The sequence below is a fragment of the Zea mays genome, chromosome 6 (assembly GCF_902167145.1).
Source record: "Zea mays cultivar B73 chromosome 6, Zm-B73-REFERENCE-NAM-5.0, whole genome shotgun sequence".
NCBI lineage: Eukaryota > Viridiplantae > Streptophyta > Magnoliopsida > Poales > Poaceae > Zea > Zea mays.
The window spans coordinates 28,297,940-28,442,118 of NC_050101.1; the positions used below are offsets into that span (position 1 = coordinate 28,297,940).

Sequence of the window (144,179 nt, forward strand, 5' to 3'; positions counted from 1 at the left end):
GATATCAGTCTCTGCCCACGTCCCATAAGTATAACAATCAATGTGTGTAAATGTGTTATCATACATGGATAGAATTTTTGCTGCCCATTGCATTTTGATCATTCTGTAACATGAGATAGTATAATAGCATTGCCAGATTAGTAATAGATTGAGCACCTGCACTGCGAGCCTGCGATGATGTGAAGCAGCATCCACGTGGCCCGGCTGACCCCCTCCATCGTCAGGGGAGCCTCCTTGGCATCCTTATCCTTCTTCTGCGCATTCAGTTGAAACCCTCACCAATAACCTCCCCACCAAACCACACAAAAGACGACATCAAGGCAGAGGATGAAGAAAAACAACTTGCCTTTCGGATCTTCGATCACGGTGGTGTCGACAAAGGCGGGGAGAGGGAGATCGCTAGAAGGGGACAAAGGCAGTGGTAGTCGGGTCCGACGTCAGGTTTGGCATCGGGGGCGATGAGGATGTGGCGGGACAAGGGTTCTGCTCCCGTGGTCACGTGCTGGGGCACGGACGCCAAGGATGGCAGCCTTACCGGCGGCAGCCCGTGGCATCGACCTTGCTAGGGCGCATGGATGGAGGTGGTGGTCATCGGGTCTGGGTGGTGGTCATCGGACGCGTGCCCAAGCGCCGTCGTGGCCCCGCGCACGCTGCTATGGTTGATGTCGAATGACGTGCGCGATACCATCCACCGCTCCGCCCATCGCAGATGCCCGTCCACGTCCATCTCCACCGATCTCGGACGAGGGCGTGGTGGTAGCTCGAGTGGGGGAGAAAGTGGCGGCGGCACAGGGGGCGCCGATCTCGGACGTGGGCGTGGCGGCATCTCGAGCATGGGAGAAAGGGGTGGGGGCAGCGAGCGCGCTCGTGGTTGTGGATGGAGTGGAGGGAGGGGGCACAGGGGACGCCGATCTCGGATGGGGGTGTGGCGATAGCTCGAGCGGGGGAGGAAGGGGTGGGGGACGACGAGCGCGGCCGTGGATGGAGGAGAGAGGGAGCAAGGGCCACGGTGTCGGGAGAGCGGTTCACGATGGAAATGGTAGGAAATGGGAATAGGAATAGGAATGGCAGAACAGGGAATAACAGGCTACCCTTACAGCCTTAATAAGTAGTAGAAATATTGCTATCTCAGCAAAAATCCATTGTTACTTCTATTACAAATTTAAAATTATTCACATATAAAGGTTTTTCTTTTCTATTAGCAACATTAACTGCCATTGGCATAGCATGTCGTTGGTTTATTTTCCCAAAACAGTTAAACACATACGAAGTCTATGTCTAATTTATTTAAAGCCTGCAAATTAATATTCTGAATTACCAATCTATTTTTTATATTTCATATTCTAGACTGTACATGATGGAAAATACAAAAAAGCTTGAACTGAATAACAAAAGCTAATAGAAAATTGTACAAAGAGTTTTGCTTCATACCTTATCTTGAGCATACATTTTGATATCCTTGACGATAAAGATTAGATCAAATCTAGAAAGAATGGTCGTTTGCAGATCAATATTATCTTGTCCAGTCTGATGAACAACAAAAAGAAAAGTTATCAAATTAATTGTCTTCCATGTATGGCTAGAATAGTCTAAACTTTTAAAAATGGATACTTATTGAGACAATGAAAAACATGTTTACAACCTTAAGATCATCATAGCGTCCTAAAATTGGATTGGCAGCTGCATGAACTGAAGTCCTTGAATTGAGTACTGGTGTAATGCTAGCCTATACATATTGTCTGCTGCTCCATGGCCTCATGAATTGCAAATCTGGAAATTAGATAAGAGAAGGGAGATATGGTATATAAAAATAAATATTTACATCATTCAAAAACCAAACTTTAGTAAACAACAAACAATTTGGTGATCCTTTGCCAGATGTATATACTACAATAGGTGCAATCTTCTCTACAAATCTTAGGAACTGTTGAAATGCACATTAGTGTCAATGAACTAGAGACCTTTGGTTTTAAATAGCTAAAAGAATTCATGTACAATAGTGTTAAATTACTTAAACTAAATTACAATACAATTCACATGATCCCAAAGCACGAGTTATGACACATAGGTCTTATTGCCACATTATCTTTCCATCAAACTGAATGATATGTATTGGTCCTTGTTCTCGGATGCTAAATACCAAGAACAAAGCAACACAATTGTTAACGATTAGGGACCTTCGTCCTTCGAAGCATTATCTCCCTTAGGATATAATGATCTTCAGACGAAGGTCATGAAGGACATACCTTCATCATTTCGATAAGCCAGAATGTAAACAGAGACATATGAAACACAAAGGGAATATGAATAATCATTTCAAATCATTAGACTATTCATATTCATATTTTACATAAACATGAATAAACATCAATGTAAATTCGGCTTGACAGAAGGTGAAAAAGCGGGAGTGACGCGAGAGTGATTACAAGTCAGCGTGAACAGTACGATGTTACTGTTCATCTATTTATAGGCACGGGACGCAGCCCGGGCAAAATTACATTCATGTCCTTGACATTTTACTGTTGACCATAAGGCGAGCTGTCGAGGACTAAGCAGTCTTTTCCCCTTTAAGTCGGTTTCTCCTTTCACCATCGTCAATGTGCTGAGCCGAAGCTTCTTCAGCCACAGCTTCAGAGCTAGCTTGTCCTTCATTCAGAATGTACCTTCATACTATGCACAGCTTCATCTCAAAGTCAAAGCCACCTGTAACAGTCTGTGTTATACTGAAAACATGTTAGTTAAGTTTTTGAGGACCTTCGAAAGAAGAAGGCCCCCAACAGTAGCCCCTTGCAGTATTAATTTGTTTTTGCCTTTAACAAATTCAAACTGCGACGTGAACGAAGGCCTTTAGCCGAAGGTCCAAAAAACACCTTCCCTTCGCTAGAATAGCGAAAGTCAATGACATGTAGGGCCCGCCAAGTTGCAATGCGCCTGGGCATATAAATAGGAACCCATAGCGTCAGCATTTGCTGTGCCATCTCAATCGCTTGTGTTATTTTTTCAAGTATTAATTTTCTTGCTCTATCTGATTTCGCTTGTTTTGTGAGCTTCGGCATTTGTTCAAGTGCCCATCAAATGGCTGACGAGAAGAAGTTTGTTGATCTCGCACTAGTTGGCTTTTACGAGGCTATGGAGAAGACAAACACAGAGAAGATTACAAATGAGATGCTAGCTGACTTGTCTGAGGATTCTGATGATAGCGAAGGCTTTGATGTGGAAAGTTAAGACGAAGATGCCGAAAATCGGCCCTGGCGGCCGAGCCATACTATCTTCGGAAAATCATCTATTAAGCAGAGTCAAATTGATGCTATGAAGGGGAGATATTTTTGTGATATGTCTATTGTGAGAGCTGGAGGGGATAGTGTCGCCCCTGCTCCCGAAGAAGATGAAGTGGTTGTTTACAGGAGTTTCATGAAGGTAGGGCTTCGGTTCCCGTTAAGCAAATTCCTAGTTGAAGTGCTGAAGACCTTCGAAATTTTCCTTCATCAGATTACCCCTGAAGCCGTTATCAGGATGGGGGTTTTTGTTTGGGCCGTGAGAAGCCAAGGGCTAGAGCCAAGCGCAAAATGCTTCTACAACATGCACGAGCTGCTATATGAGACGAAGGCTACTAGCAAGGAGCAGTATCACAACAACTTTGGTTGTTATGGCTTCGTGCCTCGCTCTGATGAGAGTTATCCAGTTCCAACGTTTCGAAAAAGGTGGTCAGGGGCCTAGATGGAGGAATGGTTTTATGTAAAGAATAATCTGATTGAAAGGGAGGACGTAAAGGGGATTATTCAACGCCCTATTTGGTCTCGCTTTGGCATTAGGAGACCGGCTACTGCGCTTGGGAATGATATTGAAGCATGCCAAAAGGCTTTCAACAATGTTTGCGCCTTTATTGGCACGAGAGACCTAGTCCAGGGACACAGCCTACAGAGTGTGGCCTCTTGTGAATGACTGGGAGATGCCAAAGGAAACTGCTGCCGGGTCTAGTCAAGGCGGTTTGGTTTATTTGAAATACACGTTCAAATATAGAGATCAGTTTGACGAGACAAATGATGACTGGCTGCTCTGTGTTGAGGCGACTAGCGATGAGTTGCTTGGGGCGTACACGAGAGCCGAAGATGATGCCCTGACCTCAGCCTTCGGAGGAACAGGCAAGAAAATGTTAAACAGAGTTTTTGACATTATTGGCTTCGTGTACCCAGACTATGCTTATCCCTCACGAAAGCAGGGAAAGAAAAGGAAAGCTGCCACTTTGGCCATATCTGTTGTGCCGAAGGGCAAAAAGATCAAGGTTTTAATGCACCGACCTAGATATATTGAAACAGCCACAGTGTCAAAGTTTGGTGAAGAGACAATTTCCACTGCTGAGCCAGGACAGCCTGCTCTTACCAGCCCCAGGGAGGAATTAGCTGAATTGCCGAAGATGACTGCAATCGGGTCAGCCAAAACACCAAAAGATGGTGGCGAAGCCGAAGGAAAAGCGGCCAAAGAGCTGGAACTAGGGGAAATGGTAGAGTTGCCAAAAATCTTGAGCCCGCCAGCGGAGCCAGAATTGCCGAAGGTATCAAAGGCTCCTGCAACAACTCCCAAGAGGAGAAGGATGGCTAGCGTGCTGGACGCCGTCCTGGAATCGATAAGGGTATCGACTCCTGTCCCTGCTAGAGAGACTGTCGAAGCTGCTGCAGTTCGCGTTGAAACCGAAGCTGGGCCCTCAATGCCCACTGAAGCAGAGCCTGCTGGAATTGAGCAGAGAACTGAACAAGGATCTTCAGATGCTGGTTTTTCTTTGGAGAAGAAAGACATGCCCGAAAAAGTTAAATCTCCTATTCCTGAAGCACCTTCTGAGGATCTTGACTTTATTATTCGACATGCTTCGGGTAAAAGGTTGTTTGAAGAAGAAATCGCGGAAGCTAAACACTACGCCCAGGAACTGAAGTACCCAAAGGGGGCCATGGTGTTCAATGGCTCCGACGAAGATGATTTTCTATACTGTCTCCCAGACAACAAGGAAATATTTGTTTGCTGGGAGATGGCAAAAAGCATGGGGTTTCCGAAGCTTGAAGTTGGCCTCTCTGCTATGTCAAAGGATGACCTCGCAGACATCCTTGCGTACACTAGTCTGAAGGTACGGAAGTTATGGTCTTATAAGAAGATTATATTTTTGTCTTTTATTCTCATGTTGATCCTTTGCCTCGCTTCTTTTTGCAGGGCTTAATTCTTAGCAACGCTTTGAGAGCACAGAAGAATGCTGAAGATGACAGTTGCCAGATAGCCCTCGGTAACCGTCTGTCGGAGGTTATCAAACTGAGAAATGAAGCCTTAGAGAAAGATAAAATTCTGCTTTCATTGGTGGATAGAGTAAAGAAAAACGAAGCAAAATTTAATGCTCAATCTGAAGCCCATAAAGCCGAAGTTGAGAGCCTTCAGAAAAAACATGCTGAAGCTAGTGAAAATTTTGCATTTGCAAAAGCAAATCAAGAAATAAGTGAATGGTCGAATGCTAGGCTGGAAAAGAATGTTGAGGAGCTTCGTGAATCCAAGGAAAGATGCTTTGAGAAATCCTTGGATTGCGTAAGAAAACTGAAAGTCAGCTTTGCCAAGGTGGGTGCATAATCTTCGGAAGAAAATTTCATTCGAGGCGACCCCGAGGGAGTCATCGATTGGATAGGTGAAGAGGCCGAAGCTTTTGAAGAGATCCTCAGTGATCATGGGGATATCTGTGCCTTTGCCGGCGCTCGAGGGGTTGCAGCAATTCTAGAGAAGGTTGGTTGTGACCATGTTAAAGCTGTGGCCTAGGCCGAAGCCGTCTTCTCCACAAACGACACAAAGGACTCCTCGGCCGAAGCCACTTTGATAGGCGGGAAATTCTATTCCGATGTCTGGATGAAGGGCGGCCGAGAAATGGGTAACGAAATTATAAAGAAAAATGAAATAAAATCCCATGACGCTCGAGAAGAAGTTAAGCAAGCCGAAGAAGCTGCCAAGTGCGCAAGACGTATAGGTATTATTATTGAATTTTAGCTTTAGTGTTTGTTTTCTGGCTTCGGACTAACAATTTGTTTAGTACAGCTGACCTTTCACCGCTACCCGAGCCATACGACCCTTAGGCCGATCCCGTTATGAAAGAGACGCTGGATGTGATGAGTGTTGCCAATACCATCGTCGACGAAGTCATCGATAGACTGCTAAATGAGGCCGCCGAGAAAATTCTGAAAGAAGACTAGGCCTTTGTTGTAATGATACTATGTAATATTTGTGTATGAAACAATTATCAAACATGTATATTAATGTAATATATTTCTTTGTGATGCATAAAATTTACGCACATACCATTTTTGAGCCTTCGGCGAAAAAACACCTTCCCTTCTTTTCATGCTTCGTAAAGAAAAGAGCCCTTTTATAGAGAAGTTGTTGTGTGATACTGTTGTTAATAGACTTTCCTGGTAAGATTGTATTTGTCGAAGATTGACTTCGTGCCTTAGTACACTTTCATTCATCAAGTTATTGTCAAAGATTTGTTTCGTGCTCAATCTTTGCTGTTGATGTGATATGATGTATGATGTAATGCTATGCGGAATGATGCAACATGATGTTTATGCCGTAGACACACACCCACATTGAAACACTCAAGACTCTGCATCCACTTAGGGACGTCTTTGGAGTCTTTAAGCTCTGCATCCACTTAGGGACGTCTTTGGAGCTTCTTCACCTTATATTTCGGTGGTACTTAAGCTCTACATTCCCTTAGGAACGACATTGGAGCTTCTTCACCTTCTATTTTAGTGGTATTTAAGCTCTGCATTCCCTTAGGAACGACTTTGGAGCTTCTTCACCTTCTATTTCGGTGGTATTTAAGCTCTACATCCCCTTAGGAACGACTTTTGAGCTTCGGAACTTACTCTGTGCTCCCTTAGGAACGACTTTGTAGCTGCGGAACTTACTCTGCGCTCCTTTAGGAATGACTTTTGTAGCTTTCAAACTTACTCTATGCTCCCTTAGGAACGACTTTTATAGCTTCGGATGTTTGTTAAGAGGAAGCATTTCACTCAATGATACGAGCACTATTATTACATGAAATCAAAATTCAGTCCTTCGTGACTTGTTTCTCATACAAGAGAAATAAAATGACAGAAAAGATAAAGATACACCAAGGGTAGGATATTCTTTAATAGATGTGCTTGATTTCAGGCACAGTACTATTGACTGTGCGAGCTTCGGACTCCTCCCGAAAATTGCGTTGCTGTTGCGCGTGTTGGTGCCCTTCTGGCTGCTGGCTTCGGGTCAAAGTAGGTGGTAGCGGGGGTGGTGGTGGGAGCTAAGCCCAGGAAGCTTGAGAGTGGCTTGCTGAAGTGACATAGGTCGTAGGCTATTGATTACCTACATATTCTGGGACATAGGGAGAATAGCATGAAGCAGTATGTAGGACCTGCTTCGGCTGATTCTGCCGTGCCTCAGCTTCGGCAATCTCTTTTTGCTTCTGAATTGTGACTTGGCATGTTCTTGTAGTGTGGCCTTTGTCTTCACCGCAGAATAAGCAAAATAGTCTTCTGGGCTGATCCCCGTATCTTCCTCTGAAGCCTCTACCCCCTCTGCCTCTTGGTGTTGGTGGCCTGAAGGAGCTTTGTTGCGGCCCTGATGACTGGGAGCTGTGTTGTTGCCTTTGAGGTTGAGTTCCTCTATCATCACTTGGGTTGGAATTATGGATCGACCTGACATGCCTGGTGTTGGAGACTTGTTCTCAAATGCTATGAGTTAAGAACAAGGCAACACAAAATGTTAAAGGTTAAGGCCCTTCGTCCTTCGAAGCATTATTCCCCTCAGGATATAATGATCTTCAGACGAAGGTCATGAAGGACATACCTTCATGATCACAATATACATTCATGGAAGAAGAAGTATGTAAAACATAGAAAATAATATGAATGATTATGAAACATTATTAACTCATCTTCTATTATATTATCATGAATAAACAGAAGTAATATAGAATTACATTTGTACCTTCGGCTTGACAGAAGGAGATAGTACAAGCGTAATGCACGAGCGAGTACAAATCAGCGTGAACAGTACAGGGGTACTGTTCATCTATTTATAGGCACAGGGCGCAGCCTATGTGGAATTACATTTATACCCTTTACAATTGATTACATTCATGACACAAACTATCATCGTTCAATCTGTCTTTTCATCTTTAAGTCGGTGCAATCCTTCATCTTAGGCATGTTGTTATGCCGAAGTTCCCTGTAGGGTAGCTTCGGTGTTGTTTCCGTGTTGATCTTCTGAAGGTGTTTCTTCTTACAGGATCTTCGGCTACGAAGCAGACCCCCAATAGTAGCCCCTTCGCGATGCTAGATCGTTTTTCGTAACGAACTTGATCCGTGAAAAATTGTACTAGACTTCGGAATGCTGAAGGTCCGAAAAACACCTTCCCTGAGCTCGTTGCCAAGAAACGATTAAAATAATCCGAGCGCGAGGTGGTCCCACCATGCAATGGGTATGCACGGTCTGCCGATTCATCTTGCACGCACCGTGGTCCACCGTGCAGTGAGTGCGGGTGACTCTTGAGCGGGTACGGGCAACTTGATGATTCACCTTCACACATGCAGCACTATATAAACAAACGGGTAGGTGTGAAGTTACCACAGCATTCATTGCCATTGCACTGCTGTGCTGCTAAAAAATTTAACCATAGCCGAAGCTTCCCATCGCATTTTCAAGCAAAGCATCGTTTTGAACTAACTTCGTCATAGAAGAGAGCTTCATCATAACCATAAAAATCATCAACATTCGTAAGAACTGCAAGGAAATCAACACCTGATGGCTAGAGTTCGTTCAACTGCTAGGGTGACCCGTGACGGAGAAGAGGCCGAAGCCACAGAGACTGCCCTCATCTTTGAAGTGATGAAACAATCGGGAATGGTTGTGATAGAGGGGGTTACTGACGAATGTGCACCTACTGCCGAAGCTGAATAGGCTGACATCGAAGAAGATGATGCTGATGAAGAAGAAGAAGATTACAGCACTCTCATGCCATCCAAACCCAGTCACTTGGACTTTGGAAAATCCACCGTTTCTGAGGTTGATATGCCTATGATGGTGAAGCTAGGATACTTCGGAGAAACTGAGAAGAAGCTGCTATGTTTTGGCGGAGAAGAAACCACTCCGACACCAGAAAAAGATGAGGTGGTAGTTTTCAGGAGCTTCTTCAGAGCGAGATTGAGGTTTCCTTTGAACGAAATGATTGGGGAAGTTTTGGAAAACATTGAGATCTATCTTCATCAGCTGACTCCTAACACTATCGTTAGGCTCAGCGTTTTCATCTAGGCTCTCCGAAGCCAGGGAATAGACTCGAATGCCGAAGCCTTCTGCCGAGTGCACGAGCTTCACTATCAGACGAAGGCCAGAGAAGATAGTCTTCATGAGAATTTTGGTTGCTACAACTTCACCTACCGCAAAGATATAAGACCCCGGTGGTTAGCTATCGCACCAAATGGCCTACTGGTTGGAAAAATGAGTGGTTTTATGTTAAAGCCGATGAGAAGAAGAGGGAGAAGCTGAAGATGTTGGTGCTGAGCCCGCTGAGTTTGAGCTACGGGTTGACTAGGCCGTTGTGTCGTATGGTGCCGGGGTCACCATGCCGAGAAGCTATGTCAGAATTCAGTGTGGTAGCCGATCTGATCGGGACCAGAAATCTAGTCCAAGAATATTTAGCCTATAAGGTGTTCCCGACGCTAAGTGAATGGAACATGTCGAAGCTAAAGGAGACAAAGGAGAAGAATGAACTTGTGTGGCTACCTTATAAATTCAAATTTGAGAAATAGTTCAAAGGGCCATGTCAAGAATGGTTAGAAATGATAGAGATCATGTGCAACAAAATTTTGGGGAATTACACTAAAAAAGAAGATCGGTTGATGACTGCAGCCTTCGGCACCCGACCGAAGCGAAGGTTGAATCGGTTGATGGATGCCCTGAACTTCGAATATCCTGATTACGAGCGATTGAACAAGGGTGCCAAAGGGCAAAAAAGAAAAAGGATTGTTAGTGTTCTGAGCAGACAAGCTGCCAGAATGGTAAAAGAAGATGAAGAAATTCCGAAGAGGAAAAAATCGAGCCCTGAGCCGAAGGTAGCTGCTCCGAAGAAGAGGAAAGTTGCGGCTCCAAAGCCAAAAACAACTGAAATAGAAGAAGAGACTCCTTCAACACCTTTAGTTGCCGACGTGGAAGAAATTTTAAAGGTAATGACTGAATCCTTGCCTATCACGCTAAGTCCACTGGGGCCACATCTGACAAAGCTTTTACAGAAGAAGGGGGAGCTCTCGGCAGTGAAGAAGTCTGCTGGGCCAAAAAGGCGGAGAATTATTACTGTTATTGAAGCCATTGAAGAAACACCACCACCGGCCTCGGCGTCGAAAACACCAACTGCCGAAGACGCTGCAGCTACCGAAGCTGCCCCCGCCGAAGGTGCAATTACCGAAGCTGAAATGGCCAAAGATACAAATCTAGAGGGCACTTTTTCTAATATTGATAAGATGCTTTTGAACATGGCCGCGGAAGAAGATGCTACAACTGCCGAAGAGACTGTGGCCACAGTGCCCGAGAAAGAGAAGGAGATCGCCAAAGATACCTCGGAGGAAAAGGTTTTTAATTTTCAAAACATAATTGGTCAAAAGTTGTCTAAGGCTGAGAAGGAAGAGGTGAGAGATTATGCAATATCATGCGGCTATCAACCAGGAGCATTGCTCTTCGGCGGTGTTGACGACGAAAGCTTAGGATGCCTCCGAGACCGAACTGGAACAAAGGTTATCAGTACTCTATCGAAGAGTATTGGTTTCCCGAAGCTTGAGGCCGACATCAGCCGCCACCGACGACAGCATATCGTCGGTAGTTTATTCTATTCTAATTTCAAGGTAAAAACTTTACTTCGGCTTTGCATTGTTTTAATGACAAAGGTGTTTTCTGACGATGGTTGTTTTTGCGCAGAGCATGCTATTGAGTAAAGCCTTGAGAATGCAACAGGACCTTGAAGATAAAAGACATGAGGTTATAATTGAAGGCTTAGAGAGCAAAATAAAAGATCACGAAGCTTCTCTTGAGAAGAAGGATTTTGAACTTCAATCGATGGAAGGCTTACTGGCAGAAGCCCAAGCTAAAATTGCTAGATTGAATAATGAACTCCTTGCAAAGACAGAAAACTTCGAACAAGACAAGCAAAAATTGGATGCGAAGTTTGAGGCTGAAGTTGAAAAAAGTTCAAATTTACAGAAATCATTGAAAGAGCTTCAAGATAAATGTCTAGACTTCGGCAACCGGTGCGTGCAGCGGCTGAAGCAGGTCTTCAACTCAGTTGGGGCCAGTTCTGAGAAGTTTAAACCTTCAGTTGAAGACCTGCCAGGGACTTTCGAACACATTGAGGGCGAAGTTGATGCTCTTGACGAAGTTATGGCTGGGCACGGTGATTTCTGTGCCCTATTAGCTTCTCGGGGCACAACTGTTGCCTTCATGAAAACTGGTTGCACGCATGGAAAAATCATCAATAGACCTAACTTCAGCTTATCACCAGCAGATTTAAATGATATCCCTAGCCTAGCCCAAAGCATAGGAAATAGATTTATAACACAAATCTGGGCAAAGGGTGGACAAAGCTTAGCTGGTGATGAAGCTCGAAGTCACCTCAAGCCGGTAATAAACTCATACCTGGTGCTTACCTTTTCCTCAAAACTTAAGTTTATCTTATAACGTTTTGTTATGCACAGGACGATGAAGCCGAAGAGCAATGATCCGAAGCTTTTGGCGGATGGTGATGAAGTGACGAAGCTGAAGACACTACTATGAAGAAATTTTTTAGAGAAATTCTTGAATTATCCTTGTAAAAAATATTGTAATTTAGGAACCAGACACTACTCTGTAAATTTGTCCATACCTTGTAATATATTTTTACCTTTCTGTCCATGTATGAACTGCTTTGATGTGGACGAAACCTGCATTTTTTGAGCCGAAGGCGAAAAACACCTTCCCTTCTTTTCGTACACAACGAAGCATAAATCTACTTTTTTCTCTGTTGCCGAAGCCTTGCCATTAGAGCCGAAGCAACTGTCTGTACTCCTATGATATGATGATGATGATCCTACGAATGTCTAAATGAATGTGTATGAATGCAATGAATGATGTAATGTATTGTGCAAATGAGTGTCCGAACGCACACTTACGAAGCCACATCCAGACTGTGCATTCCCTTAGGAATGACTGAAATCTTTTTGCCGTTTATTTTTTGGCTGCACCGCTTATTTTTCGGTGTAAGTTCTGCATCCCCTTAGGAACGTCTTTTGAACTTCTTCGCCTTCTATTCCGGCGGTATCACCGTTGACTTTTCGGTGTAAGTTCTGCATTCCCTTAGGAACGTCTTTTAAACTTCTTCGCCTTATATTTCGGCGGTATTTGGCTCTGCATTCCCTTAGGAACGACTTTCGAGAAGAAAACTTACGCTGCGCTCCCTTAGGAATGACTTTTTGTAGCTTCGTCGTGCTCTGCATCCCCTTAGGGACGACTTTTGAGCTTCTCCCTGGTTTTTTCTCTGCACTCGATGGTGCCCGCTCAGATGTTACATTTTACATTCTTTTGGGGGATTTTGCTCTCATGGAGCTGAATAAGAAAAGAAAAATTACAAACTATGGCCCCATTAAAAACCTTTCTCCCCCTTTGGAAAGGAAAAAGGTGCCATAGGAAAAAAATGGAAAAAGATTACATCAGATTACACATAATATCGTCGAAGCTCATCCGCATTCCAAGATCTAGGAATATTGTTGCCGTCCATATCCTTCAACCTATAAGAAACCAGGCCTTGACGAAGATACCACCAGAAAAGGTCCTTCCCACATCAGCTGCAGTTTGCCTACTGTGTCCGAATTAGCTACTCTCCGAAGCACCAAATGTCCTGGCTTGATATTTTTCAGTCGGACTTTCCTGTCGCGCCATTTTATTGTTTAGGCTTGATATTTATTGATATTTTCCACAGCCTGAAGTCTGGTCCCTTCTATGTTGTTTTTTGCCACGTGATAATCAGCTTCATCTTCTGCCGAAGCTGCTGTTCTTATTGACCCTGCTTTAGCTTCTTCTGGGGTTATAACTTCGTCACCAAATAATAACTTGAATGGCGTAAAACCTGTTTAATCAACTCATCTGGCCACTTTCCTCTGGGCTGATTGAAGATTAGCTTCATCATTCCCGACATTATAATATCATTTGCTCTTTCAACAAGTCCATTTGACTCTGGATGTCTGACTGACGCAAAATGAATCTTCGTGCCAATTTGATCACAGAATTCCTTGAAAGCTTCGACATCAAACTGTGTTCTGTTGTCCACAGTTATAGCCTTCGGCACTCCGAAGCGACAAACAATGTTTTGCCAGAAGAATTTCTGGACTGTGACCGAAGTTATTGTGGCCAAAGGCTTCGCTTCAACCCACTTAGAAAAATATTCTACAGCCACCACAACATATCTTAAATTTCCTTGTGCTGGTGGAAGCGGACCTAACAAATCCAGGCCCCATCTTTGCAATGGCCAGGTTGGTTGTATTAACTGGGTTAGCGACGAAGGTTGTTTCTGATCTCTTGCACATTTTTGACAATTTTCGCACTTTTGAACCAGATCTGTTGCGTCCGAAGCTGCCTTCGGCAAATAAAATCCTTGTCTAAAAACCTTCCCCAGCAGAGGCCTAGACCCAATGTGAGATCCACACAATCCTGCATGTATTTCCTTCATCAGCTCTATACCTTCGGTTCTGGATAAACACTTGAGAAGTGGAGAGTAGACTCCATGTTTGTATAACTCCCCTTCTATTGCCACATATGGTCTTGTTCTTGCCTCCATTCTCTTATTATAAGTTTCGTCATCTGAAAGACAATTACCTTGGAGGAAAGATATATTTTCAGTCCTCCAATCTTCACTATGTACCGGAGAAATAGTGAGCACTGCTCTCTCCATGAGTTCAACCGAAGGTGCCTTTATTGTTTCAAAAAATACTTCCGAAGGTAGAGGGAGCCCCTGGGCCGCCGATTTGGCTAGTAAATCTGCGTGCTCATTTTCACCTCTTGGGATATTCTTAACAGAAAAACCATCGAAAGAAGCCTCCAACCTTTGAACTGTATCCAGATATCTTTCAAGCTTTGGATCTCTTGCCTTGCTACTTTTGTCCACATGGCCTGAAATAACTTGAGAATCAGTTTTCAGAATGGCTCTTCTTATTTTCATTGCCCTTAACTTCCGAAGCCCCAATAGAAGTGCTTCGTACTCAGCAATATTATTTGTGCAACTAAAATCAAGCTTGGCTGCATAACATGTTTTGACTTTTGAAGGTGCCACTAGGACCGCAGCCGCTCCTGCGCTGAAGGTTCTCCAAGAACCATCGCAGAACACTGTCCAAGCTTCGGCATCTTTGTTTACTTCTTCTTCGTGAGCCCCTAGCGTCCAATCAGCGATGAAGTCTGCTAATGCCTGGGACTAGATTGAGGATCTATGCACATAATCAATGGTGAATTCATTAAGTTCTACAACCCATTTCCCAATCCTACCAGTGGCTTCTCTATTCCTCATAATATCCTTCAGTGGCTGTGAAGAAGGAATTATTATGTGATACGCTTGAAAATAATGCCGAAGCTTTCTGGAGGCCATTAACACAGTGTATAGCACCTTTCCTATTCTATGTAATTTTTCTTTGACGGACTCAAAACTTCGAAGACGAAGTACACTGGAGCTTGCTTTTTAACTTGACCGTCTAGTTTCTCCTGTACAAGTGCCGCACTTACTGCAGAATGTGAAGCTGCGACATACAAGAGCAATGGAGCCCCTAGCGAAGGTGGAGTTAACGTTGTTAAATCAATCAAATACTGCTTCAGCTCTCGAAGGCCTTTTGCTGAGCCGGACCCCATTGGAAGACTTCGGCTGACTTTGGTATTTCAAAGAAAGGCAGATTTCTTTCTGCTGATCTGGATATAAATCTATTCAATGATGCTAATCTACCTGCCAGCTGTTGAGCTCCTTTCTTTGTGCTTGGTGGTTCCATACGAAGGATAGCTTCAATCTTGCTTGGGTTAGCTTCAATTCCCTTCGTTGATACTAGACAACCAAGGAACTTGCCCTTCTTTACCCCAAAAACACATTTTTCTGGATTCAACTTCAAACCAGCTTGCCTGAAATTAGCAAATGTCTCTTGTAAATAGCAATGTGATTTTCTTGCTTCGTTCTTTTAACTATGATATCATCAACATAAGTCAAGACCTCCTGCCTATTTGAGAATGAAGGACTCTGGCTGTCATTCTGCTGAAGCTTCCTCCAGCATTTTTGAGCCCCTCAGGCATCCGAAGATAGCAATATGTGCCACTGGGGTTTATGAAGCTAGTTTTCGGCTCATCTTCCTTCTTCATCCAGATTTGGTGGTAGCCTGAGTAACAATCTAGTAGACTCATGAGCTCTGACGAAGCTGCTGCATCTACTAGAGAATCTATCCTTGGCAATGGAACTCATCTTTTGGACAAGCTTTGTTAAGATCTGTAAAATCAATGCACATTCTCCATTTACCATTGGCCTTCTTCACCATAACAGTATTAGCTAGCCACTCTAGATATTTGACTTCTCTGATAACTCCAGCGCTAAGAAGCCTCTTTACTTCGTTCCGAGCGCCTTCAGCTTTGTCATCAAACATTTTCCAAAACCTTTATTTTCTTGGCCTGAAAGATGGATCCACATTGAGTGAATGCTCAATGACATCTCTGTTGACACCGCAAAGATCATTGGCTGACCAAGCAAAGACATCTTTGTTGTGGAACAGAAATCTTAGCAAATTATTTTCCTGCTCTTCAGATAATTGAGACCCCAGCAATACCTTTTGTTCTGCTATATCCTAACATAGAAGCATAGGCTTTGGCTAATCCGCCGAAGCAGCCTTCTCTCTTTTGTATCGATACTGCTCACAGGCTTCGGCTCCATCTATGCTATGGATTGCCTTTGAATCTGTCCAGTTTCCTTCGGCCTTCCTGGCAGCTTCTTGACTGCCATGAACAGCAATGGGCCCTTGTTCCAAAGGTATCTTCATGCATAGATATGCTGGATGAAGTATTGCTTTGAAAGCATTAAGTGTCCCACGACCAATAATTGCATTGTAGGGGTACTCCATGTCAACAATGTCAAACACAACCTGTTCAGTCCTTGTATTGTGAACAAAGCCGAAGGTCACTGGCATTGTGATTTTGCCAAGTGCTACAATTTTCCTTCCTCCGATGCCACATAAGGGATGTGTAGCATCATGAATCTTATCTTCTGGCTCTTGCATCTGTCTGAAGGCCTTAGCAAATATGATATCCACTGCACTGCCTGTATCAACCAGAACATTATGGACCATAAATCCCTTAATGACACAAGATATGACCATAGCATCATTATGAGGGTAATCTTTGAGCTAAAGGTCCTCCTGGGAGAAGGTGATTGGGATGTGCGACCATTTTGACTTGATGAAGGGTCCCTGCACCCCAACATGTTGCACCCTTCTCTGTGCTTCCTTCTTCTACTTCTTGTTAGCCAGCTCTAAACCTGAGTCGCCTGTTATCGGAAGCACCAGCTTCGTAGCCGAAGATGCTTCGGCTTGGTTGTTGAACGAAGCCATCAGCTCGAGAGTGGAAGTGAGTTCACCGGAGGTGTTGAGTTCCTCTATCATCACTTGGGTTGGAATTATGGATCGACCTGACATGCCTGGTGTTGGAGACTTGTTCTCAAATGCTATGAGTTAAGAACAAGGCAACACAAAATGTTAAAGGTTAAGGCCCTTTGTCCTTCGAAGCATTATTCCCCTCAGGATATAATGATCTTCATACGAAGGTCATGAAGGACATACCTTCATGATCACAATATACATTAATGAAAGAAGAAGTATGTAAAACATAGAAAACAATATGAATGATTATGAAACATTATTAACTCATCTTCTATTATATTATCATGAATAAACAGAAGTAATATAGAATTACATTTGTACCTTCGGCTTGATAGAAGGAGATAGTACAAGAGTAATGCACGAGCAAGTACAAATCAGCGTGAACAGTACAGGGGTATTGTTCATCTATTTATAAGCACAGGGCGCAGCCTGTATGGAATTACATTTATACCCTTTACAATTGATTACATTCATGACACAAACTATCATGGTTCAATCTGTCTTTTCATCTTTAAGTCGGTGCAATCCTTCGTCTTAGGCATGTCGTTATGCCGAAGTTCCCTGTAGGGTAGCTTCGGTGTTGTTTTCGTGCTGATCTTCCGAAGGTGTTTCTTCTTACAGGACCTTCGGCTACGAAGCAGACCCCCAACACCTGGGGTGAAGTCTTCCTCCGAAGCCCCTGGCCATCTCAAAAAACCTATATGCTTCCTCCCTTCTTTGGCGGAAATCATTATCAGCCCGGATATACTCATCCATCTTCTGAAGAAGCTTCTCCAGGGTTTGTGGGGGCTTCCTGGCAAAATATTGAGCTGTAGGTCCTAGCCGAAGCCCCTTGATCATGGCCTCAATGACAATCTCATTGGGCACTATAGGCGCTTGTGCTCTCAAACGCAGGAACCTTCTGACATACGCCTGAAGGTACTCCTCATGCTCTTCTGTGCACTGAAACAAAGCCTGAGCAGTGACTGGCTTCGTCTGAAAGCCTTGGAAGCTAGTGACTAACATATCCTTGAGCTTCTGCCATGATGTGATTGTCCCTGGCCGGAGAGAAGAGTACTAGGTTTGTGTTACGCTTTTGACTTCCATGACGAAGGATTTCACCATGACTGCAGTATTGCCCCCATGAAGATATGGTTGCTTCGTAGCTCATCAGGAACTGCTTCGGGTCTGAGTGCCCATCATACATAGGAAGCTGAGGTGGCTTGTATGATGGGGGACATGGGGTAGCCTGCAACTCTGCTGCCAAAGGAGAAGCATCATCGAAAGCAAAATTTCCATGATGAAAATCACCATACCATTCATCATCATTGTATGAATTCTCCTGATGAAGCTCCCTGTGATGGGGCCTTCGGTCTTGGTCCTCCTCGGTGAGATGGCGCATTTCTTCGGCGGCCTCATCAATCTTTTTCTGGAGATGGCAAGCCGAAGCATTTTCTCTCTCTTCTTTTGAACCTGTTGATGGATAGCTTCAAGGTCCCTGATCTCTTGGTCCAGTTCCTCCTCCTGAGGTGTTGGGCTGGTAGCCTTCCTCTTCTGGCTCCAAGCTTTGCGTAGTGTTTCCTGATTAACGTCTAGTGGCTGCAGTGCAGCCCCTAGCCCGGTTGTCTTCTTCGGCGGCATGACGAAGGTCGATGCTTGCCGAATGTGGTCGAATGGATTCACTGGAGGTGGGCGCCAATGTTGGTCCTTGTTCTCGGATGCTAAATACCAAGAACAAAGCAACACAATTGTTAACGATTAGGGACCTTCATCCTTCGAAGCATTATCTCCCTTAGGATATAACGATCTTTAGACGAAGGTCATGAAGGACATACCTTCATCATTTCGATAAGCCAGAATGTAAACAGAGACATATGAAACACAAAGGGAATATGAATAATCATTTCAAATCATTAGATTATTCATATTCTTACTTTACATAAACATGAATAAACATCAACGATATTTATATTACATTTGTTCCTTCGGCTTGACAAAAGGTGAAAAAGCGGGAGTGACGCGAGAGTGATTACAAGTCAGCGTGAATAGTACGGTGTTACTGTTCATCTATTTATAGGCACAGGACGCAGCCCAGGCAAAATTACATTCATGTCCTTGACATTTTACTGTTGACCATAAGGCGAGCTATCGAGGACTAAGCAGTCTTTTCTCCTTTAAGTCGGTTTCTCCTTTCACCATCGTCAATGTGCTGAGCCAAAGCTTCTTCAGCCACAGCTTCAGAGCTAGCTTGTCCTTCGTTCAGATTGTACCTTCATACTACGCACACCTTCATCTCAAAGTCGAAGCCACCTGTAACACTCTGTGTTATACTGAAAAACATGTTAGTTAAGTTTTTGAGAACCTTCAAAAGAAGAAGGCCCCCAACAATATGAAAACACCAAACACTACTTACCTATGAGCCCTCCCGATGCACTCAATGAACTACCCTCCCTTTACGGACATTTGAATAAATACCCTATATGCCTCATGAAGGAGATCGCAATTGGAGTACATGTTCGTGAGGTTGCTCACAACGAAGATCTCATCGTCGAAACCAAGCCTGATGCCGATATAGTGTAGATGCTTGTTGGGGCACGGGGCGGAAAGTGCAGACCTGGTGCGTGGGCATGTCTGTTTGCGGGTAAAGACCAATCCATACAGGTAGTGTTGCTAATGTTGGAAAACATCATGTCATAAAGTATAAGATCATGATGATACTGTCATAAAAGCACGATTTTGCAAGGGACGGAGTACTATATAAAAACAAATATCACACGAAAGGATTCCTATTTAGGAATGAAGCACAAAATAAAATAGTCAGTATGGTTTAGGAGGCAAAAATTCAAGAAACATGCTAAAGGGTTGACACCAGCTTGCATGTATAATCGAGTAGTCTCTAGTTGTATCCTTTCCTAACATGAATTATATAGAAGCAGAAAATCAAAATACGCAAACAACATCCGCCCTCTATAGCTCACCTTCTTGAGATTCAAGATGCACTTGCTTCAATCACACAAACCTACAAATAACAAAAAGTTGATACATGGATCAGAACTAAGAGACTTTTTCTACCATGATGTGGGCACTGTAGATTTTTTTAAAAAAAGGCCATTCACTTGACAATATTAATAAATATATCTCCTAACAACTTTATTGATAGATGCATTAATGTTTACATTAGCAGCCTATGAGTAAATAGACATGCATGTGGTTAGAGTGAGAGGGGGTTCATCTACAAAGGCAAACCATGATTTCGTCTGCTTTTCCCAATTTACACATCTGGTGTATGTTGCCTCGGCTTTACAGTAGATACTCGTAATAGAAAAATAAAATGCTATCAGGAAGTATTAGGGGCAAGTTGTCAATGTAGCTATAGAAATGCCTCACGTTTTCGTTTCCTAAATGTGCAGGGTCGATGACATCGTTGGAATTTGTAAGCACCCAAATGTCTGTCGAGCGGATTCTTTTGAGGCTTCCTCGACAAAAAGGGCATGACTCTGATCTCTTATACTTGTGCCAACAAAACGTTATACCAACACATGGGCATACATTGTAGTATTAATTTATTGGCTACACATTAAATAACTAAAATGTAGCACTTTAATTAAACTCGAAATCCATATCCAAATTGCATAACCTATCCAAATTCACATACAGATAATGAAAATTGTGAGAGGTAATTACCAGTCCCTATAGCACTTTATGCACATTGCATGACTACAATTAGGCAAGACCATCTTGGTGCATGCCTCCATGCAGATCCCGCATTCATCCTCCCTTTCCACATCCCTATTGGAAACCTTTTTCCAATCTTCCATCCTCCTCCTACTCACTATATCCTTGCATCGGCCCTTCCCTTTTAGGTCCCTCTCGATCAAACTACTCTCAAGCTGCTGCAGAATCGGATAGATAATTGCTGCAATGGATGAAGGCTTATGAGAATTCCAGTCCAAAGCAGATTGATGCATGGGTTACAACACGCCCATATAGGCTAGAGACTACCATAGAATTCTCTAAGGCTTGCCCTCCTTTCATATGTCGACACTGAGCTATCTCCATCATCATAAACCTGCGCAAACAAAACATAACAGATTTTAATGCATGAAACCTAGGTCTCCTGTATAGAAAAAATATATATAAGAGGTCCAAATTTCAGAACCACATACTGCAATTTTACCTTGCATATGAGAATGTGAATAGTCCTAAATAGCTGGGAAGAGCATAACAGCAGTCGCAGTCCAGCCATTGGATGAAGTACAAAAACAATGGAGCTAGGGAGCTGAACGACAGCCTCATCTGCACACATGACCCACCATAATTCCTCTGAATAGCATCTGCCCTGGAATATGTGAATCAGAAGTAAGTTGAAACGGTCCAACCTATCCAATCACCACAGCAGCAGTGAAACATACACAAGACCTTTTGGATGCCCATGTATTCACCTTAATCCAACACAATCCACATGTGTTGGGAGTGTTTAAATTCCACACCAAACCACTCCAACACACGGATTGATATCAATACATGGGCACCCAAACGAGACCTAATAGAGAAAAGTCGTTAGAGCAAAGCAGCATTGTTCATAAATGCAATGGATTATTGCTGGCCAACATACCGATTGGGTTTTCCCCCTAATCCCTAGCATAACCGCAGGTGAACTCCCTAAATTACTCATTCGTTGATTTAACAAAAAGTGAATTTCCTAAATTACCAACCCTAGGAGTCCACGCTACAAGGTTCCTTACTCAAGGACAAATTATGTCCTTTTCCAAACTGGGATACCTCCATCGCACTTTCCCCAATTTCAGCGCGTGGGGAACTGGGCGTGGGCAGGGAAATCACGGCAGGCGAGCGACGCGCTGTGTAACACATTGAATTTGGGGGTATAAAATTTCTTTTCTAATATCCACCAAATTCTGGTGTTACTTTCTCAGTTCTTCGCTTTCTTTTTTCCATAAAAATGGAGGATTATTTTGTTTTACATGGGCGTGAGTCTAGTAAAATAAAATCCTAGAGGAGTTTCTATGTTGCATCATATTAGGGCATACATCTATTTATTCTTGTTTGTTGGGTGATTTTGTGGAGCATTGTCACACCCGGGTTTCGGGGCACCAAGACCCGGGCGCGAACATAATCACCAGGTGTGCTGGGACCAAGTCTCACACATATGATGAATCATGACACAGGATCGAATGTCACAACTTTACTATATATAATAGGAGTTCTATACAAAATAAATAAATAATTACATTATAAGGAGACAATGGTCCAGCAACCCAAAGTTGACTGGGAGACGACGGCCTAGACCTCTCACGAACACATCGCAACATCCTCCATGCGCCTCATCCTGTGGTACCTGTTCTTGACCTATGGGGGGTGTGAGACAGCAAGAGTGAGCTCACATACGTTCATAGCTCAACAAGTTGTGGGGAATAATGTGCATGAACTCGCCAAAGATGGGAGCTCACGTGAAGTGTAAGGCTTACCAAAGAGGATGGTTAGAGCTGAGCATTGCTTTTAAAGTTGGTCAAAATTTTATTAGCAATTACTAAGTATAAGTAAATACCAACCCAATTAAGTAGTAGAACAGAAGTAACAACATCACCTGTGATGCAATGCATATGACAAATTGAATTTAAGTTCCATAAATTAATCATGTGAGGGTCCGAGCTGCTCATGACCGTGAGCACGGCTAGTATACCAGTTTTACACTCTGCAGAGGTTGCGCATCTTTACCCACAAGTCATGTTACCCATTTGCCATGGGGTTGTACGGGCCCCATACACCTCTACCAAGGAAGCGAGGCAGGGTAACACTACGAGGCTCTTACAAAGTTCCACTAGCTTTAGAAAACCCGCTACAGTTTATAGGAAGCTCCAATGCAGGGATCCCTCGCCTGACCGCCATCGCAGCAAAATCAACCAAGGACCTCCCTACACTGACCACTCCCCTACTGCCCTTGCCCCTTTCGGGTAAGGTAGTCCTCCACTAGCTTTCCTAATTAATCAGCCAAGGGCGACCCATTAAACCCTTGTGGTAGCATTGTTTTCCCGGGTGGTCGCTCCATGTTCCAATTAACATAATGATCTTATCATGAACAGTAAATAACAACTAATAACAAAAGTGTAATCATGAATAATGTATCTCCATACCCAAAACCACATATAGCACTAGCAAGTACTACACAAAAAGTTCAGTGGTAAACAAGGCATAAAGATAGTCAAACTAGGGTGACCTATTGGGTCCCATCAAAATTAACCTATGCAGATCATTATGATTAATCAGAACATGAGTAGGTAAAAAGAAGTGATCAAGGGCACAACTTGCCTGGGACTTGAGATTCCAGGTACCAACTTGCTCTTCAGATGACACGTGTCCTCACTGCTAAACGTAGTAATACAGACAAACATTGTATAGGCAAAATTAACATCACACCAAACATGAGAACAAACTGCGTAATAATAGTCTACGCGTCGTAATGAGATCGTGGGTTCGAGAACTAGTAAGATCGGAGTTATGATTAAGGAGTTATGGTTTTCCGCAGATCCACGTGGTTAAATATAGAATATACTAAGTGCAACATTTTAACCTATATTTTATGACAAAACATAATTACCAGATGATAATGAATATTATTGTAAGACTAATGCAGCTAGAATGGATCAAAATAGAGTTACGGTTACTAAGTTACGAATTTATGAGGTTATTAAGCACCTAGAATAGATTAATTCAAATGAACATTTTTAATTCAAGTTTCATGGCTAAACAGAGGTACTAGGTGATAACCAATATTAATTCAAAATTATTTCAACTTGAATGACTCAATTTGGAGTTAAAATGAATTAACTATGAATTTCACAAGTTTCTAGAATTATTTTTGTATTAGAAATCAATTTATGTAAATAATTATCCATTTTTATTGTTCTCTGGACCGAGCACCAAATACAGAGAAACATAGGGGCAGAACCAGAAGTTTTCCCCAGACTCAGACAACTCAGAGGTGGACTGCGGGTTGTTTTGTATAAATCGTGGGGGGCTCTTTTGTAAAACGGTTTCAGCGAAGGGGTACGGGTGAATGGTGGTCGCACGATCACAAATCAAGGGTGCGGATTAGAAGCCCAGGCTCCGAACCGGTGTCCAACGTCAGTGGTCGGATCCCGATCTAACGGTCTTCCCTTAAAGCACCGACGCGAGAGCCCCAGCGATGGATCCAAGATCAACGGATCTGGACCAATCCATCGAAGGGGGGTATCCTTGATATAATCCAGGTCGTCCGTCATCGATCCGACAACCACAACCACCTCTAATCTAGATCGTTACCCCGCAGATCAATGGCACCAGTACATCTCCTACCTTACGCCTGCAGCCGAGCTCCCCACGGCGGTGTTGTAGTTCACAGGCGCACAGAGGTCGGGCAACCCGGCGCGCTGAAAGGGAATTAGGCTTACACCTTTTTCCTAATTAATTTTGGTGGTTGAATTGCCCTACACAAATAATTGGACTAACTAGTTTGCTCTAGTCTATAAGTTCTACAGGTGCCAAAGGTTCACAATAAGCCAATAAAAAGACCAAGAAAGGGGTCAAACAAAGAGAGCAAAAGACAACCCAAAGGCACCCTGGTCTGGCGCACCGGACTGTCCGGTGCACCAGGGAACTCGACGCTGAACTCACTACCTTCGGGAAATACCAAGGGCGCTCCGCTATAATTCACCGGACTATCCGATGAGTCACCGAACAGTGTCCGGTACACACCGGACTGTCCGGTGTGCCAGCGGAGCAACGACTACTTCGCACGCAACGGTCGTCTGCAACCGCATTCAATGCGCTACAGTGCGCGCCAGAGTCAGAGCACGCGCAGTTGGCGCACCGGACAGTCTACAGGACCAGTCCGGTGCACCACCGGACAGCCCAGAGGCCCCACAAGTCAGAGCTCCAACGGTCGAACCCCAACGGTCTGCTGACGTAACTGGTGCACCGGACACTGTCCGGTGGCACACTGGACTGTCCGATGCGCCATGCGACAGCACACTTCCAACGGCCATTTTTGGTGGTTGGGGCTATAAATACCCCACCCACCCCACATTCAATGGCATCCAAGTTTCTACACTTCTACACCTTACAAGAGCTATAGCATTCAATACAAGACACACCAAAGAGATCAAATCCTCTCCCAACTCCACACAAAGCTTTAGTGATTAGAGAGAGAGATTTGTTGTGTTCATTTGAGCTCTTGCGCTTGGATTACTTCTTTTCTTTCTCATTCTTTTGCGATCATACTCAATTGTAACCAAGGCAAGAGACACCAATTGTGTGGTGATCCTTGCGGGAACTTCGTGTTCCGTTTGATTGAGAAGAGAAGCTCACTCGGTCTAAGTGACCGTTTGAGAGAGGGAAAGGGTTGAAAGAGACCTGGTCTTTGTGACCACCTCAACGGGGAGTAGGTTTGCAAGAACCGAACCTCGGTAAAACAAATCATCGTGTCTCGCTCTTCATTTGCTCACGATTTGTTTTGTGCCCTCTCTCTCGGACTCGTTTATATTTCTAACGCTAACCCGGCTTATAGTTGTGCTTAAGTTTATTAATTTCAGATTCGCCCTATTCACCCCCCTCTAGGCGACTTTCAATTGGTATCAGAGCCGGTGCTTCATTAGAGCCTAACCGCTCGAAGTGATGTCGGGAGCATCCGCCAAGAGGGATCTCGGGACCGGCGACAAGTCTGCAAGCTCGGGAAGAACACACTCAAGGGAGTCCGCCCACAAGCACAAGGAGGAATCCTCTTCCTCCATCAAGTCCCATCGGATGGGTGACAAGAAGAAGAAGATGAGGAAAGTGGTCTACTACGAGACCGACTCTTCGTCACCCTCCACCTCCGGCTCGGAATCGACCTCCACTACTTCAAAGCGCCATGAGCGCAAGAAGTATAGTAAGATGCCCCTTTGCTATCCTCGCATTTCTAGACGTACCCCATTACTCTCCGTTCCATTAGGAAAACCACCTATGTTTGAAGGTGAAGATTATTCTATGTGGAGTGATAAAATGAGGCATCACCTAACCTCACTCCACAAAAGCATATGGGATATTGTTGAGTATGGAGTGCAGGTACCAAAGAAGGGAGACAAGGATTACGACTCGGAGGAGGTCGAACAAATCCAACACTTCAACTCCCAGGCCACAATTATACTCCTCGCCTCTCTAAGTCGAGAGGAGTATAATAAGGTGCAAGGGTTGAAAAGCGCATAGGAAATTTGGGACGTGCTAAAGACCGTGCACGAAGGAGACGAGGTGACCAAAATCACCAAGCGGGAGACGATCGAGGGGGAGCTCGGTCGCTTCCGGCTTCGCCAAGGGGAGGAGCCACAAGACATGTACAACCGGCTCAAAACCTTGGTGAACCAAGTGCGCAACCTCGGGAGCAAAAAATGGGATGACCACGAAATGGTTAAGGTTATTCTTAGATCACTTGTTTTCCTTAACCCTACTCAAGTTCAATTAGTTCGTGGTAATCCTAGATATACACTAATGACTCCCGAGGAAGTGATAGGGAATTTTGTGAGCTTTGAATTGATGATCAAAGGCTCAAAGAAAATTGTCGAGCTAGATGGCCCCTCCATGTCTGAAGCACAACCGGTCGCATTCAAGGCGATAGAGGAGAAGAAGGAGGAATCTACATCAAGTAGAACACCCATCGACGCCTCCAAGCTCGACAACGAGGAAATGGCGCTCATCATCAAGAGCTTCCGCCAAATCCTCAAACAAAGGAGGGGGGAGGATTACAAGCCCCGCTCCAAGAAAGTATGCTACAAGTGTGGTAAGCCCGGTCATTTCATTGCTAAATGTCCATTATCTAGTGATAGTGACAGGGGCGACGACAAGAAGGGGAGAAGAAAGGAGAAGAAGAGGTACTACAAGAAGAAGGGCGGCGATGCCCATGTTTGTCGGGAATGGGACTCCGACGAGAGCTCCATCGACTCCTCCTCCGACGAGGACGCTGCAAACATCGCTGTCACCAAGGGTCTTCTCTTCCCCAACGTCGGCCACAAGTGCCTCATGGAAAAGGACGGCAAAAGGAAGAAGGTAAAATCAAAATCCTCCACTAAATATGAAACCTCTAGTGATGAGGATAATTGTAGTGATGAGGAGGATAACTTGCGCACCCTTTTTGCCAACCTAAACATGCAACAAAAAGAAAAATTAAATGAATTAATTAGTGCTATTCATGAGAAGGATGATCTCTTGGACTCCCAAGAGGACTTCCTTATTAAAGAAAATAAAAGGCATGTTAAGGTTAAAACTGCTTATGCTCTAGAAATAGAAAAGTGTGAAAAATTATCTAGTGAGCTAAGCACTTGCCATGATACTATTGCCAACCTTAGAAATGAAAATGCTAAATTAATTGCTAAGGTTGATTCTAATGTTAGTGATGTTTCAAATCCCAATCTTAGAGATGATAATGTTAGTTTACTTGCCAAGATTGAAGAATTGAATATCACTCTTGCTAGCCTTAGAAGTGATAATAAAAAATTAATTGCTAAGGCTAAAGAATTAGATGTTTGCAATGCTTCCATTTCCAATCTTAGAGATAACAATGATATTTTGCGTGCTAAGATTGTTGAACTTAATTCTTGCAAACCCTCTACATCTACCGTTGAGCATGTTATTATTTGCACTAGATGTAAAGATGTTAACATTGATGCTATTCATGATCATATGGCTTTAATTAAACAACAAAATGATCATATAGCAAAATTAGATGCTAAAATTGCCGAGCATGACTTAGAAAATGAAAATTTTAAATTTGCTAGAAGCATGCTCTATAGTGGGAGACGTCCTGGCATCAAGGATGGCATTGGCTTCCAAAGGGGAGACAATGTCAAACTTAATGATCCTCCTAAAAGATTGTCAAACTTTGTTAAGGGCAAGGCTCCCATGCCTTAGGATAACGAGGGTTACATTTTGTACCTGCCGGTTATCCCGAGAGCAAAATTAGGAGAATTCATTCTAGGAAGTCTCACTCTGGCCCTAATCATGCTTTTATATATAAGGGTGAGACATCTAGTTCTAGGCAATCAACCCTTGCAAAATTGCCTAAGAAGAAAACTCCTACTGCATCAAATAATCATAACATTTCATTTAAAACTTTTGATGCATCTTATGTTTTGACTAACAAATCCGGCAAGGTAGTTGCCAAGTATGTTGGGGGCAAACACAAGGGGTCAAAGACTTGTGTTTGGGTACCCAAAGTTCTTGTGTCTAATGTCAAAGGACCCAAAACCATTTGGGTACCTAAAATCAAGAACTAAACTTGTTTTGTAGGTTTATGCATCCGGGGGCTCAAGTTGGATCATCGACAGCGGGTGCACAAACCATATGACAGGGGAGAAGAAGATGTTCTCCTCCTATGATAAAAACCAAGATCCCCAAAGAGCAATCACATTCGGGGATGGAAACCAAGGTTTGGTCAAAGGATTGGATAAAATTGCTATATACCTGACCATTCCATTTCAAATGTTTTTCTTGTAGATTCTTTAGATTACAACTTGCTTTCAGTTTCGCAATTATGTAAAATGGGTTACAACTGTCTTTTTACAGATACAGGTGTTACTGTCTGTCGGCGTTTCGAGACCGGGGGGTCCCTAAGCCGACGAGTGAATGTCGCTGCGTGCCCCAGCCCAGATGGGTCGAGCGCGTGGGCGAGCGCGAAGGGGGGAAGCGAGGTGGCCGGAGACGGGCGTGAGAGAGGTGGAAATCCCGCGGCCTTCGTGTTCGTCCCGCGCCCAGGTCGGGTGCGCTTGCAGTAGGGGGTTACAAGCGTCCACGCGGGTGAGGGAAGCGAGCGGCCCCAAGAGAGCGCCTGTCCCGTCCTCGTCCCCGCGCGGCCAACCTTCTCTAAGAGGGCCCTGGTCCTTCCTTTTATAGGCGTAAGGAGTGGATCCAGGTGTACAACGGGGGTGTAGCAGAGTGCTACATGTCTAGCGGGGGAGAGCTAGCGCCCTAAGTACATGCCAATGTGGCAGCCGGAGAGATCTTGACACCCAGCTGGTGTGATGTCGTGGCCGTCGGAGGAGCAACGGAGCCTGGCGGAGGGACAGCTGTCGGAGCGGTTGAGTCCTTGCTGACGTCCTCCTGCTTCCGTAAGAGAGCTGAGAGTCGCCATCGTCACAGGGCTTGCGGGGCGCCATCATTGCTTATCTGGTGGAGCTGGCCAAATGGGACACCGGTCTTGTTCCCTGCGGCCCGAGTCGGCTCGGGGTAGGGTGATGATGGCGCTTCCTGTCAACGTGGCTGGCCTGTGCCCTAGGTGGGGCGACGTGGAGGCTCCTCCGAAGCCGAGGTCGAGTCTGTCTTCCATGGCCGAGGCCGAGTCCGAGCCCCTGGGTCGGGCGAGGCGGAGGTCGTTCGGCAGAGGCCAGGGCGGAGTCCGAGCCCTGGGGTCGGGCGAAGCGGAGTTCGTCGTCTTCTGGGGCTGAGCCCGAGTCCGAGCCCTGGGTCGGGCGGAGCGGAGTTCGCCGTCTTCCGGGACTTAGCCCGAGTCCGAGCCCTGGGTCGGGCGGAGCGGAGTTCGCCGTCTTCCGGGACTTAGCCCGAGTCCGAGCCCTAGGTCGGGCGGAGCGGAGTTCGCCGTCTTCCGGGACTTAGCCCGAGTCCGAGCCCTGGGTCGGGCGGAGCGGAGTTCGCCGTCTTTCGGGACTTAGCCCGAGTCTGAGCCCTGTGTCGGGCGGAGCGGAGTTCGCCGTCTTCCGGGACTTAGCCCGAGTCCGAGCCCTGAGTCGGGCGGAGCGGAGCTTCCTGTGGTGCCTTTGGCAGGGCCTGACTGCATGTCAGCCTCACTCTATCAAGTGGCACTGCAGTCGGAGTGGCACAGGCGGCGCTGTCCTTCTGTCAGGCCGGTCACTGGAGCGGCGAAGTGACGGCGGTCACTTCGGCTCTGTCGGGGGGCGCGCGTCAGGATAAAGGTGCCAGGCCACCTTTGCGTTAAATGCTCCTGCGATTCGGTAGGTCGGTGCGGCGATTTAGTCAGGGTTGCTTCTTAGCGAAGGCAGGGCCTCGGGCGAGCCGGAGATGCGTCCGCCGTTGGAGGGGGGCCTCGGGCGAGACGGAAATCCTCCGGGGTCGGCTGCCCTTGTCCGAGGCTAGGCTCGGGCGAGGCATGATCGAGTCGCTCGAATGGACTGATCCCTGACTTAATCGCACCCATCAGGCCTTTGCAGCTTTATGCTGATGGGGGTTACCAGCTGAGAATTAGGCGTCTTGAGGGTACCCCTAATTATGGTCCCCGACAGTAGCCCCCGAGCCTCGAAGGGAGTGTTAGCACTCGCTTGGAGGCTTTCGTCGCACTTTTTTGCAAGGGGACCAGCCTTTCTCGGTTGCATTTTGTTCCGGTGGGTGCGCGCGAGCGCACCCGCCGGGTGTAGCCCCCGAGGCCTCAGAGGAGTGGTTTCACTCCTTCGAGGTCTTAATGCCTTGCATAATGCTTCGGCTGGTCTGGTTGTTCCCTCATGCGAACTGGCCGTAGCCCGGGTGCACGGTCGGGGCCCAAGCTCTCGGGCTGGTATGTTGACGCTGTCAACGGTTCGGCCGGAGCCGGGTTTGCGAGAGCAGCCCCCGAGCCTCCGCACAGGGCGAGAGGACGATCAGGGACAGACTCGGCTTTTTTACATACGCCCCTGCGTCGCCTTTCCGCAAGGAGGAGGGGGGGAAAGCGCCATGTTACCCTCGATGGGCGCCGAACATGGTGTCTCCGGTGAGCTGCAAGCGGGTAATCCAGGTGGACGTCCGTGCCCCGTTCGTTAGGGGTCGGCTAGGGGCCCAGAGGCACGCCCAAAAGTACCTGCGGGTGATCTGCCGGACCCGGTCCCCTGGCGACGGGGTCCGAGGGCTCGATGCCTCCCTCCGATGGGATTCCGTTACAAGATCGCTCCCGCTGGTCTCGGAAATGTCCTAGGGTACCTCGGGAGCACAGCCCGAGCCTTGGTTATGTATCGAACGTACCCCTGGTCATCCCTCGCTCGGCGTCTGAGGCGGCTGTGAACCCTTCGGGGGCCAGCCTTTGAACCCCTGATCAGTAATAGGCGCGGAGCCCGAGTAGCCTGAGGCGGCCGTGGAACCCTTCGGGGGGCGGCCTTCGAACCTCTGACCAGTAGTGGGTGTAGGGCCCACGCGATCTGAGGCGGCTGTTGAACCCCTCGGGGGGCCAGCCTTCGAACCTCTTATCAGTAGGGAGGCTCGGAGCCCGGTTCCATCACGGGGAAGGACCCTTTTCGGGGTATCCCCCTTTCCCGGTCCCTGTTGCAAGAGATAGAGAAAGAGGAAAAAACGGAAAAGGGTACGGAATCGAACGACGCGGCGTACCTTTTTTGGCGCGGTTATTACGGCGAAGGCGAAGCGTCGCCCGCCTCTCCCGCCAGAAGCGCCGCCTGTCCCGCCGCGGAGTTAATGCGACGGGGCGAGTTGTTGGCAGGGCGGCCGTTGCGCGTGCGCGAGCCGTTCGAGGAACGGCTGTTTCGCTTCGCGTTTTTTGAATCCCGCATCCGGTCCGGGCGGAACGCTGGAAACGGCCTCGCCTTGGTCTTTATATACCTGGGAGAGGGTCTGGTGACGGTTCTTCGCTCCACTTCTGGCCTCCTTCTTTAGGTTTTCACAACCCGAGAGACTTTAGCCAGAGAAGAGAAAACCGCCCTTCCTGCCCCTTGCGCCGCCATCCCTTCCGTTTGGTGATGGCTGACCGGGTGACCATCATCTCGCCGCGCGATCCATGGCCCTTTTCCACGGTGACGGCGAGCGATCTGGAGGAGCTGGTCGGCGAGGGTTTGCTTCGCCCTCTCACCGATGAGCAGCGACCAGAATGGATTCCTCCCGTGGGCGGAGCCGCTCCATCCCCACCGTCGGGGTACGTCGTGAGCTTCGTCTCCTTCCACGAGCAGGGATTCGGTGTGCCGGCGGGCCGCTTTATGCGGGCGATCCTATACCACTATGGGGTGGAGCTGCACAACCTCACCCCCAAATCCATTTCGCAGGCCGCTATCTTCGTGGCGGTGTGCGAAGGGTATTTGGGGATCGCCCCCCATTGGGATTTGTGGACCCATCTCTTTTTCGCCGAGCTTTTTGCCTCGCCGACGGGGGAGAGGAAGGTCCGCGCAGCGGTGCGGGCCGGCGGCTGCACCCTCCTGCTGAGGCAGTCGCGGGCGTCGTAGTATATTCCTGCCATCCTCGCGTCCTCGAACAAGGGGTGGTAGCGCCGGTGGTTCTACCTCCGGAACGACGGTGAGTTGCTCCCACCGTTCTCCCAGCGAGTAGTCACCGCCGCCACCGACGCCTGACGTCACGGGACCCCGCACGAAAGACCGAAGAACCTCAGACCCCTTCTCCAGGCCTTGGAGGCGTTGCGGGAGGGGGGACTCACCGCTGCGGGAGTGATTGCCGCCATCCACCGTCGGAGGGTGCTTCCCTTAGCGGAGCGACGGCTGTCGCTTTGGGAGATGACCCCGGAGGCTGACTGGGAGGGCTCGCAGATGTCCCCTGATCCTCTTCCCTTCGACGCCCTCCAATGGCGGGTGTCCGCTGCGTTGGGGAAGCCGGACCCCCACGCCTTCTCCCAGCTTCGGATGCGCCCCGACCAGGGGTGCGTAACTCTGGTGAGTGTTCGCTCCTTCCTTCTTCATACAATGGGTTGCTCCTGGTTCTTACGATCGGGTTTCTTTCCCCCCCCCCCCTTCTTCAGGAGGTGGGGTGGCACAAGCCTTCCCGGCCACGGGTCCCGAAGGATGCGGTGGACCGAGCAGCACGGCGGGTCGCCGCGGAGGAGGAGAAGAAGAAGAAGGACGCGGAGAAGGCCCGGGCCCGCGAGCGGAGGCGGGCTCGAGACGCCTTGGAAAAGCGCCGTCGCCAGCAGGAGAGGGAGGGGCTCCCGAGGGAGCCATCGCCGGAGACGCCCGACGACGACGACGACGATGATGAGGAGGAGGAGGACGACATGGCCGCCCGTCTCGGCCTCAGCCCCGGCCTGGGGCGTGGCCAGGAGCCGTCAAGCCAGCCCCCGAGCGGGCCGACGCTGTCAGTCCCCGGAGTCGGGGCGTCGGGGTCCCGGTCCGAGGCACGGGGGCAGCCCGAGAGGACACCTGACCCCTCGGCTGGAGGAGCTGAGGTGACTCCGGGGGGCCAGGTCAGGGCGTCTGCTCCCCGGGTGTCCAAAGCAGGGGTGGCGCCGAAGTTGCCGGCGAAGCGGACCTCGGCGGTTGTTCCGGGAGCCGGGATCCAAGAAACTTCCCCCAGGCGCGGTGGATCATGGCCCGGAGCGGGTAGGTATCTCGGAATGTCTTCGTCTTGGCTTTCCATTCATATGTCTCGGCCGTGATTTTCCTTTTTCCCTCAGCAAGCGAAGCCATGGCCAGACCGACCTGGCACCCCGGAAGGCCCTTAAGACGGTGTCGGCCTGTGCGGCCAGCGCCGCTCCGGGCCTTGTCGTTCAGCCGACCCTTTCGCAGGGCGTTTCATCGCAGGGGGCTCGGGCAGCACCTGTCGCTGTGGAGCAGTTTCCCGAGGCTGGCTCTTCCGCCGAGGTGGCCATCGTGATAGGGGAGACGGCTGACGCTGACGTGGTCCCGAGCCCACCTGACGTGCCGGCCATGCCGGCGCCTGCCGCTACCGAAGTCGCCGCCGTCCCAGTCAGAGAGCGACCGGTTGCTGCCGGCGTCGAGACGGCTGATGCGTCGGCGCCTAGTGCCTCGGAAGAGGTGGGCGTGGAGGCACGATCCGTCCAGCCGGGCGGCAGCCTCATCGCTGTGCGGGGGAGCCCTAGGGCCTGGCGCCAGTTGCTCCGGTTTTGGACCCGCGAGGCCTCGGACCCTGTCTTCGTTCTCGATGATGAACGGGAGGACCAGTCCTAGGATGAGCTCCGCGAGTGTGCTGAGGCAACAGTGGGGTCGCTCCGGTCGTCGCTGGAGGTTTTCTACAGGGACGTCCCCAAAATCCTCCAGGTAACGGTTTCAGGCATACCTTTTCTTTTCTGTGAACGAGGCGTTCTTTGTGACGCCCTGCTTCCTTCCCCCAGGATCTGACGGATCGGAGCGCCGCCAAGTCGTCGTTCATCCACCGCGAGGTTGATGTCTGGGGCTCGCTGCGATCCCTGAGGACCTCGCTCGCCGGGGCTACTGCGCGCCTTTCTCAGCAGGGTGCCAAGGTAGCGGACCTCCAGTTGCTCTGCACTGACCTGAGAGCCGAGGCGGCAGCAGCGCGCGCGGAGGCGGCAGCGGCGCGCGCAGAGGCGCAACGACAGCGGTCGGAGTTCGTCCAGGTCGTCGAGGAGCGGGACCAATCTCGGGGCCGGGCTGCCGAGGCCGAAAGCCGGGCTGAAACCCTCGCAGCCGACTTAGCCGCAGCCCAGGCCGCTGCCTCGAAGCAGCGCACTCGAGCCGGAGGTACGCCTTGGCAGTCCCTGGTTCTTGTTCTTGTCTGTTTCCTCTGCTTGTGTTTGAGATCTTTCTTCTGGGTGTTCGCAGAGCTCGAGTTCGCCCTTGACGAGTCCGCCAAGGCGCTCGCCGAGGCGCTTGCCGGAGCTGCCGAGCAGAGGGAGGCTGACCTCGCGGCCATGTCTGAGGCCGTCTCGGACGTTTATCGGATCCTTGGCTCCGGCAACGTCCCTTCAGGAAGCTCCCCTCAAAGCCGCCTTCAAGCCTTGGGTGATCACGCGCGCGGCAGAGTCCGCGAGGCGCTACACCACGGCGTCAGGCGGGCCTTCGCCGTGCTCGCTTCCCACTACGTTGTGGACCTGGAGCGGGTTAGTGAGGGGTATTGTCTTCCTGACGAAGACGAAGCTGCCTTGGCAGAAGTTCAGCGGCTCGACGCGGTCACCGCGGGTCCGAGCGCAGTGCTGGCGACCACCTTTGAGGCGGAGATCCTTCCCCCTGCGCTGTCGCCGGAAGCCGAGATGGACCTTACCGAAGGCGGGGACGGAGCTGAAGGCGCGGCTCCTTCCCAAGGCGACGCCTGACTCTTGTTGGAACAGTTTCTTGTTGGATGTGCGCGTGTCCTACTGCGGCCGCTGAGGCCTGAACACTTTGTTTTCCTTGCATGAAGTCGTACTCTTCTTCCTTTCATTTTGCGTGTCCGGCTTAGCTTGTCAATAATAGGGTGGCTTCCCGAGTAGGGTCATTTTTCGTGGCGGGTGATGAGTGAGGTGTCCCTAACCCGGAGGCATAGGAGTTCCTCGGCTCAGTCGGCCCTGCCACTTACATGCAACCACGTTCGCTCCTTGGGGCCCTGCTTCTGACATAGCCGGGAGAACGCAAAAGCCTTTTTTGATCGAAAATTTTGGATGCGGAGAGGTACACCCGATCTTGACGCAGAGGGGTTCCCCCTTTTTAGCCCCCGAGGGAGGGTCGGGCTCTACCGAGGCGAGGCCGACCCTTCCTTGACGACTGGGACTTGTGTGGGAGCGAGGTATACGAACAGCTTGAAAACATCTTAAGGGTAGAAGCAACGTAGCTGTCGGGCGTTCCAAGCGTTGCCGTAGACCTCGCCTTGACCGCCGGCCAGCTTGTACGTTCCGGGCTCCAGAACGTCGGCGGTGACAAGCGGCCTTTCCCGGGGGTGCGTGCAGCCCCCGGGTACCCCCAGCAAGGGCTCGGGGTGCTGTGCGATGGTCGGGGTCTTTTCCTGGTTGGCTTCGATGCCCCGTTTGGAGATAATGAACTCCAAGACCATGCCCTGGGGCGCCCCGAGGACCCACCTTTCAGGGTTGAGCTTGACGCTTTTCGCTTCTTTTAGCTTGTGGAGCTCCTCGCCTATCACTCTGCGCTTCTCCTTGTCGAATCGGCGCAGAGGCTGCTTGACGTGTTGGGCTCCAGCCCGAATATCCAGCGAGTGCTCGGCGACATCCCTCGGTATGCCGGGCATGTCCGAGGGACTCCACGCAAAGACGTCGGCGTTTGCACGGAGAAAGTCGATGAGCACTGCTTCCTATTTGGGGTCGAGCCCGGAACCGATCCGGATCTGCTCGGAGGTGTCGCCACTGGGGTCGAGAGGGACGGCCTTGACCATCTCCACTGGCTCGAAGTTGCCGGCATGGCGCTTCACGTCTGGCACCTCTATGGAGAGGCTTTCCAGGTCGGCGATGAGGGCCTCGGCGTACTCCATGCACTCCACGTCACATTCGAACGCGTGTTTGTACGTGGGGCCGACAGTGATGACCCCGTTGGGGCCCGGCATCTTGAGCTTCAGATAGGTGTAGTTGGGGACGGCCATGAACTTCGCGTAGCATGGCCTCCCCAGTACCGCGTGGTAGGTTCCTCAGAACCCGACCACCTCGAACGTCAGAGTCTCCCTTCGGAAGTTGGAGGGCGTTCCGAAGCAGACGGGAAGGTCGAGTCGTCCGAGGGGCTGGACGCGCTTCCCGGGAATGATCCCATGGAAGGGCGCAGCGCCTGCTCGGACGGAGGACAGATCGACATGCAGGAGCCTGAGGGTCTCGGCGTAGATGATGTTCAGGCAGCTGCCCCCGTCCATCAGGACCTTGGTGAGCCTGACGTCGCCGACGATGGGGTCGACGACGAGCGGGTATTTCCCCGGGCTCGGCACGTGGTCGGGGTGGTCAGCTTGGTCGAAGGTGATGGGTTTGTCGGACCAGTCTAGGTAGACTGGCGCCGCCACCTTCACCGAGCAGACCTCCCGGCGCTCTTGCTTGCGATGTCGAGCCGAGGCATTCGCCGCATGCCCACCGTAGATCATGAAGCAGTCGCGGACCTCGGGGAACTCTCCTGCTTGGTGATCTTCCTTCTTGTCGTCGTCGCGGGCCCTGCCACCCTCCGCGGGTGGCCCGGCCCTGTGGAAGTGGCGCCGAAGCATGACGCACTCCTCAAGGGTGTGCCTGACGGGCCCCTGATGATAGGGGCACGGCTCCTTGAGCATCTTGTCGAAGAGGTTGGCACCTCCGGGGGGCTTCCGAGGGTTCTTGTACTCGGCGGCGGCGACAAGGTCCGCGTCGGCGGCGGCGCGTTTCGCTTGCGACTTCTTCTTGCCTTTCTTCTTGGCGCCGCGCGGAGTAGACGCCTCGGGAGCATCTTCCGATGGGCGGCCCTGGGGCTGCTTGTCCTTTCAGAAGATAGCCTCGACCGCCTCCTGGCCAGAGGCGAACTTGGTGGCGATGTCCATCAGCTCGCTCGCCCTGGTGGGGGTCTTGCGACCCAGCTTACTCACCAGGTCGCGGCAGGTGGTGCCGGCAAGGAACGCGCCGATGACATCCGAGTCGGTGATGTTGGGCAGCTCGGTGCGCTGCTTCGAGAATCGCCGGATGTAGTCCCGGAGAGACTCTCCCGGCTGCTGCCGGCAGCTTCGGAGGTCCCAGGAGTTCTCGGGGCGCACGTACGTGCCCTGGAAATTGCCGGCGAAAGCTTGGACCAGGTCATCCCAGTTGGAGATCTGCCCCGGAGGCAGATGCTCCAACCAGGTGCGAGCGGTGTCGGAGAGGAACAGGGGGAGGTTGCGGATGATGAGGTTGTCGTCGTCCGTTCCACCCAGTTGGCAGGCCAGGCGGTAGTCCGCGAGCCACAGTTCCGGTCTCGTTTCCCCCGAGTACTTTGTGATAGTAGTCGGGGGTCGGAACCGGGTCGGGAACGGCGCCTGTCGGATGGCCCAGCTGAAGGCCTGCGGACCGGGTGGTTCGGGCGAGGGACTCCGATCCTCCCCACTGTCGTAGCGTCCCCCACGCCTAGGGTGGTAACCTCGGCACACCCTCTCGTCGAGGTGGGCCCGACGGTCGCGATGATGGTGCTCGTTGCCGAGGTGACCCGGGGCCGCAGGCGCGGTGTTGCGCGTGCGCCCGGTGTAGACCGAGGCTTCCCGCATGAATTGGGAAGTCGCGGCATGAGGTTCCGAGGGGTATCCCTGCCTTCGGGAGGCAGAGCTCCTGGCCCGTCGGACCGCAGCGCCTTCCAGGAGATTCTTGAGCTCTCCCTGGATTCGCCGACCCTCGGTGGTTGATGGCTCCGGCATCGCGCGGAGAAGCATCGCTGCTGCAGCCAGGTTCTGACCGACCCCACTGGATGCGGGTGGTGGCCTGAGCCTGACGCTGTTGGCGACGCGGTGCTGGAAACCCTGGGGCAGGTGACGTATTTCTCCGGCCGGGGGTTGGCCCGCCCATACCTGCCCGACGTCCCGGCGGATCGGCTCAAGCGCTCCTGCTCCCTCGTCTAGCCTGGCCTGCGCCCCGCGGACTTGCTCGAGCTGTGGGTCGTGACCCCCCGCCGGAACGGGGACCACAACTAGCTCCTGCGGGATGTCAGCGCGAGGCACCGGCCTAGGGAGATCACCGTCCTCCGGCATGCCGAGATGATTGCCTTCGGAGGGATCCCCTAGCTCGACGTGGAATCATTCGCGGCTTGGGCCGCAGTCCTCATCGTCAAGGCTGCGGCTACCGTCGGAACAGTCGGAGAGGCAGTAGTCACATGCGGTCATGAAGTCCCGCATGGCACTGGGGTTGCCAAATCCAGAGAAATCCCAACAGATGTTGGGATCGTCATCTTCCTCGGACCCAGAGGGCCCGTAGGTCGAGACGTCAGTCAACCGGTCCCAAGGCGACCGCACACGAAACCCCAGAGGGTTTGATCTCGCCTCTACGAGAGCGCCCGCCAAAGCAAGGTTGCTAGGCGGGTTGAGGCTGTGTCGAAATGACGTAGGATGGGAATCGGTCGGTACCTTTTGGTCGACGAGCGGCGACATAGTCACGTCGGGGACTGATCGCACCGCCGTCTCAGGTACGAGGGCGACGTCCTGCAAGCTCTCCGCGAGCGCGCTGGCGTCGTCCGCTTGCTCGGGATTGGCGTGTCGCGGGGAGATGGCGCTCGCCTTCGTCTCAAACGCGAGGTCGACGCCCGACGCGCCCCCCGTTGGAGCGCTGGGGACGTCGACTCGCTCGACAGCCGACGAGGCGCAGCCTCCTGCTTGGCCTTGGTTGCCCCACCTCCTCCTCCGTTGGCGGGGGAGAGGACGGGGCGAGCTTGAATGTTGTTCTTCCACCACGCGGGGAAGACGTCGTCGATTCCGCCGCCGGCGGGCGGGCTGTCGGCCGCCATTGTCGTTGTCGAGCGGCGGTGGAAGGAGTATCATGTCGTAGCTGCCGTCGAAGGACATGAACTCAAGACTCTCGAAACGGAGCACCGTCCCGGGTCGGAGAGGTTGCTGGAGACTGCCCATCTGGAGCTTGACGGGAAGCTGTTCGTCAACACGCAGCAGGCCCCTACCTGGCGTGCCAACTGTCGGCGTTTCGAGACCGGGGGGTCCCTAAGCCGATGAGTGAATGTCACTGCGTGCCCCAGCCCAGATGGGTCGAGCGCGTGGGCGAGCGCGAAGGGGGGAAGCGAGGTGGCCGGAGACGGGCGTGAGAGAGGTGGAAATCCCGCGGCCTTCGTGTTCGTCCCGCGCCCAGGTCGGGTGCGCTTGCAGTAGGGGGTTACAAGCGTCCACGCGGTGAGGGAAGCGAGCGGCCCCAAGAGAGCGCCTGTCCCGTCCTCGTCCCCGCGCGGCCAACCTTCTCTAAGAGGGCCCTGGTCCTTCCTTTTATAGGCGTAAGGAGTGGATCCAGGTGTACAACGGGGGTGTAGCAGATTGCTACGTGTCTAGCGGGGGAGAGCTAGCGCCCTAAGTACATGCCAATGTGGCAGCCGGAGAGATCTTGGCACCCAGCTGGTGTGATGTCGTGGCCGTCAGAGGAGCAACGGAGCCTGGCAGAGGGACAGCTATCGGAGCGGTTGAGTCCTTGCTGACGTCCTCCTGCTTCCGTAAGAGAGCTGAGAGCCGCCGTCGTCACAGGGCTTGCGGGGCGCCATCATTGCTTATCTGGCGGAGCTGGCCAGATGGGACACCGGTCTTGTTCCTTGCGGCCCGAGTCGGCTCGGGGTAGGGTGATGATGGCGCTTCCTGTCGACGTGGCTGGCCTGCGCCCTAGGTGGGGCGACGTGGAGGCTCCTCCGAAGCCGAGGTCGAGTCTGTCTTCCGTGGCCGAGGCCGAGTCCGAGCCCCTGGGTCGGGCGAGGCGGAGGACGTTCGGCAGAGGCCAAGGCGGAGTCTGAGCCCTAGGGTCGGGCGAAGCGGAGTTCGTCGTCTTCTGGGGCTGAGCCCGAGTCCGAGCCCTGGGTCGGGCGGAGCGGAGTTCGCCGTCTTCCGGGACTTAGCCCGAGTCCGAGCCCTGGGTCAGGCGGAGCGGAGTTCGCCGTCTTCCGGGACTTAACCCGAGTTCGAGCCCTGGGTCGGGCGGAGCGGAGTTCGCCGTCTTCTGGGACTTAGCCCGAGTCCGAGCCCTGGGTCGGGCGGAGCGGATTTTGCCGTCTTCCGGTACTTAGCCCGAGTCCGAGGCCTGGGTCGGGCGGAGCGGAGTTCGCCGTCTTCCGGGACTTAGCCCGAGTCCGAGCCCTGGGTCGGGCGGAGCGGAGCTTCCTGTGGTGCCTTTGGTAGGGCCTGAGTGCCTGTCAGCCTCACTCTGTCAAGTGGCACTGCAGTCAGAGTGGCGCAGGCGGCGCTGTCCTTCTGTCAGGCCGGTCACTGGAGCGGCGAAGTGACGGTGGTCACTTCGGCTCTGCCGGGGGGCGCGCGTCAGGATAAAGGTGTCAGGCCACCTTTGCGTTAAATGCTCCTGCGATTTGGTAGGTCGGTGCGGCGATTTAGTCAGGGTTGCTTCTTAGCGAAGGCAGGGCCTCGGGCGAGCCGGAGATGCGTCCGCCGTTGGAGGGGGGCCTCGGGCGAGACGGAAATCCTCCGGGGTCGGCTACCCTTGTCCGAGGCTAGGCTCGGGCGAGGCATGATCGAGTCGCTCGAATGGACTGATCCCTGACTTAATCGCACCCATCAGGCCTTTGCAGCTTTATGCTGATGGGGGTTACCAGCTGAGAATTAGGCGTCTCGAGGGTACCCCTAATTATGGTCCCCGACACTGTCTTTAGAAGAAATGATGATTCAGTAGCATTTAAGGGAGTGTTAGAGGGTCAGCTATACTTAGTAGATTTTGATAGAGCTGAACTCGACACTTGCTTAATTGCTAAGACTAACATGGGCTGGCTCTGGCATCGCCGACTAGCACATGTTGGAATGAAGAATCTTCACAAGCTTCTAAAGGGAGAACACATTTTGGGACTAACAAATGTACATTTTGAGAAAGACAAGATTTGTAGCGCATGTCAGGCAGGGAAGCAAGTTGGTGTTCATCATCCACATAAGAACATCATGACGACCGACAGGCCACTCGAGCTCCTACATATGGACCTATTCGGCCCGATAGCTTACATAAGCATCGGCGGGAGTAAGTACTGTCTAGTTATTGTGGATGACTATTCTTGCTTCACTTGGGTGTTCTTTTTGCAGGAAAAATCTCATACCCAAGAAACCTTAAAGGGATTCTTGAGACGAGCTCAAAACGAGTCCGGCTTAAGGATCAAGAAGATTAGAAGCGACAACGGGACGGAGTTCAAGAACTCTCAAATTGAAGGCTTCCTTGAGGAGGAGGGCATCAAGCATGAGTTCTCTTCTCCCTACACCCCATAACAAAATGGTGTAGTGGAGAGGAAGAATAGAACTCTATTGGACATGGCAAGAACCATGCTTGATGAGTACAAGACTTCAGATCGGTTTTGGGCCGAGGCGGTTAACACCGCCTGCTATGCCATCAACCGAATATATCTACACCGAATCCTCAAGAAGACATCATACGAACTCCTAACCGGTAAAAAGCCCAATGTTTCATATTTTACAGTCTTTGGTAGCAAATGCTTTATTCTTGTTAAAAGAGGTAGAAAATCCAAATTTGCTCCTAAGGCTGTAGAAGGCTTTATACTAGGATATGATTCAAACACAAGGGCATATAGAGTATTTAACAAGTTCTCTGGACTAGTTGAAGTTTCTTGTGACATTGTGTTTGATGAGACTAACGGCTCTCAGGTAGAGCAAGTTGATCTTGATGAGATAGGTGATGAAGAGGCTCTGTGCATCGCGCTAAGGAACATGTCCATTGGGGATGTGTGTCCTAAGGAATCCGAAGAGCCACCACATGCACAAGATCAACCATCTTCCTCAATACAAGCATCTTCACCAACTCAAGATGAGGATGAAGCTCAAAATGATGAAGGAGAAGATCAAGGAGTTGAGCCACCTCAAGAGGAGAGCAATGATCAAGGGGGAGATGCCCATGATCAAGATAAGGAAGATGAACAAGTTCCAAGGCTGCCACACCCAAGAGTCCACCAAGCAATCCAACGAGATCACCCCGTCGACACCATCCTCGGCGACATTCATAAGGGGGTAACCACTAGATCTCGTGTTGCACATTTTTGTGAGCATTACTCTTTTGTTTCCTCTATAGAGCCACACAGGGTAGAGGAAGCACTTCAAGATTCGGATTGGGTAGTGGCGATGCAAGAGGAGCTCAACAACTTCACTAGGAATGAGGTATGTCATTTAGTTCCACGTCCTAATCAAAATGTTGTAGGAACCAAATGGGTCTTCCGCAACAAGCAAGACGAGCATGGTGTGGTGACAAGGAACAAAGCCTGACTTGTAGCCAAGGGGTATTCACAAGTCGAAGGTTTGGATTTCGGTGAAACCTATGCACCCGTAGCTAGGCTTGAGTTAATTCGCATATTACTTGCCTATGCTACTTACCATGGCTTTAAGCTTTATCAAATGGACGTGAAAAGTGCCTTCCTCAACGGACCAATCAAGGAAGAGGTCTATGTTGAGCAACCTTCCGGCTTTGAAGATAGTGAGTATCCTAATCACGTGTATAAACTCTCTAAGGCGCTTTATGGGCTCAAGCAAGCCCCAAGAGCATGGTATGAATGCCTAAGAGATTTTCTTATCACTAATGGCTTCAAAGTCGGAAAGGCCGATCCTACTTTATTTACTAAAACTCTTGACAATGATTTGTTCGTATGCCAAATTTATGTTGACGATATTATATTTGGGTCTACTAACGAATCTACATGTGAGGAATTTAGTAGGATCATGACACAGAAATTCGAGATGTCTATGATGGGGGAGTTGAAGTACTTCTTGGGATTTCAAGTGAAGCAACTCCAAGAAGGCACCTTCATTAGCCAAACGAAGTATATTCAAGACATTCTAAACAAGTTTGGGATGAAGGATGCCAAACCCATCAAGACACCCATGGGAACCAATGGGCATCTCGACCTCGACACGGGAGGTAAATCCGTAGATCAAAAGGTATACCGGTCGATGATAGGTTCTTTACTCTACTTATGTGCATCTCGACCGGATATTGTGCTTTCCATATGCATGTGTGCAAGATTCCAAGCCGACCCTAAGGCAGCTCACCTTACGGCCGTAAAACGAATCTTGAGATATTTAGTTCATACTCCTAAGTTTGGGCTTTGGTACCCTCGGGAATCCACATTTGACTTAATTGGTTATTCGGATGCCGATTGGGCGGGGTGCAAAATTAATAGAAAGAGCACATCGGGGACTTGCCAGTTCTTGGGAAGGTCTTTGGTGTCATGGGCTTCAAAGAAGCAAAATTCTGTGGCTCTTTCTACCGCCGAAGCCGAGTATATTGCCGCAGGCCATTGTTGCGCGCAATTGCTTTGGATGAGGCAAACCCTTAGGGACTATGGTTACAAATTAACCAAAGTTCCTCTTCTATGTGATAATGAGAGTGCAATCCGCATGGCGGATAATCCAGTTGAGCATAGCCGCACTAAACACATAGCCATTCGGTATCATTTTCTTAGGGATCACCAACAAAAGGGAGATATCGAGATTGCATATATTAACACTAAGGATCAATTAGCCGATATCTTTACCAAGCCACTAGATGAACAAACGTTTAACAAACATAGGCATGAGCTAAATATTCTTGATTCTCGAAATTTCTTTTGATGTTTTGCACACATAGCTCATGAATATACCCTTGATCATATCTCTTTTATATACTATGACTAATGTGTTTTCAAGTGAATTTCAAACCAAGTCATAGGTGTATTGAAAGGGAATTGGAGTCTTCGGCAAAGACAAAGGCTTCCACTCCACTCCATAAATCATCCTTCGCCGTCGCTCCGAGCATCTCTTCGTCTTTGGTATAATCTTCACTCCTATGTTTGTCTGCCAAAGGGAGAGAAAGTAGTAACAAGGGCTTATATTTCACTCAAATATCCGTTTTTGGCGATTCATGCCAAAGGGGGAGAAAGAATTAGCCCAAAGCAAAAGGACCGCACCACCACCTAATAATTTTAAGACCGCACCACCACCTAATAATTTTAAGATTTTCAAATTGGTATCTCATTATGTTCAAAAGGGGGAGAAAGTAGTATTTTCAAAATTGATATCTTAAAACCCTCATGAACACTAAGAGGAGGATTTTATTGAGGGGGAGTTTTGTTTAGTCAAAGGAAAAGCATTTGAAACAGGGGGAGAAAATTTGAAATCTTGAGAATGCTTCTCAAAATCTTATTCATTTACCTTTGACTATTTGCAAAAGAACTTTGAAATGAATTTACAAAAGAATTTGCAAAAACAAAACATGTGGTGCAAGCGTGGTCCAAAATGTTAAAAATAAAGAAACAATCCATGCATATCTTATGAAAATTTACATAGGCTCAATTCTAAGTAACCTTTGCACTTACAATTATGCAAACTAGTTCAATTATGCACTTCTATATTTGCTTTGGTTTGTGTTGGCATAAATCACCAAAAAGGGGGAGATTGAAAGGGAATTAGGCTTACACCTTTTTCCTAATTGATTTTGGTGGTTGAATTGCCCTACACAAATAATTGGACTAACTAGTTTGCTCTAGTCTATAAGTTCTACAGGTGCCAAAGGTTCACAATAAGCCAATAAAAAGACCAAGAAAGGGGTCAAACAAAGAGAGTAAAAGACAACCCAAAGGCACCCTGGTCTCGCGCACCGGACTGTCCTGTGTGCCACCGGACACTGTCCGGTGCACCAGGGCACTCGACGCTGAACTCGCTACGTTCGGGAAATTCCAAGGGCGCTTCGCTATAATTCACCGGACTGTCCGGTGAGTCATCGGACAGTGTCCGGTGCACACCGGACTGTCCGGTGTGCCAGCGGAGCAACGACTACTTCATGTGCAACGGTCGTCTACAACCGCATTCAATGCGCTACAGTGCGCGCCAGAGTCAGAGAACGCGCAGTTGGTGCACCGGACAGTCTACAGGACCTGTCTGGTGCACCACCGGACAGCCCAGAGGCCCCACAAGTCAGAGCTCCAACGGTCGAACCCCATCGGTCTGCTGACGTGGCTGGCGCACCGGACTGTCCGGTGCGCCATGCGACAGCACACTTCCAACGACCATTTTTGGTGGTTGGGGCTATAAATACCCCACCCACCCCACATTCAATGGCATCCAAGTTTCTACACTTCTACACCTTACAAGAGCTATAACATTCAATACAAGACACACCAAAGAGATCAAATCCTCTCCCAACTCCACACAAAGCTTTAGTGATTAGAGAGAGAGATTTGTTGTGTTCATTTGAGCTCTTGCGCTTGGATTGCTTCTTTTCTTTCTCATTCTTTTGTGATCATACTCAATTGTAACCAAGGCAAGAGACACCAATTGTGTGGTGATCCTTGCGGGAACTTCGTGTTCCGTTTGATTGAGAAGAGAAGCTCACTCGGTCTAAGTGACCGTTTGAGAGAGGGAAAGGGTTGAAAGAGACCCGGTCTTTGTGACCACCTCAACGGGGAGTAGGTTTGCAAGAACCGAACCTCGGTAAAACAAATCATCGTGTCTCGCTCTTCATTTGCTCACGATTTGTTTTGCGCCCTCTCTCTCGGACTCGTTTATATTTCTAACGCTAACCCGGCTTATAGTTGTGCTTAAGTTTATTAATTTTAGATTCGCCCTATTCACCCCTCCTCTAGGCGACTTTCACGCGCCCAACCCATAACCGAATTGTCCTAGGCCTATAGCAGTGTGTAACGAGCTCGTAGTAGTCACATACCGGCGTTGGTCATGCACATTGCGGGCTGGCCACGGCAGCGGGCGGATCCGCGGCGAAGTTCCCCCACTGGCGAGAAATTCCAGAGCCCCGAGCCACCAATCTAGCCAAGGAAGCCCGAGGAGACCCTACGCACGAGCCGCGCTCCCTAGCGATCCCGCCCGACCACCCAGGGATGGCCGAACGACGGTGCTCGCGTGGAGTGAACGCGGCGGTCCCTGGCCCAACGGTGGCGGCTTCATCCCCTCGGTCAACCATTGCTTGAATCAAACAGGCGTACATCTTCTGCGTGGTCTGGGGGTTACACGAAGCCATTCATTGATGCCCAACCCGCTGTGGCTTGGTGAAGGTCGGCAAGGATTCCTGTGGGTCTTGAAGATCCGCACTGGATATGGTGCCTTTCGGTGCTTCGGTTTTGTGGATGAAGAAAGGATGCGGCTTCGCCTTTTATATACCGAGAAGGAGACCGAATGAGGGCGGTGCCGGTGGATAATTCCCGGATGAATCCCGATTTCAGCGGGAGCTGTTGCGCCAACCGGAGAGGAGATCACGGTAGGTAGAGGAACAAACTGACAGGATGGGCCCAGACGTCAGTCTCAGCTTCAGATCACGCGGACGCTTAGATCTCTAGCTGAGTGGGCCCACATGGCGGAGGCAGTAACGCCACAGGCGTTGGTGCATGAGCTGCGTGGTAAGGAGTTGGGCCGATTTTAGGTGATTTGGCCCAGACGTCGGTTTTCTTTTTTTTATTCCCTTTTTTTCATTTTCCAATTTCAGCTTTAAATCCCTACTTCAAATTTTTATTCTAGGTTTTAGACTTTGATAAAATTCACAACAAACAAACAAAATACCCAGCATGAGTTGCAAGTATTCATTTTATTTTATTTATTCATTTATTTATTATACTACATAAGAAAATGTTTTTTGATATGTAGCACACATATAATTATTTTAAGACAAATAGTTTCTATTGTATAATTACTTATTAAAAGATGTTCTTACAAATTTCAACAAAAGATAATTTCTAGAATAATCTTTTATTGAATCTTTATTATAAAACTTTTATTTTAGGAGATGTGACTTCAAAAGTTATGGGAATTCTAAAAAAACTAATTCAAGATCTTTGGAAAAAAATTACCTAATTCTCAAAATGAGATTTTGAGGTGTTACAAATCCTACCCCCCTTAACAGAAATCTCGTCCTTGAGATTTGTAAGAAAAGGGATACAAAAGGTTTGGTTTGGGATTTTACCCTTTAGTTGGTTTGAGAATGAAGAGTCTTTTCTTTCACAAATATTAGTGGGTGATTAGGAGGGCATAGGTATCCAGCTACTTATTATGTAGGATATAAGCTGGACAGGTTGAGGTAAGAAAGGTTATGGTGGGAAAGAGTTCCATGTTGAGTGGTAATGCATCTGAAGATTGAGTTTGACTTCTCTCCTTCCTTGACCATGTTGATCTTTTCTTCTCCGGTCTGGGTCTCATTGCTTCGAGGTTAGCGTATATCATCGGGGTTGAGGCATATGGTTAAGATATATATGGGTGGGATAGACTACATGATGTAGGTCAAAATCTTGTTTGATGTTTGGTGGGGATAGATAGATTATATAATTCATCATGACTCTATTGGTTGGGTTAGCTCTTATGCTCATGGTTGAGTTGGTCTAATGTGCTAAGTTAAGTTAATACTTGGCTGGTAGGGTCCAATCTCTTCTACTAGTGTCACTAATCCGTTTAGGTGGATCACATTAGATTAGATCACATTAGATTATATAGAATCTTTTGACATGGTATGGATTTTATATATATTTTAATGGAGAAAAATCTAAGTTTGTCTAATTATCTCATGACATTTTTTATATGCACATGCAATTGTGGATATTACTTGACAACTCATCACACTCAATCAAAGATCCAAATCAGACAAGTATCATAAGAACAAGCATTCAAGTACATAGTGTCGGCGTCTCGAGACCGGGGGGTCCCTAAGCCGACGAGTGAGTGTGCCGCGTGCCCCAGCCCAGATGGGTCGAACACGTGGGCGAGCGCGAAGGGGGGAAAGCGAGGTGGCCGGAGACGGGCGTGAGAGAGGTGGAAATCCCGCGGCCTTCGTGTTCGTCCCGCGCCCAGGTCGGGTGCGCTTGCATTAGGGGGTTACAAGCGTCCACGCGGGTGAGGGAAGCGAGCGGCCCCAAGAGAGCGCCTGCCCCGTCCTCGTCCCCGCGCGGCCAACCTTCTCTAAGAAGGCCCTGGTCCTTCCTTTTATAGGCGTAAGGAGAGGATCCAGGTGTACAATGGGGGTGTAGCAGAGTGCTACGTGTCTAGCGGGGGGAGAGCTAGCGCCCTAAGTACATGCCAATGTGGCAGCCGGAGAGATCTTGGCACCCTGCTGGTGTGATGTCGTGGCTGTCGGAGGAGCAACGGAGCCTGGCGGAGGGACAGCTGTCGGAGCGGTTGAGTCCTTGCTGACGTCCCCCTGCTTCCGTAAGGGAGCTGAGAGCCGCCGTCGTCACAGGGCTAGCGGGGCGCCATCATTGCCTATCTGGCGGAGCTAGCCAGATGGGACACCGGTCTTGTTCTTTGCAGCCCGAGTCGGCTCGGGGTAGGGTGATGATGGCGCTTCCTGTTGACGTGGCTGGCCTGTGCCCTAGGTCGGGCGACGTGGAGGCTCCTCCGATGCCGAGGTCGAGTCTGTCTTCCATGGCCGAGGCCGAGCCCGAGCCCCTGGGTCGGGCGAGGCGGAGGTTGTTCGGCAGAGGCCAGGGCGGAGTCCGAGCCCTGGGGTCGGGCGAAGCGGAGTTCGTCGTCTTCTGGAGCTGAGCCCGAGTCCGAGCCCTGGGTCGGGCGGAGCGGAGTTCGTCGTCTTCTGGGGCTGAGCCCGAGTCCGAGCCCTGGGTCGGGCGGAGCGGAGTTCGCCGTCTTCCGGGGCTTAGCCCGAGTCTGAGCCCTGGGTCGGGCGGAGCGGAGTTCGCCGTCTTCCGGGGCTTAGCCCGAGTCCGAGCCCTGGGTCGAGCGGAGCGGAGTTTCCTATGGCGCCTTTGGCAGGGCCTGACTGCCTGTCAGTCTCACTCTATCAAGTGGCACTGCAGTCGGAGTGGCGCAGGCGGCGCTGTCCTTCTGTCAGACCGGTCAGTGGAGCGGCGAAGTGACGGCGGTCACTTCGGCTCTGCCGGGGGGCGCGCGTCAGGATAAAGGTGTCAGGCTACCTTTGCGTTAAATGCTCCTGCGACTCGGTCGGTCGGCGCGGCGATTTAGTCAGGGTTGCTTCTTAGCGAAGGCAAGGCCTCGGGCGAGCCGGAGATGTGTCCGCCGTTAAAGGGGGGCCTCGGGCGAGACAGAAATCCCTCGGGGTCGGCTGCCCTTGCCCGAGGCTAGGCTCGGGCGAGGCGTGATCGAGTCGCTCGTATGGACTGATCCCTGACTTAATCGCACCCATCAGGCCTCTGCAGCTTTATGCTGATGGGGGTTACCAGCTGAGAATTAGGCGTCTTGAGGGTACCCCTAATTATGGTCCCCAACAGTAGCCCCCGAGCCTCGAAGGGAGTGTTAGCACTCGCTTGGAGGCTTTCGTCGCACTTTTTTGCAAGGGGACCAGCCTTTCTCGGTTGCATTTTGTTCCGGTGGGTGCGCGCGAGCGCACCCGCCGGGTGTAGCCCCCGAGGCCTCGGAGGAGTGGTTTCACTCCCCCGAGGTCTTAATGCCTTGCGTAATGCTTCGGCTGGTCTGGTTGTTCCCTCATGCGAACTAGCCGTAGCCCGGGTGCACAGTCGGGGCCCAAGTTCTCGGGCTGGTATGTTGACGCTGTCAACGGTTCGGCCGGAGCCGGGTTTGCGAGAGCAGCCCCCGAGCCTCCGCACAGGGCGAGAGGGCGATCAGGGACAGACTCGGCTTTTTTACATACGCCCCTACGTCGCCTTTCCGCAAGGAGGAGGGGGGAGAGCGCCATGTTACCCTCGATGGGCACCGAACATGGTGTCTCCGGTGAGCTGCAAGTGGGTAATCCGAGTGGACGTCCGTGCCCCGTTCGTTGGGGGTCGGCTAGGGGCCTAGAGGCACGCCCAAAAGTACCTGCGGGTGATCTGCCGGACCCGGTCCCCTGGCGACGGGGTCCGAGGGCTCGATGCCTCCCTCCGATGGGATTCCGTTACAAGATCGCTCCCGCTGGTCTCGGAAATGTCCTAGGGTACCTCGGGAGCGCAGCCCGAGCCTTGGATATGTATCGAATGTACCCCTGGTCATCCCTCGCTCGGCGTCTGAGGCGACTGTGAACCCTTCGGGGGCCAGCCTTCGAACCCCTGATCAGTAATGGGCGCGGAGCCCGAGTAGCCTGAGGCGGCCGTGGAGCCCTTCGGGGGGCCAGCCTTCGAACCTCTGACCAGTAGTGGGTGTAGGGCCCACGCGATCTGAGGCGACTGTTGAACCCCTCGGAGGGCCAGCCTTCGAACCTCTGATCAGTAGGGGGGGCTCAGAGCCCGGTTCCTTCATAGGGAAGGAACCTTTTCGGGGTATCCCCCTTTCCCGGTCCCTGTTGCAAGAGATAGAGAAAGAGGAAAAAAGGAAAAGGATACGAAATCGAACGACGTGGCGTACCTTTTTTGGCGCGGTTATTACGGCGAAGGCGAAGCGTCGCCCGCTTCTCCTGCCAGAAGCGCCTGTCCCGCCGCGGAGTTAATGCGACGGGGCGAGTGGCTGGCGGGGCGGCCGTTGCGTGTGCGCGAGCCGTTCGAGGAACAGATCACGGGCGCCCTGTCTTCACGCCGTGAGAGGGGGTTCTCTTGCTGCCCCCGAATGGGACGTGAGCCTGGCCGACGACGTGACCGCTGCTCCCGCCCGCCTGCCACCGTCATTACTGCCGGCCCACTTTCAGCCGCATTGACCGTCGTGCCAGGCTGGCGCCGCTGGGTCGTGCACTGGGCTGCCTCGAGTCGCGGTATTGGTTCCGCAACCGAAGAGGCGCGGTGGTGGCGCAAGTGGCGGTGCAGTTGCTTGCATGCAGCATCTGGCGCGCCGGTTGCGTGACGCGTGGGCCTGGGCCTTAATGCTGGCGTGTTGGGAGTCGGAGAAGCGCGTCCACCTGGCGCGATTGCATGCCGCCTGCATGGCTGCCCGCCCCTTCCGCCCGTTGGTCTGGGCAAAAGTGGGGGGTCGCTTGTAATTGCTGGGCGGTTGTGTGCACCACGCGCGGTGGTTTGGCTTCTTCTGCTCTGAGCCGGTTTGCATGACACGCGGGACCCAGCCCCCGCGCCGCAGGGGAGGGCCTTGGAGCGTGTTGGAGAAGACTCAACCCGTGACGTTTGGAGGCGCACGTAGGGAGAGTTGCCTTTAAAAGGAGGGCGACCCCTTTCGGAAGGCGACCATGTCTTCTCGCTCCCTTATGCATCACGTCTTTCCACTTTCCAAGCCCCCGGATGGGGGGTACCCGCTGTCTTTTCGCCTCACCGTTGGAGGAACGCAACTCCGTGGGAGTTGGTACCTTTCAGCCATCGTTCGGCTTCAAGGATTTTCATCATGCAGCCCGGCTGTATCCCCCCGCCGGTGGTCACCCAAGACGGTGACCACCAGCTTGATGGTGGGGGAAAGCGAGTCGGGCTGCGGTCTCTCCCCCTCCCTCAGCCTCAAGGATTTTCATCACCAAGGCTGGGGAGGGGAGTGTGCCGAGTTGGGGTCGGCCCCTGCGTGGGCGGTGGCCCGCTCCTTCACTCAGTGATGGGAGGGAGGAGCGGTTGTCGTCCGTGGCGCTGGCAGCTGCAGCGTGCCCGGCTTTCGGACGCGAGTGGCTTCGGAGCCGCTTGCGGCGCCGGCGTCTGCCACGGCAGCTGGAAGAGGTTCTTCCGCCGGCGTGATAGCCAAGGCTGGCCACGGACCGACCTCCAACTCTACGGCCTTCTGCCCGTCCTTGCCTTACGAGTTTTGGCATGGGCGGGGGCCTCCTGGCAGCAGCATCTGCCCTGAGGTCAGTGCCGCCGCTGTTCGGCCCCCCGGAGCAGAAGTCGTCGTCATCGCCGCTGCTGGAGCAGGTGGCGGCGCGCCGTTCGTCGGTCTTCCGTTGCTCCGCAGGCCTTCCCCCATGGAGTGGGGTTGTTCGCACCTGCGGAGGGGGAACCGGAGTTCCGTTTGTAATGGCACTTTGAATGCCGGTGTCTTTGTTCATTGTGGATGTCGAGGCCTGAACATGTATGTAATTTTGGCACGGAGCCGTGTTTTTTCCTCATTTTCGAGCACTAAGACTCGCCTGTTGATTATCTGAACCGCTTCACCAAGCATGAGTCGCCCCGCGTCAAGGTGACGAGTGAGGTATCCGTATCCCGGAGGCGTAGGAGTCCCTCGGCTCGATCGGCCTTGCTGTCTGAGGCTCCTCTAGCTTAGTTAAAGAGACCCCTTGGCCGCTCTTCGACGAGCCGAGCCTAGGGGTAGCGATATCAGCACGAATAGAGGCGGAGTTGGCTCGAAAATGAAAACCTGGTTGGCCGGAGCCTAGCCGGGTTGTCCGTCAGCGGGACCGATGCCGGAGTTGATCAGCCGAGGCCTCGGACCGGGCTGGCGCCCTTGGAAGATGGTTGGCTGAGGCCCCTGGGGTAACCGGCCGAGCCGCCTGCTCGGGCTGGATTCCCGGATAAGTCCCTAGACCATGTCGCCGTCCGAGGCTGGGTCAGAGAAGGCTCGAAGGACCGCTTCGGCAGAAGAGCTTCCGAACGTAAAGACTTGTTCGGTCCGCGGAATCACTTTATCCGAACGCGAGTTACTTATCGCAGAAGGTGATGAGTGAGGTATCCGTATCCCGGAGGCGTAGGAGTCCCTCGGCTCGGTCAGCCTTGGCTGCTTACGTGTACTCCGTCGTTTTCAGGATCCGCTTTTCGAAGTAGTCAAAAAGCACGAAAGATATTCTGCTAAAGGAGATCTTTTTTCGAGGAAAATTTCGACGCAGAGGGGGTCCCCCCTTTTAGCCCCCGAGGGAGGGTCAGGCTTTGCCGAGGCGAGGCCGACCCTTCCTTGATGACTAAACTTTGCGCGGGTGCGAGGTATATGAACAACTTGAAAACATCTTAAGGGTAGAAGCGACGTAGCTGTTGGATGTTCCAAGTGTTGCCATAGATCTCGCCTAGATTGTTGGCCAGCTTGTATGTTCTGGGCTTCAGAACTTTGGCGATGACGAATGGCCCCTCCCAGGGGGGCGTGAGCTTGTGCCTCCCTCGGGCGTCTTGCCGCAGCCGAAGCACCAGGTCGCCCACCTGGAGGTCTCGGGGCCAGACCCCTCGGGCGTGGTAGCATCGCAGGGACTGCTGGTACCGCGCCGAGTGTAGTAAGGCCTTGTCCCGAGCCTCTTCCAGCTGGTCCAGCGATTCTTCTCGGCTAGCTTGGTTGCTTTGATCGTTGTATGCCCTCGTCCTCGGGGAGCCGTATTCCAGGTCAGTGGGCAAGATGGCCTCGGCCCCGTAGACCAGGAAGAACGGCGTGAAACCCGTGGCTCGGCTCGGCGTTGTCCTCAGGCTCCAGACCACCGAGGGGAGTTCCTTCATCCATCGCTTGCCGAACTTGTTGAGGTCGTTGTAAATCCGGGGCTTGAGCCCTTGTAGAATCATGCCGTTGGCACGCTCTACTTGCCCATTCGACATGGGATGAGCTACGGCGGCCCAGTCCACCCGGATGTGGTGATCCTCGCAAAAATCCAAGAATTTTCTGCCGGTGAACTGGGTACCGTTGTCGGTGATGATGGAGTTTGGGACCCCGAAGCGATGGATGATGTTGGTGAAGAACGCCACCGCCTGCTCGGACGTGATGCTGTTCAGGGGTCGGACCTCGATCCACTTGGAGAATTTGTCGATGGAAACCAGCAGGTGCGTGTAGCCCCCGGGCGCCTTCTGCAAGGGACCGACGAGGTCCAGACCCCATACAGCAAAGGGCCAGGTGATGGGTATCGTCTGCAGAGCCTGAGCGGGCAGGTGGGTCTGCTTCGCATAGAATTGGCACCCTTCGCAGGTGCGGACAATTCTAGTGGCGTCAGCCACCGCCGTTGGCCAGTAGAAGCCTTGCCGGAAAGCATTCCCGACAAGGGCTCGAGGCGCTGCATGATGGCCGCAAGCCCCCGAGTGTATTTCTTGCAGGAGTTCCTGACCTTCGGCGATGGAGATGCATCGCTAGAGGATGCCCGAGGGGCTGCGGTGGTAGAGCTCCTCCTCATCGCCCAGCAAGACGAACGACTTGGCGCGTCGCGCTACCCGCCGAGCCTCGGCTTGGTCGAGGGGTAGCTCTCCTTGGCGGAGATATTGCAGGTACGGGGTCTGCCAATTTCGATCAGGCGTGGCCCCGTTCTGCTCCTCCTCGACGTGTAGTGCCTCGCCCTCGGGGGCCGAGGGTACCTCGGGCTGAACCGAGGGCGCCTCGGGCTGAGCCGAGGGTACCTCGGGCTGGACCGAGGGTGCCTCGGGCTCGGGCGTGTCGTTGATCTTGACGGAGGGTTGATGCAGATCCTGGGAGAAGACGTCCGGGGGAACCGTCGTTCGCCCCGAGGCTATTTTTGCCAGCTTGTCCGCAGTCTCGTTGTAGCGCCGAGCGATGTGGTTAAGCTCGAGCCCGTAGAACTTGTCTTCCAGGCGCCGAACCTCATCGCAGTAGGCCTCCATCTTCGGGTCGCGGCAGTGGGAGTTCTTCATGACTTGGTCGATGACGAGCTGCGAGTCACCGCGGGCGTCGAGGCGTCTGACCCCTAGCTCGATGGCGATCCGCAACCCGTTGACCAGAGCCTCGTACTCAGCCACATTGTTGGACGCCGGGAAATGGAGGCGTAGCACGTAGCGTAGGTGTTTCCCGAGGGGCGAGATGAAGAGCAGGCCCGCGCCGGCTCCCATCTTCATCAGCGACCCGTCGAAAAACATGGTCCAGAGCTCCGGTTGGATCGGAGCCGTCGGCAGCTGGGTGTCGACCCATTCGGCTACGAAGTCCGCCAATACCTGGGACTTGATGGCCTTCCGAGGGGCGAACGAGATTGTCTCGCCCATGATTTCCACTGCCCACTTTGCGATCCTGCCCGAGGCCTCTCGGCACTGGATGATCTCCCCCAGGGGGAAGGATGACACCACAGTTACCGGATGAGACTCGAAGTAATGTCACAACTTTCGCCTCGTCAGGATCACTGCATACAACAGCTTCTGAACTTGTGGGTAGCGGATCTTGGTTTCGGACAGTACCTCGCTGACGAAGTAAACTGGCCTCTGAACGGGCAATGCATGCCCCTCTTCTTGCCTCTCGACCACAATCGCGGCGCTAACCACCTGAGTGGTCGCGGCGACGTAGACCAAGAGGGCTTCTCCATCAGCTGGGGGCACCAAGATAGGCGCCTTTGTAAGGAGCGCCTTCAGGTTCCTGAGAGCTTCCTCGGCCTCTGGGGTCCAAGTGAAACACTCGGCCTTCCTTAAGAGACGGTACAGAGGCAGACCTCTTTCGCCGAGGCGTGAGATGAAGCGGCTCAGGGCCGCGAGACATCCCATGACCCTCTGTACGCCTTTTAAGTCCTTGATGGGCCCCATGCTGGTGATAGCTGCGATCTTCTCCGGGTTGGCTTCGATGCCTCGTTCGGAGACAATGAACCCCAAGAGCATGCCCCAGGGCACCCCGAAGGCACACTTCTCGGGATTGAGCTTGACGCCTTTCGCTTTGAGACATCGGAATGTCACTTCAAGGTCGGAGAGGAGGTCGGAAGCCTTGCTTGTCTTGACTACGATGTCATCGACGTAGGCCTCGACTGTGCGACCGATGTGTTCGCCGAACACATGGTTCATGCACCGCTGGTACGTCGCGCCCGCATTCCTCAAACCGAACGGCATGGTGACATAGCAGTACATGCCGAAGGGCGTGATGAAAGAAGTCGCGAGCTGGTCGGACTCTTTCATTCGGATTTGGTGATACCCTGAGTAGGCATCGAGGAAGGACAGGGTTTCGCACCCAGCAGTGGAATCCACGATTTGATCGATGCGAGGCAGAGGGTAGGGAACCTTCGGACATGCTTTGTTGAGACCAGTGTAGTCTACACACATCCGCCATTTTCCCCCTTTCTTTCTCACAAGCACAGGGTTGGCAAGCCATTCGGGATGGAATACCTCTTTGATGAACCCTGCCGCCATTTGCTTGTGGATCTCCTCGCCTATCACTCTGCGCTTCTCCTCGTCGAATCGGCACAGAGGCTGCCTGACGGGTCGGGCTCCGGCCCGAATATCCAGCGAGTGCTCGGCAACATCCCTCGGTATGCCGGGCATGTCCGAGGGACTCCACGCAAAGACGTCGGCGTTTGCGCGGAGAAAGTCGACGAGCACTGCTTCCTATTTGGGGTCGAGCCCGGAACCGATCCGGATCTGCTTGGAGGTGTCGCCACTGGGGTCGAGAGGGACGACCTTAACCGTCTCCGCTGGCTCGAAGTTGCCGGCATGACGCTTCACGTCTGGCACCTCTTTGGAGAGGTTCTCCAGGTCGGCGATGAGGGCCTCGGACTCGGCGAGGGCCTCGGCGTACTCCACGCACTCCATGTCGCATTCGAACGCGTGTTTGTACGTGGGGCCGACGGTGATGACCCCGTTGGGGCCCGGCATCTTGAGCTTCAGGTAGGTGTAGTTGGGGACGGCCATGAACTTCGCGTAGCATGGCCTCCCCAGTACCGCGTGGTAGGTTCCTCGGAACCCGACCACCTCGAACGTCAAAGTCTCCCTTCGGAAGTTGGAGGGCGTTCCGAAGCAGACGGGAAGGTCGAGTAGTCCGAGGGGCTGGACGCGCTTCCCAGGAATGATCCCGTGGAAGGGCGCAGCGCCTGCTCGGACGGAGGACAGATCGACGCGCAGGAGCCTGAGGGTCTCGGCGTAGATGATGTTGAGGCAGCTGCCCCCGTCCATCAGGACCTTGGTGAGCCTGACGTCGCCGACGATGGGGTCGACGACGAGCGGGTATTTCCCCGGGCTCGGCACGTAGTCGGGGTGGTCAGCTTGGTCGAAGGTGATGGGCTTGTCGGACCAGTCTAGGTAGACTGGCGCCACCACCTTCACTGAGCAGACCTCCCGGCGCTCTTGCTTGCGATGCCGAGCCGAGGCATTCGCCGCATGCCCACCGTAGATCATGAAGCAGTCGCGGACCTCGGGGAACTCTCCTGCTTGGTGATCTTCCTTTTTGTCATCGTCGCGGGCCCTGCCACCCTCTGCGGGTGGCCCGGCCCTGTGGAAGTGGCACCGAAGCATGACGCACTCCTCGAGGGTGTGCTTGACGGGCCCCTGATGATAGGGGCATGGCTCCTTGAGCATCTTGTCGAAGAGGTTAGCACCTCCGGGGGGCTTCCGAGGGTTCTTGTACTCGGCGGCGGCGACAAGGTCCGCGTCGGCGACGTCGCGTTTCGCTTGCGACTTCTTCTTGCCTTTCTTCTTGGCGCCGCGCGGAGTAGACGCCTCGGGAGCCTCTTCCGATGGGCGGCCCTGGGGCTGCTTGTCCTTTCGGAAGATAGCCTCGACCGCCTCCTGGCCAGAGGCGAACTTGGTGGCGATGTCCATCTGCTCGCTCGCCCTGGTGGGGGTCTTGCGACCCAACTTACTCACCAGGTCGCGGCAGGTGGTGCCGGCAAGGAACGCGCCGATGACATCCGAGTCGGTGATGTTGGGCAGCTCGGTGCGCTGCTTCGAGAATCGCCGGATGTAGTCCCGAAGAGACTCTCCTGGCTGTTGCCGGCAGCTTCGGAGGTCCCAAGAATTCTCGGGGCGCACGTACGTGCCCTGGAAATTGCCGGCGAAGGCCTGGACCAAGTCATCCCAGTTGGAGATCTGCCCTGGAGGCAGGTGCTCCAACCAGGTGCGAGCAGTGTCGGAGAGGAACAGGGGGAGGTTGCGGATGATGAGGTTGTCGTCGTCCATTCCACCCAGTTGGCAGGCCAGGCGGTAGTCCGCGAGCTACAGTTCCGGTCTCGTTTCCCCCGAGTACTTTGTGATAGTAGTCGGGGGTCGGAACCGGGTCGGGAATGGCGCCCGTCGGATGGCCCGACTGAAGGCCTGCGGACCGGGTGGTTCGGGCGAGGGACTCCGATCCTCCCCGCTGTCGTAGCGTCCCCCACGCCTGGGGTGGTAGCCTCGGCGCACCCTTTCGTCGAGGTGGGCCCGACGGTCGCGACGATGGTGCTCGTTGCCGAGGTGGCCTGGGGCCGCATGCGTGGTGTTGCGCGTACGCCCGGTGTAGACCGAGGCTTCCCGCATGAATCGGGAAGTCGCGACATGAGGTTCCGAGGGGTATCCCTGCCTTCGGGAGGCAGAGCTCTCGGTCCGTCGGACCGCAGCGCCTTCCAGGAGATTCTTGAGCTCTCCCTGGATTCGCCGACCCTCGGTGGTTGATGGCTCCGGCATCGCGCGGAGGAGCATCGCTGCGGCTGCCAGGTTCTGACCGACCCCACTGGATGCGGGTGGCGGCCTGACCCTGACGTCGTTGGCAACGCGGTGCTGGAAACCCTGGGGCAGGTGACGTATTTCTCCGGTCGGGGGTTGGCCCGCCCATACCTGCCCGACGTCCCGGTGGATCGACTCAAGCGCTCCTGCTCCCTCGTCGAGCCTGGCCTGCGCCCCGCGGATTTGCTCGAGCTGTGGGTCGTGACCCCTCGCCGGAACGGGGACCACAGCTAGCTCCCGCGGGATGTCAGCGCGAGGCACCGGCCTAGGGAGATCACCGTCCTCCGGCATGCCGAGATGGTTGCCTTCGGAGGGATCCCCTAGCTCGACGTGGAAACATTCGCGGCTTGGGCCGCAGTCCTCGTCGTCAAGGCTGCGGCTACCGTCGGAACAGTCGGAGAGGTAGTAGTCACATGCGGTCATAAAGTCCCGCATGGCACTGGGGTTGCCAAATCCAGAGAAATCCCAACAGACGCTGGGATCGTCATCTTCCTCGGACCCAGAGGGCCCGTAGGTCGAGACGTCCGTCAATCGGTCCCAAGGCAACCGCATACGAAACCCCAGAGGGGTTGCACTCGCCTCAACGAGAGCGCCCGCCAAAGCGAGGTCGCTGGGCGGGTTGAGGCCGAGTCGAAATGACGCAAGATGGGAATCAGTCAGTACCTTTTGGTCGACGAGGAGCGACATAGTCACGTCAGGGACTGATTGCACCGTCGTCTTAGGTACGAGGGCGACGTCCTGCAAGCCTTCCGCGAGCGCGCCGGCGTCGTCCACTTGCTCGGGATTGGTGTGTCGCGGGGGGACAGCGCTCGCCTTCGTCTCAAACGCGAGGTCGACGCCCGACGCGCCCCCCGTTGGGGCGCTGGGGACGTCGATTCGCTCGACAGCCGACGAAGCGCGGCCTCTTGCTTGGCCTTGGTTGCCCCACCTCCTCCTCCATTGGCGGGGGAGAGGACGGGGCGAGCTCGAACGTTGTTCTTCCACCACGTGGGGAAGATGTCGTCGATTCCGCCGCCGGCGGGCGGGTCGTCGGCCGCCATTGTCGTCGTCGCGCGGCGATGGAAGGAGTATCATGTCGTAGCTGCCGTCGAAGGACATGAACTCAAGACTCCCGAAACGGAGCACCGTCCCGGGCCGGAGAGGTTGCTGGAGGCTGCCCATCTGGAGCTTGACGGGAAGCTGTTCGTCAGCACGCAGCAGGCCCCTACCTGGCGCGCCAACTGTCGGCGTCTCGAGACCGAGGGGTCCTTAAGCCGACGAGTGAGTGTGCCGCGTGCCCCAGCCCAGATGGGTCGAGCGCGTGGGCGAGCGCGAAGGGGGGAAAGCGAGGTGGCCGGAGACGGGCGTGAGAGAGGTGGAAATCCCGCGGCCTTCGTGTTCGTCCCGCGCCCAGGTCGGGTGCGCTTGCAGTAGGGGGTTACAAGCGTCCACGCGGGTGAGGGAAGCGAGCGGCCCCAAGAGAGCGCCTGCCCCGTCCTCGTCCCCGCGCGGCCAACCTTCTCTAAGAAGGCCCTGGTCCTTCCTTTTATAGGCGTAAGGAGAGGATCCAGGTGTACAATGGGGGTGTAGCAGAGTGCTACGTGTCTAGCGGGGGGAGAGCTAGCGCCCTAAGTACATGCCAATGTGGCAGCCGGAGAGATCTTGGCACCCTGCTGGTGTGATGTCGTGGCTGTCGGAGGAGCAACGGAGCCTGGCGGAGGGACAGCTGTCGGAGCGGTTGAGTCCTTGCTGACGTCCCCCTGCTTCCGTAAGGGAGCTGAGAGCCGCCGTCGTCACAGGGCTAGCGGGGCGCCATCATTGCCTATCTGGCGGAGCTAGCCAGATGGGACACCGGTCTTGTTCTCTGCGGCCCGAGTCGGCTCGGGGTAGGGTGATGATGGCGCTTCCTGTTGACGTGGCTGGCCTGTGCCCTAGGTCGGGCGACGTGGAGGCTCCTCCGATGCCGAGGTCGAGTCTGTCTTCCATGGCCGAGGTCGAGCCCGAGCCCCTGGGTCGGGCGAGGCGGAGGTTGCTCGGCAGAGGCCAGGGCGGAGTCCGAGCCCTGGGGTCGGGCGAAGCGGAGTTCGTCGTCTTCTCGGGCTGAGCCCGAGTCCGAGCCCTGGGTCGGGCGGAGCGGAGTTCGTCGTCTTCTGGGGCTGAGCCCGAGTCCGAGCCCTGGGTCGGGCGAAGCGGAGTTCGCCGTCTTCCGGGGCTTAGCCCGAGTCCGAGCCCTGGGTCGGGCGGAGCGGAGTTCGCCGTCTTCCGGGGCTTAGCCCGAGTCCGAGCCCTGGGTCGGGCGGAGCGGAGTTCGCCGTCTTCCGGGGCTTAGCCCGAGTCCGAGCCCTGGGTCGGGCGGAGCGGAGTTCGCCATCTTTCGGGGCTTAGCCCGAGTCCGAGCCCTGGGTCGGGCGGAGCGGAGTTTCCTATGGCGCCTTTGGCAGGGCCTGACTGCCTGTCAGTCTCACTCTGTCAAGTGGCACTGCAGTCGGAGTGGCGCAGGCGGCGCTGTCCTTCTGTCAGACCGGTCAGTGGAGCGGCGAAGTGACGGCGGTCACTTCGGCTCTGCCGGGGGGCGCGCGTCAGGATTAAGGTGTCAGGCTACCTTTGCGTTAAATGCTCCTGCGACTCTATCGGTCGGCGCGGCGATTTAGTCAGGGTTGCTTCTTAGCGAAGGCAAGGCCTCGGGCGAGCCGGAGATGTGTCCGCCGTTAAAGGGGGGCCTCGGGCGAGACGGAAATCCCTCGGGGTCGGCTACCCTTGCCCGAGGCTAGGCTCGGGCGAGGCGTGATCGAGTCGCTCGTATGGACTGATCCCTGACTTAATCGCACCCATCAGGCCTCTGCAGCTTTATGCTGATGGGGGTTACCAGCTGAGAATTAGGCGTCTTGAGGGTACCCCTAATTATGGTCCCCGACACATAGATACCTATAAAAATAGTTTTGTTTTTTTTGTTCCTAAGAGTAGGACTCCTATTCCTAAAAGTCACTTTAGGCACAGGATTTCAAAGTGCGAAATCCACATTTGTCTTTAGAAAGAAAAAGGTAAAAATAATTAGAGTAAAGCGGAAATAGATGAGAAAAGATTAAGAAAAGTTTAGAAAGAATCAGAGTAGCAAAGATAAATAGACAATGGTTGTCTAGTTCTATCTAGGTTTCGTCCTACAGTCAACATTCCTCTGATACCACTTCTGTCACACCCGGGTTTCGGGGCACCAAGACCCGGGCGCGAACATAATCACCAGGTGTGCTGGGACCAAGTCTCACACATATGATGAATCATGGCATAGGATCGAATGTCACAACTTTACTATATATAATAGGAGTTCTATACAAAATAAATAAATAATTACATTATAAGGAGACAACGGTCCAGCAACCCAAAGTTGACTGGGAGACGACGGCCTAGACCTCTCACGAACACATCGCAGCATCCTCCATGCGCCCCATCCTGTGGTACCTGTTCTTGACCTGTGGGGGGTGTGAGACAGCAAGAGTGAGCTCACATACGTTCATAGCTCAACAAGTTGTGGGGAATAATGTGCATGAACTCGCCAAAGATGGGAGCTCACGTGAAGTGTAAGGCTTACCAAAGAGTATGGTTAGAGCTGAGCATTGCTTTTTAAGTTGGTCAAAATTTTATTAGCAATTACTAAGTATAAGTAAATACCAACCCAATTAAGTAGTAGAACAGAAGTAACAACATCACCTGCGATGCAATGCATATGACAAATTGAATTTAAGTTCCATAAATTAATCATGTGAGGGTCCGAGCTGCTCATGACTGTGAGCACGGATAGTATACCAGTTTTACACTCTGCAGAGGTTGCGCATCTTTACCCACAAGTCATGTTACCCATTTGCCACGGGGTTGTACGGGCCCTATACACCTCTACCAAGGAAGCGAGGCAGGGTAACACTACGAGGCCTTTACAAAGTTCCAACAGCTTCAGAAAACCCGCTACAGTTTATAGGAAGCTCCAATGCAGGGATCCCTCGCCTGACCGCCATCGCAGCAAAATCAACCAAGGTCCTCCCTACACTGACCACTCCCCTACTGCCCTTGCCCCTTTGGGGTAAGGTAGTCCTCCACTAGCTTTCCTAATTAATCAGCCAAGGGCGTCCCATTAAACCCTTGTGGTAGCACTGTTTTCCCGGGTGGTCGCTCCATGTTTCAATTAACATAATGATCTTATCATGAACAGTAAATAACAACTGAGAACAAAAGTGTAATCATGAATAATGTATCTCCATACCCAAAACCACATATAGCACTAGCAAGTACTACCCAAAAAGTTCAGTGGTAAACAAGGCATAATGATAGTCAAACTAGGGTGACCTATTGGGTCCCATCAAAATTAACCTATGCAGATCATTATGATTAATCAGAACATGAGTAGGTAAAAAGAAGTGATCAAGGGCACAACTTGCCTGGGACTTGAGATTCCAGGTACCAACTTGCTCTTCAGATGACACGTGTCCTCACTGCTAAACATAGCAATACAGACAAACATTGTATAGGCAAAATTAACATCACACCAAACATGAGAACAAACTGCGTAATAATAGTCTAAGCGTCGTAATGAGATCGTGGGTTCGAGAACTAGTAAGATCGGAGTTATGGTTAAGGAGTTATGGTTTTCCGCAGATCCACGTGGTTAAATATAGAATAGACTAAGTGCAACATTTTAACCTATATTTTATGACAAAACATAATTACTAGATGATAATGAATATTATTGTAAGACTAATTGTTGGGGACTTGTTCTCAAATGCTATGAATCAAGAACAAGGCAACATAAAATGTTAAATAATAATGCCCTTCGTCCATTGAAGCATTAACTCTCCAAGGATTTAATGAACTTCGGACGAAGGCCACGGGCAGGCTACCACGAAGGTCATACCTTCGTGATCAGACATAAAACAATGCGGAATGAAATATAAAATATTAAACATTATAGAAAGATCTATTGAAAACAAATAACATTGTTCACATATTTTATAATATGAACCTAAATATTAAAACATAATATTCAGGTACGTTTATACCTTCGTCTTGGCAGAAAGTAATAATTCCAGCGTAATGCGTTAGCGATTACAGCATTGCGTGAACAGTGCAGGGATACTGTTCACCTATTTATAGGCACATGGCGCAGCCTGTGTAAAATTACATTTATGTCCTTTACAATCGATTACAATAATGACACAAAACATCATGGGTCTTTAAGTCAATCCATCTTTAAGTCGGTTCGCCCCGTTGTCTTGAGATCTGTCACTATGCCGAAGCTCTATGGGTAATAGCATCGGCGCTGCTCCTGAGAGGATCTGCCGAAGGTGTTCTCTTTCTTTAGGATCGTCGGCTACGAAGCATACCCCCAACAGTAGCCCCTTCGCGGTGCTAGATCGTTTTTCATAACGAGCTTTATCCGTGAAAAAGTCTTCTAGGCTTCGGGATACCGAAGATCCGAAAAACACCTTCCCTGAGCTCGTTGGCGAGAAACGATTAAAATAATCCGCGCGCGAGGTGGCCCCATCTTGCAGCAGTTACGCGCGCCGCAGCGATTCGCCTTCTCGGACCCTGTGGCCCACCGTTCAGCGAGTGCGGGTGACTGTTTGTTCGGTGCGGGAGACCTTGACGATTCATCTTCCCACCTGCGGCACTATATAAATAGATGGGTAGGTGTGAAGTTACAACAACATTCATTGCTATTGCACTATTTTGCTGCCAAAAATTTAGCCATAGCTGAAGCTTAATCATCGTGTTCAAACGAAACGCCGCTTTTGATTCTGCTTCGTCACAAGAGAAAGAGCTTCAGGAAAATCAAAAAAGTCAACAACAAAAATTTCAAGAAAGTCATAATCAAATGGCCAGAGTTCGTTCCACTGCCAGGGTTGATCGTGAGGGAGATGAGACCGAAGCTACTGAAACTGTTCCGATTTCCAAAGCGATGAAGCGGTCTGGGCTGGTAACATCGGAGGATGTCCCTGCCGCTGAAGCAGAGCTCGCTGATGTTGAGGAGACCGAGTCTGAAGATGATTACAGCATCGTGGTGCCAAGTAAACCCAGCCATATGGATTTTGGAAAATCCACCATCTCCGAAGGTGACTTACCTAAGATGTTGAATTTGGGCTATTTAAGTGAAGCAAAGAAAGAACTGGTTCGTTTTGGTGGGGAAGAAACTACTCCGAAGCCAGGAAAACATGAAGTAGTGATCTTTAAAAGTTTCTTTAAAGCTGGTTTAAGATTCCCTTTGAACAAGATTATTGCTGATGTGCTGAAGAAGTTTGGGATCTACCTTCATCAGCTAACTCCTAACGCTATCGTTAGGCTTAGCATTTATATTTGGGCTCTCCGAAGCCAAGGGGTGGAACCATTTGCCGAAGGTTTCTGCCGAGTGCACGAGCTTCATTATCAGACCAAGGCTAGAGGTGATGGGCTACATGAAAACTTTGGCTGCTACAACTTTGCCTACCGCAAGACTACAAAATTTCCAGTGATCAGTTACCGAAGCAAGTGGCTAGCTGGTTGGAAATCTGAATGGTTTCACATCAAAGTTGACGATGACAAGGAGAAGCTGGTCCAGAGTCCGTTAGAGTTGATCTTCGGAGAGACCAGACCCCCGTGCAATATGACACCAGAGGGTCCAACCCAAATTGCGTTGGCTGAATTTAGAGTTATCACAGAGCATATCGGCACTAGGGACTTAGTGCAAGAATTCTTAGCTTTCAAAGTATTTCCAACTATAAAAGAGTGGGCCATGCCGAAGATTGAAGGAGAAAAGAAGGAAGGGAACTTATCCGGTTGCCTTATCATTACAAATTCAAGGGCCTTTTCAAAGTGTCTTGCCAAGAATGGTTGGACACAATCGAAGTAATGTGCAATGAAATACTCGGAAATTATTCTAAAAAAGAAGACCAATTGATGACTGCGGCCTTCGGCACCCGTCCGAAGCGAAGACTAAACCGAGTAATGGATGTTGTGGGTTTTGAATATCCGGACTACGAGCGGCTAGACAAGGGTGCTGAAGGCCAAAAGAGGAAAAGAGTAGCCGGTGCTCTGAATAAAGACGATGAAGATCAACCAAAGAAGAAAAAACTAGAGTCCGAGGCATAAACAGGTGTCTTGAAGAAGAGAAAACCTTCGACTCCGAAGCAAAAAGCAATTGACGAAGAAGAAGGAAGGAACTTCTGCAACACCCTCTGCTACCGAAGTAGAGGAAATCTTAAAGGTAATGACTGAATCCTTGCCTGTCAAACTAAGTCCACTAGGGCCACATCTGACGAAGCTTTTTCAGAAGGAAAAGGAGCCCGCAAAAACGAAGGCAGCTAGGCCAAAAAGGCAAAGAATCATTACTGTGACAGAAGTCATCGAAGGAACACCACCAGGAGCTTCAGCTCTGAATGCGCTGGCTATTGAAAGCATGACAGCTACTGAAGTTGTACCTTCGGAAGGTGCCGTAGAAGAGGCCAGAGCCGAAGATGTTAATTTAGAAAGCATGGTTGCTGATATAGATAAAATACTACTAAACATGGCCGCGGAAGAAGCTACCGTAGAAGAGGCTGCCGCAGCCACCGAAGAGACCTCGGCCGCAAAGCCCGAGAAGAAAGAAATGACCGAAGACACTTCGGAAGATGAAGCTTTTAATTTTCAAAACTTAGTTGGTCAAGAGTTGACAAAAGCTGAAAAAGAAGAGCTAAAAGAATATGCTATATCTTGCGAGTATCGGCTGGGAGCGCTTCTCTTTGGTGGCATTGATGACGAAAGATTGGGCTGCTTGCGGGATCAAACTGGAGCGAAGGTTATCAGTACTCTATCGAAGAGTATCGATTTCCCGAAGCTCGAAACAGATATCAGCCGCTACCGACGACAACACATTGTTGGTAGTTTATTTTATTCCAATTTCAAGGTAAACAACTTTTCGCTAACTTTTATTGTTTTTAATAACGAAGATGTTTTCTAACGAAGGTTGTTTGTGTGCAGAGTATGATGTTGAGCAAAGCTTTGAAAATGCAGCAGGACTTGGAAGATAAAAAAAGAGGTTATAATTGAAAATTTGGAGAGCAAAATAAAAGAGCAATAAGCTATTATTGAAAAGAAAGACTTCGAGCTTCAAACAACCGAAGGCTTATTGGAGGAGGCTGGAGCTAAAATAACAGAATTAAATACGAAGCTCCTCTCTCAATCAGAAAACTTCGAACAAGAAAAGCTGAAGCTTAATGCAAAATTTGAGGCTGAAGTCCAAAAAAGTTCTGATTTGAAAAAATCATTGACAAGCCTTCAGAATAAATGTTTGGAATTCAGCAATCGATGCGTTCAACGGCTGAAGCAAGTTTTTCTATTCAGTTGGAGCCAGCAGTGAAAAATTTACTCCTTCGGTTGAAGACCTGCCGGGTGCCTTCGAACATATCGAAGGTGAAATTGATGACCTTGACGAAGTCATAGCTGGACATGGTGACTTCTGTGCCCTGGTAGCTTCTTGGGGCACAACTGTTGCCTTCCTGAAGTCTGGCTGTGAACACGAAAAGGTTGTCAATAGACCCAATTTCAGCTTATCACCAGCAAATTTGGATAACATTCCCAACCTTGCCCGAAGCATAGCCAATAGATTTATAAAATTGGTATGGACAAAGGGTGGACGAAGCAAAGCCGGTGATGAAGCCTGAAGTCATCTTAAGCCAGTAACGAAATTATACCTTGTGCCTACCTCTTTCTTCAAGCTTAAATTTTGCTTACCATACTTTGATTCATACAGGATGTCGAAGTCGAAGCCGAAGCTGAGGAGTAAGGAGACCAAACTCCTAGGATACTGACGAAGCTTGAGTAGTCTGTAGAAAAAGCTCAGAAAACTTTTGTAATAACTTGCAATATATTGTTACCTTTTTGTGGACTTTATCCATACCTTGTAATATATTCTTACCTTTCCATCAATGTATGAAGTGCTTTGGTGTGGACGAAATTGACATTTTTGAGCCGAAGGCGAAAAACACCTTCCCTTCTTTTCGTACACAGCGAAGCAAAAAACTTGTTTCTTTTTTCCAAAGCCTTCTCTTTAGAGCCGAAGCAACTGTCTATGTTATGATGATGATCCTATGTATGTCTAAATGAATGTTTATGAATGCAAATGTATGATGTAATGTATTGTGCAAATGAATGTCCAAACCCACACATACGAAGCCACAACCAAAGCCTTCGTTCCCCTAGGAACAACCAAAGTCTCTGTCGTTTGTTTTTCGGCTTCACTGTTTATTTTTCGGTGTATCAGCACTGACTTTTCGCTGTAAGTTCTGCATTCCCTTAGGAACGTCTTTTGAACTTCTTCGCCTTCTATTTCGGCGGTATCGCGTTGACTTTTCGCGCTTCGCCTTATATTTCGGCGGAATCAGCGTTGACTTTTCGCTGTAGGCTCTGCATTCCCTTTGGAACGACTTTTGAGCAGAAAACTTACGCTGCGCTCCCTTAGGAACGACTTTTTGTAGCTTCGTCGTGCTCTGCATCCCCTTAGGGACGACTTTCGAGCTTCTCCCTGTTTTTTCTTTTCTCTTTGCACTCGATGGTGCATGCTCATCTTTTACATTTACATTTTTTGGGGGATGTTGCTCTTGTAGAGCTAAAATAAGAAAAAAGAGAAATTACATGCTATGGCCCCTTTAAAAACTTTTCTCCCCCTTTGGAAAGGAAAAGGGTGCCATAGGAAAAAAGAATAAAAATGATTACATCAAACTACACATAATATCGCCGAAGCTCATCCGCATTCCATGATCTAGGAATGTCGTTGCCGTCCATATCCTTCAATCTGTAAGAACCGAGTCTTGACGAAGATACTACCAGAAAAGGTCCTTCCCACTTTAATCGCAGCTTGTGTCAGTGTTTTGGGTCCGACCGCACACCCGGGGTTGCCCCTCAAGGTGTTTTAGGAGTAGGACGGTGTCGCCGACTGTAGCAAAATAGTTCGTGCCAGATGCACGAGAGACAATGGACAGTGTTTACAGGTTCGGGCCGCTTAGAGATGCGTAACACCCTACGTCCTGACGAGTATGCTTGGTGAATGTGGTTACAAGGGAGCTCTCTGAATTGAGAATGCAGAGAGTTGATGTGGGTGGCTAAGTAATGAAGTCGATCGTTCTGAAGGGGTGCCCCCTAGGCCTTATATACTCGACCGTGGGGCAATACATGTGGATATGATAACAACGAGTAGCTAAAAGATAGTGAACTGCTTGAGTTTATCTTTATGTAGTTCTGCCGACTTATCCTCGCATGGCTCCGTTGCATGGGGGCTCCAGCGCGGGAAAGTCGGATCTCTGTTGCGGTCACTCGCTCGACGTTGCGGGCCGTCCGGGTTTGCACCAATCCGGCCTCATGTCGATCTGCTTTGCTGGTTGTCTCTCCCCAGGCCCACGAAAGAATGACCTTACGATTTATTGGGCCCTTGGGCCTTTCGTGAGGTCTTTTACTCTTTTAGTGGACCCGGGGGATATCTATCCCCCACAAGCCCCCGATCTTTGGGTTTATTTAGAGGTAATCAGCCCAAAGATCCCAGGTCCAGCTTGCAGGTGATTTGAAGAAAATGACTTCCTGTTGTCTTCTCCTGCTTTGATCACTCGTAGACCGAAGCCTAGTTTCGTGCTTGTGCCTTAGAGGTCGGCATTTCAATTTGTAGGATTCTGAACTTCATTGGGTGCACCGGAGGTGCACCCAATGGGTGTAGCCCCCGAGCTTCGAGTAGATTTTAGAAAATAATCTACTCGAAGGTCTTCCCCAGAAATTATTTCCATTTGTGCTCCTGCGTTTTGGTTGAAGGCTGGCCTTTTAATCTTGTCCCACGCCTTAGAAGTCGGCACTATCTTGGCTTGGAATGATAATCCATGGGGTGCACCGGAGGTGCACCCAATGGGTGCAGCCCCCGACCTTCAAATGGATTTTTGAGGATAATCCATTCGAAGGTCTTCCTTTTGTGTCTCTTTGCTGAAAATTATCCTTTCTGTTTGTAGAAATTGGCATGAAGCTATTCGCATTATTCTTTGGAGGTCAGCATTATGTCATCAATATTTTGCTTCAGAGGTCAGCATATATTTTGTCTTTAGCAGCCGAGTTCGCAATCCATCCATATCTTGCTAGGTAGTGCAATTTATTTGCTCCGCGAATGATTGGACGTTTGATGGACGTTCTCTGTCTAGTCTTCACGTCGCTTCTGTCGGCCATATTTTGTACTTCACTGGCTATATTAGGCTTTCCTCTGATCCTTACTGATATCTCATTTTTGTCTTGAGGTATTCACTGTGTGCCCTGCACAGATGTGATCGTTTTGAAAAATATACTGACAATTCCTGGGCGTCCCCCCCAATGGGTGTGGGCAAGGGACGGCTTGGTACGCTGAGTGTTTTAGCCGGCTGCTTCTGAGTAGTAATGCGATGTGACGGCGAGTGTAATCATATCCTCCGCGCTATTGACTGGAGTCCCAATGGGTGTTGTGTTGCGTGAAACGGCGTCAGCCGCCTGACGTGTCTTCAGACGGGTTGAAGTGCTTATTGAATGCTTTGCGACTGTTCAGTGACCGCGGTTGGAGGTGAGCGGTTGCCTTCTCCTTCTATAAATAACGTCGTTGTCTCTCTGACTTTTTCACATCTCTCGTTGTTCTCTGTTGCTTCCCTTTCTTCTCTCCCTTCTGCTTCCACCATGGGCAAGAACAACAAGCGCAAGCGTGAGCCAACTCCTCCATCGGAGGAGTTTGGTGACTCGGAGTACTCAAAGGAGGAGTTCTCCTCTGAGTCTGAGGGGTCTCCGGCTCCCATCCCCCTGCGTGAGTCGTCTGACGACTCAGACGACTCCCAAGGGCTCGCGGCGGAGGTCTGGACGTACATCCGGGCCGTCGAGCGTTCCGGGCTCGAGGGCTCGGATGAGTCGGAGTACTCCTCGGATGAGGAGGACTCGGACGGCAGCGGCGAGGACGAGGACGACGACGACGACGATGACGACGACGACGGTGGCGACGGTGACGGTGACGGCAGCGGCAGGGGCGGCGGCGGCAGCAGCAAGGACGGTGACGGCGGCGGCAGCAGGGGCAGCACCAGGGGTGGCAGCGGCGGCGGCAGCAACAGGGCCAGTGGCTAGATGCCACTGGTCTTTTAGATATTAGTATAGTATAGTTAGAATAATGTAGTAATATTTAGTAGTGTAGAGTAGTATAGTGTAGTGTAGTAGTAGTAGCAGTAATGTAATGTAATGTAGTAGTAGTAGTAGGGAAGTATCAACTCATAAAGAGTTGATTTGTAAGTATGTTATCTTCCCTTCTAATGAAAGAATGATGTTGGCTTCTCCTTGATGACTGTCCTGCTTATTTGTGAGGCTAATTCCTTTGAGAGAGTAAGTGAATAACTCGGGCATCAAACTGATGCTTTCAGAAATAGCTGCCGAGTAACTTTGTAGATGGTGTCGGCGTTTTTAGAGTAGCTGCCGAGTTGTTGAACACAATATCAGAGTTCTAGAGATAACTGCCGAACGACTGAATACATTATCAGCTTTTTAGAGGCAACGCCGAGTGACTGGAGGGCGACGTCGGCGTTTTAGAGGCAACGCCGAGCAACTGAACACTATATCAGCGTTTTAGAGGCAACGCCGAGTGATTGAATACGATATCAGCGTTTTAGAGGTAACGCCGAGTGACTGGAGGGCAACGTCGGCATTTTAGAGGTAATGCCGAGCAACTGAACACTATATCAGCGTTTTAGAGGCAACGCCGAGTGATTGAATATGATATCAGTGTTTTAGAGGTAACGCCGAGTGACTGTAGGGTGACGTCGGCATTTTAGAGGTAATGCCGAGCGACTGAACACGAAATCGGCGTTTTGGAGGCAACACCGAGTGATAGCAGGCCGCGCGAGCCACTTTGAGGATGATGGCCGAGTGATGAGGTGGCGCACCGGTGTTCTGGAGATAACTGCCGGGTGACCACGTGGCGCGCTGGGGTTTTGGAAATAACTGCCGGGTGATGACTGGGCACTTTTTGAAATGGTATCTGGCTCGAGAATATCTCATAAGTGCTGCGCTTTTAGCCGCCTTTGCTTTCCGTGCCCTAGTTCTTGCTTTCTCGCTTCCGAATCCTCTCTGCTATTCGCCTCCCACTCCGCTTGCTGATAGAATCGAGATGGCGCCCAAGAGGAAGACCTCGAGTTCATCTGCTGTGGTGATTCCTCCGATCGACCCCAACAGCCAGTTGCCTTTCGCAGGTAACCACATGTCTGTCATTTCTGAGCCTGAACTTCTCCACCTCGTATCCATCGGGGTTCTTCCTCCGCGGGAACTCTGTTCTTGGTGGATTTGCCATGGGTTTACTGTTCCGACCGAGGATACCCATGAGTCCGTTGTTTACGCCCCTTTTCTTCTCCGCGGCCTTGGCCTTCCCATTTCTCCCTTTTTCCGCGGCCTCCTTGATTTCTACCATATTAACTTGACCCATTTGAACCCCAATTCAATTCTGCAAATCTCCATTTTCGTTCATTTATGCGAGGCCTTTCTTGGCGTGCTGTCGCATTTCGGTCTGTGGAAATACTTGTATCATTGTCGCCCTGGGATGGCCGGAGGACAACATCAGTTGGTTGGAGGTGCCAGCTTGGAGATGCGCCGCGGGAGGAAAACTGAATATCTCGAGATCCCTCTCAAGGACAGTATTAAGGGATGGCGCTTGGAGTGGTTCATAGTTGAGAATTATGGGAATTCTCTCCCCTCCCGGCCGGGAAGACAGCCGGACGTTCGCACCCCAATATGGACCGAGTCTCCCACAGATCAGGAGGTAGCTGAGGCAGGTGTGTTGCTAGCTGAAGTTGGACTGCTGAAAGAGAGAGGTCTTACTACTGAAGCCGTGGTTACTGATTTTGTTTTCAAGAATATTCAGCCATTGAAAGATAGGGCATACCCAGCTTATCTGTATCGTGGGCTAGCCGACTCAACTCGGGTTACCAATAGAAGAATTCCCTCTGCAGACTTGGTGAGCCGACTTGAGATGATCCTTAGGGGCAAAGTGTCAAATGTTGGTGCTCCAGTGGCATACTCGGCCTGGAACCTGCCTCCTCCCAAAGCCTTCACCCTTTTTGTGTCGAATCCACCTGTTACTGATGGCAGTTTGGGCCTTAGAGTGCGACCCTCTGCTGATGAAGTTAGTGCCTTGGTTGCTTCGCTTGGGGAGATTCCTGATGATGAACGGCAAGTTCATTTTGAGGTGCCCTTGAACCCTAGTGATGCTGAGATAAGTGCTATGCTTGATTTGCTGGCTGAGGATTCTTCCGACGCTGCTCCTACTGGGGCGTTGGTAGTGGCGCCCCTCCTAGAGGCTGATACAACTTTGGATACTCAGAAGCCTGTCAGTACTCGCCCGAGGCGCCCTTGCCGAGCCAATCAGCCTGATCCTTCTGCTGATGAGCAGAAGAAGAAAAGAAGACGCCTCCGGCGAGTATCTAGTTTGGATCGGGACGCTGGTACCTCGGTTCCTGCTACTGAAGAAGTGCCTGCGATTGGATTTACTGATGCTGACCCTAATGGGTGTACTCAATCCGCTGCTGATCCCAATGTGGGTGCTCCATCTGTTGCTGATCCCAATGGGGGTGCTGCTTGTGATGCCAATGTGGATGACGAGGAGGAAGAAGATGAAATTCCTTTGACTCGGAAAAACAGTCGGCAGTTCATCGCCAGTGGTGAAAGTAGTGGAGTTCCTTCTCCTGCCTTGTCTGCCCTCATTGGTCTGCAGGAACTGTCCCTGGCCAACTTTGATCAGACTCTTGAGGATATGGTCCCAGAGGATTTGTTGTCGGAGCCAGTGGATGATGGTGCAATGGAGGTTTGCGCTGACGTGCCTGATGCTGGGTTGAGGTCATCCCGTGCCTCGTCGACCTTAGAGCGCGATCTCAAGGGTCGGGAGACTAACTTGGATCGTCCTGGTCCTATGGAAGTAGCTGAGAGCCCATCAACCTTAGAGGTGGTCACTGCAGAGAACTTGGACCTCAAGAATGGTGCTGACACATGCTCAGCCCCCGAGGGTGTCGCCGGGGATGACTTGGCTCGGGTGAGGAGTGTAAGCCACTGCCCAGCCCCCGAGGGTGCTGCCGGGGATGATCCGGCTCAAGTGGGCAGTGCAAACTATGACCCAGCCCCCGAGGGTGCCCGAGCAGGGTCTCCCTCCTGTACTTCCATGGACGTTCATGCGGGATATCCTCCACACTCTGGCTGTATGGTGGTAGCCCAAACCTTGGACCAGGGAGTCGCTTTAGAGGGCAGCGTCCCCGCTGATCAAGTGTTTGGCTCTGTTGAAGGCACCGAGCTGATTCCTACTGGTTCGTTGCAAGCTGCTTCGGGTGGTGGCCTTACACCTGATTATCAACTGATCTCTCCTGATTTGGGGATCCCTTCGTTCTTTTCCAACCTCCAGGTACTGTGATGTATTTTAGCTTGATTTTCACATTGTATGAACTGCTGTCATTACACTCATCTGTTATCCTCATCAGGCTTTGGTGGATGGGATGGCTAGCCAGCTGAGGCTACAGGGTGCTTCTGTCCCAGGAGTAGCTTCGTCTCTTGGATGTTGGAATCCAGTGTCACTTCAACATCGTGTCTCTGAATTGGAGGCAACCAACGCTGGTTAGTGCCTTTTTGCTTCTCTTTGCCTTCACTGTGGACTGCTTTACATTCTGACCCCGTTCTGTTTGATTATCTCTTGCTAGGAATGACTCGGCAGATTTCAACTCTTGAGGAAAAACATTCCCGAGATTAGGCTGAATTGGTCCAGCGGTGTGCTGACTTCGAGGAGAAGTACTCTCAGAGCCAAACTGAACTGGGTCAAGTCTCCGCTGCCTTGGATGACGCCAATGCACTGAGTTCTTCTCTTCATGCTCAGCTCAATTCTGAAAAGGTGATTTACAAAACTGTGCTTTGCCTTGCTGTGTTCCTATTACTTGCTTGGTTTTTGAAGGAGTTGATTTTTGCTTGCAGGAAGAAAAGCGTATCCTTGCTGCTTCTATTGACAGTCTTGACAGATTGTATCATGATTCTAGCAACTCGCTGACCGTCTTGGAGAGGAGTCACCGCTTTACGATGGAAGAGTTGGACAATCAACGCTGTAAGCTGCAGGAATCTGCGGATAAAGTGACCCGCCTCAAGCAGTTGATATCAGCGAAGGATGCTACCATCAAAGAACTCCGAGCTTCTAAGAAGTCCATTGTCTAGGAGTTAGAAACTGCTCGACTGGCTGCTAAGGTTGCCGAAGAAACTTCTGTTACTCTCAGAGCCCAGCGCGACAGAGCCATGGACAAGGCTATTCGGGCGGGGCGAATCTTGATGAGGAGACCTGGCGTGGTTGTTCCTGAAGGCATAAGGGCTGATGTGAATGCTGCCCCTGATTCCTCGAGTCGCCCTTCTTCGTCGGTCGCTCCTGAGAAAGATATTGCGAAATAGAGAAACATTTTGCGTGCTTTGAGCGCGCGGTTAGCATGATCGAATATTTGTTAGAGGACATCGGTTCAGCATTACTCTCTTATTGTTTCAGAATTCATCAGTTCGTAAATTTGGAGTAGTGAAATGACGCGCAATGGTTATGAAATTTGTTTGCAAGATATTGAAGTCATCCTTATATGAGTAATTATAATCTCGCCAGATCGCCTCAAGTCACCGCTGACTTAAGTCGCTTGCTTTTGTTAGCAGGGCATAGTGGTCACCCTGAGTTAAGTAAGCGTGAGCATGTCGCACCGTCTTAAGTCGTTGCCGACTTAAGTCGATTGCTCCGTTAGTAGGGCATAGTGGTCACCCCGAGTTAAGTAAGCGTGAGCATGTCGCACCACCTTAAGTCGTTGCTGACTTAAGCCGATTGCTCCGTTAGTAGGGCATAGTGGTCACCCCGAGTTAAGTAAGCGTGAGCATGTCGCACCACCTTAAGTCGTTGCCGACTTAAGCCGATTGCTCCATTAGTAGGGCATAGTGGTCACCCCGAGTTAAGTAAGTGTGAGCATGTCGCACCGCCTTAAGTCATTGCCGACTTAAGCCGATTGCTCCGTTAGTAGGGCATAGTGGTCACCTCGAGTTAAGTAAGCGTGAGCATGTCGCACCGCCTTAAGTCATTGCCGACTTAAGCCGATTGCTCCGTTAGTAGGGCATAGTGGTCACCCCGAGTTAAGTAAGCGTGAGCCTGTCGCACCGCCTTAAGTCGTTGCCGACTTAAGCCGATTGCTCCGTTAGTAGGGCATAGTGGTCACCCCGAGTTAAGTAAGAAAGCAAGTCAAACGTGAACAAACTGAGTATCTTTGAAACCCCTTTTTTATTGATGGCATATTTCCACTTTACAGAGTACATCGTCGTCCCGATAGCTTCTGAAATACAGCTAGGGATAAAACTTCCTGAGGTGTTCTATGTTCCAGGAGTTCCCGACTTCCGTGCCATCCATCTGAGTGAGACGATATGATCCTGGTCGAGTGACTTCTGCTACTATGAAGGGTCCTTCCCATAAGGGTGATAACTTGTGCCGTCCTTCCCCCGTTAGAATTCGGCGGAGGACGAGATCTCCTACTGAAAAGGATCGCTGTCGCACAGCCTTGTCGTGATAGCGCCTTAGAGTCTGCTGGTACCGTGCTGATTGGATTACCGCGTTCAGCCGTTCTTCTTCAAGTATATCAATGTCCTCCAGCCTGGTGGCCTCGACTTCTGCTATGTTTTTGAAAATCAACCTTGGCGCCCCGAACTTGAGATCGGCGGGTAGCACTGCCTCTGACCCAAAGACCATGAAGAAAGGAGTGTTTCCATGCAAAGCTCGGCTGGGTTGGGTTCTTAGGCTCCAAACGACATAGGGCAATTCCCTTATCCACTTTCCTGCGAATTTTTCATTCTTATCGAAGACCTTTTTCCTGAGTGCCTCCAATATCATCCCGTTGGCTCGCTCAACCTGCCTGTTGGCTCTTGGATGTGCTACAGACGCATACTTGATCTGAATGCTCTTTTGCTCGCAGAAGTCAAAGAATTCTGAACTTGTGAAGTTGGATCCTAAGTCAGTTATGATGCTGTTTGGTATCCCAAATCTGAATATTATGTCTTGTATGAATTCCACGGCCTTAGCTGAGGTTAAAGAAGCAATGGGTTTGAACTCTATCCATTTAGTGAATTTGTCGATTGCTACCAGTACATGAGTGTATCCTCCTTGAGCTTTCTTGAAAGGTCCAATCATATCCAGTCCCCAGCACGCGAAGGGCCAAGTTACTGGTATGGTCTGCAGTTGCTGTGCTGGCAGGTGTTGTTGCTTTGACAAGTATTGGCAAGCTTCGCACCTCTGAACTAACTCGGCTGCATCGTTCTTTGTTGTTGGCCAATAGAATCCTGACCTGAAGACCTTCCCGACTAGTGTTCTGGATGCTGCATGTATTCCACATTGCCCAGCATGGACCTCCTCCAGAAGTTGCTTCCCAGTGGACGGGAGGATGCACTTCATGAGGACGCCTGATGCACCCCTTCTATACAATGTCTCCCCGATGAGTGTGTAGTGAGCCGACTGTCTGGCAATGCGCTCGACCGAGTTCCTGTCATCTAGTTCTTCTTCATTCTTTATGTACTTGATGATTGGCCTTCTCCAGTCATCAGAGTCTGACTCGGGCTGATCTATAATGTTGCATTCTTCTGTTTGATCCATTGAGATACTCGGCTGCAGTATTTCTTGCACAAAGACTCCAGGTGGGACCTGAGCTCGACTGGATCCTAGCTTGGACAGTACATCGGCTGCCGTGTTCCGATCTCTTTCTACATGATGAAATTCTAGACCCTCAAATTTATCTTCCAGCTTTCGGACGGCAGCGCAGTATTTTCCCATTGAATCGCTTGAACAATCCCACTCCTGGTTTATCTGGCTGATGACCACCAGAGAGTCTACGTATACCATCAATCTCTTGACGCCCAATGAGATGGCGATGTTCAATCCATGGATCAGAGCTTCATACTCGGCTGCATTGTTGGAGGCCGGAAATAGCAGCTGGAGGGCATATTTGAGGTGCTCGCCTCCAGGCGCGGTGAAGAGAATTCCTGCTCCTGCTCCCTGCAACTTCAGCGAGCCATCAAAATACATTCGCCACACTTCTATAGTCTCTGGATTATCTGGTACTTGCTGTTCAGTCCACTCTGATACGAAATCAACCAGTGCTTGAGTCTTGATGGCAGTGCGAGGTCGGAACTCGATGTCATGAGATCCCAGCTCACAAGCCCACTTGGCTATTCGGCCAATGGCTTCCTTGTTGTGAAGAATGTCCCCTATCGGGAAACCGGTGACTACTATGACTTTGTGGTCATCAAAGTAGTGACGTAGCTTGCGGGTAGTCAGAAGTACTGCATATAATAGCTTCTGAACTTGAGGATACTTTTTCTTTGAGGGGCCCAGAACTTCACTGATGAAGTAGACAGGATGTTGCACTGGGTAGGCATGTCCTTCTTCTACTCGCTCGACTACCAACGCGGTGCTTCCCACGTGAGTCGTGCAAGAGATATACAGTAGCAGATCTTCAGCTGGTTGAGTTGACGTAGCTCGTCGGGGTGGCTTCAGTACTGGTGGTGTTGTTAAGAATTTCTTCAGCGCATCTAGAGCTTCCTGTGCTTCTGAAGTCCACTGAAACTTATCCACCTTCTTGAGTAGCTTGTAAAACGGCAAACCTTTTTCCCCCAGCCTGGATATAAATCTGCTCAGAGCTGCCATACATCCAGTAAGTCGCTGAACCTTCTTTTGCGATCGAGGCGCTTCCATCTTCATGATAGCTTCAATCTTATCCGGATTAGCCTCAATTCCTCTGTGGCTGACGATAAACCCGAGTAACTTTCCTGCTGGTACCCCAAAAACACATTTTTCAGGATTAAGCTTCCATCTATACCGTCTCAGACTGTTGAAAACCAGCTGTAAGTCTTCGATGAAGTTTTCCCAATTCTCCGTCTTGATTACCACGTCATCTATGTAGGCTTCCACACGCTTGCCCCAATGATCGGCTAAGCATGTTTGAATGGCTCTCTGATAAGTCGCTCCAGCGTTTTTGAGGCCGAACGGCATGGAGGTATAACAGAAAGCACCAAACGGAGTGATGAACGCTGTTTTTTCCTCGTCTTCCTTCGCCAAACTAATCTGATGGTATCCGGAATAACAATCCAGGAAAGACAGCACAGAACATCCAGCGGTGGAGTCCACCACCTGATCTATCCTTGGGAGCCCAAAGGGATCCTTTGAACAGTGTTTGTTGAGATCAGTATAGTCGACGCACATGCGCCAATCCACTTTATTCTTTTTGAGTACAAGAACAGGGTTGGCTAACCACTCGGGGTGTAATACTTCTCTAATAAATCCGGCCGCGACCAAGCGAGCTAACTCGGCGCGAATGGCCTCTCTCTTGTCGGGCGTGAAACGACGTAGCTTTTGCTGAATCGGCCTTGCCTGGGGATAGACCTTCAGTTTGTGCTCGGCCAGTTCTCTTGGGACTCCCGGCATATCCGCAGGTTGCCATGCGAATACATCTCGGTTATCTTGCAGAAACTGGACGAGCGCGCTTTCCTATTTGTCGTCCAAGCTGGAGCTGATGATGGCAGTCTTGCGTTCATCAGCGAACCCCAGGTTGATCCTCTTGGTTTCTTCAGTCGGCCGCATAGAGGTTGCGGCCTGAGCTTCGTTTGCCGGTACTGCAAGGTCCTCCTCAGGCTTAGAGTTCGCCAGTGTTTAAGGAACCGCCGACGGCTTGGTGGTGAGGGCTGCTTGGATGGCCACTCGGAAACATTCTACGGCGCCTTGGAAGTCGGCGCGCACAGTTATGATTCCTTGCGGTCCTGGCATCTTCAGTATCATGTACGTGTAATGGGGGATGGCCATGAATTTGGCCAGCCCCGGCCTCCCGATGATGGCGTTGTACCCGCAGTCAAAGTTCGCCACTTCGAACCTCAGGAACTCGGTTCTGTAGTTCTCCGGAGTTCCGAAGGTGACTGACATGTAGATGTGGCCCAGCGGGTATTCCCCTTCCGTCGGCACGATGCCGAAGAAAGGAGTGTCCGACTTGTGGAGCTCTTTGAGGTGAACTCCCAAGCCTTGGAGTGTCCGGGGGAAGGTGACGTTGATGCTGCTCCCCCCGTCCACTAGCACCTTCCTTACCCGGCACTCTCGGATCACCGGATCGACGAGGAGTGGGTATTTGCCTGGATGGTCGAAGTTGAGCCATTGATCCTCCCGAGTGAAAGTGATCGGGTGCTCCGACCACCGGTATGGGGCGGGAGGACCGGTGGTCGCCACCAGTATCTGGCGGTCGTTGAGATTTTGTTGCCTTTTGTTCTCCTGCGACCCATGTCCGCCGAAAATGACATAGACCTCCCTGTCAACGCGCGGGAAGGCTCCTCCTCCTCCCTCCTCCTGCTGATGGGGTTGTCGTGGTTCATCTGGTCCTCCCCTCGGTGGAGGAGGAGGTAGAGGTTGGAAGGGTCGACCGTGTCCGACGGAGTGCTTGAAGTCCTGGGCCCGCAGTTACGAAGAGTGTGGCGCATGTCCTTGTGGTATGGGCACTGGGCGTCGAGGATGTCGTCCAGCGTGCGTTCGCCTCCACGAGGTCCTCCTCGGGCGCGAGAGGCAGGTGGTCCGGCGGCGTGTACTTCTTCGCGAGGCCTCTTCTCCCATCGTTTATCGGGTTGCTGGTTCGCGTCGCGTCGTGGTGCTGCCGGTGCGGGCTTTGCTCCTCCGATGAGGTCCTGGGCCCGCTCGTCGGCGGTGATGTAGAGGTCGGCTTCCCGGAACAGCTCCTCGGAGGTAGTCGGCGCCTTCTGTAGTATGGCTCGGATGAAAGCCGAGTCATTGGATCCTCTGTAGAAGTCCTCGATCACGGCCGCCTCCGTGACCTCGGGGATACGATTTCTCATGGTCTGGAACCTTTAGAGGTACGACCGAAGAGTTTTGTCCCCCCGGCGCTTGATGGATTTGAGGTCCCATGGTTGCGCCGGTTTGTCGGAGAGGGACTGGAAGTTGGCGGTGAAGCATCGACTAAAGTCGCCCCAGTCGTCGATGCAGTGTCGGGGTAGATGTCGCAGCCATTGCAGCGCGTCTTGCCCAAGGACAATGGGTAAATACGCGGTCATCACGTCTTCGGACGCCCCGGCAGCTCGAGCAGCGGTGGTGTAGACGGCTAGCCAACCCCCTGGATCCTGCTTAGGTTCATATTTGTCGACATTGGATACCTTGAAGTTGGGAGGCCATTGGATGGCCCTAAGGCGCGGAGTAAGAGCAGACACTCCGCAGGTGTCCTCCTGTCGTCGGGGATGATGCCTGTCCTGGGGAGGGGAGTAGTTGTTGTGGTTCCTCGACCGTCCCCGGGTAGTTCCGCCAGTTGAGGCCGTTGCCGACTCAGTTCTGGTGGCCTGGCTCCGAGCTGGGATGCCATGATCCCTGTCGTACTCCTCCCGGCGGCGGATCTCGTTCTCATGCCGCCGTTCACGCGAAGCATTGATGGAGCTTCGCGCGTCTCGGCGACTGTTGATGGCGTGTCGTAGGTCGTTCGGCGGGTGAGCAAGCGGTAGAAGATGGTTGGCCGCCTGGGTGAACAGTCGTCGATAGCCCTCAGCGTCGGGAGTCCGAGGGAGTCCATCAGCTATCCGAGCTAGCACTCCTCCGACTTCGCTCGGCGTGTTCATGGCTCGGGCGAAGTCGGGATTCAGGTTGCGCCCGAAGAATGGATTCTCCCGGCGTTGCCTTGCATCTTGCTCGGCTTGTTCCTGAGCCCGTCGGCGATCACGTCGTCGGGAGTTCCTTCGTTCTCTGAAGACGCGTTCTTCCGGAGTTTCTCCTATCTCCGAGACCTCGTCTCACGAGACATGTTGCTCCAGATCCCGTTCTCCGGCCGCGTGATGTCGTCGAATGTTCCTGCGCCGGTTCCTCCGTTGGCGGGATTCTCATTGAGGCGGTTCTTCTCCGGGTGCAGTCGGCTCGTCGTCGGAGACGGTAGGTGACTCCACTCTCCCGATGAAGAGGACGTCGGGGTAGAATGGTGCTGCTGTCATGGCGATCTTCTTTCCGTTCTCCTTTGAGGGTGGAGGAACGGAAAAAACAACTTGCTTCTCCTTGGTCTCCTTCTTCCTTGCGATCTGTGTCCATTCTTTTGTCGGGTAAGTAGACAGTGGAGTTTTCCGGGTCAGCGGGCCCTCGGCCCCCGACTTTCCGGAGACGATCTTTTTCCGGAGAGCTGGAGGTTGCGCTTCTCCGGCATTTTCGGAGTTTGTTGGAGGAGACTTCTTTTCCGACGGATCCGCGATGCGGTGTAGAGTTCCCTCTTCATCTGCCACGGATGAGATTGTTCCGAAGCAAAATATGGATCCGGGACGCAGGGTGATCTTGCTGTGGAAGGTGACGGTCATTGAGCTAGCTTGGATCGTCGACACACCCCCTACCTGGCGCGCCAGCTGTCGGTGTTTTGGGTCCGACCGCACACTCGGGGTTGCCCCTCAAGGTGTTTTAGGAGTAGGACGGTGTCGCCGACTGTAGCAAAATGGTTCGTGCCAGATGCACGAGAGACAATGGACAGTGTTTACAGGTTCGGGCCGCTTAGATATGCGTAACACCCTACGTCCTGGCGAGTATGCTTGATGAATGTGGTTACAAGGGAGCTCTCTGAATTGAGAATGCAGAGAGTTGATGTGGGTGGCTAAGTAATGAAGTCGATCATTCTGAAGGGGTGCCCCCTAGGCCTTATATACTTGACCGTGGGGCAATACATGTGGATATGATAACAACGAGTAGCTAAAAGATAGTGAACTGCTTGAGTTTATCTTTATGTAGTTCTGCCGACTTATCCTCGCATGGCTCCGTTGCATGGGGGCTCCAGCGCGGGAAAGTCGGATCTCTGTTGCGGTCACTCGCTCGACGTTGCGGGTCGTCCGGGTTTGCACCAATCCGGCCTCATGTCGATCTGCTTTGCTGGTTGTCTCTCCCCAGGCCCACGAAAGAATGACCTTACGATTTATTGGGCCCTTGGGCCTTTCGTGAGGTCTTTTACTCTTTTAGTGGACCCGGGGGATATCTATCCCCCACAGCTTGCCTACTGTGACACCCCAGGTGTCTGTTTTGTGTTATGACGGGAGATTTATCCCAATCTCAGATGCTCAGTAAAAATCTCTATTTCTCGCTCGCGTATGTCTCTGATTATCCAGATTATTCATTCACGTTTCACCGAATTCGGAGTTACTCAGTCTCACAGAGGGCCAATTTTTGGAGCCTGTTAAAACTTTTATCCTCGGCACGAATGCAATCTCGATATTCAATCTCGATTTATAAATCTCGTCTAAAGCTCATATTAATCAAACGCTCGACAGTTGCTGGCCGCGCTGTGTCCGAATCCAATTTCTCGATGTTCGATCGATGTCCAACTATTTTAATCTGAGTCCATACTCACAAACGGAATGCTCAATATGTCGTCCTCAAATTAATTCTTACTCGACTCGGCCAAATTTCTCATGTCTGAACAGAACTCAAAACCCCGTATCGACAACAATTTTAAAATATCGCAATTCGCCTTCTCCGACTAAAAATCCAAATCCGATCAAGTCTCGGGACGATTTATTTTCAAATCTCGCATAGGGAGTTATTTTCGAGCGGATTCAAATCTGACTCTCGACCGAGTTAATCGCTCAATCGTTCGTTCGTCGAAACTCTAATTCGCTTTGTTATATGTAAAAACGAATTCCACGGGAGCATTTTTATTCCGGAAAATATTTAACACAGCCCGATTCGTGTTTTGGGCCAAGCCCATTCCAGCCCAATAGGCCCATTTGAAACCCTAACCCTAGGGCTGCTTCTATAAATAGGGGTGCTCACTTGGCAAATTTTCACTCCCACCCCTCAAAATATTTCAGCCGCCATTCTCTCTTCTCCCTGTTTTCTTCCTTGCGCAGCAGCGGCGACGCCCATCTTCTCTGGCAGCAAGCTCCCTCCCATGGCGGCTCCTCTCCTCTAGGGCACCGCATCTCCCAGCCAGCACATGTTCATCTTCCTCCCCACCGCTCCTTCCCTGGTGCAGGCGCAGGGAGCAGTTCCCCTGGCCGAGCTCCATTCCAGCAGGGACGCCCAGGTCCCGACGGCCCCTGCGCAGCTCCTCCCCGCGGCCACCATGGTGCTCGACGCCTCTCCCCTTCAAGCGCAGCAGCAGCTTCCCTAGTCTCCCATGGCGCCCCCTTCAATTTCCATGACCGGCACCCAAGCTCCAGCCCCTCCCCGCGAGCCCTCTCCCCTTGCTGCCTGGCCGAGCTCGCTGTTCTCCCTGCTCCACGGCGAGCAGCAGCTCGTCCACCTCTTCCTCCCATGGTGCCCAGAAATTCCAGCAGCAAGGACTCCACAGCAGCAGCAGCTCGACCCTCCTCTCCTCGCTGGCGCAAACCTCTCCCATGGCGCGCTGCAGCAGACGCCCTAGAGCATCCCCGCCATGGCTCGCGACCTGGCTTCCTCCCTGTTTGCGTGCTGCTGCGCAGTGCCCCGTCGGTGCTTGCTATGTGCTCGACGAAATGTGCAGCAAGCCACGCGTCGTCGATTTCCTGCAGCAGCCCCGACGTCTCTGCGCGGCTCGCTGCTTTGTGTTGAGCAGTGGACAGCACGCCGTCGATGCCCGCCGGTGGCTTGCTGTTTTTGCGCAGCCCCATCCGCGACGCCGTTGAAACCCGTGCTAGCCGTCAATGCCATTCGTCGCGCACGTGTGTTCGATACAAGACCGGTCGGGTGCACCACGTGCTTGCACAACTCAAATCCGATCCCGTTCAGGTTGATTGATTTACAGTTTACATTATGTATGATTTGGTTGATGTCAGGCAGTGCATGTATATGTGTGGATGTGTGTGAAGCATTCGATTATGCACATTGGTAGGATCGCGTTTGCGATTAAAGAACAAGCGGTTGTTGATGTGTGCGATTTGTAGTTTGTATAATTATATTTTGGTCGATGTGGTGTACATTGGTGTTGGAATGTGTGTAGGTATAAAATGTTTTGGTTGTATGTCGTAGCAAGGTTGCCTTCACGGTTAGGTAAGCAAACATGTTGTGTTGTTTAACGTGATGAGTAAATTGGAAATACATGAGATGCGAGGATTTAATTAGTGCACATAGGTGTGTGTGTGTCGTGGTGTGATATAGTAGTGGTGGCGTGAGATAATTGTTTGAGGTGTGCGGGTATATACAACATTATGGTTATACTCGCGACGAGGAAAGATGTATGTATTGTGTAACACGACGTTTAGGTCGCTATTATATAATCGTGTGAAGGATGCTCGTGATGATTGTGTGATTAAGGAGTGATGTAGTGGCAGGCGAGAAGTAAGTTTAATTTTCAAACGATTCGTGGGTAGTATCTCGGTGTTGTCATGATTTTTGTGGTATGGCAATGTGATGCTTCGCTTTTTCAATCATCACATTCCATGCCCCTTTGGATAAATAAATGTCTTGTTGATCGATTAGAGGTCTTATACGAGTGTTATCGCAACCCAAGAATTATTGGAAGCAAGTAGCATTCATAAGTCGGTCCTGGTTAAAATTGAAGAACAATCCGTTAACATATGCACCTAAGTGCTTTAGGTCCTTCAGTAGCAAGTAAGTCTTATGGAGTTTTATGCCAGACGTTAATGCCTCTATGTTAGACCTCCTAAAATATGGTGTTCTAAGTGACTTGTGTGTTGTCTTGTTTAAGTTGAGAAAAGGTTAAGAAACGTTAATTAACCTGCTCCCACCCATGTTATGAGTTGCAATGTCTAAATGGATTGCTAAGTCTTATGCTATGATTAGCCAACTAATGTTGAGGAGTCAAATTCGTTAAGTGATTGTTATATATGTGTTGTCTCGGATTGCGATAATAATATGCAAGACGACGTGTAGGATGTGTAGCGGCCTAGATTGTTACTCTGGCTAGCCGACTTGTTAGATGGCTTTGGTTAAGTTTGTAGTCGCGATGAATTGCTTGTTGTGGTCTAACTGTGTATGATTATGGTTGCGAATGAAAAGTATTAGTGCTCATGTGAGGTCTAAGTTAAAATGCAAATTATGGTGTCAACACCACTTCGATATCGATTATCGGGGAGAATGCGTTGTTAATTAAATATGGTACTTCTAGTGCTCATAATGACACGGATAAAATTTGTAAGTCTACTTGTTAGTGCTCATTTGATTAATTTAACTCTAACAAATGGTAAAGTGTTAGAATAACTCAAGTCTCTAAAACATGACAATTCTTGAATTATATAGAAGCTGAAATTTAGTAATTGCTGTTTTGGACTGCACGCAGTGATTTGCTAGTGCTGTATGTTTGATGAACAAAATTGTATTTTCTGTAGATATGTGCTATAGAAAAGTGGTAGATAACTTTATTATCTTGCTGGTGTTAAAATTTGACAGGCATAAGTCTGATCGTTTAGGAGTTATGATTTATACAAATTCAGTAACTGAATCTGTCCAAAATTCTGTACAGATTTCATAAACTGCATTGTTTGCCTAATGTAATGTTAGAATCAGTCCTTGTCATTTATAAGAAAGTTGTAGATGCTTTTCTCATCTTGCCTGTGTTAAAATTTCATAACCATAGGCCTGACGGTTTAAGAGTTATGAAATTTACAAACTGCTTGTTGTGTTCTGTCCACCGCCAGAACAGATTTCGAAAACTGTGTTGTTTGATTTAGTTAAACATTAAATCACTTCTTAGTGATTATAAAAGTGATGTAGTGCTTTTGCTGAGCTTTCCAAAAAGTCTTAGATCACTCTTTTTGGTGGTCTGAAGCTTAAGTTATGAATGTTTCAAATATGAAGACTGAATCTGTCCAGTTCTGGACAGCAAAGTCTTATAGTGATGTTTATCCTTAGTTAAATATTGCATCACCTTGAGATGTTTATAAAGACAATTTTATTACCTTTCCAGAAAGTCTAGAATCAATTTGTTTGGATGTCTGAATCTGTAGTTGTAAATTTTTGAAGTTGCAAGTCTGAATCTGTCCAAATCTGGACAGAGCTGCTGTGTTTGCACAATTCGACCTTGCTAAGTGTTTAATCAGGTTGTGATGACAATACCAAAGTTGTAGAGCACTTTTTAAGCTTTCCAGAAAGTCCTAGTTTGATATTTTTGGACTAACAATTGAAGAGTTATGATTAAAACAAGCAACTGCTGTATTGCTGTCCAAAAATTCTGCTAGTGTTCGTTTGATTGTTAGTTCGCCCGTTTGGCTAAAAATGTTTGGTTAGCACTTAAATAAATGTAGACTTGCCATGACTAAGCTTAATATTGCCTAAGTGTCCTGTTTTATATGTTCCTTTCTCTAGTGATTGCGATATAGGAGTTCCATAGATATTGACGCTTATGTCCTCTATTGAATTTGTGTTATTGGTAATGCTTGTGTGCGATCAATAGGAGAACTAATGAAAAGTCGTATCCAAACAAACAAAATGCGCGTACTTGTGATGTCGTAGTTGTGTTGGGTAAATAAATAAAATGTTGTTGTCTTTTTAGAGGTGTTAATGTTGGACGCCGATAACGTGTAAATGACTAATGTTAGCGTGTGGTTGTTTACGGTGTCTTACAATTAAGTGTTAGTTCGCTACCGTGTATTTATATGACTTGTGCTACTTTCATTATATTCATACATATGCACCTTGCATCTCATTTAGGACCGAGAGATGACGATCGTGCAAGTGATGTGGTGCCACCCACAAGATGCAGTCGGTGGACGACCCAAGGAAGGATGGACATAATCAGTGGATGCTCGCCAAGCGAGTACCTCCCCCCCAGCAAACACTATCTAAGTGTTAAATTAAAGGCAAGCCCCGGTTTTATGCATAACCGTTTATATATGCTATTTTACTACACTTAATGTTTGTAGGCTTGTACTGTGCACTTAAGTGTAGGGGTTGACTGAAACCTTAGTTGCATGAACTCAGGATACCTTTTGAGATGGATACTAGTATGCTAGGTCGAGTAGCTGCTTTATTAATTAGGGATCTCGGTAGAAGTCGAGTGATTTTTCTAGCACTCGTGCGAGGTCAGGAAATTGGTTGTATCCACTTTCTTCTCATAATGATGCTGGTTTGTGAACAACAATCCATGGGGATTGGTTGTCCACGGGATAAAAATTGGATTAAGGATTAAGGTGTGGTACCGTGAGTCAAGCGTTTGAACGTACTAAACATATGCCGAGAAATATGGTAAATCGGTAAGCCTAGTACCTGAGTGAACCTGGCAGTGGACATATCCCCTCACGCGACCTGAGACGTGGTCTCCCATTCCGGTTATGGTGGGTACAAGTGCGGTCACTGCACGACGGCAGTCGGGGTCAGTGAGCATTGTACGCCAAGGCGGTGAGCCCTGATCTGCTGACGGGGAATCGATGGGGACGGTTGATGTGTGTGGGGACGGAGTGCCTCGCCACGTCGTGTGTTTAGGTTTACCTTGCAAGGTTTAAAAACTCGATTCGAATCGTCTGCTTCTCGCAACTAATGAGACTGCTTGATCCATGCTGCTACATTGAGTAACAAGTGAAAATGTGATGAGGTGACAAAAGATGTTGATTGCTAAAATTGCTTGCTATCATGAATGAGTAGATAGTACACCTCTAGTCTTAAGAGAGTCACACTAAAACTTGACAAAGCTAAAACTTGATTTACAAACTCAGCTAGTGCTTTTGGCAACCAAACCCCACGGCCAAAGAGCTGCATGTCTAGAGGTAGAGGAGTAGACTCCTCACACCGGGTAAGTCTAGCTGAGTATTAGTATACTCAGCCTTGCTTGTGGCACATTTTTTGCAGGTACTCCTTAGGATGATTTGTTGCTGGTGTGACTTGGCCACCATCCCCGCCACCGGGATAAATGGTCGAGTGGGTTACTGCTTCCGCAGGAGAGGACCAGGAGGAGTAGCGTGGCCAGGCTTCGCCATGTTACTCGGTTTTCTTCGTTAGTTATTTCTGCTGCATTAAAATTTATGGTTATTATTTCTGAAACTCCGATAATGTAATCACTAATGATACTTATTAAATTGTGGTATTATGTTTTATTGTATTTCTCTGTGCCTCACCTTCGTGTGAGCTAGTGGTATTCGATCCTGGATAAGTGGCTTTATCGGACTAGATCCGAGGGACTGACGGTTTATTCCTGTTTAAGTGTGTTGCTGCCCTTAAGGGTGCGACTTGGGCACTTAAGCTGGAATAATTCGGGCGGTTCTGCCACAGCTGGTATCAGAGCGAATACCATCATAGAGAAGTCAATAAGTCATGATTACCGACCTTTTCTAAAGTAAAACTTGCTAGAAACCAATGTTGGATAGATCGTCAGGACGATAATGATAGACCTAGGATGTGAAGCCTTAGGAAATAGATGGGTAGCTAGGTGGCTATATTTATATAGGCCATAAAGGCTACTACTACTATTAACTAGGATGCTGTAGAAGCATCCGAATAATTAGTTAGGTCTGAGAAGACGGCTAGAATGAGCATGCATCATGGTTGTCGCATTATAATTTTCTCTTGTGCATTAACATGCTTCTCTCACCTTTATTCCAATAATAAGAACTTGTGAATAATGTGATGTATTGCCGCCTTGTGAACTCTAAGAAATGCCTTACCTCGTGTCAGATTGGTAAGTCTTGCTAGGTTGTGTTGTGTGTTTCTCTTGCCTTGCTATTTAGGTGGTATTGTAAATGTTCAACCCTTTTTGCAAAAAAAAATGTTGTCTGTTCTGCTCAAGAAAAGACCCCCTCCAAACAACCTTGAGTTTAGCAAGTGAAACCTCTTTAAAAAATCATGCTTGTGTTGGTATTTTCTAGCCCTTGTGTGTTGCGCTTTTGGTAATGCACCTGCACAACTTATAGACCACCACAACTTGACCGCTAGACCAACCCAAGTCTCCTTGTGCACTTGTTACATCAAAAAAATAAATTTTTGTTTGGTGTCTAGTTGCGCAAACCCTATCAAGGCCATGTTTCTTCCCATGAATCCTTGCCCCTAAAACTTCATAGCATTTTTGTTGATCATCCTAGCTGATCTTGTTTGCCTACCTCTCCTTTGTCCGAATCTGGTAATCATTTTCCTTGTGAATCATGTTGTGGCTTTATCATCCGAATCTCCGGATCCCTTATTGACCCTGTCCCGTTATCTGGTTATCTGCTATAACCTGTTCTCATGTATCGGGTGTTGATCTTGCCTAAATCTCTCATTTCTGGTCATTCTCATACCCCCTTCTCCGAGGATCATGACACTTGTTTTATCAACTTATCTCTAAACGGCATATCCATGTGGATTAATGGATGTTGTTGTTATCTTTGGATCTCTCATGTCTCTACAAGTTCATCAACCTGACCTCGTGGATGCTTCGTTCTCATATCAAAATCTCGTATGAATCTCTGGCATGATAATCTCCATGTTGATCATAAAATAGTTCTCTGAGTTAAATAAAAATTCTCAGGTGAAGCTCTGTTGCCAACAATCTTTGCTTCAACTTCAGTCACCTTTTCTGAGCCATACTCTCATGGGCTCCATCTATTTATGCTATGTGGAATTCTCATTGGTTATGTTTGGTAATGGTGTCATGACTAACGACTGATGGTGCCGTGACGAAACCGAGAGCCTACTATGGTGCACACATGGTTGAGCTGCTCGGCACGCGCTGGTATCGCGGTTAATAGTTGTGATCCATTATAAGACTACACCAATGTGCTATCTTTTGTGGACACTCTCTCAGAACGATCGCTGCATTTTGTCTCAGCATGCCGCGATATTCTACCCAAATCTATCTCCAGTATCCTGTCAGATCCCATCTCATAAATTTGCATCTATCTCCAACTTGGGAGTTACATGCTTCTCCACCCTTAAATATCCTCATTCGAATCTCGGGACGAGATTCTTTTTAAGGGGGGAAGGCTGTGACACCGTAGGTGTCTGTTTTGTGTTATGACGGGAGATTTATCCCAATCTCAGATGCTCAGTAAAAATCTCTATTTCTCGCTTGCGTATGTCTCTGATTATCCAGATTATTCATTCACGTTTCACCGAATTCGGAGTTACTCAGTCTCACAGAGGGCCAATTTTTGGAGCCTGTTAAAACTTTTATCCTCGGCACGAATGCAATCTTGATATTCAATCTCGATTTATAAATCTCGTCTAAAGCTCATATTAATCAAACGCTCGACAGTTGCTGGCCGCGCTGTGTCCGAATCCAATTTCTCGATGTTCGATCGATGTCCAACTATTTTAATCCGAGTCCATACTCACAAACGGAATGCTCAATATGTCGTCCTCAAATTAATTCTTACTCGACTCGGCCAAATTTCTCATGTCTGAACAGAACTCAAAACCCCGTATCGACAACAATTTTAAAATATCGCAATTCGCCTTCTCCGACTAAAAATCCAAATCCGATCAAGTCTCGGGACGATTTATTTTCAAATCTCGCATAGGGAGTTATTTTCGAGCGGATTCAAATCTGACTCTCGACCGAGTTAATCGCTCAATCGTTCGTTCGTCGAAACTCTAATTCGCTTTGTTATCTGTAAAAACGAATTCCGCGGGAGCATTTTTATTCCGGAAAATATTTAACACAGCCCGATTCGTGTTTTGGGCCAAGCCCATTCTAGCCCAATAGGCCCATTTGAAACCCTAACCCTAGGGCTGCTTCTATAAATAGGGGTGCTCACTTGGCAAATTTTCACTCCCACCCCTCAAAATATTTCAGCCGCCATTCTCTCTTCTCCCTGTTTTCTTCCTTGCGCAGCAGCGGCGGCGCCCATCTTCTCTGGCAGCAAGCTCCCTCCCATGGCGGCTCCTCTCCTCTAGGGCGCCGCATCTCCCAGCTAGCACATGTTCATCTTACTCCCCACCGCTCCTTCCCTGGTGCAGGCGCAGGGAGCAGTTCCCCTGGCCGAGCTCCATTCCAGCAGGGACGCCCAGGTCCCGACGACCCCTGCGCAGCTCCTCCCCGCGGCCACCATGGTGCTCGACGCCTCTCCCCTTCAAGCGCAGCAGCAGCTTCCCTAGTCTCCCATGGCGCCCCCTTCAATTTCCATGGCCGGCACCCAAGCTCCAGCCCCTCCCCGCGAGCCCTCTCCCCTTGCTGCCTGGCCGAGCTCGCTGTTCTCCCTGCTCCACGGCGAGCAGCAGCTCGTCCACCTCTTCCTCCCATGGTGCCCAGAAATTCCAGCAGCAGCAGCTCGACCCTCCTCTCCTCGCTGGCGCAAACCTCTCCCATGGCGCGCTACAGCAGACGCCCTAGAGCATCCCCGCCATGGCTCGCGACCCGGCTTCCTCCCTGTTTGCGTGCTGCTGCGCAGTGCCCCGTCGGTGCTTGCTATGTGCTCGACGAAATGTGTAGCAAGCCACGCGTCGTCGATTTCCTGCAGCAGCCCCGACGTCTCCGCGCGGCTCGCTGCTTTGTGTTGAGCAGTGGACAGCACGCCGTCGATGCCCGCCGGTGGCTTGCTGTTTTTGCGCAGCCCCATCCGTGACGCCGTCGAAACCCGTGCTAGCCGTCAATGCCATTCGTCGCGCACGTGTGTTCGATACAAGACCGGTCGGGTGCACCACGTGCTTGCACAACTCAAATCCGATCCCGTTCAGGTTGATTGATTTATAGTTTACATTATGTATGATTTGGTTGATGTCAGGCAGTGCATGTATATGTGTGGATGTGTGTGAAGCATTCGATTATGCACATTGGTAGGATCGCGTTTGCGATTAAAGAACAAGCGGTTGTTGATGTGTGCGATTTGTAGTTTGTATAATTATATTTTGGTCGATGTGGTGTACATTGGTGTTGGAATGTGTGTAGGTATAAAATGTTTTGGTTGTATGTCGTAGCAAGGTTGCCTTCACGGTTAGGTAAGCAAACATGTTGTGTTGTTTAACGTGATGAGTAAATTGGAAATACATGAGATGCGAGGATTTAATTAGTGCACATAGGTGTGTGTGTGTCGTGGTGTGATATAGTAGTGGTGGCGTGAGATAATTGTTTGAGGTGTGCGGGTATATACAACATTATGGTTATACTCGCGACGAGGAAAGATGTATGTATTGTGTAACACGACGTTTAGGTCGCTATTATATAATCGTGTGAAGGATGCTCGTGATGATTGTGTGATTAAGGAGTGATGTAGTGGCAGGCGAGAAGTAAGTTTAATTTTCAAACGATTCGTGGGTAGTATCTCGGTGTTGTCATGATTTTTGTGGTATGGCAATGTGATGCTTCGCTTTTTCAATCATCACATTCCATGCCCCTTTGGATAAATAAATGTCTTGTTGATCGATTAGAGGTCTTATACGAGTGTTATCGCAACCCAAGAATTATTGGAAGCAAGTAGCATTCATAAGTCGGTCCTGGTTAAAATTGAAGAACAATCCGTTAACATATGCACCTAAGTGCTTTAGGTCCTTCAGTAGCAAGTAAGTCTTATGGAGTTTTATGCCAGACGTTAATGCCTCTATGTTAGACCTCCTAAAATATGGTGTTCTAAGTGACTTGTGTGTTGTCTTGTTTAAGTTGAGAAAAGGTTAAGAAACGTTAATTAACCTGCTCCCACCCATGTTATGAGTTGCAATGTCTAAATGGATTGCTAAGTCTTATGCTATGATTAGCCAACTAATGTTGAGGAGTCAAATTCGTTAAGTGATTGTTATATATGTGTTGTCTCGGATTGCGATAATAATATGCAAGCCGACGTGTAGGATGTGTAGCGGCCTAGATTGTTACTCTGGCTAGCCGACTTGTTAGATGGCTTTGGTTAAGTTTGTAGTCGCGATGAATTTCTTGTTGTGGTCTAACTGTGTATGATTATGGTTGCGAATGAAAAGTATTAGTGCTCATGTGAGGTCTAAGTTAAAATGCAAATTATGGTGTCAACACCACTTCGATATCGATTATCGGGGAGAATGCGTTGTTAATTAAATATGGTACTTCTAGTGCTCATAATGACATGGATAAAATTTGTAAGTCTACTTGTTAGTGCTCATTTGATTAATTTAACTCTAACAAATGGTAAAGTGTTAGAATAACTCAAGTCTCTAAAACATGACAATTCTTGAATTATATAGAAGCTGAAATTTAGTAATTGCTGTTTTGGACTGCACGCAGTGATTTGCTAGTGCTGTATGTTTGATGAACAAAATTGTATTTTCTGTAGATATGTGCTATAGAAAAGTGGTAGATAACTTTATTATCTTGCTGGTGTTAAAATTTGACAGGCATAAGTCTGATCATTTAGGAGTTATGATTTTTACAAATTCAGTAACTGAATCTGTCCAAAATTCTGTACAGATTTCATAAACTGCATTGTTTGCCTAATATAATGTTAGAATCAGTCCTTGTCAATTATAAGAAAGTTGTAGATGCTTTTCTCATCTTGCCTGTGTTAAAATTTCATAACCATAGGCCTGACGGTTTAAGAGTTATGAAATTTACAAACTGCTTGTTGTGTTCTGTCCACCGCCAGAACAGATTTCGAAAACTGTGTTGTTTGATTTAGTTAAACATTAAATCACTTCTTAGTGATTATAAAAGTGATGTAGTGCTTTTGCTGAGCTTTCCAAAAAGTCTTAGATCACTCTTTTTGGTGGTCTGAAGCTTAAGTTATGAATGTTTCAAATATGAAGACTGAATCTGTCCAGTTCTGGACAGCAAAGTCTTATAGTGATGTTTATCCTTAGTTAAATATTGCATCACCTTGAGATGTTTATAAATGATATGTAGACAATTTTATTACCTTTCCAGAAAGTCTAGGATCAATTTGTTTGGATGTCTGAATCTGTAGTTGTAAATTTTTGAAGTTGCAAGTCTGAATCTGTCCAAATCTGGACAGAGCTGCTGTGTTTGCACAATTCGACCTTGCTAAGTGTTTAATCAGGTTGTGATGACAATACCAAAGTTGTAGAGCACTTTTTAAGCTTTCCAGAAAGTCCTAGTTTGATATTTTTGGACTAACAATTGAAGAGTTATGATTAAAACAAGCAACTGCTGTATTGCTGTCCAAAAATTCTGCTAGTGTTCGTTTGATTGTTAGTTCGCCCGTTTGGCTAAAAATGTTTGGTTAGCACTTAAATAAATGTAGACTTGCCATGACTAAGCTTAATATTGCCTAAGTGTCCTGTTTTATATGTTCCTTTCTCTAGTGATTGCGATATAGGAGTTCCATAGATATTGACGCTTATGTCCTCTATTGAATTTGTGTTATTGGTAATGCTTGTGTGCGATCAATAGGAGAACTAATGAAAAGCCGTATCCAAACAAACAAAATGCGCGTACTTGTGATGTCATAGTTGTGTTGCGTAAATAAATAAAATGTTGTTGTCTTTTTAGAGGTGTTAATGTTGGACGCCGATAACGTGTAAATGACTAATGTTAGCGTGTGGTTGTTTACGGTGTCTTACAATTAAGTGTTAGTTCGCTACCGTGTATTTATATGACTTGTGCTACTTTCATTATATTCATACATATGCACCTTGCATCTCATTTAGGACCGAGAGATGACGATCGTGCAAGTGATGTGGTGCCACCCACAAGATGCAGTCGGTGGACAACCCAAGGAAGGATGGACATAATCAGTGGATGCTCGCCAAGCGAGTACCTCCCCCCCCCCAGCAAACACTATCTAAGTGTTAAATTAAAGGTAAGCCCCGGTTTTATGCATAACCGTTTATATATGCTATTTTACTACACTTAATGTTTGTAGGCTTGTACTGTGCACTTAAGTGTAGGGGTTGACTGAAACCTTAGTTGCATGAACTCAGGATACCTTTTGAGATGGATACTAGTATGCTAGGTCGAGTAGCTGCTTTATTAATTAGGGATCTCGGTAGAAGTCGAGTGATTTTTCTAGCACTCGCGCGAGGTCAGGAAATTGGTTGTATCCACTTTCTTCTCATAATGATGCTGGTTTGTGAACAACAATCCATGGGGATTGGTTGTCCACGGGATAAAAATTGGATTAAGGATTAAGGTGTGGTACCGTGAGTCAAGCGTTTGAACGTACTGAACATATGCCGAGAAATATGGTAAATCGGTAAGCCTAGTACCTGAGTGAACCTGGCAGTGGACATATCCCCTCACGCGACCTGAGACGTGGTCTCCCATTCCGGTTATGGTGGGTACAAGTGCGGTCACTGCACGACGGCAGTCGGGGTCAGTGAGGCATTGTACGCCAAGGCGGTGAGCCCTGATCTGCTGACGGGGAATCGATGGGGACGGTTGATGTGTGTGGGGACGGAGTGCCTCGCCACGTCGTGTGTTTAGGTTTACCTTGCAAGGTTTAAAAACTCGATTCGAATCGTCTGCTTCTCGCAGCTAATGAGACTGCTTGATCCATGTTGCTACATTGAGTAACAAGTGAAAATGTGATGAGGTGACAAAAGATGTTGATTGCTAAAATTGCTTGCTATCATGAATGAGTAGATAGTACACCACTAGTCTTAAGAGAGTCACACTAAAACTTGACAAAGCTAAAACTTGATTTACAAACTCAGCTAGTGCGTTTGGCAACCAAACCCCACGGCCAAACAGCTGCATGTCTAGAGGTAGAGGAGTAGACTCCTCACACCGGGTAAGTCTAGCTGAGTATTAGTATACTCAGCCTTGCTTGTGGCACATTTTTTGCAGGTACTCCTTAGGATGATTTGTTGCTGGTGTGATTTGGCCACCATCCCCGCCACCGGGATAGATGGTCGAGTGGGTTACTGCTTCCGCAGGAGAGGACCAGGAGGAGTAGCGTGGCTAGGCTTCGCCATGTTACTCGGTTTTCTTCGTTAGTTATTTCCGCTGCATTAAAATTTATGGTTATTATTTCTGAAACTCCGATAATATAATCACTAATGATACTTATTAAATTGTGGTATTATGTTTTATTGTATTTCTCTGTGCCTCACCTTCGTGTGAGCTAGTGGTATTCGATCCTGGATAAGTGGCTTTATCGGACTAGATCCGAGGGACTGACGGTTTATTCCTGTTTAAGTGTGTTGCTGCCCTTAAGGGTGCGACTTGGGCACTTAAGCTGGAATAATTCGGGCGGTTCCGCCACACCTACTGTATCTGGGTTGGCAATTCTCCAAAGCACCAAGTGCCCTGGCTTGATATTTTTTAGCCGAACCTTTCTGTCACGCCATTTTATTGTTTTGGCTTGATATTTATTGATGTTCTCCACAGCCTGAAGCCTGATCCCTTCTATAGCATCTTTTTCCACAGAATAATCAGCTCCATTCTCCACCGAAGCCACTATTCTTATTGACCCAACTTTAGCTTCTTCTGGGGTTATTGCTTCGTCACCAAACATTAATTTGAATGGTGTAAAGCCTGTTGACCTTGACATTGTTGTGTTGTGGCTCCACACCACTTTGATTAATTCATCTGGCCACTTTACCCTGGGCTGATTGAAGATTAACTTCATTATTCCTGTCATTATAATGCCATTAGCTCTTTCGACAAGTCCATTTGACTCCGGATGTCTAACCGATGCAAAATGAATCTTCGTGCCAATTTGTTCACAAAACTCTTTGAAAGCTTCGGCATCGAACTGTGTTCCGGTGTCCACAGTAATAGCCTTCGGCACTCCGAAGCGACAAACAATATTTTGCTAGAAGAATTTTTGAACGGTGACCGAAGTTATTGTGGCTAAAGGCTTCGCCTCGATCCACTTAGAAAAATATTCTACTGCCACCACAACATATTTTAAATTTCCTTGTGCTGGTGGAACTGGGCCTAGCAAATCAAGACCCCACCTTTGCAACGGCCAAGTGGGTTGTATTAACTGGGTCAGAGACGAAGGCTGTTTTTGGTCTCTTGCACATTTTTGACAGCCTTCGCATTTTTGGACTAATTCCACTGCATCCGAAACTGCCTTCGGCCAATAAAATCCTTGACGAAAAACTTTTCCCAGCAAGGGCCTGGATCCGATGTGAGATCCACACAGGCCTGCGTGTATTTCCTTCATCAATTCTATACCTTCAGCTCTAGATAAACATTTGAGCAATGGAGAACATATTCCATGCTTGTATAACTCCCCTTCTATTATTACAAATGGTCGGGCTCTTGCCTCTATTCTCTTATTATAAGCTTCGTCATCTGAAAGGAAATTGCCCTGGAGAAAAGACATGATCTCGGTTCTCCAATCTTCACTATAAATAGGAGATATATTGAGCACTGCTCTTTCAAGAAGTTCCACCGAAGGTGCTTTTATTGTTTCAAAGAATACTTCCGAAGGCAAAGGCAACCCCTATGCCGCTGACTTGGCTAGCAGATCAGCGTGCTTGTTTTCTCCTCGTGGAATATTCTTGACAGAAAACCCTTCGAAGGAAGCTTCAAGCCTTCGAACTGTATCCAAATATTTCTCAAGCTTCGAATCTCTTGCTTTATAACTCTTGTCAACATGACCAGAAATAACTTGGGAATCAGTTTTGAGAACCACCCTTCTTATCCTCATTGCCTTCAACTTCCGAAGCCCCAAAAGCAAAGCTTCGTATTCAGCAATATTATTTGTGCAGCTAAAATCAAGTTTCACTGCATAACATGTTCTAACTTTGGAAGGTGCAACTAAAACAGCAGCTGCACCTGCCCCGAAGGTTCCCTAAGAACCGTCGCAGAACACTGTCCAAGCTTCGGAGTCTTTACTTGCTTCTTCCTCCTGAGCCCCTGGCGTCCAGTCAGCGATGAAGTCTGCTAGAGCTTGAGACTGAATCGAGGATCTATGGACATAATCAATGCTGAATTCGTTGAGTTCCGCATCCCACTTTCCAATCCTTCCAGTAGCTTCTCTGTTTCTCATAATATCCTTCAAAGGCTGTGATGAAGGAACAATTATATGGTATGCTTGAAAGTAATGTAGAAGCTTCCTGGAGGCCATTAAGACAGCATATAACACCTTCTCCAATTCTGTATAGTTTTTCTTTGATAAACTGAGAACTTCAGAGACAAAGTACACTTGGGCTTGCTTTTTAGTTTGTTCTTCAAGCTTCTCCTGGACAAGCGCCGCACTCACTGTAGAGTGCGAAGCTGCCACATACAGCAGCAGAGGAGCCCCTAGCGCTAGTGGAGTTAGCGTCGTTAGATCTATCAGATACTGCTTCAGCTCTTCGAAGGCTTTTTGCTGAGCTGATCCCTATTGGAAGACTTCGGCCGACTTCGGCACTTCAAAGAATGGGAAATTTCTTTCTGCTGATCTAGATATAAATCGATTCAAAGATGCCAATCTTCCTGTCAGCCGCTGTGTGACACCCGGTTTGCAAAGAAGAGAAGTTGGAGGGTATTCTTTTTGTTTTTTCTCTCTTTCGGTGGTTGCGTTTTGGGAATTTGGAATTTTAGGAAAAACATTCACCAGTAGGCAGTAGAATTTATTTGATTAGGCGCTTGCATCGGGGTCGGGAGCCGTCGCGTGGGCGTGTTGGGCCGCAAAGCTTGTTTCGGCCCACTAACCCCCATAACCCTAGCCGCCCTCCCCCTAACCCCCCCATTCTTTGTGCAGCCCCCCCCCATTCCCCTACCCTCTTGGCCGCCTCCCCCCCTCCCATCTCCTCCTTTCTCAAGCACTTGCAGCCACACATCAAACCCTAGCCGCCCCCCCCCCATCTCCTCCTCCCATGGTGCCATTCGTTGCCGCTCGGATCTCCGTCGCGTGGTGCAAATCTTCAACGGTTTTCGGTGGAGGGAGGAAGGGAGGAAGAAAAGGGGGAGAACCCAAGGTGATTTTTGTATTTATCTCTTGTTCATTTTATGCGGCAATCCAATTGTTTAGATGTTGCGTGTGCGATTTGGTAGAAGGGCTGTCCAGAATTTTAAGGGGGTGGACGAACAGCAGCAGAATTAGTGATTTCTGGGCATTTTTCGTGGAGAATTAAGGGGAATCAGTTTGGGAATCATGTAGAACTTTGGCATACCTTTCCAACGAGTATTTATGTGCTCAATTTGGAGTTATAAATTAAAAGTTATCACCGTTTGAAACCGGGTAGGTGGCTGTCCAAAAAAACAGATTTTCAGGGGATGAACAGCAGCAGTATTAGCAGTTTCTGGGGATTTTTTTGGGAGTAATTAGTGTTAATCAGTATGAGAATCATGTAGGGCTTTATGTTATCTTTCCAACAAGTACTTATGCGCTCGATTCGGAGTTATAATTTAGGAGATATCGTTGTTTGAATCCGGTTATGTTGCTGTCCAAAAAAACAGATTTTTTAGGTGGGTGAACAACAGTGGTATTAGCAGTTTCTGGGAATTTTTCGTGGGTAATTAGTGTTAACCAGTATGATAATCATGTAAGTATTTGTCTTATCTTTCTAATGAGTACTTATGCGCTTGATTTGGAATTATATTTTAAAAGATATCGTTATTTGAATCCGAGTATGTCGCTATCCAAAAGACAAAGAAAAACAGATTACAGGGTTCATCTTGTGGACTGTTTGGGGCTAATTAGTTATTGGAACTTAATTATAAATTGTATACAAAACTTGTGGGGAATTTTATGTAGATGCCTCTGGAGTTTTTGTTTGTTACCACTGCTGTCATAATTTTAAAGTTATGAAATTATTAAGCAGCGCCGCTGCAGTTTGGTGGGTGTAGGGAGAGATGTAACCCGCGGCGGGGTTTGAGTTTGTGCGTAGGTGCGGCGTCGCTTATGAGCCTGATTATGTGAAATTGGTGCACTAAGTTGGGTGTCAAAAACAGGTGGTGGACTTCCGGATCGTACTTAGGAATTTGCCCGAACTTCCGGTAAAGGCAAGTAAATACAGTGGTGGTTGCTACCGTATGGTTTGCATCCTATTCCCTGTCATTGAGTATGCATAAGTTTTAAATATATTAATCATTGAATTCTGTGATGAAGTTTATTGGTTTGAAAGTATTAATTCTCAATTGTCTAATATTGTGGATGATCATAATTTGGTAATGATATATGTGGTTGATTCCCATCTTGGATGAAGTTGAAGTGTCTTTTTGAATCACGTTATATGAAGTGTTGTAGGCATATCATGCGCATCGCATCATCCATCTTGCATTTTGAAGTTATGTTATGATCTTATGGTCCGACCGTACCGATACATTTTTAGCATCGTACGTTGCCCGAGGAGGGGTACGATGCGGCTTCATATCCTTAGAGGTATGAAGGCAGAAGTCATCCTTGCATTTGCAGACATTTGCACTCATGAGGAATATATGAAGTGTGACATTACTATGTTACTATTGTGGTTTCTACCTGCGAGGTGTGGTAACTAGGTGTGTTGTACGTTGTATACATGCTGCACCTTCGTAATAAGAAGGTTGTGGAATCAAGTGGTGGTAAAACAATGTTCTTATGTGGTTGAACAGTTTGATATTATTTTACTTGCTGAGATGTGTCATCTCACTCTTGCATTACTCAATGCAGGTACTTGATACATGTTGGGAATGAGGGGAGTATCAGCACGTCCACTTTCACTCTCACAATAACGCTGCCCAGGCGCAGCCATGATTTAATTAGAAACTTATTGTCAAAGGAAGTTTGTTTTTTTATATAGTCGTGCGCATTGGTTAATTCAGTTCAGGTCGTATGTTTATCTTCCCTTGCTAGCCGATTAATAATACTTAGTATGTTTCTGTCATGATATATGTTTATACCTTGTTGCCCCCTCATTTATGCAATCTTGCAAAGGGGATGCTGCCGAAATTTTATATATGGACGTCGGAAGTGTAGTTCAGTAGCATTCCGGGTTGTTTGTGGAAGTCGGGGTGTTACAGTTGGTAACAGAGCATAGGCTTTAGATTCTACGCAATTTGAAGATAAATTTGACACACTTGCACATATAGGAAGGGTATGGGTTCATATATCTTTCATATTAGTATTTTATTGTATAGATGACTAGAATTTCCTTACTCCAAATCCCTTTATGGTTTGATGGGGTATGTCGTTAACGACGTAATGCTTCATATGAAATGTTACTTCTATTTAATATTGGTTTCTTGATGTGGTTGTTATTGAAATTATTATGCAAGTGAAGCTACTAATGTACTTGTTTTATATACATATCGTCATGATGTTTTTTGGGATGCAATGTTTACTAATCTCTGAGCTATTACCATCATATATTTCTATATGCTTGACTGTGGATGTTTTTTTCCCAAAAGGATTCTTGGGTTCTAGTACTTGTAGGACCGATTGTTTATTGAGCTTGTGTATAGAGGATCTAATCCGACTTGGTGTAGTGTGAAAACACTATACAATGTAGTTTTATGGTGTTGTTGAGTTTGATTGACTGTTGGGTTACAACCCAACTTATCAATGTAATATTTCCATGGATGCAGTGCTTTACACCTCACCTTTTTTTTGGCTAGTGTGGCTACTTGCCAACTTGATCTTAGAGTACAATAGGTTTGTCTCCATAGAGCAAAGGCAATGTTGTACTCTCTATGAAATCTTGAGACTGGTAGAACTCAAGTGAATTTGTAAGATGACGTGGATAGATAAGTTCAACCATGTTTACATGATAGGTTTTCTTATTGTGTGCAACCTTATCTTTAATAATAAATAGGGTGATTTCAAGTGGATTTTATGTCTCTATTATAGTTGAAGAGGCATGAATGTTTTCCTTCTATGGTTTGTTTCTATAGCCAAAAAGGTTATGCATAATTTTTATTTGTTGGAGGCTAGTCATGTGGACGATATGGACAACCCGTTTTATATTGTTTTTAATCGTCGATGATATATGGTAGTTTTTTTATATATATGATCAGTTCTCTATGCATGCTTGTTGAATTATTATTTGGACCACTTTATCTTAAACAAAGTCAATGTTTAACTGGAAGTTGCTTATGTTTGTTAGTCATCTATCTCTATAACGATGTGGTTGTTGCATCAGATGGAGATTTTTTTATATGAATGATGGTTTGATAGATCATGTATGTCTACTACTTTGAATTCATCCTATGACATCACTAGGTACAAATTGTTCAAGTGCAATAATAGGAGGTATTGTTGTATGTGAGGTTAATCAAGGTAGTTTGGTTAGGTGGATTGTCTTATTGAAGTCCAATTACTCCTGTTGAGCATAGTATCGTGTTATTATTTTAGTGTTGAAAGTAATATTTATGAAGCTTTTGCATGAGTCTGTGTCAAGAAGTACATTAGTTTTTCTTGTTGTTATCCCTCCATTGCTTTATGAGTATTGCAAATTTTATCTCTTTTGAGAGGAGAAAAAGATGTTATATGACATGAGCACCATTTGCTTCACGTCAACAGAATAGTTTTGAAGATTTCTAGTAGTTGGATTCTAGTGTAATAACAACCATGTTTTATAGTGCTGGAGACGGGTATGTCAGGTGTTTCATACATTGTCGATACATGGATGTTTGACCTTAGTGGCATTAACAAACGAGGTTGTTGAATTCATTGATTGTTGTGCTTAGTGTTCTAACCTATTTGGTAGAGTGTTATTTAAAGACTTTGTGGAGTTGCATCCCAGTTTGGTAGTGGAAAATCCTAGTGTTGATTGCACCTGCCAATGACTTGGGTTTCATTTTATATTGTTTTTTATTGTTGATAATGTGTTGTTTGGTTTCGGGAGGCATTTTAAATTAGTTGGAGGCTGAATCAGGCTTCACTTATCTAGAATGTTTTGTAGTATGTTTCTTCATATTTCCATAGGATGCTTAATCACCATGTTTGGTCTAAGCATTTGAGAGATATGGGTTTCTTAAAACATCTTTGTTGGTGTCTCTAGCAGAGTGAGTCTTTAATTTTGTACGGAAGAGTAGACATTGAAGACGGTATTATTTGGTCTTTGTGGATTATGAAAGTTTTAGTAATTTCATGATCTTTTCAAAGAGTATGGGTTTCTAATTCTCATTGCATATAATTGGAGTTAGGTTGCTCTGAAGTTGTTGCACTATTGTGTCTAGACTTTAGGCGTCGTTATAATCACCAATAAATCGACCGCGTTTTGATAGTTGCAGAGCACAAATTTGCGAATTCTCTTTAAGCAAAACTTGTAGGTCATTTCAGTACCTTTTTAATGGGTATTTACTTGTAACTGACTGTTAAATAGATTTGGAGAGGTGGTTGCCCGGATATAAGTCGAATCTCTAATGTGCAGTATCTCAGGCTGAGTTTAGCTGTAGGTCATGCAGAGTTGAGGGCTATAAGGATAAATTTGGGTGCAACTTTATTGCAAAAGTCGTGGACAATTTTCAAAACTTTTCCAACGCGTGTTCGTTGTAGTTTAAGTTGAGTATAGCAGGAGTTATAGGTTTTTGAATTTTAGTTGTCCATTGTTTCAATCCTATCAGTTTTGCAACAAAAGAGTTGCATTGTTTTATCGGTTTGGAAACCAATTCCCAGACATTCATTATAATAAAAGTTATAGGGAATGTTATAATCTTTTCAATGAGTTTATATTTGCAAAATTTTGTTAGCTGCAAGGAGTTATGATATCATGTATAGAATGTGCTTGGATGAATATGTGGGCAGACATAACATGCTTAAATTGATTCTTGTTGCATGATGTGATATTAGGCTTAAATGATTTAAAAAGTTATCATATTGCTTCTATACTTATATTTGTTCTAGGTGTCTTGTAATGAAGAACCTAAAGTTATTAGTCTTTCAATGAACGCTTAATCTTAGAAGAGTAATGAACCTGATAAAATCTATTGCTTGCTATTGGGACTGCATGACCAGTTTTAGTTATGCAGCTAGTTCAATGAAGTAAACCATCTTTTATGTAGAGATGTTATATATAAAAGTTGTAGCCAACTTCTTTATCTTACTTGTGTAAAAATTTCATGACCATAGGTCTAGTAGTTTGGGAGTTATGATTTTCTCAAGTTCAGTCTTGAAATCTGTGTAGATTATGTACAGATTTCGAAGCTGACCTTGTTTGCCGAATTTAAACTTCAAATAACTTATTATAAATTATAAAGAAGTTGTAGTACTTTTCTTAATCGTTTCAACAAATTTTGGATTAATTTTTTTGGAGATCTATAAGTTAAGTTACAGCTGTTTTAAGTGTGATCTCTGAATCTGTCCAAATTTGGACAACAGAGCCTTTCTCGTGTCTTTTGACCTTAATATGCATTGAATTAACTTGATATGTTTATAAATGAATTATAGACAATTCTACTAGCTTTCTAAAAAGTCTGGGAGAACCTGAATTGGATGATTGAGACTCCAATTATGGATTTTTGAATTGAGTAGTTGAATTATGTCCAAGTCTGGACAGAATTTACGTTTAGCATTGTTTGACCTTTCTAAGTGTCAAATCTTGTTGTGATGATAATACCAAGGGTATAGTGGACTTTATAAGCTTTCCATAAAGTCCTAGTTTACTAATTTTCGATGCATATTTTGTGAGTTAGGAGCAAAACAATTAACCGCTGTGCTGCTATCTAGAAATATGCAAACATTAAGTTGCTCTCTTGAAGTTGCTCTTGTTTGGCTAAGTTTGGTTTAGGCTATAGGAACATTATATGCCTTGCATTCATATATACATTCCTTGAAGTACTTGCATATGCCAATGATTGATTCGGTGTCAGGAAAGCTTGGTCCGAGGTATATAGGACCGTCTACTATCTTGGCCGAGTTGGCAGCTGGGCTTAGCACATGTAATTGTCGGAATCTATGATCAGAGTACACCAAGTATTCCATGTCTTTATGTTGAGGAAGCATTTGCGGAATCCAGACCATTAAATCGAGCTAGAGCCGATTCCTGTGTAGCAAGAGCAGACTCTGGAGTGTCGTCTGCTGCGTATCTTAGAATCCTAGGAGCTTGCGGAGCTGATGCAGCAGAAGTACTCGAACTTTTCTTTATGTGTGAGTTTTGTTGATTCATTAATCTTTCTTTTGTTGTTCCGATAGAAGCGTCGGAATTCGAGGTCGAATTCTTTTTAAGGGGGGTAGAGTGTGACACCCGGTTTGCAAAGAAGAGAAGTTGGAGGGTATTCTTTTTGTTTTTTTCTCTCTTTCGGTGGTTGCGTTTTGGGAATTTGGAATTTTAGGAAAAACATTCACCAGTAGGGCAGTAGAATTTATTTAGTTAGGCGCTTGCATCGGGGTCGGGAGCCGTCGCGTGGGCGTGTTGGGCCGCAAAGCTTGTTTCGGCCCACTAACCCCCATAACCCTAGCCGCCCTCCCCTAACCCCCCATTCTTTGTGCAGCCCCCCCCATTCCCCTACCCTCTTGGCCACCTCCCCCCCTCCCATCTCCTCCTTTCTCAAGCACTTGCAGCCACACATCAAACCCTAGCCGCCCCCCCATCTCCTCCTCCCATGGTGCCATTCATTGCCGCTCGGATCTCCGTCGCGTGGTGCAAATCTTCAACGGTTTTCGGTGGAGGGAGGAAGGGAGGAAGAAAAGGGGGAGAACCCAAGGTGATTTTTGTGTTTATCTCTTGTTCATTTTATGCGGCAATCCAATTGTTTAGATGTTGCGTGTGCGATTTGGTAGAAGGGCTGTCCAGAATTTTAAGGGGGTGGACGAACAGCAGCAGAATTAGTGATTTCTGGGCATTTTTCGTGGAGAATTAAGGGGAATCAGTTTGGGAATCATGTAGAACTTTGGCATACCTTTCCAACGAGTATTTATGCGCTCAATTTGGAGTTATAAATTAAAAGTTATCACCGTTTGAAACCGGGTAGGTGGCTGTCCAAAAAAACAGATTTTCAGGGGATGAACAGCAGCAGTATTAGCAGTTTCTGGGGATTTTTTCGGGAGTAATTAGTGTTAATCAGTATGAGAATCATGTAGGTCTTTATGTTATCTTTCCAACAAGTACTTATGCGCTCGATTCGGAGTTATAATTTAGGAGATATCGTTGTTTGAATCCGGTTATGTTGCTGTCCAAAAAAAAACAGATTTTTTCAGGTGGGTGAACAGCAGTGGTATTAGCAGTTTCTGGGAATTTTTCGTGGGTAATTAGTGTTAACCAGTATGATAATCATGTAAGGATTTGTCTTATCTTTCCAATGAGTACTTATGCGCTTGATTTGGAATTATATTTTAAAAGATATCGCTGTTTGAATCCGGGTATGTCGCTGTCCAAAAGACAAAGAAAAACAGATTACAGGGTTCATCTTGTGGACTGTTTTGGGCTAATTAGTTATTGGAATTTAATTATAAATTGTATACAAAACTTGTGGGGAATTTTATTTAGAGTTTGTGTGTAGGTGCGGCGTCGCTTATGAGCCTGATTATGTGAAATTGGTGCACTAAGTTGGGTGTCAAAAACAGGTGGTGGACTTCCGGATCGTACTTAGGGATTTGCCCGAACTTCCGGTAAAGGCAAGTAAATACAGTGGTGGTTGCTACTGTAACACCCGGTTTTAAGGAACAAAGCCGGGTGCACCTCATACATGCGCCAAGAAGACAACATATATAATAACAGAGTGTATAGAGAAAAATGTCATAAATCATCAGAGTATTTATTACATAGCGGAAGTCTTATTACAAAATAAAGATAAATATAAAACGAACTAAGGATCGTCGGCGCCAATGTCGACTGAGAAAACGCCACCTAGATCAGATCATACTCCTCGCCTTGTGGCTCCTCCTGAACCACCTGCTCTTCTCCTGTGGGGGGGGTGTGAGACAGCAAGAGTGAGCTCACATACGTTCATAGCTCAACAAGTCGTGGGGAATAATGTGGCATGAACTCACCAAAGGTGGGAGTTCATGTAGTGTAAGGCTAATCAATGGAATAAAGGCTGAGGCTGAGCATTGCTTTTATAAGTTGGTCAAAATTTTATTAGCAATTACTAAGTGTAAGTAAATACCAAACCTTAATAATAATAAAGAAAAGTAATAGTAAAATAATCCCAAATGCAATGAAATGACAGATTAAGTTTAAGTTCCATAAATTAATCATGTGAGGGTCCGAGCCGCTCTTGACCGTGAGCACGGCTAGTATACTAGTTTTACACTCTGCAGAGGTTGCGCATCTTTACCCACAAGTCGTGTATCCCATGTCGCCTGGGTTTGCAAGGCCCTTAGACACTACCGAGGTGAATGGCTAGGGATCCACTACGAGGCCTTTACAAAGTTCCACTAGCTTCCGAAAACCCGCTACAGTTTATAGGAAGATCCAGTACAGGGTTCCTGGCTGACAGCCATCGCAGCAAAATCAACCAGGGACCTCCCCGCACTGACCTCTCCCCTACTGCCCTTGCCCCTTTCGGGTAAGGTAGTCTTCCACTAGCTTTCCTAATTAGTCAGCCAAGGGCGTCCCATTATACCCTTGTGGTAGCACTGTTTTCCCGGGTGGTCGCTCCATGTTCCCATTAATTTAATGATCTTAACATGAACAATAATAATAACAAGTTAATAACAGAATAATCATGAATAGTGTATCTCCATACCCAATCCACATAAAGCAATAGCAAGTACTACCCAAAAATATTTCAGGGGTGAACAAGGTATAGAGGTAATCAAAACTAGGGTAACATAAAGGCTCCCATCAAAATTATCCTATGCAGATCATTAAAATTAATAAGAACATGGCTGGGAAAGTAAGTGATCAAGGGCACAACTTGCCTTCAATGAGCTCCTGCTCAGCTACTTCAACCTGCTGCTCACCAGGATCCTCAGCAACGGGCTCTTCTACTCGCCACAATACAAACAAGCACAGTGTATATAGAGAAATTAACATTACACCAAACATATAAATAAAATGCACAGTAATAATCTACATATTAAAATAGAACCCTATGAACAGGAATCATAATTTTTGGAGTTATAGAATTTAAGTTATGCATTTTTAAAGGTTTAATGTGCTTTAAACAGGATTAAGTGATAAATAAATTCCTTACTGTTTTCATGACATAACAGAGGCTCTAGGTGATAGAGAATTAAATTACAAAATTTTAGGAACTGGAATGGACTAATTTGGAGTTAGTATGAATTTTCTATGAATTTACAAAGTTCTAGTAATTATTTTCATATTAAATATTCAATTTCTAATTCATTTATACACTTTATCCTGCCACTGGACTAGGCCTGAATTAATGTGAAACGCAGGGGGCTCGGGGTAAGTATCCAGAGACACAGTGCATAGTGACTAATGGACGGCGGGTTCTATTTCGAATAAACAGAGGGGTTCAAGTGTAAATCGCGCAGCCGAAGGGGTATGGAGCTCTGCTGGCCGCTGGATTAAACACCAAGCGCCCAGATTAAACCAGAAACTGTGCAAGCTGGTACTCATTGCAGACCCTAGGATCTGGATCCTACGGTTAAGGCGGGTCACGTGGTGGACTACACAGACTTCGGATCTGAGCCGTTCATCCCCAAATCAACGCCCCCGATTACAACCCGCGAAGGGGTACTATCCAGGTCTAATCGGAGCCGCACAAATCGCATCCAAGGGCCCACGGTGTTTCCCCCCCCCTTCTAGCTCATCACGACGGCGCCGCCGCCCAAGGCAGCGGCGGATCCCCCCCACCGGCGTTGGTCAATCTCGTCCCTACGGTGCACCACCTCTAGCGCTACTGCCCTTAAAACGAAATTGGTACGACGGCGGGCTTTGGAGAAGATTTCATACCGACTATTGAAGGCCGAATGTCTCTGACCACGGCACGGCGCGGATCCAGGCGGAACTTGCCACGCCGATGAGAAATTGCGCGGTCACGGTGGCGTCGATGACGGAATTGGTGACGACCGAAGCTCCACGAGTGCACGGCGCAGCGATCGGATGCTCCACGGTGGTCCACGTGTCCGCGGTTCACGAGTTCAACGGCGGTGGCGAGCTTTACCCGAGCGGAACCCGGCGGCGCTCCCTTTCTCACAACTATGAGTGGCGGTTTGGCGCGGGTCAGGAGAGACTCTGGAGGAGGGGTCGGTCCACATTTGTAGCCGAGACGAAGGGGTCATGAGTCCGGCTGGAGCTATGGCGAGAATCGCGGCATGGCGACTGGTTGTTGCGCCCGAGCGGAGAAGAAAACGCTGACGCGATGGGCCCACAGATCGGTGGCAGGGAAAATGAACACGCGCGGAGGGAGACAGACAAGCGGGGCCCGCATGACAGCCGAAGTAACCAGCGCGGGGCACGCTAAGGAGGCCTGCACTCGGGACCCGCGTGTCAGAGAGCCATCCGAGGCGCGCGCGGTGAAGGATAGAAGCTGGGCCGCGCGGATTGCTTCATCTGGTGGGCCAAATGTGGGTTCCGAGGCCCAGTTAGGTATTCTCCCCTTTTCTTTTTCTTTTTATGTTTCTATTCTTCCTATTTTGTCTTATTTTGAATTCCAAATTCAAACTTCAATTTAAATTCAAACTTTGTGGCACTTTTGTACACTGAATAATTATTTAGTTTGATCATACCTAAATTAAAATATTCGTAGGAACAAAATGTATTCCTTCATATATATATTTTCCTCTATTTTGTATAATCTCTTCATTCTCTCTTTTCTTAATTCTAGGATTACTTTAGGATTTAAATCCCCATTTGGATATTTAACATATTTCTTTTTTTACATTATTATAATATTGCCACAAAAATGCACACACAAATAAAATATTCAGCATGATGCAATGATTTAGTAGCATATCTTTTTATTAATTGTTCTTGGACATGGTGTTCTCATAGGATGATGCATGAAGATCAAACTCACACAAAGAGAAAATGTTTCTCCATTGGTATTATTTCTAGCAATTTACAAAGTGGGTGTTACAAATCCTACCCCCCTTAAAAATAATCTCGTCCTCGAGATTTAGGAGGAACGAGGGAAAAGATGGGGAAAATCTATGCGAAGCTCTTCTTCTCTTTCCCAAGTTGCTTCATCTTCACCGTGGTGGCTCCATTGCACTTTGCACATCTTTATAACCTTATTCCTCGTAACTCGAGTCAAAGTATCCAAAATCCTGATGGGGTACTCAGCATAAGTCAAGTCTTCTTGAACACTAAGGTCTTCCATCGGTAACTGTTCTTCAGGCACCCTGAGACATTTCTTCAGCTGAGATACATGAAAGACATCGTGAACATCCGCGAGATGATCCGGTAACTCTAATTGATATGCAACTTCACCCACTCGCTTTAAGATTAAGAAGGGTCCAATAAAGCGAGGGGACAACTTTCCTTTGACTTTGAACCTTCTCATGCCCCGGAGTGGTGACACCTTCAAATAGACATAATCTCCCTCTTTAAACTCAAGCAGTCTTCTCCGGGTATCAGCATAACTTTTCTGCCTGGATTGTGCAGTTCTCAAATTCTCCCTTATTTGCTGAACTTGTTCCTCTGCTTCTTGTATAATCTCAGGTCCAAACAACTGCCTTTCACCAGTTTGATTCCAATACAAGGGAGTCCTGCACTTTCTGCCATACAAAGCCTCAAACGGTGACATCTTCAAGCTGGCCTGATAGCTATTATTATATGAGAACTCCGCATACGGTAGACTCTTATCCCAACTACCACCATGCTTAAGAGCACAAGCTCTTAACATATCTTCCAGTACTTGGTTAGTCCTCTCAGTCTGCCCATCAGTCTGTGGATGGTAAGCCGAACTAAAATTCAATCTCGTATCCAATGACTCGTGCAACTTCTTCCAATATCGAGAGGTAAACTGTGGTCCCCGGTCTGACACAATCTTCTTTGGCACACCATGTAGGCAGACAATCCGTGCCATGTACAACTCTGCTAACTTGGCTCCAGAATATGTGGTCTTCACTGGAATAAAGTGGGCTACTTTAGTTAGCCTGTCCACAATCACCCATATAGAATCATAACCAGCAGACGTGCGGGGTAATCCAACAATGAAGTCCATGCCAATCTCTTCCCATTTCCACTCAGGTATCTTCAGTGGGTGCAATAATCCGGCTGGCCTCTGGTGTTCAGCTTTAACTCTTTGGCATACATCGCACATAGCCACATGTGCAGCCACATCTCTCTTTAGTCCATACCACCAATACTTTTGCTTCAAATCCTGATACATCTTAGTACTCCCAGGATGAATAGAATAAACTGAATCATGTGCCTCCTTCAATATAGTTTCCCGAAGACTATCAATATCGGGAACACAGATCCGATTCTTGAACCATATCGTGCCTTGCTCATCCTCCGTGAATTCCGGGCCTCTACCTTCAGTAATAAGATCCTTGATCTCTTGAATCTTAGCATCACCAACCTGACCCTTACGAATCTCTTGCTCCAAGGTAGGTTCCAATTCAATAGTCACTCCTTCCGTATGTGTAACAATTCCCAGGTTGAGTCTCTCAAAATCTTTTGCTAATTCATCAGGTAGCTGGACAACGAAAGCGGAGTGAACATGTTCCTTCCGACTCAAGGCATCTGCAACCAAATTTGCCTTGCCTGGGTGATAGTGAATCTCCAAATCATAATCTTTAATGAGCTCCAACCAACGGCGTTGCCTAAGGTTGAGATCCTTTTGAGTGAATATGTACTTCAAACTCTTGTGATCCGTGTATACTTGGCACTTAGTTCCCATAATGTAGTGTCTCCAAATCTTCAGTGCATGCACAACTGCTGCCAATTCCAAGTCATGAGTGGGGTAATTCAATTCATGTTTCCGCAACTGACGAGATGCATAGGCGATCACATGTCCTTCTTGCATAAGCACACATCCAAGTCCTTGGCCACATGCATCACAGTAAATGTCAAATCCCTTCTGCAGATCTGGCATAATCAATACTGGAGGTGACATCAATCTCTCCTTCAATTGATCAAAACTCTCTTGGCATTTCTCATCCCACTTGAATTCTCTTCCTTTCTCCAAAAGCGATGTCATGGGCTTAGCAATCTTAGAAAATCCTTCAATAAATCTCCGATAATATCCTGCGAGTCCCAAGAAACTCCGAATCTCCGTAACTGTAGTGGGCACTCTCCACTCCATTATCTCCTTTACTTTAGCAGGATCCACAGCTATTCCTCCATTAGAAATAATATGACCAAGGAATGGCACCTTGTCAATCCAAAACTCGCACTTGCTGAACTTAGCATAGAGTTGATTATCTCGTAACTTCTGTAGCACCAACCTTAGATGTTGTTCATGATCACTTTCATTCTTAGAATAGATAAGAATATCGTCGATGAATACCACGACGAACCTGTCCAAATACTCCATAAACACCTTATTCATCAAATTCATGAAATATGCTGGTGCATTGGTCAATCCAAACGACATAACAGTGAACTCATATAATCCATATCGAGTCGAGAAAGCCGTCTTGGGAATATCCGATGGTCTAATCCTCATCTGATGGTAACCGTATCGGAGATCAATCTTCGAGAATACTCTAGCACCTCGCATCTGATCAAATAAATCCTCAATACGGGGCAACGGATACTTGTTCTTTACCGTAACATCATTAAGAGATCTATAATCCACACACATTCTTTGTGATCCATCCTTCTTCTGCACAAATAAAACCGGCGCTCCCCAAGGTGAGGAACTCGGACGAATGTAACCGGCCTCTTGTAACTCCGTCAACTGCTTCTTCAGTTCCTTCAACTCCTCTACGGACATTCTATATGGCCGTTTAGAAATAGGGGCGGTTCCAGGTAAGAGATCAATAACAAACTCAACTTCTCTATCAGGTGGCATCCCTGGTAACTCCTCTGGAAAGACATCCGGAAAATCTCTGACCACCCGGATGTTGTCACCAACAAACTCCTCAGGCATAAAGAACATTGCACGCATGGATGAGGAGGTTACTGCAATATTAACTTGAAATCTTTCTCCTTTAGTGGTAGTGAGCTCTACGGTACCTCTACCACATGCTATAACGGCCTTTGCCTTTCTTAGCCATGACATACCAAGGATCAGATCTATACTGCTTGACTCTAATATTATAGCAGTAGCTCCAAATTCTCTACCCATAATGGTTAATGTCAATCTACGTGTCATTTGATTCGCCTCAACAGGCCCTTTAGGTGTAATTACTATCAGGGGTTTTCTCATATTTAGCAGTGGTATTTCATTTGTGTTGGCATATCTAGCAGACATGAATGAATGTGTAGCACCAGAATCAAATAATATCGTAGCAGGAATTGCATTAACGTAAAACATACCAATCACGAGGTCTCCGCCATCAGGAGTATCATCAACGCTGACTTGATTCACCTTGGCTATAGAATATCCCTTGCTAGGGGTCTGTTGCTTGTTCTGAGCTGGAGTAGTAGCAATCCTCTGTGGGCAGACATTTGCATAATGACCAATCTTCCCACACTTGAAACATTGAGTGCCCGGACTCTGTCCTGCAAACTTTGTAGGGGTGCCCGTGGGAGTGGCCTGTCGAGGGGGTGTCCTCAGTGGTGATTGCTGAACTGGGCGTGGTCCTCCGGGTCGAGTCGGTGTACCCTGTGGTGAACTGTAGCGAGGACGAACACTGCTGCTACCCTGTCCCTGTGAGATAGCCTTCCTCTTCAAATCGCCCAGTTGAACACGCTTGTGTTCAATAGCAAGAGCCTTATCCAGTAGCCTCTGAAATGATGGAAAAGTGTGTGCCACTAGAGCATACTGCAGCGGTCCATTAAGTCCTTCAATAAAATGCTCCTGCTTTCTCTCATCCTCAGCAACTTCCTCTGGAGCATATCTCGACAGCTGAATAAATTTATCTCTGTACTCGCTGACTGACATACTTCCTTGCTTCAGCGACAGAAATTCCTTCTTCTTGATCTTTATCATCCCAGCTGGAATATGGTAGTTCCTGAACTGCGTACTGAACTCTGCCCAGGTAATAGTATCCGCAGCATCATGGGCAGCAGTATAAGAATCCCACCAGTCAGCAGCAGGACCAGTCAGACGTCCAGAAGCATATAAGACCTTCTCCCGATCAGTGCATTGTGCAATATTTAGCATCTTCTCAATTGACTTCAGCCAATCATCCGCGTCCAGTGGATCAGGTGAGCTAGCGAATGTAGGTGGCTTATGACTCATAAACTCCCGGTGCTTATCACGAGGTGGAACCGGTGGTGGTGGTGGAGGCAGTGGCACTTGTTGCTGTTGTTGCTGCTGTTGCATTTGTTGCTGCAGTTGCTGTTGTTGCGCCCTCCTTTCTTGGCGTATCTCATCTCTCTCCTGGCGCAACTCCTGGCGTATATCTTCTCTTTCCTGACGCATCTCTTGGCGTTCTTGCTGCATCTGAGCACGCATATCAGCCATAGTGTCCGCCATTTGCTGCATCACCGCCATCTGAGCAGCAACCAGTGGGTCAACTCCGCCTGGTGGAGGATTAGGAGGATTCATCTCTGCAGGCTGCGGCTGAGGTTGTCTATAAATTCTTCGAGTGTGTCGGTTAGGAGGCAAATCAATTCCACCACCCCTCCTGGTATTGACCATCTGAGTTAGATACATATGGTAAGAAAGAGCAGTAGACAAGGCAGTAATTACAATCGTGTTACTTTGGGGGATTTATTAGCTAAGCAGATTAATATTTCACCTACTATAGCTAATTCAATACCTTATGTTGGTACATGCTAAGATGTCCATCTATAATAATTCAATCAATCAAAGAAGCAAATCAGACATTTAGCATCAGCACAATCAACCAACATTTTTTTTAAGAAAATAGTTTTAACTTTTGTTTCGGGTTCCCTAACTCTTAAGAATGTCATAGGGGTAGGGATTCCAAGGTTTGAAATCCATCTTGTCTCAGAGTAGAAAAGGTAAGAATGATCAGAGTAAAACAGTAGAAGGTGAGACAGGATCAAGATAAGTATAGAGAGAATCAGAGTAAGGTAAGTATAGAATGAATCAGAAGAAGGTAAGTAGGTAAGGGTTTTGTCCATTTCTATCTAGGTTTCGTCCTACAGTCAACATTTCCTCTGATACCACTTCTGTAACACCCGGTTTTAAGGAACAAAGCCGGGTGCACCTCATACATGCGCCAAGAAGACAACATATATAATAACAGAGTGTATAGAGAAAAATGTCATAAATCATCAGAGTATTTATTACATAGCGGAAGACTTATTACAAAATAAAAGTGTAAACATAAAACGAACTAAGGATCGTCGGCGCCAATGTCGACTGAGAAAACGCCACCTAGATCAGATCATACTCCTCGCCTTGTGGCTCCTCCTGAACCACCTGCTCTTCTCCTGTGGGGGGGGGTGTGTGAGACAGCAAGAGTGAGCTCACATACGTTCATAGCTCAACAAGTCGTGGGGAATAATGTGGCATGAACTCACCAAAGGTGGGAGTTCATGTAGTGTAAGGCTAATCAATGGAATAAAGGCTGAGGCTGAGCATTGCTTTTATAAGTTGGTCAAAATTTTATTAGCAATTACTAAGTGTAAGTAAATACCAAACCTTAATAATAATAAAGAAAAGTAATAGTAAAATAATCCCAAATGCAATGAAATGACAGATTAAGTTTAAGTTCCATAAATTAATCATGTGAGGGTCTGAGCCGCTCTTGACCGTGAGCACGGCTAGTATACTAGTTTTACACTCTGCAGAGGTTGCGCATCTTTACCCACAAGTCGTGTATCCCATGTCGCCTGGGTTTGCAAGGCCCTTAGACACTACCGAGGTGAATGGCTAGGGATCCACTACGAGGCCTTTACAAAGTTCCACTAGCTTCCGAAAACCCGCTACAGTTTATAGGAAGATCCAGTACAGGGTTCCTGGCTGACAGCCATCGCAGCAAAATCAACCAGGGACCTCCCCGCACTGACCTCTCCCCTACTGCCCTTGCCCCTTTCGGGTAAGGTAGTCTTCCACTAGCTTTCCTAATTAGTCAGCCAAGGGCGTCCCATTATACCCTTGTGGTAGCACTGTTTTCCCGGGTGGTCGCTCCATGTTCCCATTAATTTAATGATCTTAACATGAACAATAATAATAACAAGTTAATAACAGAATAATCATGAATAGTGTATCTCCATACCCAATCCACATAAAGCAATAGCAAGTACTACCCAAAAATATTTCAGGGGTGAACAAGGTATAGAGGTAATCAAAACTGGGGTAACATAAAGGCTCCCATCAAAATTATCCTATGCAGATCATTAAAATTAATAAGAACATGGCTGGGAAAGTAAGTGATCAAGGGCACAACTTGCCTTCAATGAGCTCCTGCTCAGCTACTTCAACCTGCTGCTCACCAGGATCCTCAGCAACGGGCTCTTCTACTCGCCACAATACAAACAAGCACAGTGTATATAGAGAAATTAATATTACACCAAACATATAAATAAAATGCACAGTAATAATCTACATATTAAAATAGAACCCTATGAACAGGAATCATAATTTTTGGAGTTATAGAATTTAAGTTATGCATTTTTAAAGGTTTAATGTGCTTTAAACAGGATTAAGTGATAAATAAATTCCTTACTGTTTTCATGACATAACAGAGGCTCTAGGTGATAGAGAATTAAATTACAAAATTTTAGGAACTGGAATGGACTAATTTGGAGTTAGTATGAATTTTCTATGAATTTACAAAGTTCTAGTAATTATTTTCATATTAAATATTCAATTTCTAATTCATTTATACACTTTATCCTGCCACTGGACTAGGCCTGAATTAATGTGAAACGCAGGGGGCTCGGGGTAAGTATCCAGAGACACAGTGCATAGTGACTAATGGACGGCGGGTTCTATTTCGAATAAACAGAGGGGTTCAAGTGTAAATCGCGCAGCCGAAGGGGTATGGAGCTCTGCTGGCCGCTGGATTAAACACCAAGCGCCCAGATTAAACTAGAAACTGTGCAAGCTGGTACTCATTGCAGACCCTAGGATCTGGATCCTACGGTTAAGGCGGGTCACGTGGTGGACTACACAGACTTCGGATCTGAGCCGTTCATCCCCAAATCAACGCCCCCGATTACAACCCGCGAAGGGGTACTATCCAGGTCTAATCGGAGCCGCACAAATCGCATCCAAGGGCCCACGGTGTTTCCCCCCCCCCCCCCTTCTAGCTCATCACGACGGCGCCGCCGCCCAAGGCAGCGGCGGATCCCCCCCACCGGCGTTGGTCAATCTCGTCCCTACGGTGCACCACCTCTAGCGCTACTGCCCTTAAAACGAAATTGGTACGACGGCGGGCTTTGGAGAAGATTTCATACCGACTATTGAAGGCCGAATGTCTCTGACCACGGCACGGCGCGGATCCAGGCGGAACTTGCCACGCCGATGAGAAATTGCGCGGTCACGGTGGCGTCGATGACGGAATTGGTGACGACCGAAGCTCCACGAGTGCACGGCGCAGCGATCGGATGCTCCACGGTGGTCCACGTGTCCGCGGTTCACGAGTTCAACGGCGGTGGCGAGCTTTACCCGAGCGGAACCCGGCGGCGCTCCCTTTCTCACAACTATGAGTGGCGGTTTGGCGCGGGTCAGGAGAGACTCTGGAGGAGGGGTCGGTCCACATTTGTAGCCGAGACGAAGGGGTCATGAGTCCGGCTGGAGCTATGGCGAGAATCGCGGCATGGCGACTGGTTGTTGCGCCCGAGCGGAGAAGAAAACGCTGACGCGATGGGCCCACAGATCGGTGGCAGGGAAAATGAACACGCGCGGAGGGAGACAGACAAGCGGGGCCCGCATGACAGCCGAAGTAACCAGCGCGGGGCACGCTAAGGAGGCCTGCACTCGGGACCCGCGTGTCAGAGAGCCATCCGAGGCGCGCGCGGTGAAGGATAGAAGCTGGGCCGCGCGGATTGCTTCATCTGGTGGGCCAAATGTGGGTTCCGAGGCCCAGTTAGGTATTCTCCCCTTTTCTTTTTCTTTTTATGTTTCTATTCTTCCTATTTTGTCTTATTTTGAATTCCAAATTCAAACTTCAATTTAAATTCAAACTTTGTGGCACTTTTGTACACTGAATAATTATTTAGTTTGATCATACCTAAATTAAAATATTCGTAGGAACAAAATGTATTCCTTCATATATATATTTTCCTCTATTTTGTATAATCTCTTCATTCTCTCTTTTCTTAATTCTAGGATTACTTTAGGATTTAAATCCCCATCTGGATATTTAACATATTTCTTTTTTTACATTATTATAATATTGCCACAAAAATGCACACACAAATAAAATATTCAGCATGATGCAATGATTTAGTAGCATATCTTTTTATTAATTGTTCTTGGACATGGTGTTCTCATAGGATGATGCATGAAGATCAAACTCACACAAAGAGAAAATGTTTCTCCATTGGTATTATTTCTAGCAATTTACAAAGTGGGTGTTACAGCTACCGTATGGTTTGCATCCTATTCCCTGTCATTGAGTATGCATAAGTTTTAATTATATTAATCATTGAATTCTATGATGAAGTTTATTGGTTTGAAAGTATTAATTCTCAATTGTCTAATATTGTGGATGATCATAATTTGGTAATGATATATGTGGTTGATTCCCATCTTGGATGAAGTTGAAGTGTCTTTTTGAATCATGTTATATGAAGTGTTGTAGGCATATCATGCGCATCGCATCATCCATCTTGCATTTTGAAGTTATGTCGTGATCTTATGGTCCGACCGTACCGGTACATTTTTAGCATCGTACGTTGCCCGAGGAGGGGTACGATGAGGCTTCATATCCTTAGAGGTATGAAGGCAGAATTCATCCTTGTATTTGCAGACATTTGCACTCATGAGGAATATATGAAGTGTGACATTACTATGTTACTATTGTGGTTTCTACCTGCGAGGTGTGGTAACTAGGTGTGTTGTACGTTGTATACGTGCTGCACCTTCGTAATAAGAAGGTTGTGGAATCAAGTGGTGGTAAAACAATGTTCTTATGTGGTTGAACAGTTTGATATTATTTTACTTGCTGAGATGTGTCATCTCACTCTTGCATTACTCAATGCAGGTACTTGATACATGTTGGGAATGAGGGGAGTAGCAGCACGTCCACTTTCACTCTCACAATAACGCTGCCCAGGCGCAGCCATAATTTAATTAGAAACTTATTATCAAAGGAAGTTTGTTTTTTTATATAGTCGTGCGCATTGGTTAATTCAGTTCAGGTCGTATGTTTATCTTCCCTTGCTAGCCGATTAATAATACTTAGTATGTTTCTGTCATGATATATGTTTATACCCTGTTGCCCCCTCATTTATGCAATCTTGCAAAGGGGATGCTTTATGGACGTCGGAAGTGTAGTTCAGTAGCATTCCGGGTTGTTTATGGAAGTCGGGGTGTTACACGCTGAGCCCCTTTTTTGTGCTTGGCGGCTCCATCCGAAGGATGGCTTCAATTTTATTGGGATTAGCTTCGATCCCTTTTGTTGAAACTAGACAACCAAGGAATTTGCCCTTCTTTACTCCAAAGACACATTTTTCTGGATTCAACTTCAGGCCAGCTTGCCTAAAGTTAGAAAATGTTTCCTGTAAATCAGCAATGTGATTTTCTTGCTTCGTGCTTTTTACTATGATATCATCAACATATGTTAGCACATTTCTGCCTATCTGAGAATGAAGAACTTTTGCTGTCATTCTGCTGAAGCTTCTTCCAGCATTCTTGAGCCCCTCAGGCATCCGAAGGTAACAATATGTACCACTGGGGTGATGAAGCTAGTTTTTGGCTCATCTTCCTTGTTCATCTAGATTTGATGGTAGCCTGAATAACAATCTAGTAGACTCATGAGCTCTGACGAAGCTGCTGCATCTACCATAGAATCTATCCTTGGTAATGGAAATTCATCCTTCGGACAAGCCTTGTTGAGATCAGTAAAATCAATGCATATTCTCCATTTACCATTGGCCTTCTTCACCATAACAGTGTTAGCTAGCCATTCTAGGTATTTTACTTCTCTGATGACTCCAGCGCTGAGGAGTCTTTTCACTTCATTTCGAGCACCTTCGGCTTTGTCATCAGACATCTTCCAAAGCCTTTGCTTTCTGGGTCTGAAGGATGGATCAACATTGAGCGAGTGTTCAATAACATCCCTGTTGACACCACAGAGATCATTGGCTGACCATGCGAAGACATCTTTGTTGTTGAACAGAAACCTTATTAGGGTTTTCTCCTGCTCCTCAGACAATTGAGATCCCAATAGCACCTTCTGCTCTGCTATATCCTCACATAAGAGAATGGGCTTCGGCTGATCAGCCGAAGCAGCCTTCTCCATTCTGTACTTGTATTGCTCACAAGCTTCGGCTCCATCTATATTATGGATTTCTTTTGAATCTGTCCAGTTTCCTTCGGCCTTTCTGGCAGCTTCCTGACTTCCATGAATAGCAATAGGCCCTTGATCCGAAGGTATCTTCATGAAAGATATGTCGGATGAAGAATTGCTTCAAAAGCATTGAGTGTCCCACGACCAATGATTGCTTCAATGAAGATTTGCTTCAAAAGCATCGTAAGGGTATTCCATGTCGACTATATCAAACACAACTTGCTCAGTCCTTGTATTGTTGACAAATCCGAAGGTCACTGGCATCGTGATCTTGCCGAGCGCTACAATCTGCCTTCCTCCAAAGCCACAAAGAGGGTGTGTAGCATCATGAATCTTATCCTCTGGCTCTTGCATCTGTCTGAAGGCCTTAGCAAATATAATATCCGCTGCACTGCCTGTATCAACCAGAACATTGTGGACCAGAAATCCTTTGATAACACAAGAAATAACCATAGCATCATTGTGAGGGTAATCCTTGAGCTGAAGGTCCTCTTGGGAGAAGGTAATTGGGATGTGGGACCATCTTGACTTGATGAAGGGTCCTTGCACCCCGACATGTTGTACCCTTCTTTGTGCCTCCTTCTTCTGCTTCTTGTTGGCTGGCTCTAAGCATGAACCGCCTGTTATCGGGAGTACCAGCTTTGGAGTCGAAGCAGCTCCAGCTTGGTTGTTGAACGAAGCCATCAGCTCAAAAAGGTGGAAGTGAGTTCACCGGAGGTGGGCGCCAATGTTGGGGACTTGTTCTCAAATGCTATGAATCAAGAACAAGGCAACATAAAATGTTAAATAATAATGCCCTTCGTCCATTGAAGCATTAACTCCCCAAGGATTTAATGAACTTCGGACGAAGGCCACGAGCAGGCTACCACGAAGGTCATACCTTCGTGATCAGACATAAAACAATGCGAAACGAAATATAAAATATTAAACATTATAGAAAGATCTATTGAAAACAAATAACATTATTCACATATTTTATAATATGAACCTAAATATTAAAACATAATATTTAGGTACGTTTATACCTTTGCCTTGGCAGAAAGTAATAATTCCAGCGTAATGCGTTAGCGATTACAGGATTGCCTGAACAGTGCAGGGATACTGTTCACCTATTTATAGGCACAGGGTGCAGCCTGTGTAAAATTACATTTATGTCCTTTACAATCGATTACAATAATGTCACAAAACATCATGGGTCTTTAAGTCAATCCATCTTTAAGTCGGTTCGCCCCTTCGTCTTGAGATCTGTCACTATGCCAAAGCTCTATGGGTAATAGCTTCGGCGCTGCTCCTAAGAGGATCTGCCGAAGGTGTTCTCTTTCTTTAGGATCTTCGGCTACGAAGCATACCCCCAACACTAATGCAACTAGAATGGATCAAAACAGAGTTACGGTTACTAAGTTACGAATTTATGAGGTTATTAAGCACCTAGAATAGATTAATTCAAATGAACATTTTTTGTTGGGGACTTGTTCTCAAATGATAAGAGTTAAGAACAAGGCAACATAAAAAGTGTTAAATATTAAAGTCCTTCGTCCTTCAAGACATTATGTCCCTTCGGATATAATGAATTCAGGACAAAGGTTGTGAAGGAAAAACCTTCGAAAACACAATAAATAATAAGGAAGATATACAAAATAAAAAATAATATAAACATTATTATCAACTTATTTTTATTTGTGTTATCATATTCAAAATAACAAATTACAAATGTACCTTCGGTTTGACGGAAAGTAAAGGTACAGGCGTGATGCGAAAAGCGAATGCCAAGTCAACGTGAACAGTACGGGTGTACTGTTCATCTATTTATAGGCAAGGGAAGCAGCCCATGTAGAATTACATTCATGCCCTTTACATTTATCAATAACTCTATAGTAATTCTTCGAGGTCTAATTTGCCTTTTTATCTTTAAGTCAGTTCCTCTTTTCTGCTCTCATTTCGAAGCTTTTCTACGCACAGCTTCGTGATCGTCTAGACCTTCGTCATAATCATCTTTCGTTTCGCTTTAGGCTTCGTCCTGACCATGCTCTTGTATAATCATGACCCAATTCCGAAGATACCTGTTCACATATTTCACTTGGAAAACATTGTCAAATCATGTTTTTGAGGACCTTCGGAAGCCGAAGGCCCCCAACAGTAGCCCCTCGCAATATTAATTCATTAGTGATAAATTCATATTGCAACATGGACGAAGGCCTTAAGCCGAAGGTCCAAAAAACACCTTCCCTTTGCTAGAATAGCAACAGTCATTGACAAGCGGGACCCTCCAGTTTTAACGCACTAGGTGTATAAATAAGAGCTCACCGCGAGTTCATTTGGCACGCTTTCTTGCCATCTGCTTTTGCCCACTCGAATTTTAGCCCTTGCGCGACAACACTTGCTTGGCCTTTAAAATTTTTAAGCTTCGGTTTCGAGAGCACTTTCTCAGCATTTTCGAAGATGTCTGAAGATAAGAAAGTTGTTGCTGAATCGAAGTTAAGCCTTTCTGAGGAGATGCATCTTGGCTTTCTTCAATCAATAGCAAAGACAAATACAGAGAAGATTACTAGGGAGATTTTGGAAGGTTTATCTGAAGACACTGGTGACAGTGACAGCTATGATGTGGATAGTGGTGGTGAAGATTCCGAAGATCAACCTTGGCGACCAAGCCATGCGGTTTTTGGGAAATCAAGTATTAAACAAAGCCATCTTGTCAATATGAGGGGTAGATATTTTCGGGACTTCTCTATTGTGAGGGCTGACGAAGGAGAGATAACTTGTCCAACTCCCGAGGAGAATGAAGTCATGATATTCCGAAGCTTCTTAAAGGCTGGACTGCGGTTTCCCTTGAGCAGTTTTGTTGTGGAAGTACTGAAGATATTTGAAATCTGCCTTCATCAACTTACTCCCGAAGCAATCATAAGGATGGGCATCTTCGTCTGGGCCGTGAGGAGCCAAGGTTTAGAACCAAATGCAAAAAGTTTCTGCAACATTCATGAGCTATTGTATGAGACAAAACCCTGGGGTAAAGAGCAGTATCACAACAATTTTGGCTGCTACAGCTTCGGTGCCCGATCTGGGTCAAGCTATCTCGTGCCAACCTTTCGAAAGAGGTGGCCCGGCGACTGAATGACGGAATGGTTTTATGTGAAGAATGATTTAAAAACACGGGAAGATATTAAAGATATCATTATGCGCCCTATCTAGCAATGCTTTGGCCTCCGGAGGCCGAAGGTGGAAATGGATGAAGCAGCCGAAGAATGCCAGAGAGCCTTCGGCGTGGTTTGCTCTTTTATTGGGACGAGGGATTTGATCCAAGAACACATTGCCTTCAGAGTATGGCCACTTGCAGAAAAATGGGAAATGCCGAAGGAAACCGTCAGGGAGCCTGACGAAGGTGGTCTAGTTAGACTAAAATACACATTCAAATACGCAGATAAGTTCGTCGAGCCAGATGATGACTGGCTGAAAAGTATTGAAGCCATAAGTGATGAGCTGCTTGGATCATACTCGAAGGTCGAAGACACTGCACTATCAGCGGCCTTCGGAGGCCGAAAGAAGAAGAGACTCAACCGAGTATTTGATGTAATTGGGTTTGTCTACCCCGACTACCATTATCCAACACGGGGTCAGAAAACAAAAAATACTGCTTCAGCAAAGGAAGTTGCTTCAGCCGCTCCTAGTGAACCAGCGCCGGAGAGGAAAAAGATAAAGGTTCTTACTCACCGGCCACGCTATATTGAACCGGCCACAATGCCTGAATATGTCGGTGAAACCTCTTCGGCCAATGAAGCCAAGGAGCCAACTCTCCTGCCGAATATTGAAGGGCCAACCAAAGTGCCAGCAACGGAAAAAATAGAAGAACCGAGGGCTGAAGAAACAAAGGCATCGGAAATTCTAAGTCCTTCAGCAAAAGCCGAAGCACCAAAAAGCCAAAAGGGTCCAGCAATGACCCCTAAAAGAAAAAGGATGGTTAATGTACTGGATGTTTTGGAGACAATAAAGTCTTCAAGCATGACTCCGAAGAAAATTGTTGAAACTTCCGAAGTGCATACTGAAGCCTTTGATGCCGAAGCTTCAAAGCACCAATCTGAGACTGAAGCTGGGCCTTCAGAGCCCACCAAGGTGAAATCCTTGGAAGCCGAAGAAACAAAAATAGCAGAGCAAATTTTGGCTGAAGAAACTGGGACTGCCGCCCCCGAAGCATCCTCCGAAGCCTTCGATTATATTTTACGGCATGCTTCGGGGAAAAAGTTGACTGAAAAAGAAAAGCAAGAGGCCCAGTTTAGAAGAAGACTTCTTGTATTGTCTCCCTGAAACTGAAATATCCAAAGGGGGCGTTGATATTCAACGGCAGCGGAGAAGAAGACTTCTTGTATTGTCTCCCTGACAGCAAGGAGATTTCTGTTTGTCGGGAGATGAGCAAGAGCTTCAGATTCCCAACACTAGAAGACGAGCTCTCGGTGTTGTCGAAAAACGAGCTGGCCGACAGCTTGGCGTACAATAGCTTAAAGGTACAAAAATGAGGTCTTTGTATTATTTGTTGAAACCAAAATTTCTCATTTGTTTAAACTTATTGAAACCAAAATTTTTGCAGGGCCTTATACTTAGCAATGCCCTCAGGGCTCAAAAAGATGCTGAAGACGAAGAGTGTGTTATGGCCCTGAGCAACCTTCGTTCCGAAGTTATTGAACTAAGGAACGAAGGTCTCGAAAAAGATAAAATATTACACTCATTGGTGAATATAATAAAATAAGACGAAGCTACTTTCAAAGCTCAAACTGAGGCTCAAAAGCGTGAAATTGAAGATCTTCGAAAACAACTAGCCAGAGCTAAAGAAGAGCGCACACTTGAAGAAACAAAACGAGAAATCAGTGAACAATGGGCAAATCATTTGGAGAAAAATGTTGAAGAGCTTCGTGCATCTAAGAAAAGATGCTATGAAAAATCTATGGAATGTGTTAAGGCAATAAAAACCAGCTTCGCCAGCGTTGGCGCATTCTCAAGTGAGGAGAACTTCACAAGGGGTGACCCCGAAGGCCCAATTGGATGGATCAGCCACGAAGCTGAAGCTTTTGAAGAAATTATAAATAGTCGAGGAGACATATGCGCCTTTTCGGGTGCCAGGGGGATTGCTACCATTTTGGAGAGGAAAGACTATGACCATGTAAAATTCTTAGCACAATTCGAAGCCCCCTTATCCTCTGAAGATATAACAGACCCTTCGACCGAAGCGAGCTTGGTCGGTGGAAAATTTTTCACCGACATCTGGGACAATGGTGGTCGGGAAATGGCCCAGGAAATTATACGAAAAAGCGAGAAAGGCATCCATGACGCTAGGAAAGTAGCAGAGGCCGCTGAAAAAAGTGCGGATCTCGAAGGGCAAATAGGTATTGACTAGTGGTTTTCGGCTCTTTGTTGTAATTTTTGATTTCGGACTTGTTTACGTTTTGTAATAAAGCCGTACTTTCTCCTCCCTCAGAGCCTACCGAGCCATCAGCGGACCCCGACACGAAGGGGGACGACGAAATTAGAAAAATGGCCGAAGCCATCATGGATAAAGTTGTTGATCAGCTACTGAACGAAGCTGCCGAAATAGTTCTAAGGGAAGATTAGATATTGCAAAAACATTTAGAATGTAATGTTTGTTGAGAAACATATGTAGTATTTTGTAACTTTGAATGTAATATATTAGTTGTTTGTGGTTCTATTCTTTACGATGCATGAAACTTCATATACATACCGTTTTTGAGCCTTCGGCAAAAAACACCTTCCCTTCTTTTCATGCTTCGTAAATAATACTCGTGTTCTCATAAAATCAATAACCAATCCTCGTAAAATCAATAACTAATAGATCTTTCCATTTCAGAGTTTGACGAAGGTATAACTCTTCAATAACTATTTTTGTGCCCTGGCACTGTTTCTTCGAAACAACCATCGAATTTCAATAGTAAGACCCCCTTCTTGCGTCGTTGATGCAATATGATGTATGATGTTATGCTATGCAAATGATGTGATGATGTGATGTTATGCAAAGTGATATTTGCCGAAGATTGACGTTTTTCATTGTAAGCCTCCCTTAGGAGCTTCTTCGCCTTTTACTTTCAGCGGAATCAGCGTTTATTTTTCGCTGTAAGCCTCCCTTAGGAGCTTCATCGCCTTTTACTTTCAGTGGAATCAGCGTTTATTTTTCGCTGTAAGCCTCCCTTAGGAGCTTCTTCGCCTTTTACTTTCAGCGGAATCATCGTTTATTTTTCGCTGTAAGCCTCCCTTAGGAGCTTCTTCGCCTTTTACATTCAGCGGAATCAGCGTTTATTTTTCGTTGTAAGCTCTGCATTCCCTTTGGAACGACTTTTGAGCAGAAAACTTACGCTGTGTTCCCTTAGGAAAGACTTTTTGCTGCTTCGAAGAAATTATACTGCGTTCCTTAGAACAAATTTTTGATAATTTGAAGGTCCTCCTTGCCACCATAAATTCTTATGCTTCGGCAACTTAAGCCTATGGAGAAGATATATTTTCATTATGGTAAAAAGCGAAACTGTTACAAGAGATTGAAAACAACAAAAAGCACTTAAGCTTCCCATAATTGTTCCTTATTAAAAAGAAAATAATACTGAATGCGAAAAGCTGCTATCGGGGTAGGATACTTGTCAGTAAATATGCTTCGACTCTGGCACAGTACTATTGACTGTGCGAGCTTCGGACTCTTCTCTGAAGTCCCGTTGGAGGTGAGTGTGATGACTTCCTTCTGGCTGCTGGCCTCGTTGCGTTGGTGGTGGAGGTGGAGGCTGTTGCCAAGATGCCTGAGGTTGGCTTGCCGAAGCAACAGAAGCTGCAGAGTGGTTGCCTACATACTCTGGAATGTAAGGCGAATGGTACGAAGCAGTATGCATGACTTGCTTCGGCTGACTCTGTTGTGTTGCAGCTTCTGCTATCTCCTTTTGCTTCTGGATGGTAACATGGCACATCCTGGTGGTGTGGCCCTTGTCCTCACCATAGAATAGACAATAAATCTTCCTGGGCTGATCCCCAAACCTTCCTCCGAAGCCCCTGGCGCCTCTGCCCCTTGGAGCTGGCGGCCGGAAAGAGCTTTGCTGCTGCCCCGAAGCTTGCGAGGAATACTGTGGCCTCTGTTGTTGGCTTCCTCTGTCATCACTCTGAGTAGAGTTGTGAATTGACCTGACGTGCCTCGGGTGGATTCTTCCTCTGAAGCCCCTAGTCATTTCAGAGAACCTGTATGCTTCTTCCCTTCTTTGGCAGAATTCATTGTCAGCTCGAATATACTCATCCATCTTCTGGAGCAGCTTCTCCAAAGTTTGAGGGGGTTTCCTGGCAAAATATTGGGCTGAAGGTCCCGGCCGAAGCCCCTTAATCATGGCCTCAATGACAATTTCATTGGGCACCGTTGGTGCTTGTGCCCTCAAACGCAAGAACCTTCGGACATACGCCTGAAGATATTCTTCGTGGTCCTGGGTGCACTGGAACAAAGCTTGAGCAGTGACCGGCTTCGTTTGAAATCCTTAGAAACTGGTTCAGCATGTCCTTCAGCTTCTGCCATGAGGTGATTGTCCCTGGCTGAAGAGAGGAGTACCAGGTTTGTGCAACACTCTTGACAGCCATGACGAAAGACTTTGCCATGACTGCAGTATTGCCACCATACGAAGATATGGTTGCTTCATAACTCATCAAGAATTGCTTCGGGTCTGAATGTCCGTCGTACATTGGGAGCTGGGGTTGCTTGTAAGATTGGGGCCAAGGTGTAGCCTGCAGTTCTGTTGACAGAGGAGAGGTATCATCAAAAGCAAAATTTCCATGATGGAAATCTTCATACCAGTCGTCCTCGCTGTAGAAGCCCTCCTGATGAAGCTCTCTGTGTGGAGGCCTTCGATTCTGCTCATCTTGAGCAAGATGACGAACTTCTTCAGAGGCTTCATCTATCTGCCTTTGTAGGTCAGCTAGACGAGCCATCTTTTCCTTCTTCCGTTGGACCTGCTGATGAAGCATCTCCAAGTTTTGGATTTCTTGATCCAAGTCGTCCTCCTGGGGCGTTGGACTGGTAGCTTTCCTCTTCTGGCTTCGGGCCTCCCGAAGAGAGAGAGTCTCCTGATTGGGATCCAGTGGTTGCAGAGCTGCAGCCCCTGTTGCTGAAGCTTTCTTCGGCGGCATGACGAAGGTCTATGCTTGCCGAAGGTGTTCAAAACTCAAAAAGTGGAAGTGAGTTCACCGGAGGTGGGCGCCAATGTTGGGGACTTGTTCTCAAATGCTAAGAGTTAAGAACAAGGCAACATAAAAAGTGTTAAATATTAAAGTCCTTCGTCCTTCAAGACATTATGTCCCTTCAGATATAATGAATTCAGGACGAAGGTTGTGAAGGAAAAACCTTCGAAAACACAATAAATAATAAAGAAGATATACGAAATAAAAAATAATATAAACATTATTATCAACTTATTTTTATTTCCGTTATCATATTCAAAATAACAAATTACAAATGTACCTTCGGTTTGACGGAAAGTAAAGATACAGGTGTGATGCGAAAAGCGAATGCCAAGTCAACGTGAACAGTACGGGTGTACTGTTCATCTATTTATAGGCAAGGGAAGCAGCCCATGTAGAATTACATTCATGCCCTTTACATTTATCAATAACTCTATAGTAATTCTTCGAGGTCTAATTTGCCTTTTCATCTTTAAGTCGGTTCCTCTTTTCTGCTCTCATACCGAAGCTTTTCTACGCATAGCTTCGTGATCGTCTAGACCTTCGTCATAATCATCTTTCATTTCGCTTTAGGCTTCGTCCTGACCATGCTCTTGTATAATCATGACCCAATTCTGAAGATACCTGTTCACATATTTCACTTGGAAAACATTGTCAAATCATGTTTTTGAGGACCTTCGGAAGCCGAAGGCCCCCAACATTTTTAATTCAAGTTTCATGGCTAAACAGAGGTACTAGGTGATAACCAATATTAATACAAAATTATTTCAACTTGAATGACTCAATTTGGAGTTAAAATGAATTAACTATGAATTTCACAAGTTTTTAGAATTATTTTTGTATTAGAAATCAATTTATGTAATTAATTATCCATTTTTATTGTTCTCTGGACCGAGCACCAAATACAGAGAAACACAGGGGCAGAACCAGAAGTTTTCCCCAGACTCAGACAACTCAGTGGTGGACTATGGGTTGTTTTGTATAAACCATGGTGGCTCTTTTGTAAAACGGTTTCAGCGAAGGGGTACAGGTGAATGGTGGCCGTGCGATCACAAATCAAGGGTGCAGATTAGAAGCCCAGGCTCCGAACCGGTGTCCAACGCCAGTGGTCGGATCCCGATCTAACGGTCTTCCCTTAAAGCACCGACGCGAGAGCCCCAGCCGATGGATCCATGACCAACGGATCTGGACCAATCCATCGAAGGGGGTATCCTTGATATAATCCAGGTCGTCCGTCATCGATCCGACAGCCACAACCACCTCTAATCTAGATCGTTACCCCACAGATCAACGGCACCAGTACATCTCCTACCTTATGCCTGCAGCCGAGCTCCCCACGGCGGTGTTGTAGTTCACCGGCACACAGAGGTCCGGCAACCCGGCGCGCCCAACCCATAACCGAATTGTCCTAGGCCTATAGCAGTGTGTAACGAGCTCGTAGTAGTCACATACCTGCGTTGGTCATGCACATTGCGGGCTAGCCACGGCAGCGGGCGGATCCGCGGCGAAGTTCTCCCACCGGCAAGAAATTCCAGAGCCCCGAGCCACCAATCTAGCCAAGGAAGCCCGAAGAGACCCTGCGCACGAGCCGCGCTCCCTGGCGAACTCGCCCGACCACCCAGGGATGGCCGAACGACGGTGCTCGCGTGGAGTGAACGCGGCGGTCCCTGACCCAACAGTGGCGGCTTCATCCCCCCGGTCAACCATTACTTGAATCAAACAAGCGTACATCTTCTCCGTGGTCTGGGGGTTACACAAAGCCATTCATTGATGCCCAACCCATCATGGCTTGGTGAAGTTTGGCAACGATTCTTGCGGGTCTTGAAGATCCGCACTGGATATGGTGGCTTCCGGTGCTTCAGTTTTGTGGATGAAGAAAGGATGCGGCTTCGCCTTTTATATACCGAGAAGGAGACCGAACGAGAGCGGCGCCAGTGGATAATTCCCGGATGAATCCCGATTTCAGCAGGAGCTGTTGCGCCAACCGGAGAGGAGATCGCGGTAGGTAGAGGAACAAACTGACAGGATGGGCCCAGACGTCAGTCTCAACTTCAGATCACGCGGACGCTTAGATCTCTAGCCGAGCGGGCCCACATGGCGGAGGCAGTAACGCCACAGGCGTTTGTGCATGAGCTGCGTGGTAAGGAGTTGGGCCGATTTTAGGTGACTTGGCCCAGACGTCGGTTTTCTTTTTTTGTTCCCTTTTTTTCATTTTCCAATTTTAGCTTTAAATCCCTACTTCAAATTTTTACTAGGTCAGTGCCCGTTCGTTGTAACGGGAACATATAATACCATTTTCAAAATTCACTAATCGGCTACAAACGTTGGTTTATTCAAATTTGTTACCGCCCGATATTCGTGTGAATCATTATCATTACTATTTACGTTATATTTTGTAAACAAAACGGCACCATATTGTATATCTAAATGCATAAGAATAACTATTTATCTAATAAACTAAAACAGCTTATAATTAATAGATATTGATAATGTTTATTATATATATTGATTAGAGACAGTTGGAATTATATCACAGGCTTGCCATCTTGTTGGCAATCGGTGCTCGCTGCTCGCTGGTGTCTGCAAACAATTCTAGAAATAGAAACACAGTTTTGCAGTCATTGGCTGAGAACCTGGAAAACAAATACTTGTTTCAAGAAAAACATGATCAATGATCCAATGCTCATGACGTTCATGGAGGTGAGTGGGAATCTATAACGCCCCGTTTGGATCACTGGAATTGAATTCCATTCTAATAATAGTAATTTAAACATATATCAATTAAGCTAATTCACTTTTATACAAAATATATTTGTATATTATTATTAGCAAGATGTCCTAAATATTTATGTGCTACATTTTTACTATAGAGAAGTAGAACGAAGAGTGTCATGTAAGTTACAGATTAGAAACAAATTCTAATCATGCATAAAATCATTTCCTATCCTCTACCCTATGAATTTGAGATAGTCTTATATCTGAATTTTGGAAAGTGGTGGAATGCCAAATTCCAAACTAAATAAGTTACTTTATTTAGTGAATTCCAATTCCTTTAAAATGAAGGGATCCAAACGCCCCGTAACAGATAACACGCCTGGACCCAGCAAACCCTACGTTGATCAGCCCACGAGTAGGTTCTCCGCTTCGACTTGTGCCAGGACATCGTCTTTAAAGAACGCCTGATGAAGGGCTTCTACGAGTTCCTTTGCATCGCTATCATGGACTATCAGCGACATGTTAACCTGCTCAGGATGAAGACGTGGTGAATGTTGGTGCCGGAAACATGCATATGACAAACAAATTTTGCTCAATTTGGTTTCCTTTGATGATAGATGTTGTGACTAAGAACCATGGATGCAACAAGCCAACAAGCACGTAGTACTCATTTGGTGTGCTATGGTGACTCTGGCAAGCGAGGGAGTACCTTTGACGCTCCTTGCGAGATCATCTGAACATTAATCCCACTTTTCCTCAGCACATGTCCCATCTGAAGATTTATTAAATGGTTAATATATATGCTGATGTCCAATGAAAATAACATTAGAGAGGAAAACCCAAAGAAGAAACATTGGATGAAGATAGCATTATACCTTTTGTAATATGAGAGACGATTGCTCCACATTTCCGATAAGTGAAATTATCGCCCTCTGCTGAAGTAGACGAACGATTGCTATTTTCTCAAGCTCTTCAACTACATGGTCAAGTTCCTGAAAGATTGTTAACAATTGTGAAGCACAGAGGACTACAATAAAAAAGTTCTCGTGAAATGTTCAGGCATGGACTATCAAGTCACTTGCAAAAAAAAATCTCTATTTCTACTTGCTAGCTCTTCAACTACATTGTCAAGTTCCTGAAAATTTGTTAACAATGTGGAAGCGCAGAGAATTGGAATAAAAATATTTCTCTTGGAAATGCACTATCAAGTCACCAAAAACAATTTGTCATGTGCTTCTACTTGCTAATACAATGAAGGAATGGAAACACTTGCCTGCTGTATCAGTTCCCTACTCCAGATCTTTGATGGATCAAGTGACACAGAAACACTAACTTCACTGGTAGCAACACAATCCACATATATACATAGATCTTCAAATATAGCAAATACCTGCTCAAGGTCACACATGCAGTGATCAGAACAGTGGAATATAAATACAAAAATGGCTCAGTGTTCAACATACCCTTGCTAGAAAACCATACTGACCAAGCATCCGAGTGCTCACAATGTCCAACATAGTGACATTTGACTTGAGCACTATGCTAGTTAGTACAACCTAGTAGTGAAAAAGAGGGGCGAAAAAATCAATGCCTCGAAAGTCAAGCAGATGTGAGGATATATTTGAAGTTACCTACTACATACCTTATCCATGTCCCTTTGTCTTGTAATAATGGTTCCTGGAGCTTTAGCGTTGTATGAATTCTTAACCATAACTGGAATATCACCTTCTCTAGCAGGTCTCATCGATTGTGGATGCAAAACCTGCATTGGAGTGAACAGTCTACAATAACGATCCTAAATTTCTCGCTTCTATTCAGAAGACTAACATCATGAGCTTCCCAATTGTTAACAATAACAGGTCTCATGAAATGCACATGCTAGCTTAGTGATTAGCATCAACTATTGTCTCAACTTTTTTCCTCATAAAGAAAAATATGGTTTATTAAATATCTATTCAGACTAAACATAGACCTGAATTTCTCTCAGTCCCAAGGCTTTACCAATGGTTATAGCAATCAAGTCGCTACCACCTTGGCCTAAAGTAGTTATAGCACCAGATTTCCAGCCCTGCAAGTGATGGCGGTTGCAGTAAACAAGTTGTCTCATGGATGAAGAAATTGTTTGTCGATGAGATACCTTCCCAAGGAACCCAGTAACAACAGGTATCGCTGGATCCTGTATCCAGTCCCCATGAAGTCTCTTCGCAACAGTACTCGGCTGATCACAAGTGCACCGCCAGGGGGTATTCTTGCTGGAAATGGACGACGACATGGAGGAAGATGCAACATCGGAGGACCTGGGCATTTCTCTTCATGCCCTCACAGGCATTGACATCAGCAGCACCATGAAGATCTAGGTCAGGGTCAAGGATCGAACATTGGTGGCACTGGTGGACACAGGCTCTACCCACACATTCATCTAGGAAGCTGTGGCAATTGAAACATTATCTAAATGTGATGAATACCTTCTACTTCTTATAATCCAGTGAATGCTTAAAACAAGAAGAAATTTGGCACCTGTTGTGCGCTTCCTCTTCGCCGGTGCCATCTGATTCGAATTTGATGTTTCAATTGCTAGTATATGACATCAAAGCTCACGTACAAGATAAAAGCAGTTGGTGAACATCACATTTAGATAATATTTCTGGAGATCTATAGGAAGGTTTTTGCCTAGCAAACAATTTACCTTCCAGTATCCTTCATAGCGAACCGAGCCCGTTTGCAATCTAGTGTTGGCCTTCTTCCCTGATGCTCTTTACTGCCATTTGTAGAGGGGCTATCTTTCACTCTATCATTATGGTAGAGAACCTGAATGTCCCTGTGCTCCTTCAGCAGATTGTAGCATGCCCACTGCTTGGCTAACTAAAATGTTCACCAATCAGATATTCAAGGGAATCCTATATACACTATAAAAACAAGTCCTTAGAATTTCTCAACCTGGTCTTCCAAAAACGAAGAAACAAAAAAGTTCACATTATAGCAGCTATGAACCTGAATGATAATGTGAACATAAAATAGAATGTAAAAATGCTTTTAAAGCACGTAATATTTCTGGGAAGATTTTCAAGATAGTTGTAGATTCAAAATGAACATTTGGTCTATATAATACCTCTGAATCATTGAATGCAGCATCAACGTCGTCAAGGTTAACATCTTCGCCTTGTTAAAAATGTGGTGGTTTATAGCCTTTTTTGAACCATTCATCTTCCAAAATTTCTGCAATTTTTATCCTCTGCAAGAATATAGCACCCATTTATCCAACAGTGATAACAGTGACACTGGTTGTAATCTGGTGACAACAATACAACAGATAAATTTTTTTGAACGAAGAATACAACAAATAAATGAAAGAGGTGAGACAGATAATGAAAAGGCACGTCTTAATTCAAACTTACGTCAGGGTTAGGATCGATAATGTGCTTAATAATCTTCCTTGCTCCAGAAGAAAACCATGGTGGGCAAGAAAAAGTTGCATGGCAGATCTACAAAAGGAAGTCAAAGAAAAGTTCATCGAAATTATCCTTGCATTTCATAGAGAAACCAAAATATAAGTGTATTAACCGAATTTACCAGTTTGTACAGTCTCATCAGATTGGCATCATCAAAGGGTAAGTATCCGGCCATAAGAACAAACAAGATTATGCCATAGGGCCATACATCTGTAGCCATACCATCATAGCCTTTATCAGCGAGCACCTACAGAAAGTGTGTGATACTTACACATCTTGAAGCACATTAATCACATAAGGTAACAACACAAATAAGCCCGTTGAGCCGACGCGCGTGGCCCCGGTCGCGCTCCAGGCTGGCCGCGACGCGCTCCTCCGTTGAGCCGACGCGTGTGGCCCGTTCCGTGCGGCTACGACGCGTACGGTTGCTGAAGCAGATGTGGCCCTGGCCCCGGCTGCACTTTGTGGTTAGGTGTGCCTTCTTGCCTGGGGTCCTGGTGGACACCCCGCCGTGCACGATTCGGTGGAGCAGCTCGGGGAGGTCCTTGAGGTAGCCAAAGTCGGCGAGGGGGCAACATTGAGGGCCAGCGTGCACGGGTGCCGCGCGTGGAGCCACAGTGCGGAGGCGTAGAAGCCCTCGCGGTCGGACTTGCCGCTCCCACGCACGCCATGGAGATAGCCTAAAAGAACTCATGTTTCTAAAAGTAGACTCCAATACCTAAACTGGCATGGAACTGCATGCTCAATTATGAATTTGTATCCATAGTAGCATTAGAAGTAGACATAATGCAATAGAAAAAGGAACTGAACAAACCTCAAGAAGTAGTAGATCAACAAACATGTTCACTTCCCTCGGTTCCTTGTGCTGTTTTAGTTGAACATACAAAGAAAAAGAAAAAGCAAATTTGAGCAACAAAACCTAAAAAAGCAAAATCACTGGTTACAAATATCCTGTTGAATACAAAGGCTAACCTTATTCCAAACCGGTGGTGTAAATCGCTTACTAAGAAGTTTGGAGATCTTCTGAGTCTTCATATTTATGTACTGCTCCAAGGAACACAATATTCAGTTATTGACACTGTCAGGTCAACTTTAAAAAATGTACAAAGCAGAAAAAGATTAAAATATTTCAGGTTACAAGCAGTGGAGTTTCTGATTATGCTCCCATGGCACAGAAGATTCACTTCACATGCAAACTGAGACTTGGCTGCTTAGAGACTGAAATTGGTTGTGGTTTTGGAAACAAACTTCTAGAGAAAGTAATGGTATGGTACTATAGATACTATGTTTTCATGACACAAGGTACCATGCATGCATGTACTAACATTGCTTACCAAGTTAAATGTATCCAGTTATCCAAAATGCAATAAATTTATGATTCTCAAAAACTGAATGACTAAAAAGTGCACACATAGCACTGTTTGCCTATTACAAGAGTGCACCCAACTTTTTGTAAAAAGAAGATCCAAAAGTGCAAAAGAAAATACTACTATGCAAGCCTTCTTTTCTATCTTCATGTGGTTATTTAATTCCATACTGCAGTTGATGAGAAGCAAAGAAAATAAACCACCATACGAGATAGTGAAATAAAACCTCTACATAAAGGCTAGTAACAATGAAAAAAATAGAATGAAAAAAACAGAAGATAAAGAATGCTTCCTACATGGTGCAAGAATTTCTCTCTTGATGAACGATATAGCCGACATATCTCTCCAGGTACAAAAGGTGGTCCATATTCGTAGCTACGAGCACCACCTTCGCCTAAAAGAGGTAACAAAAGCCATAATTGTTTCATTATGAAGTTTCACATTGGACAGTGGAGAAGTGATTGGCAATGACACAACATAACTCTGCAACTTTAGGAACTGTTGTATGTTCAATGTAGACACAAAGTTGTGCAAGCATAAGTACCAAGATTGTTGGAACCTTATCAATTTGCACAGAATACAGAGTAGTTGATTCCTGGGAAATTTTTGTGCCTGGAACTCGGTGTTCGTGCCCCAGGCCATGCTTTGGATGAACCTTGTCTTTTCGGAGAGGGTCTTGCCGGCGATCCTGTGGAGCTCCGGCCGCCAGCTGAAGGTGACCACGCGGCCGTGCCATGGGTCGTCGTTGAGTCCCCGGTGTCGCTGCGTTGAGCTGACGGGCGTGGCCCGTTCCGCGTGTCGGCGTTTCAACCCCGGGGGGTCCCTGGACTGACGAGTAAATTGTCGCTGCGTGTCCCAGTCTAGATGGGTCAGCACGAGACAGGACACAAAGGGGGGAGAACAGTAAAGGGGAACCCGCGGCCTTCGTGTTGTCCTGCGCCCAGGGCGGATGGATGCGCTTGCAGTAAGGGGTTACAAGCGTCCACGTGGGAGAGAGAGAGAGAGCCTTATGCACCGGCCCGTTCTCCCGCGCGTCCAACCTTTTTGTACGAGAGCCCTAGACCTTCCTTTTATAGACGTAAGGAGAGGGTCCAAGTGTACAATGGGGGGTGTAGCAGTGTGCTAACGTGTCTAGCAGAGAGGAGCTAGAGCCCTAAGTACATGCCATCATGGCAGTTGGAGAGGTTTAGGCACCCTGTATATGTGATGTCGTGGCCGTCGGAGGAGAGCTGGAGCCCTGCGGAAGGACAGCTGTCGGGGCTGTCGAATCCTTGCTGATGTCTCCTTGCTTCCGTAAGGGGCTGCGCGCCGCCGTCGTCATGGGGCACGCGGGGCGCCATCATTATTTGTTTACCGGGGTGAGCCAGATGGGACGCCGGTCTTGTTCCCCGTAGCCTGAGCTAGCTAGGGGTAGGGTAATGATGCCCCCCCCTGTGACGTGGTCGGTCCGAGCCCTAGGTCGGGCGAGGCGGAGGCTCCTCCGAGGTCAAGGTCGAGTCCGTCTTCCGGAGTCGAGGCTGAGTCCGACCCCTAGGGTCGGGCGAGGCGGAGTCCGTCTTCCAAGGTCGAGGTCGAGTCCGAGCCCTAGGTCGAGCGAGGCGAAGACCGTCTTCTGAGGCCGAGGCTGTGTCCGAGCCCTGGGGTCGGGCGAGGCGGAGTCCGTCATCCAGCGTCGAGGTTGAGTCCGTCTTCCGGAGTCGAGGCTGAGTCCGACCCCTGGGGTCGGGCGAGGCGGAGTCCGTCTTCCAAGGTCGAGGTTGAGTCCGAGCCCTGGGTCGGGCGAGGCGGAGACCGTCTTCCGAGGATGAGGTTGTGTCCGAGCCCTGGTGTCGGGCGAGGCAGAGTCCGTCGTCCAGCGTCGAGGTTGAGTCCGAGCCCTGGGTCGAGCGAGGCAGAGACCGTCGTCTTACGGAGCCGAAGCTGAGTCTGAGCCCTAGGGTCGGGCGAGGTGGAGTCCATCGTGTTCCGGAGCCGAGGCTGAGTCCGAGCCCTGGGGTCGGGCGAGGCGAAGTCCATCTTCCGAGGCTGAGACGGGGGCCAAACCATGGGGTCGGGCGAGGCGGAGCTTCCTATGTCGCCCGAGGCTGGACTTAGCTGCTGTCAGCCTCACTCTGTCGAGTGGCACAATAGTCGGAGCGATGCAGGTGGCGCTGTTTTCTTGTCAGGTCGGTCAGTGGAGCGGCGAAGTGACTGCGGTCACTTCGGCTCTGTCGACTGAAGAGAGCGCGTCAGGATAAGGTGTCAGGTGATCCTTGCATTAAATGCTCCTGCGATACGGTCGGTTGGCGTGGTGATCTGGCCAAGGTTGCTTCTCTGCGAAGACTGGGCCTCGGGCGAGCCGAAGGTGTGTCTGTTGCTTGAGGGGGGCCCTCGGGCGAGACGTGAATCCTCCGGGGTCGGCTGCCTTTGCCCGAGGCTGGGCTCCGGCGAGGCGAGATCGTGTCCCTTGAGTGGACTGATCCTTGACCTTAATCGCGCCCATCAGGCCTTTGCAGCTTTGTGCTGATGGGGGTTACCAGCTGAGATTAGGAGTCTTGGGGGTACCCCTAATTATGGTCCCCGACAGTAGCCCCCGAGCCTCGAAGGGAGTGTTGATACTGGCTTGGAGGCTTTTGTTGCACTTTTTTGCAAGGGGACCGGCCTTTCTCAGTTGCGTTTCGTTCCAGTGTGTGCGCGCGAGCGCACCCGCCGGGTGTAGCCCCCGAGGCCTCGGAGGAGTGGTTTGACTCCTTCGAGGTCTTAGCGCGTTTCGTGATGCTTCGGCCGGTTTGGTTGTTCCCTCATGCGAACTGGCCATAGTCCGGGTGCATAGTCGAGTCCCAAGTTCTCGGGCTGGTATGTTGACGCTGTCAACGGTTTGGCCGGAGCCGGGTTTGCGAGAGCAGCCCCCGAGCCTCCGCACAGAGCGAGAGGACGGTCAAGGACAAACTCGGCTTTTTTCATACGCCCCTTTGTCGCCTTTCCGCAAGGAGGAGGGGGGAATGCGCCATGTTGCCCTCGGAGGGCGCCGAACATGGTGTCTCCAGTGAGTTGCTAATGGGTAATCCGAGTGGACGCCCGTGCCCCATTCGTTAGGGGTCGGCTAGTGGCCCGAAGGCGCGCTCCAAAAGTACCTGCGGGTGATTCGCCGGACCCGATCCCCTTTTGACGGGGTCCGAGGGCATGATGCCTCCCTCTGGTGGGATTCCGTTACAAACTCGTTCCCGTCGGTCTAGGAAATGTCCTAGGGTACCTCGGGAGCATAGCCCGAGCCTTGGTTATGTATCGAACGTACCCAGGGTCATCCCTCGCTCTGCATGCTCTGAGGCGGCTATCGAACCCTTCGGGGGCCAGCCTACGAACCCCTGATCAGTAGTGGGCGCGGAGCCCGAGTAGCCTGAGGCGGCCGTTGAACCCTTCCGAGGGGCCAGCCTTCGAACCTCTGACCAGTAGTGGGCGCGGAGCCCGAGTGCTCCGAGGCGGCTGTTGAACCCTTCCGAGGGGCCAGTCTTCGAACCTCTGATCAGTAGGGGGGCTCGGGGCCCGCTTCCTTCGCGAAGAAGGATCCTTTTCGGAGTATCCCCTTTCCCGGTCCCTATAGCAAGAGAGAGAAAGAGGAAGTGGAAAAGGATACAAAATCGAATGACGTGGCGCACCTTTTTTGACGCGGTCATCATAGCGGAGGTGAAGCGTCGCCTGCTTTGCCTGCCAAAGGTGCCGCCTATCCTGCCGCGGAGTTAATGCGACGGGACGAGTGGTTCGCGGGGCAGCCATTGTGCGTGCGCGAGCCGTTCGAGGAACGGGCGTCTCGCTTTGAGTTTTGAATCTCGCGGCGGGTTCGGGCGAAGTGTTGAACGGGTCTCGCCTGGGCCTTTATATATTCGGGAGAGGGACCGGTGATGGTTCTTTACTCTGCTGCTCGCCTCCCACTTAGGTTTTCGCAACCCGAGAGAATAGCCAGAGAAAGGAAACTGCGCCCCTCGTCCTCTCTGCCGCCACCTCTTCTGCTTGGTGATGGCCGACCGGGTGACCGTTGTTTCGCCGCGCGACCCGTGGCCTTTCTCCACCGTCACGGCGGATGATCTGGAGGCCCTTGTTGCTGATGGTTTGCTTCGCCCTCTCTCCGGTGACTCGCAGCCGGAGTGGATGGCCCCTCCGAGCGGAGCCGCCCCGTCCCCGCCGCCGGGGTATGTGCTGAGCTTCGTCTCCTTTCACGAGCGGGGGTTCGGAGTGCCGGCAAGCCGTTTTATGCGGGCGATTCTGCACGTCTACGGGGTGGATCTGCACAATCTCAGTCCCAACTCCATCTCGCAAGCAGCCATCTTCGCGGCGGTTTGTGAAGGATATTTGGGGATTGCCCCCCACTGGGACCTGTGGACCCATCTCTTCTCCGTGGAGCTTTTTGCCTCCTCGACGGGGGAAAGAAGAGTTCGCATGGCGGTGCGGGCCGGTGGCTGCATCCTCCAGTTGAGGCAGGCGCGGGCGCTGTAGTACATCCCTGCCATCCTCGCGTCTTCGAACAAAGGGTGGCAGCGCCAGTGGTTTTATCTCCGAAATGACGACGGGAGGCTCCCTTCGTTTTCTCAACGAGTGGTGACCGCCGCCGCCGATAACTGGCGCTACAGGGCCCCGCGCGAGAGACAGAAGAATCTCCAGCCCCTTTTGAAGGCCTTAGAGGAGCTGCGAGAAGGAGGGCTCACCGCCGCGGGGGTGGTTGCCGCCATTCATCGCCGGAGGGTGCTCCCCTTGACGGAGCGGCGGCTGCCGCTTTGGGAGATGACGCCGGGGGTCGACTTGGAGGGTTTGCAGATGTCCTCGGACCCCCTTCCCGCCGACGACCTCCATAGGCGGGTAGCCGGCACGGTAGGGAAGTTCGACGCCGGTGCCTTTTCCCAGCTCTCAATGTGTCCCGATCGTGGGTGTGTGTCCCTGGTGAGTGTCCGCTCCTTCTTCCTTCTTGTGTCGGATTGCCCTTGGTTCTCACAGCCGAGACTTTTCGTCCGTCTCCAGGAGGTGGGGTTTCACAAGCCTTCCCTGCCACCGGTCCTGGAGGACGCGGTGGACCGAGCTGCGTGGAGGGTCGCCGCGGAGAAGAGGAAGGAGAAGAAGGACGCGAAGAAGGCTCGGGCCCGCAAGCGGATGCGGGCTCGGGACGCCTTGGAAAGTCTTCGTCGTCGGCAGGAGAGGGATGGGCTCCCGAGGGAGCCGTCGCCGGAGACGCCTGATGACGACGACGACAATGAAGACGATGATGAAGACGATGACATGGCTGCCCGCCTTGGCCTCAGCCCGGATCTGAGGCTGGGCCAGGGGTCGTCGAGCCAGCCCCCGAGCGGGCTGGCGTCGTCGGAATCCGGGGCCGGGACGTCGAGGTCCCGGTTCGAAGAACGGGGGCAGGCCGAGGGGGTACTTGACCCCTTGGCTGAGGTAGTTGAGGTGACCCCGGGGAGTCAGGCCGAGCCGCCTGTTCCCCAAGAACTGTTGCCCGTGCCGACTGCGCAGGAGGGTGATCCTCGGGTCATCGTGGCTGCGCCTGGGCAGTCCGTCCCTCTGGTGCCTCAGGCGCCCAAGGCAAGGGTGGTGCCGAAGCCGGCAGCGGGGCTGACCTCGGTGGTACCTTCGGGGGTCGAGGCTCGAGAGACCTCCCCACAGGCACGATTGATCATGGCCTGGAGTGGGTAAGTATCTTAGGATATCTTCATCCTGGCTCCTCCTTCGTGTGTCCTGATCCTGCTCTTCCTTTTCTTCCCAGCAAACGGAGGCATGGTTCGACCGGTCTGGCACCCCGGAAGGCCCTCAAAACGGCGCCGGCTTCTGCAGCCAGTGCCGCACCGGGCCTCGCCGGCCAGCTGGCCTTCTTACAAGATGCCCCAAAGCGGGGGGCCCAGGCGGCACAAGTTGCCGTGGGGCGAGCTCCCGAGGCCGACTCCTCCGTCGAGGCGGCCGTCGTGCCGAGGGAGACTGCTGGCGCGGCTGCGGCCTCGAGCCCACTAGACGTGTTGCCGGCGCTGGCACCGGCTTCTGCCAAGGTGGTTGCCATTCTGGCCGTGGAGCCACCCGTCGCCGCCGACGCTGAGATGGCCGAGGTGTCGCTACTTGGTGCCTCGGAGGAGGGGGGTGCGGAACCGCGACCCGTCCTAGGGAGCGGCAACCTCGTCCTCGCGCGTCGCAGTCCCGACGGGCGGCGTCAGTCGCTCCGGTTCTGGACCAGTGGGGCTTCGGATCCCCTCTTCGTTCTGGACGACGAGCGAGAGGAGCAGTCTTGGGACGGGCTTCGTGAGTGTGTCGAGGCAACGGTGGGGTCGCTTCGGTCGACCTTGGAGGTCCTTTGCAGGGACGTTCCCAAGATCCTCCAGGTAATGATTTCAAGCATACCTTTCACGTGATCAAGGCATTCTTTGTGACGCCCCACTTCCTTTCCTCAAGATTTTACGGATCTGAGCGCCGCCAAGTCATCGTTCATCCGCCGCGAGGCTGATGTCTGGGGTTCGCTGCGGTCCCTGAGGACCATGCTTGCCGGGGCTACCGAGCGCCTCTCCCAACAGAGCGCCGAGGTGGCGGACCTTCGGTTGCTCTGTGTCGATCTGGGAGCAGAGGCAGCGGCGGCACGCACAGAGGCGCAGCGGCAGCAGTTGGAGCTTGGCTAGGTCATCAGCGAGCGGGACCAATCTCGGGACCGGGGCCGTGCTCGCTTCCCACTACGACGTGGATCTGGAGCGGGTCAGCGAGGGGTATTGCCTTCCCGACGAAGATGAAGCTGCCCTGGTCGAAGTCCAGAGGCTTGACGCGGCCGCCGCGGGCCCAAGCGCGGTGCTGGCGACCACCTTCGAAGCAGAGATCCTCCCGCTTGTGCCATCGTCCGAGGCCGGGGCGGATCTCGCCGAGGGTGGGGACGAAGCCGAGGGCGCGGCTCCTTCTCCGAGCGACGCCTGATTCTGCCGGAGCAGTTTATTTTGAATGCATATGTGTCTTTTGCGGCCGCCAAGGCCCGAACACTTTATCATCGTAATATAAGGTTGTGTCTCTTTTCCTCCTATTTTGCGTATCTGGACTCGTTCGTCAGTAGCAGGATTGCTTACCCAAGTAAGAGTTATTTTTTGTGGTAGGCGACGAGTGAGGTATCCGTATCCCAGAGGCGTAGGAGTCCCTCGGCTCGGTCGGCCTTGCCACTTACATGCACTCTTATTCGTTTCTTGGGGTCCTGTTACTGATATAGCCGGGAGACGCGAAAGTCGTTTTGATGGAAGACTTTTTTCGAGGAAAATTTTGACACAGAGGGGGTTCGCCCCTTCTAGCCCCCGAGGGAGGGTCGGGCTTTGCCGAGGCAAGGCTGACCCTTCCTTGATGGTTAGACTTTATTGGCGTATGTAAACGAAGTGTATGAACGACTTGAAAACATCTTAAGGGTAGAAGCGACGTAGCTGTCTGATGTTCCAAGCGTTGATGTAGACCTCGCCTTGACTGTTGGCCAGCTTGTATGTTCCGGGCTTCAAAATCTTGGCGATGATGAATGGCCCTTCCCAGGGAGGCGTGAGCTTGTGGCGCCCTCGGGCGTCTTGTCGCAGCCGAAGCACCAAGTCGCCCACCTGGAGGTCTCGGGACCAAACCCCTCGGGCGTGGTAGCGTCACAGGGACTGTTGATACCGCGCCGAGTGTAGTAAGGCCATGTCTCGAGCCTCTTCTAGCTGGTCCAGTGAGTCTTCTCGGTTGGTCTGGTTGCGTCGGTCGTCATACGCCCTCGTCCTCGGGGAACCGTATTCTAAGTCTGTGGGCAAGATGGCCTCGGCCCCATAGACTAGAAAGAACGGTGTGAAGCCCGTGGCTCGGCTCGGCGTTGTCCTCAGACTCCAGACCACCGAGGGGATTTCCTTCATCCATCGCTTGTCGAACTTGTTGAGGTCGTTGTAGATCCGTGGCTTGAGTCCTTGCAGAATCATGTCGTTGGCACGCTCTACTTGCCCATTCGTCATGGGGTGAGCTACGGTGGCCCAGTCCACCCGGATGTGGTGATCCTCGCAGAAGTCCAGGAACTTTCTGCCGGTGAACTGGGTGCCATTGTCGGTGATGATGGAGTTCGGGACCCCAAAGCGATGGATGATGTTGGTGAAGAACGCCACCGCCTGTTCGGACCTGATGTTGTTTAGGGGTCGGACCTCGATCCACTTGGAGAATTTGTCGATGGCGACCAGCAGGTGCGTGTAGCCCCCGGGTGCCTTCTGCAAGGGGCCGACGAGGTCCAGACCCCACACAGCAAACGGCCAGGTGACGGGTATTGTTTGTAGAGCCTGAGTGGGTAGGTGCGTCTGCCTTGCGTAGAATTGACACCCTTGGCAGGTGCGGACAATTCTAGTGGCGTCGGCCACCGCGGTCGGCCAGTAGAAACCTTGTCGGAAAGCGTTTCCAACAAGGGCTCGAGGCGCTGCGTGATGACCGGAAGCCCCCGAG

At 48.5% G+C, this 144,179-nt stretch overlaps 2 pseudogenes; both read right to left on the minus strand.

Moving 5' to 3' along the window:
• Window positions 1–19,973: 19,973 nt before the first annotated feature.
• LOC103630919 (E3 ubiquitin-protein ligase AIRP2-like) lies at window positions 19,974–82,984 on the minus strand (annotated as a pseudogene).
• A 48,359-nt stretch (window positions 82,985–131,343) lies between these two features.
• On the minus strand, window positions 131,344–133,244 carry LOC103630920 (aspartokinase 1, chloroplastic-like; annotated as a pseudogene).
• Window positions 133,245–144,179: the final 10,935 nt, after the last annotated feature.